Genomic DNA, 144,179 nt, shown 5'->3' with positions numbered 1-144,179 from the left:
ACGGAGCATTAAAGGCATTAAATGTGTAAGGCATGATGGCAATAATGACAGAAAAGAGAAATGCACTTACATTTTAGAAGTTTTAACGTGGAGAAAAACGTCGTACAAGGGTTAAAAATGTTTTTTGTGAAAGAAAACGGTATGAGAAACAAGTGTTTTCTAAAAAATGGTGTATGCCGTTCTAAAAGCAGCTTCAGCAGCTGCCGTCGCCTGCAAGCGGTAGCCAAATCCGAAAAATTAAAAACGACGAGTAACACGATGTTTTGCTTTTGCTGCTGTTTCAGTACACTTCGATTTCTTCAAAACTTCGCCACCGAGAGTGCACAAAAAATTGTCCTTTTTCGAAGTTCAGGTACGTGTCCGCGTCAACACTCTGTGCTGAGAGTTTCGTTGGTTTCATTTGGTGCTCATCGCGTTTGAGAGTAAGAAGATTTAAGGCGTTCGTGAAGGCGAATGAGTTGTGCTGAACTCCTTAAGCCAAAAATGACATTAGTGTAAATGGCATTCGGTTGTTGTGTGTAGCAGCAAATTAACGGCAGTAAAACTTAAGGCATTAAGCACTAAATGTCATTTTTCGTGTACATGTGGTACGGGTATTAACGGACAACACAAGTTGGTACTGCAAAAATGGGGGCTCACGTCATCTCCATGGGGTCCACATTTCCCCTGGTGTCCTGCAGGTCTCTGGCGACCTTCTTGATCAGGAAACAACGGAGGTCTGTCTCGGCGACAGCACCAAGGTCTGTCGCAAGCAACGACAGGCTTAAAGCGAGAGAGGGAGGGAGAAAAAAAATCGGGGAAGTTTGCACTCGTGCGCCAGACTTGAATGGCAAAGCTGTTAATGGCAAGCATTGCTGGACACATAGTTGAGTTTCAGTATCATTGTTTATTGGCATAGCTGCAGTGCTAGTAATCGTCGTCATAAGCATCGAAGAGGTCGCCGTCTTCTTCGCGGCGAGTGGTGGATGCGAAGTCATTCTCAGCATTGTCGACTTCCACCAGCTCCCCTGGCGAAGCTTGCACTAAGTCGTGCAAGGCTCGGATCATAGCGAAGCTGCAGGATTTCTTTATACATGAGCACTGATACACATCATTACTCATTTGTACAAGTTTGAAATTGTTTATTTACATGTTCCGTCGTTGCCTTGCACTGTGCTAATAGTGGTCACCGTCATATGCAACGATATCATTGTGTTCCTCGTGCCAAGCATTGCATGTGCGGTAGAGCTTGACGACAGCATTGGAGCTTTTTTTTGCTAAAGCCACTGCACGTGCCGGGAACGCTTGGCGGTCGCCGCAAGGCATGCGCTCACGAGCGCTTGGCATTTTCTTGGTATTTTTTCCTGCAACACCGAACTTACAGCTTGTACAAAAACTCCGCTGTTAAAACCCTTGTGTCTCAACTCAGCCAAATCTTGATGGCACACACTGCATTGCAGGCACTAAACACCTCGGCAGGTACACTTTACACTTCTGAACAAGACGATGTTGGAAAAAATGGTACACGATTTCAGAAAGAAAAAGAAAAAAGAAAAATGAGTGCTCGCTCAATGAAAGACGACTAACAGATGGCTTAGGGAGTGGCATGCCGTCATGTGTTCGCTGAGCACTGGCCTGTCTGCAACGAATGCCATGAAGCGTTCCCACGCATCACCCCAGCTCACGTTCCCAATTGGCAAGGCAGTCGAGCCGCACTACACCGAGTTTGTAACAGTCTGTTAATAATAATACAAAAACAGTGGCCTAGCTGTAACTGCACATACACGCAGTCGCTCACAAATTTATTGCTTGAATATAACGCTAAATAAAAACTTCCTTACAGCTGCACTCAAATCTTGAATCGGGGTTCGTCATAGTAGGGCGTGAAGTCGGGCTAGTTGGTTTGCGATTAAGGCGAAAAACAGCACGCAGACACAGAACGGAAGACAAAACAGCACCCGTGTTTGTCTCTCGCTTGGGTTCCATTCCATTTCTGTGCGCTGTTTTTCACCAGGAGTGTCGTAGCTGCCGGCGAACTTTTTATTTCCTCAGTGTTTGCTTAAACTACAATGGCGATATTTCAAAACATGCTATCTGCGGTCACATGCCCTTCGCACACACCACCTAATAACAATGATGTTGATTTCAAAAAGCATGCACGGCATCCGTGCACGAAGCGCGTGCCTCTCAACTTGCAAAGAATGGGGGACATACATATGGCGATACTGAAACAAGGCTGCTGCATAGATGCAACGGCCAGCAGCATACGAGTATGTTTTGTAAGCCGGATCACCCAGTAAATGAAACACAGGATGCATACAATGCCATATTCCACAGTGCAACAGCGCCCCAGCGCAGATAAGTGCAGCTAAGTACATTAGTTATAAGGTTTTCTTTTACTGCGCATGTGTGTTCAAATGTCATATGTGTTCGTTTAATTTATTCCGTTCATCCACACCAATGTTAACTGTCGCAGGCAACAAACCACTTTAAAGCCTGTCTCATTTAAGCGCGTATAAGTGGCGCATCTCGCCGGGACGCCGCAGGCCCCAGAATTTGTTTCGGTACCAAAAACCCCGCGAGTCCGCCAACTTATTCAAACTACAAGTAAGAAGGATTAACAAAAAAGTCACACCTATCGCGCGAGACGGAAAACGACTGACAAACCTCTCTTTGGTTTGTGATTTCGGCGGCTTCGTGGTGGGTGCTTTTTGAGAAGCTTCATCGGCCGAGGTTTCGTTTTCGCTGTGGTGCTGAGTCTTTGGGCTGCAATGTTTACAAGAGACAGGTGATGTCAACGTCACTTGTGGCAAAAAATTACTTTGTCGAATCTGCGTTGTTATTGTTATATCAGCGAACCGGTCACAAAGGACTTTGTGGAGAAAAAAAAAAAGTGAGATCCTTACGTGTTGGTGTACAAATACACAGCGTAAAACGTGCCCCGTAGCGTCGGCGCAGACGACTGATTTGACTGCGTGCTGGCTGAAGAATCATACCCCGTGCTGTCGAGCGCTGCAATAGAGTTACTTCTCGACATTTTCGCGGGGAACTTTTGTCGTGGATTAACCAACCTGCCACTGAAAACTGCCGCGACCAGATGAGAACCGCGACATACGGTTTGTATTGATGTTGTTTCGTTCGTGGCGTGGCTCGTTTCGGCTTGAAGAGTTTGGGTTGGCTGGTGCGGCAGTAGCCACGTGATTTGCAGCGCAAAATTACTTAATATTTTGTTGTAATAAATCAAAATGCAAAACTAAATAGGCATTAAACAAATATGTATTTTGAATTATTTTAAGGTTCAAGAAAAGTAGCATAACTGCGCCGACTCCAAATTGCGTGTTTTGCAGGAAACTGTACGGTTGATACGTATTTGTATAAGCCAACATACTCCTATTTTACTAATAACTACCTAAAGTAATATCACCATTTATCAGCTTGGAGCCATTGTAGAGACCATAGAGACAATCCCGCTTCAAGTTCACTATTCCCCCAAAATAGTGAGCTTATCGCTCTAGCACTCTACTACTGCTGCCCGCCGATTGGTCGAAGTGTTCGCAGCTGCGTTTTCGTGTTTTGTGGAGCGCGTGTCTCTCTGGCTGGAGTAGCTGAGAAGTGCTGTGGATTTTGTCGAGTTTCTACCACGGTTTTGTTTTCAGCTCACGCTTGGTTTTTTGGTTATCAACGTCGCACCACCGTCCTGATAACTTTTGCTGGCGTAGCAAAATATGGCAACACGGTCAGCGGGTGACGACATCCGCAAAGTGCTCTTCAAGGAGAAGCCCCAATATGTCATCGGCACCGTTGGTAAGATGCGCTTGAATAACAATAATTGAACAAGAAAAAAAAACTACGTTTCACAGTAGTAGCCATGTAGCGGCTCTGCGCTTGTGTCCGTGGTTTGAACCTACGAAGTATCGTAAACGTTTTGTGCAGCCGAAAAACGTCAAACTTGCCTCATCCTCCTAATACGTTTCCGTGGTTGTGTTTTTTGTTACAGCTTGCTGCGTTAAGTAGCTTTTTTAAAACACAGCTAACTATAGACTCCTTTGTGCGCGCAGCTTCTCAGAAGACGTCGGACCTGCTGTCAACGAAAGCGGGCATGCAGTTTGAACACGACGTCGAAGTAAGCCTTAGCTCGTTGGAGAAAGGTTTGTATGTTCATATTTCGCTCTATTTACCTTTATTTCCACGCGCATACGCAGCTAATTTCGCTCGAAGAGAACACCTTTTCAGCAATGGCCCACTGTGCAACAAAAACGACGGCTAGCTTTCCTGAACAAGTAAATGGTTCAAAGCTTCAATGCACATTTTTCTTGGCCACCTTTTTGTGAAAAGGGTAATTTTAGTTTAGTTGAAAGCGAGCCCTTCACATTTCACGGCCATCGAATACTCTGGTGAAACAAGATTTCGCATTTATTTTAGACGATCCACCTTTTGCTTGGCTTAACACAGCAAAATCACGCAGGTGAGGTCCGGAAAAGTTTATATTATCAATAAGCATAAAGGGGGATTCACACGACGTACATGTCCGCAGCCGGACTGGTCACGTCGCGTCACGCCACCTGGCAGTCCAGCTCAAGGAAGTGTTCACACGAGCGATAAAGGGTGCAGGCAACAGCGCAGACAGAGAGAGCGCACTCTCAATGTGTGGACTGTCTGTGCGTGACGAAAAGCGCAAGAGGTGTGAGGCTACTGGCAAAGACAGTGGCCGACCGAAAGCGCCGTTGCATAGGTGTTGCACGGTGACAGACGTAGCGTTGCCCAAGCTTGACAAGAATTACCCGCGTAAGATCACGTACGTGCTGGGTGAGAATGTATATATACAGGAAAAATGTAAAGCCCACGTTTTCTGTTTCTGATTCATGAGCTTCTGCATCCTTCGCTGTCGCTTCACCCGCTCCACCGGCGTGTCTCGGCTTTCAGACGTAGCTCCCCATGTTGTTTCGTGTTTGCGTCCCTTCTCATTTGGTATCGCCGCTGGGCAGGCAGTTGACCGTGGTGCTGCCCGTGGTGGGAAGATCCCGTAACAGCGTGCAACCGTGCTGAAACAAGTACGCGTCTTGCGGGAACAGCGCCCAGCAGCATCAAAATGTCAACAAACGAAGCGTAGTAGTGTTCTCGATATGCCTGCCGGGAGCAGGGAGTCATGGTTGCTAAACTATTCAGGTTTGTGTGCACCAGAAGAGCGGTATGTTGCCATAATCCTCTGCCAGAATCGCAACCCGAAAAGAAAGTTCCCATTGTCAGACCGCGTCGTCTGCGGTGTGTTAGCTGAAGTTACAAATTGGTGACGTCGCATCACGTGATATGCATTCCGCGGTCCGAATCAGTGATTTCATCCGTCTTGTGAATCGGCCTTGAGGGAAAGGTCGTGAAACATTCCTGTCATGGAATGCACTTCCATTGTCATGTTGTTTGCATATCTAAAAAATGCCCGGACTTCACACACACCTTAGCAAACTTGTTAAACTTGTTGAAAGGGGTAACAGAATCTAATCTTGCCTTACTCTGTCACATCATGGTGTTGCAAGCGAAGTACACAGCAGATATGCAAAGCAAGCTTATCACATTGAAAAATGCTGACATGTTCGTCAATCAGCCATCTTTCATCCTTTGTAAGGAGTGTTACTTGCCAATTGTAGGCAAGGAACATCGGGGTGCGATGTCTGTAGTGTTTGTCATGGTAGCTAACTGATGCCACAGGCCGTAAAATACCTTAACCTGATGTGCATCTTCTTTTATAGCTTACAACTTAATCTTCAGCGATGAACCACCCATCGGCACGCATCTGTGACTAGCTCTTTGCGCTCGTTGGGCTCTCTACTGCTCCTATATCAATGCACATTCACACAAACTAGCCCAAATTTCTTGCTGACTTCTGTTTTAGTTCATTTGCTTGTAAGAGTGTCAGTATACGAACAACTTTACAGCCATCGTTCATTGAATGTTCGCCTAATGACGGTGCATTTTGCAGTAAACTTGTCCCTTGATAAAAGGTCAAATTGTTGCAAGCAACCTCAGAGTAGAAGTACAATTTTGTTTTACGCATTATATAGACAGCCAGTATAGGCAAGTACTGCATATGTCAGAAGTGTGCTGGCACTGAAATTGCTTCATGGTTGTGCTGTCCGTAAAGGTATTTTATGTATTAATGCTAAAGGAGCCATGAAGAGAAAATACAACTTCATTTAATTTGAAAGAACTAGGATTTAGTATCTCACTCAGCTCCATTAGAGCCACAAAAGATGTTTTTTTTTAACAAAAAAAAGGCAAGAAGTATTTAAAAACTTTCAAATTTTGCGCCACAGTGACGTGTTATGAGCAAGAATGACGTCATACGGGCCAACAATAAAACATAATTTTCAGTGCGTTAACTGCACATTAGCATTCAAGTGATGCGGTCAAATGGAACTAGAGGCCCCATTACAGACGTCCAGTCATGTGTCGTCGTGACAGGTCAGTTAGGCGGCCGCTAATCGCATAAGCACGGTTCCGTGACGTCATAGAAAAGTTGCGGGAAATTGGCTAGGGGGTCGTGACTGCTTCACACACTTTCTTTCATATCTCCGTTATTTGTTCGAAGATTGCGATGATATTGGTATCATTGTTATCGGGACTAAGCAGTCTTTCTAATAAACGCTACTTGTATTTTGTCTTCATGGCTGTTAAAAGCGATTGGAACAGCTTCATTTGGCATCCGCAACATTGTGTGACATCACATTTTGCGTAAGTCTATAGGTAATACAAGTGGGCTACACGAGCTATTCGTTCGTTTTGAAGTGTTTTGATATTCATTTGTAAAAAAAAATTGGCTGGCGATTATGATACTTTTTAATGCGATATTTGGGCGCAGCGGCAGTGCGCTGAGGGAGCACTCGTGTGTTCTCTCGACAGCAGCGTTAATGAGCCTCCGCATTGGCGGCATGAAGTGCGTCTCAGGAAGGGACCGCAAACTGCATCTCAAGCAAACGCACATCATAGTCACGCGCACGCCCCCCTCATGTTTTCGCCAAGGGTCATGCCGTCGAGCGCCTCGTGTGGGCACAGCATACTTCCCCCTCTGCTCCCCCGCCGCACACTTTCGGAGAGCGCTGGCTCACGCCGCCACGGCGGACCGCCCTCCCCTCCCAATTTCACGACACTCACCTCCTTTGCTTTCTTTCACCGTTCGCTTTATCTTTCACTCGTCAGTCTTGCCATCGTTCACTCGGTTACGCCAACTACGCGGCTCAGCCCAGACACTGCCGCCAAAGGGCTGTGCCCTAAAATGGGCATGCAGTCGAATGAAATGAGTTCATCATTTAGTCTTTTTGTCCTCCACACAGAGGACAAGAGTTATTGTTAACAGTATGAAAGTCGGCGTACTTTTAGATGATCTGCATTTTCTAAAACTGTGTGTTTAGGCTTGAATACTTTGTAATGTTTTTGTCCCTTTCTTTCAAATTTCTTACCAACCGCAGAGCTTCACGAACAGAGGCTCCAAAAGCTGCGTGCCATCAGCGAAAAGCTGAAGGATGATGACTGGAAATATGAGCCAATCGAGAAACTGCTTGGCATGTAGCTCGTGATGCCTCAAATAAAGGCTGCGCACGTGCTTCATTCATCACTCCATCGGTCGTGCATCCACTGTTGGGATGGAAGGTGAGGGCTTCTTGTAGCAAATTAATTTTTTTGGATATTCCAGGGCTTTATGAAGGAGGAACCCGAATATTTCACATCGTCAAAGGGTGGCTCTTTTGAGGCTTGTGCTGCAGTGACTAGGGACAGGCCATACCTTTGCTTCAGTAACCTATTGCAATATATATATAGTGGCTTTCCCACTCAATACAACCAGGACATTACCGTATTTACCCGATTCTAACGCGCCCCCGATTCTAACGCGCACCCGATTTTCCTGGCAAAAAGTCCGAAAAAGCTTGCACCTCCGATTGTAACACGCACGGGACTTTGTGGCCCAGACAAACGAATGCGAGAGAAACGGGCGATTTATTTCCCGAAGTAATCTCGCTCATCTCACTCCTCGTCGCTCTCCGCTGACCACAACATCTCGTCCTCGGTGCCTTCAAGCGCGTTCGCGATGCCACACTTCTGAACGAACGTTCAACCATGGGCGATGGGATCGTGGCCCATGCCTCGCTCGCCCATCCCGAGAGCTTCTCTCCAGAGGTGCACGCTTCAGCCGACCGCTCGTTTTGAACGCGTGGGAGCCGCTGCTGACATTGCTGTTATCAAGCGCGCAAGTGAAGCGATTTGACGATTTGTGTGAACGCTGATAGAAAAGCCTAGGCGACAAGGCTTGCTGCGTCCGAAAAATCGTTGCTAAAAGCTTTGGCGCCATCTTGAGATCGCGATGGGTGGGACGAAATTTCCGCTGTTTCGGTTTTGTATCCGATTCTAACGCGCATGCGATTTTTCGGCCTATTTTTTCGGAAAAAAAGTGCGCGTTAGAATCGGGTAAATACGGTAATTAAGCTAAAATAGAGCGTGAGCATAATTTTCTTTGCAACCGAAAACTGGTCACTTTGTGTGCAAAACTGAAATTTGTGGCAAAGAAAAGGACATTATCTTTAAGGGTTGGGGCATCTGAGGATTTTGTGGTTCTGCAAAACATTGCTACAAAGTTTGGGGGCAAAGTTTTGTAGGTGTGCGGCTTGGGATGTTACAGTACTGTAACATGATTAAAGCAGAAAGTTGACGTTCATATTTGTGCTGCTATCTGCAGGGCTCTTTGCTCTGTTATTACGCTCTACTGCCCTGATATCCTTTGATATTAGTTTATTGTTGTTTGTAGACGAAATCCTTAATTTTGCCTTCAATATAATAAGGGTAGAAGAGTTGTGGGAAGGGAAGGAGGAGAGAGCAGGGAATGTGGGGTTCAGTCAGGAGAAGCCTTTCATGGAACGATAGGAATGCTATTTGGTTTAGTAGAGAATCATTCAATTTGATTCGTTTGGCAGTTTCCATTGAACTGTTTTTCCATAATAGGACGTCAATTTGAGTTCCGTAGCAGGGAGAAAGTAGGGAGGGGAGGTGTGCTGGGAGGGAAAGGAGGTGGGAGAGGAAAGTTGACCTCCAAATTGAGAGCAACATTCACTTGGCTCTGACTCGTTCCGGTGAGCGGTTTGTGCTTTTGGGGCATGTGCAGCAAAAAGCTGCTCGAGACACCCTTCACCACCCCGTGGTTTTTGTGCTGCCTGTTGCAGGCCACTGCACCTAAAAAAAACATTTCAAGGCATTGTTAGGTCGAAACTGAAGCCCTGCTGCTCTAAACTTTGTGTCCTTTGGTTTGGTGTTGTTGCTGCAGGTGTAATTGCATTTCGCTAATACAGTCTCTGGGAATGTCCATTAGAGAGAGGAGAGGCAGCAAACTTTAATCACATAATTGTAAGCTCCTGCAATGCTCGGCTGCTCTGTTTAGGGGTCCTTTCTTAAGGTAAGCTTGTCGTGGCTGGTAATAAAGGGTAAGGCCTGCCGCGGTGGCTCAGTGTCTAAGTTGTTGGGCTGCTGAGTACAAGGATGTGGGTTTGATCCCGACCCCATTGGCTTCTTTTCTGATGGAGGCAAAAAGCGAAAACGGCCGTATGCCGAGGTTTTGGCGCGCATTGAAGATCCAAAGGTGGTCAAAAACAACCCGGAGCCCTCCACCATGGGGCGTCATAGCTTGTAGCTTCAGCGTGTTACAACCCCAATATTAATCAATCGAGAAAGGGTAAAGCCTTGAGGTGTAGACGAAAGAATATTGATATATTCACCTGGGTGCTACTTGCGGAACTCTCCCATATTGTCAAAGGAACGAGAGAAGTGAAATGTAGCTCGAGCCAATACGCAGTCTGCGAACACATACCGTTTGTGGGACAGTTGTGCGCAACGGGTGTAAGCAAATGCTGTGAGGAGTTGAAAGGGTTTGTCCTCTGTGCTACCACCATACTTCCACATGTAATGAATGCAATTATTTCAGTTGAAGAGTGAATATCTGCGGGATAATCTCTTATCAACTCGAATAATATCGTGGAGAATAGTTGGAGATTAAGAAGTTGTGAAAGATTTCATTTTGTGGACGAATTATAGAATAATGTGTACAGTGATACCCACCTAAAATGGTGCGGGGCGTCTTGGGGTGATAGGCCAGTCAGGTCAATGAAGACACTGTTAAGATGCATTCTTGTCTGCAAATTAGGCTTCCAAGCAAACACCACTAATAGTTCTTATTAGGGTAATGTGGCTTTGGAAAAATAAATTGGGTAATATTAACCGACCACTTTCTATTATTCAGGAAATGTCGCTGATTTTCTATTTTTTTCCAAGCAAGATCATGTGCATAAATAATTTAGTTCTATATTGACTCAATTAATTGTACTTAGTTGCAATGCAGATTCCCTATTGCATACCTGCCAACTCTTCCGAAATTTCCATAAAGTGTACGAATTTCGACCAGTCTTACGATTCTACGAATCTTGCCCGAAATTTTACGGAAAATATTTTGATTTTCGAAAAAAAAAAGGGAATATCCATTAAAACGACACTGTGCCACCTTGCGCCGCCACGAAAGGGCAATACGTACTCTTGTTATCATCATCAGCAGAAGCTGCGACTTTGTCGCCTTCTCGGGGTGGGCTACGCATCCATGTCCGGAATTCGCTTCCACCTCGACCAGCCTGTTTAAAGCGTGTCGTTCGGGGGTCGGTTAGGACCTCCGTGTTCGTGTCGCTCTTCGTATGACTGCCGCGACCAATGCACTACGACCTGTGTCAAGACCGCGGTAGGTGCTTCGCAGTGCAATGACGCGAAGCCGCGACAATACTGTACCGAGTGTTTGTAAAATCGTACACGACAGAATTTGCTCCTCCGGCCTTGTTGCTCATTGCTCTTCAAAACTTGCGAATTTCAGTCATGGTTGAGAAAACGCGCAAACGTGAGAGCGCTTGGCACAGAACGTTAATCCTTTCAAACTTGTAAACAATTAGTGCGTTGCCCCCCCCCCCCCTCGATCCGCGGGTTTTTGAATTTCCAAGTCACCAGGTTGGCAGGTATGCTATTGTGGCTAGTGCTGGAAAACCAAAGCTCATTTGAAGTATGCAGCCTCAGTTTTTTATTTCTAATTTCAGTTCCTCTTGATTGGAACTTTCATTTCTTGTTTTTGCCACTAGTATTGTGGGTACTATAAGGTACTATAGTAAGGTACTATAGTATTGTGAAACAAGGTACTATAGTATTGTGAAACACTTATTGCAAATTTTAACATTTCTGCTGTTCTCTCTTTTCAGACCTGCCAATTTCTGTCACTTCTTTGTCCAGTTCATCGAATGTCAATCATACTTACAGACATGATTGTGGTTCATGTGTCGACTGAGTGATTCACTGTGATGCCCACATTCCTGACCCGCTGTTATTCTGTTGTGTATAAATTACCCACAAGCTGTGCTGTCATTACATCTTGTCTCCTGCTTTTATATTCCTACTCCACGAGAGTTCTTCAAATGCGGGCCTGTCATTTCTTGCCTGTCACAGATAAGCACTCCGTGCGTGCATGCATGTAAGTTTTAATAAAGAATGTGATTGACAAGAGATGCTGAGCCTTTGTTTGTTTTGTTTCTGCAGTTGTCGCCAGTGCCAACGATAGGGGGGGGCTGAGAAACTGCACAAATGTATCCTGTTATTGCTCATGAGACCAGGCAGCCACTTTATACAAAGCAACTGACCTTCTGGCACGCAATTGTAACAAGGCAATAAGGTTGCTATTGTATAAATTTTTTTTTCATTTGATGTTAAGGTACTTTGTCCAAAAACTTGCTGGAATGGTTCTCGTTGATAAAAGTCCATGGTGGGAGCTCTAATTCTGAAATTGTTCGCAGACATATACACAATAACAGTACCATTAAATCCTATCAATTTGAAACAGGTTCAACTATGTGAGGTAAGGGGAAACTAGAACATATTCTAATGTACTGTAAACTTGAAAGTAGCTTGAGAAGGTGCTTGGTGGGAAGTACATTGCACAAACTCATTCAACTCTGTTGGATGTGAAGCATAATATTTCAATGACTTTGCGAGAGGCTGTAGCTTACTCTTCAAGAGGACGAAATGGTGTGGACAATTTTTATGCCATGGCGCAGATTTTAAGCCTGCTCCAGCAGTCATTTGTTTAAAGCATGTAACTTTACATTGCTCATGCTGCTTGTTACAATCTTTGCTTTGGAATGCAATATGGCCTTTGTGCTACTCTTGTAGTTATTGCACTTTCTTTGTGTTTGGCTGCATTTTTTTAGAAAAGCACTTAAAACCTATGCGCATGCACTTCAAGGCACTTTTACCATTGTGTTCATGGTTTGTGCTACGTGCTCGGGTAAACTTGGGACCATGCCATGTTTAGGAAAAGTAGCAATGACAAGTCTCGTGTTAAGTTGGTTCCCTGCAATTTCAGCATTTATTTTTATATTTATTTATTCACAGTTTACTGCAGCGCCAAGAAGGCATAATTCTGAAGTAATCATAATACATGTAGGTGGCACACTAAGAACACAACACTAACACCGTTACACAAAGACATGCACAAAAATATTTAAGAAATTACAAGCTTGAGAAAAAGTGCGCCCACGGTACAGTCGACTATACCACTTGGCAGCTTATTCCACGTGCTAATGGAGTGAGGAGAAAAACGACTCCTTAAAAGCTTTTGTGGCACGATATTTCGCGAATTCTCCAGCTATATGTTCACATTGCCCGGGTGAGTATTGGTGGATGAATTTTGTTGCTCTTGAGCGCGGCACTCCGGTGCCAACCCCCACCATCTGACAACGGTAGGCGGAGGCATTGCACTGCGCTCGCGCTGACCCCTGCGACTACCCTTAGCCAACGTTATTAGAACAATTCAGTTTCACAGCTTCCCATAGGCGCCCACTATCCGGCGCGGCCGCATAGCGTGTCGCGGGCGCTAGGGGCGCTGTAGGCATGCTTTGCTCCGCACTCCGCGCGCCGTCTGCTACACCGGAGGAAACGCGGTGCGGCGCGACCGTGTTACCGCTGGCATTTCAAAGCGTTTCGCTTTGCTAGCGGAACAGTTCGTGCCAAAGCAGCAGTTTCTTCGTATTCATGCATTTCATTGTTGCTGCGCCCGTTTTCATCTGGTGGAATTACGTGTCTGGGCTACATCTATAGCTACCGTCGCCAGTACATTCTTATGTGGGCATAGGCGGCCTCGCGCGAGCATAACGGTAAAAGAACAACCCCTTCAAAGAAAACGTAGATACAGTAAAACTTCTTAAAAGCACAGTGCTCGTTTCTGATGCCACATAGTCATGCGCCGTTTACCGAACAGACTCGTCAATCCGATTTCGGGGTTTTTTTCCTTTCCCATTCGAAGATAACATGGTGAGAATAATATTACTGAGAAAGTAAAAATGGAAAATACAGAAGGAACATATGTTTTCATGCACATCCGGAATAGTATTGCATCGTTCAGTGGGCAAGAAAGGCAGCTCAAAGCAGCTTAGCTTTTTTATTGCATTTTGAACTTTTTCCGTGACAAGCAGTTCACGGTTCTTCATTCGAGAGAAGAAGTGCATGCGCACCAAACAATAGCATTTGATTATCTTTGCGGTGAGGAATTCATGGTGCTCATTACAACCAATTGCAGGCAGTGCAGTCGCATGAAGCCTGTCTATACCATCCAGAAAATATCCCCCAACACTGCCGACGTTTCAAGCGTATCATGCACAACCTCTTCTACTTCCTTAATTAATGCGCACAGCCTAAATGAGGCCTCTCGAAGACATCCTGGTTTGAATGACCTCAACACAGTCAGGCGCCTCTGGTTGAGCTGTGTTTCCTCGGCGTTGAACTGCTCGAGAGAGAACGCACAGCATTCTTCGCACGTTATTGTTTTCGTGATTTTCTTGTGCACATAACCGGCTAGGTAGTATACCACCATCTCATGTGCTCCAGCTTTTTGGTACCATGGTCCCGTTCGTCACAGCACTTGAACGTCCTCGGTACAAATCATCCTCAGAAGCTTCTCATCCAGCTTTGCTTCAACGGCGAGTTTTAGCTCAGCTGCCGCTTTCGCCTTTTCAGCAAGACTTTCATGAATTGAAACGAGGACGCCCTCAGCCGGTACAGAAAAAGGACAGCAGGCGATAAGTCTGGCTCAATTGAATAATCGTGGGGCGGTCGTCGTCACCGTGTAATGACCGGATGGTTGGTTCCTTCATTCGTGACGCCTCCATAATCAACAAATCCATCCATCTTGTAGCTGCATTTGTTGAAGTCATATGCCTGGCGCAACTTGATCTCGTCTAAGATCAAAGACCCCAACCTTTGCTCATCTGCTTTTCTATGGAACTGCTTCTGTATAGCTTCCAGACAAATGGGGTTGAAGCCGTACTTGCACGGCAAGCCTTTCAAAATTTGTGTCAAGCGGCTAAGAGAAGGATGGGGCAACATTTTCATCTCGCTAATCAGCTTTTATGCCCGTGGAATTGAAATTCTCAGCATCAAGCAGTTCAAAATCCACTCAGAATTATACCGCGTGCCACACGGAGCTTTTGCTTTGAGTGAATTCAGTGCTGTTAGGAATGCCAGGCGTTGCAAGTGAGGAAGGCTACTTAAAGCTTCTTCTATTCCTTGGTAAGAAGCCTTCCCAGTCTCCTGTTTGAGCAGTGTGATTTCTTGCTTCCCCTTCTCCCTTGCAGCTGCAGCTCAGAAAACCTTTTTGGTCAAGTTTCGCATTTTTTTGCTTTTGTTCACCGCTGCCTTCAATGGCTTCCTTGCCCGCCTTTGCCTTTGAAGGCGTAGGCACCGAGCACACACAGGTCGGGTTGTGAGGACAGAACACTGCTTGTGATGGACATTTTCTAATTTTCCTGTCACACCAGTGTGAGCTACCTGAATGCATGAACAGATTTTCAAGCTATCTGTCTCATTGAGCATCTGTCTCGACGTTAGCAGTGCTGTCTACAGACTTATGCAGTTGCTTGTGCATCTTGTCGTAACCGTTCACAACACAGCTACCATCATTTTTCACAATAGCGGCCTTGCTCACTTTAAGCTCCCCTGCCACAAGTCGCTTGTCGAAAAAAAAACACCGCAAGTTTGCCCAGAACATTCATCGACAATGAGTTCAAGCTTCCAGTCCCTACTAGGTAACGGCACTGTCACCAGTTCGTTCAGACAAACACCGGAGGAGTTCGTTGCTGAGGTGCTAGGTGGTGGCGTGATGCCCTCCGCCCCGAGCGCATCGCCTAAGGACAAAGAGGCCTCTCCACACGAGCCACTCGAACAAGACGCACTTTCCGCCGATGCTTCCAAGCCGATTTCGTTTCGCTTTTAAGTGCGAATGCACTTCTTAAGCGACCCTGAACCTGCGTCCACCGGCGATGTCCGCGCACGTGGAGATGGGCGCGCGCAGCCTGGCCGCTGACATGGCACATACCCACGTGGGGGATTGGCCAGGAATCTCCTCGTCTTCCTTGGCAACGGGGGGAGATGGGCGCGCGCTGCCTGGCCGCTAACATGGCACATACCCACTTGGGGGATTGGCCAAGAATCGGTCGTGAGAAGGGCTAATGCACCTGCTTAAAGGAGTACAGACACGAAATTTCAAAGCTGAGATCCGCTCTAGCAATCAAGTACAACGACAACACAAATAGGTGTCTGTGAATAAATGCATCTTTCTTTCTTTGTAGTTGTGTGTGTGTGTGCGATCTCTCTTTCGCGAACATTACCGAACCGCGCAAATTCAACTCTTGCATTCGCACTTTCACATTCTTCCCCTCGGGGAAATGCGGGGAATTTTTTTCGGTCATTTTCGCGTGCATGTCGTCGTTCTTGGCTTAGATATGTGCTCCGGCAAGCCAGTAAAGTGACGCGGCAACGCTCCTGGCAGTAACTGCCAGGTTACCACGGGGAATTAAAACCTCCTGGCCCTTTACAACATGCTTGAAATACTTTACAATGTCTTGCTCTTCGAAATGTCTCTCACAAACCTTGGATTTTTGCGTGAGGCGCCTGTCCTTGCGGTGCAGCATTTGTTCCCATATAGTTTAGACTCCGTGGCCTTACGTGAGGGGGGGGGGAGGGGGTAAAAAATGACTTACGGCGTCATTTCTGTAGCCACTCGTACATCCCGGCACAAAACACGAAGGCATTTCCACTACAAAAAAAGCAAACATTCAGAAACCGGACGATTCTGGCGCACGTGTGGGGAACGAAATCGCTTCGAACGACGCGCGCCCGCCAAAGCGCCCGCCTGTTCGCGCGCCCGAGAAGGAACAGGTGAAGAAAAGCGTGACTGCAGCGCCACTAGTTCGCGCGACCGCCACCACGGCCGCCTCGGCAGCGGAGCTGTGAAACTGAATTGTTCTAATAACGTTGCCCTTAGCTGGGGCGGATGATGCAAACACGGCCTCCGCGATCGGCTGCCGGCGGCGCGCCGTTGCTCCGGCCGTCCCATTCGGCGCGTCCCCCAGCAAAAACCTGTAATTTGGCTAACTCCGCAACGCGCCGCGAGGTGGCGGTGTTAGCCGATGGTTCGGCCGCTTGCACCCGCTCCTCTCCACGGCTTTGCGGGGCCTGAGTTGCTGCGTGTCTTCGCTTTATTTTTGCTGAGCTGACCAACCAAACGATCAGGTCATGAAGTCCGCTTGTCTCAGAAGCTTCGAGGAATAGCACGGAAACCAAGACATGTCACTGTACGGCGAAAAGTTAATCGCGTTTTGCTTGTTGGGCTTGATTTGGTCGGTGCAGGACATTTCGGAGCAGGACGTTTCGGTGCGGACATTCCTGTGCGCGGACATATGTGCGGAAACGTTTTGGCGACAGATTTATCGGGTGCTTGCTTGATGGAACAGCCGTTATATTTTTTTTCCGCATAGGGTGGGTTATGGACAACAATCGAGAGCAGTCATTGCATTTTTATATTGACGCCGTGTTTGCTTTTTGCCAGTTATATTTAGAAATTGACCATTTCTATATTTTTGTTTGATACCTCGTTCAGGGTACACCTGCTATGCAGCCTACTGATTATGTTCTTGCGCTCATGCTTTTTTAAATTTACTACAAGATTTTAATTTATATTCGTTTCCTTGCCGCGTCCAACTCAGCTAAGACAATTAGCCGCCGTTTACGATGGTATGATTCATAATTCTTTTTTCAGTTTTCTCTAAATAAAAGGCGCACTGTCACTATCCAAATAAAGCAGCTTTACAGGCATTCGGTTGCACCCCACAACGCAGAAAATCTTATGAGGAGTTTTATGTAGGTTGTGCTGTCAAACTAAAATGATTTTGCAAACACTGTTGTCGCCAGCATTTCTTTTCCTATGGACAAGTCTAAGATATTGTCATGGAGGAAGAACGGGCCTCTTTGAAAACAGCTCTAGCTTATTTTTATCCTAAATGCTGATAAAGTGCGTGCTGCTTTTGCGTACAAAGCAAAGCAATGATTTTGCCTCTTCTAAAACGTTGCCCTGTGTTCACGTGCACAGCAAGGGATGATGAACATATGCTACCACCACTCTTTCCATATTTATTGTGAGGTCACTGCTTGCCAATGTTGGTGCAACTGTCACGAACAACGCTGTATTCAACAAAAAAAAAAAAAAACTGGTTTCCAAGCCCCTGCATCGCAATTGTGTGAATTATTCTGTTTGTCAAGACAAGCAGATCAGAAATGTACGCTTTCAAGGCATCGATACCTTGAAAGCGTACATTTGTGAATTTAAGTGCAGTGAAGTTTGTAAATAGACGTTCAATAAACTATGCAGCTCTTGCACGAGCGTTAAGTACAGATTTGGTTCCCAACTTTTAGTGTGTACATATAAGTGGATATTGTCCAAAGCAAACATGAAAGCTGTCATCATTGCTTAACACATGGACATATGCTTCGACCTTGAGGCTATCGCTCAGGGTAACACTACTTAAATGTGTTAATCCAAAAAATAGGATGGGTCCTTCTACCCAACAGCTATTAATTTAAAGGCTAGATAAAAGCACAGCCATTCGTCAAGGGTATGACGCTCTAATGAACTACATTGACCATAAAGATTATATAAAATACGTTATACATTATAACGCGTTAAGTACGTTATAAAGCGAACTGGACGTTATTTAAGCGCCAGAAATTTTTTATTGGCAGCAGCGAATATTGTCCTTGTGTCGAGGGCGTCATGCGGCACATATTAAAGAAGTCGCATAGCTGCAATCCTAGCCAAAATAAATGCATTATCAGGTTCTATGAGTCGCTTTGCATCCATGACATCAGGTATGTTTTGTTTTTATTGCGATACAAAGCGCGAAAGCTGACGAAACGCCATTTCGAGGAGCGCTGCAGCATACACGCCTTTCGTTTCAACCATCGGCTCCGCGCGCCGCCGTCCGGCGGAAAACGACGAAACGGCCTCTTCGGAATTACGCTCTCTCCGGGCGATTGGGACGGCCGGAGCAACGGCGCGCCGCCGGCAGCCGATCGCGGAGGCCGTGATGCAAATTACTTAAATGCGGTTCAACGCAAGAGAGGGCGCCATCGCCTCCGCAAGCACGCGATTGCTCCTCCTACCGGCGCCCAATCATCGCGCGCCGTTTGGCAACCGACAGACTTACAATCTATACACTTATGCACTGCATGCTTCGCCCCTCCTCAGGTTTGAAGTTAGTGGAGATGGTCCGGCATTCTAGATGCGACTGCATCTCATTCACTCGCCTTGTCCCTCCATACGGCGTTGTTGTTGTCCGTCCACACCCCTGCCCCATTCTCCTCGCCGCGCGAGCTGCGCTCTCCGCCGCTCACCCCTCTCCTCTCCGATAGCGAACACTCTCTCGCGAGGGGCACAGGATTAAATTCGATTGGATTGGATTGGATTAAAGTGGATTGTGTTGCGTCATAGCCGCGGCAGGGGGTTCACGGCACGTTTCACACGATGGGAGAATCAACCTAACCGAAACAACAACGGAACCCCCTATGCGTCGCATCTACACAGGGGTTCCCGCGGGGGCAGGTGGGAGAAATTTTTTTAAGTGCAATGCACTTCTTAAGCGACCCTGAACCTGCGTCCACCGGCGATGTCCGCGCACGTGGAGATGGGCGCGCGCAGCCTGGCCGCTGACATAGCACATACCCACGTGGGGGATTGGCCAGGAATCTCCTCGTCTTCCTTGGCAACGGGGGGAGATGGGCGCGTGCTGCCTGGCCGCTGACATGGCACATACCCACGTGGGGGATTGGCCAAGAATCGGGCGTGAGAAGGGCTAATGCACCCGCTTAAAGGAGTACTGACACGAAATTTCAAAGCTGAGATCCGCTCTAGCAATCAAGTACAACGACAACACAAATAGGTGTCTGTGAATAAATGCATCTTTCTTTCTTTGTAGTTGTGTGTGTGTGTGTGATCTCTCTTTCGCGAACATTACCGAACCGCGCAAATTCAACTCGTGCATTCGCACTTTCACATTCTTCCCCTAGGGGAAATGCGGGGAATTTTTATTTTCCTGATGTCCCCGTTTTGCTCGCTTGCTTCCTCTCACTGGAGGGGGAGACGACAGAAGTTCGATGGAAATCCGACGCGAACGCCCATTCATGCTTGCCTCTTTGCTTCTTTTTGTGTTTAGTTTTGTACCATGGTTTTGTACTAGCATTAACGGCCATTGTGTGCTCCCTCCCTCTTATTTCTTTGTCCCGAGGTCACGTGACAGCGTTCCGCGCTGCACACGGCTCCTGTCTGCCCCTGTAGTAGCTCCGTTCCAGACTTGGGTGCCTTTCCACTGGATAAACCTTACTATTTTTATTGGTTTTGGGAGGGCTGCGCGTGGTCTTGGCGGTCGCCCAACCTCTGCATTCTAGGCCCGCCTGACGTTTCAGAGCGTTTGTTGAAGCTCCCGTATTTTTAAAGAGTCTTTCTTGGGCTACTTAAACGCAGAAATTTTGGTCTGTCTCTATGTCTGTTTGTGTCTGCCTGTCTGTCTCTGTGAAACGAAATTTGCGCAATAGTCATGTACTCACAGCGAAATCTAAACGTCTTAAGTCCGCTTTATGTTGTCACGTGTTCTATACGAAAGGACACTCTTGTGTAGGGATACGCAACGGTGATCGATGACGAGGAAGAAGAAACAAAATAATCGTCTTCGGATCGCGCGCGCTAGTGCCTGGCTCTCGTTTCTCGGGCGCTTTTAGGTTTGACCCTTCGCTGTCGCTCTTTGGTTTTTAAATGCGAATGCATTTCTTAGTCGGGGGTTGTCTTGCTCCGTTGGCCGGCGTGCGCCTGCATTCCTCCAGCGCGAGCGCACGTGAGCGCGCGCCTCGTAGTTCTGCCTTCATCGTCGTCGTCTCGGCGCGGCGGACCCGCGCCGCTACAGTCTTTTTAAATGCGAATGCATTTCTTAGCGGGTGGTAGCTCGGGCGGAAGTAGCGGAGGGCAAGGGGAGAGGAGGAGCGCGCTCGGGCGTGTGAGGGCGCTCGCATCGCGGAGCTCGGGTGGAGTAGCAGAGAGTGAGTGGAGAGGAGGAGCGCGCTCGGGCGTGTGAGGGAGCTCGCATCGCGGAGCTCGGCGGGAGAGAGAGCTCGTGCGCGGGGCGGGCGTGTTGCGCGGGTCTCTCTCTCCTCTCCGCGTACCCTCTCTCCGCTCGCTGCGCTCGGAAAATGTATATAAATGCAGTGGAGCGCACGCCTCTCTCCGTTGCTGCTTGCCGCAGCGCACTCATCGGTGCACCTAATGCATTCGCATTTCCGCCCGATCCCCTTCGGGGAGGTGGGGGGAGTTTTTTTTTGTGCCTCATTAAACTACAAGGCCACCCCCACCACCCGGAGCACGCATTTGCTGTGCGCTACACTGGTAAAGGTGCTGCGTATACGGGGCGGGGGGACGTCGTCGAGTGCTGGTAGCGGCGGGGCTGGGGCTGCCGACGCGGGTCATGCGCCCTCTCGACGATTGCGCCGAGGCCGATATCAGGTGCGAAGCTGGGGCCAGGACGGGGAGGGACCCGCACACTCCACCAAAACGTAATGTGGCGGCAGCACAGACGACAGGAACGATTCATGAGACAGTCAAACGATGTATTTACAGCTTATATACATGGCGGCCAAGCCAGAGCCCGCACAGGCAGCGCGCACCCACAGATCGTCTTCGTAGGCCGGGATGACAGAGCCACGCTGCGTGCCCTCTTCATCGTATTCTCGTGACATGTGATGTCCTGGACGCCTCTTGGCAGCCCGGTACTACGGCCACCCTTCGCTGACACCCCGGTTCATCGGAGTAGCCGCCGCCAACTCGGCCTGTCTCCTGAGTACGGCCTCCTACCCAGCGACGCGCCCAGACGCCAAGGGCTACAACCGCAAGTAATGGCGCAAAAAGTTGCCTCACAGGTTACACTTCATCTGCCACGCACTCCTGCCACTTCCGTAGTGACGCCTTCGAAGATGTCGAGGACTGGCTGGTGCAGTTTGAGCGTACGTGTCGCGTCGTTTAACCAGTGGGACCGTCAACAAGAACTTAGGAATGTGTAGACTCGCTGGACGACGGCGCCAGGACCTGGTACGAGAGGCGAGAGGTGAATGGTCGTCGTGGGATGAATTTCAGCAGGAGCTTCAGGAGTCGTTTGCCTGCACAGACCGCCGAGAGCGCGCGCAGCGACTTCTGGAATCCCGAATTCCTATTTCGCCAATTCGGGATTCCAGAAGTCGCTGCGAACATCGCGACACGAAACGATCGCGATGTTCCCGTAGGACATGACTCGCCTATTTCAGAGTGCCGACTCCGTTACGTCCGCGAGGCGAAGAAGCTGCGACACCTAATGCACGGTGTAAAAGAGCAGCTGTTATCTGGCCTCGTACTAAATCCTCCTCGTACTGTGAAGGACTTCATCAAGGAGGCGACAGCCATCGAGCGAGCCTCGCAGGAGCGATGGGGGCCGGCAGATCTCCCAGCACCACTGGCACTGTGGTGACTGCTGCGTCCACGGATCGATCCCTGCGGGAGCTCGTCCGATCTATCGTTCGGGAGGAGTTGCAGCCGCACGGACGCGTTTCGTCCGAACTGGCGTCTGCATCAGTCATCGACATTGTGCGCCAAGAAATCCGGCAGGCCTTAACGTTTGCAGCCCCGGAACAGCAGCCACAGCCGCTCCAAGCAAGCTATGTGTCGGCGGTGCGTCGCCCACCGCCTGCTGCGACCGCCCCAGCGCCCAGCTGTATGCCTCAAGCCGAAGTCTGTCCCCAGGCAGCGGACGCCAGTACACGCCCTTGCTCTTTAGAACTAAAGGTTGCTTCCCCGCAAGAAGACCCTGTGTGCAGGGATGCACCCTTTACAGGCCGCTTGCTTCATCGTACAGGCGTCACCTCCGTGACGGATATGACGTTGGCGAAATCTTCGTGTATCCGGGAATAAAACACTTTCGTGTTAAAAAATTCATAGATACTTGATTTCTGCGAAATGAAATACTACATCTACTGCAGAAAAAAATAACACTGTCGCCTGCTGTCGCCCGCGGCACTACGAATTCAAGCGGCAACAGTTACGAAAGGTTCCATTAGAAAGGTTCCACGTTCTGCTTGGAACGCACGTGGACTAGACCAATGCGGTTCTATAAACGTTGTAGTAGGGCGCCTCGATTCACGCGCGTCTCCGCCGTACGGCAGCGCTGGCATCGAGGCACCCGGCCTGCAGCAATGGAACGCGGTAAATTTAAATTGACTTGAGCAAACCTTTAGTGTGTGTACCCTGGGAGGAGCGCGACGCAAGAGGGACAACATGAGAGGTGAGAAGGAAACCGAAGGGAGGCATTTACTTGGCAAATGTCGACAAAGGCTATCGTTTTTTGTCGACATTTGCGAAGAAAGTAGCAGATACGCGGAATGCGGCCATTTTTAAATTTTTTTGTGGCTTGTGCAGCAGGTGCTGGTGTTCTCTTTTGGTTAAGTCTCCTGCCACGCGCGTGGCACGAGCTGCGCCCCCCTGGTAACGGCTGCTGCCACGCAGAAGTGACGTCAAGCTAAAGTAATCACGTGACTTCCTGTGACGTCACAAAACAAACCATATTTACGTTATTTGATCATGCCGCTTTTTTGTGTACGACGACGGCAACGGCAGCCGGGTGTTCACGTCTTGTGTCCCGATGTTCTCCGCCCGTGGTTCGAATGGCAGGCCTGACGCATCGTTACGTCCTTATCTCCCTGTACAGCGGCTGCCTCGGGGCGCTTTTTTCTTGTTGGGAGGTGTGCTTGTAATTATTTAGATTGGGTATTTTTTGTGAACTTGCTGTTGCACGTCTTGGTAAGCCTAACGCATTGTTTTCTGCACGCTGCTTCGCCCCGCTTTTTACATGCTCCTAGAACTGTAGTGTTGTCGTTTAATATTTTGTAAGCTTCACGTTGTTTTGCAGTTCGCGTGTTATCGGCTTTACGCGCCTGCATTTGTTGTCTACTTGTGCCTCGCTTCTTCCATGCCAAGCCTTGTGTTCTAATTCTGGAGTGGTGGCTCAATTATAAACGTGGGGATCAGTATTTTCCATCGCGTCGCGCCGTGGCTAACGAGGTAGCTGTCTTTGATGACATGCCAACGCGAGCGACGTAGTGAGCGTGTGCACGAATGGAGTGTCGTCAGGTAGCGCACGGCATCATCGAACGCAATCCGACCTCACATGTAGCTTCTGCAATTTTTCCCCTGGGGCAGTAGTACTATCGCCGAGAAATGTATCCTGACTATTCTGCAGAAACGATCTGTGCACGCGGTGCTGCAGAATCCGTGCAGGGAGCGCAGCTTCACTTCCGTGGGTGCAGCCCAACTGCCCGTCCAAAGATATCTACTCAAGATACCACTGAAACCATTGGCTGACTGGCTGGCTTCTTGTGCAAGGAGGCTCAAGCTCCAACTGTGCGAGCATGGGAGAAGTGCAGCCGATAAGATCGCCGTGTGAGCCAAGTTTGGAACTTCTGCTAATAGTCCTTTAAAATTATGGTGTGCATAAGGTTAACAAGTGACAGTTCAGTTATTGTTCATCTATGCTCAGATTTGTTGCTTAGAGTACCATTGTGCTTTCAACTTAGAAAGTCTTAGCGAAATGATAAGCAAGGCTTAAAATTACTGCTTGGCTTTTATTTCCCTTTCCTTCGCTCCAGTACCTTTCGCCTCCTCTAACCTGGTTAGGGAACAAAACTGCCTCCTGCATCTGCTTTGAGTATGTATTTTGATAGGCTCGTTCCTTCTTTATTCTTGTGTTTGGCTTGGTTGGAACTGAACATAACCAGCCACAATACTTTAATTCACTCTCAGCAGGATGGGCTAATGAGGATGAGAGCTTATCTCGGAGGCTTGCAGTCTATGCACAAATTCCAAGTGGCCCATCCCAAGCACTCTGCGGAGTTCAACTTGACACTAATGCTTGTATTCGCAACTGGTGAAGCGTGCTTAAGCGTCTACTGTCCAAGCCTTTGGGGTAGTGAACAGGAAGAGTTTCCAATTGTGAGGGGACGTTTCACATTCTATTGCTTTTTAACTCCGCACTGTGTAAACTGTTTTGGAAAATTGCTCAAGTGAATTTACTTAGTGGTAAGGGGCATTATAAAATGTCCCATATTTCGTTCACAATGATGCAAGTCTCGTCAGAAGCCAGCTGCTAGAAAACACATTCGCGGGGTGTGTGTTGTGTGCCCATTAGCTGTTTCTTTTTCTTCCACAAAACGGGCACTTAAACAATCCTTTAAGCCAACAGGCTTAAAAAATGGTTCATCACGTACAACTTCAGGGTAATGGTTGGTGTCAAGCGTGACATTGCCCACTCCTGAGAGTACTTCTTAATACCTTGTGCAAGAACTGGAGCCAAGGCCACATGCGTGGATGTGAATGTCTGTCGGTGTTTGTGAAAGTTGCAGTACAGCTGGAAGGTGTATGGATCATGGGTGGCTTTAACAATAAAATGACTGCTGAACGTACTTTTGCTCTGGTATCAATGAGCAGCATGTGAGCATTGATAAGTGCTTCACTGTTGACGTTTTTGTTACACAAAAGCATGCGATGTTAAGGCCCCCTGGCAAATATTCATGAAAAACACTGGACCAAAAAGCTGCCAACACATGGAAACCATGTTGATCACGGCACCTTTCCTAGTACTTCAGTACCGTTTATCAGTGCTGTGTTTTTTTCCCCCCAACTAGTAAACTATCCCAGCGTTGCACCTTAAGCCAGAAATCAAACACTTGCTTGTCAATGACAAGTGATCTGCCAAACTTCCGTGTCTATGCAAAAAGTGAGTAGCTCTACTTTCTGTGCACTGTTTGTGCTGTGAAGCTCCGTTTCTAAACAAAATACCAGGGTTCTTCAAGATGCACAGCATTAAAACCTCAACAAAAAAGGAATAAGCAAGCGATACTTTCTTGCACTACACTAGAGCCCTGCGGGAAAGCCAAACCAGCAAGTGATCTTTTTCTACAAAGCGCTGCAGAGGAGCCAAGAAAAAGATTCCTTTTTGCGGACACCAAAGCTACGCTGGAAAGCCAAAATGTGTGGTGTCTGTTACTGCAGATTAGCTGCAAGACAGGCATGTTCACGCAAAAATTTATGAACCAGGCTGGCAGGGTAACAAAATCATTGAATGAGGTTACAACAAAATGTGTTATGAAAAATGATATAATACTGTTTGCTATAAATAGCAAGTAAAGGTATAAAATGGTTTTGACACCAATTAAATGGCCTGTTGGAAATCATTGGCAAAACCTAAAGGGCAACATTTCATACAGCTGCAATTGAGAAATAGCAAAGCGTGGTTGGGGCCTGAATTCAGCAGGCATGCTCCAGCTGAGAATGTATAATTACAGAGCAAAACAATGATAAAGGCCTAGGGAAAAGGTGAGCTTAGTTGAGTTACCACCAAGGTATTTGGTAGAGAGAATAGTTACAAAAATAAAGAAGCAACATGGGAAGCTTTACTTTCCCTGATTTAAGTTTATCAGCACTGAGCTTCATGTTCTGCATGTGCCATTGAAGAATGTTACACCTGCATGCACTCGGCACATCACAGTTTACTTCTAAATAAGAGAATATTGCATAAGCAGTTCATTTATACGTGAAATAGAAACAGCAGGGTTTTTAAAACGAAGCCCGTAAATGTGCTGAATGAAAGGGACCAATGATGAGTTTATGTTGTCACTAATAACAAATTTCAACGACCTTGTCAGAAACAAACCCCTTCCATGGAGGGACTGTGTGTAATCATAAGATTTTTTTTTATAAAAGGTTGTAAATGCCCTGTAAATGTATGTAAAAGGTATTTTAACGCCCTAGTCGTGGCCTATGAGTCATGGGCGCTTTTTTCTGGTGTTTAGATGATCAAGGGCTGTTGTACGGGATCCACCTTCTCTTCTCACTTTGGTCACCATCTTTCTTAGTCACTGCATTCATGTGCTTGGTCAGGGAGCTAGCAAGCGAGGACGACAGTCGGCACCATCAGCCGAGTTCCTTCAGGCTGGGACAATTGCTGGAGAGGCTAAACAATGTTTTTAAAATCCCTAACTGAGAGCTTTCACTTTTTGTTTTGTTAAAGAACATTTAGGCAACCCTTGAAGAACTGTCCGAAATAACAAAAATGACTATTGTGCTCGATAAATAGTTAATCTACGCACAGTGAACGATGGCATAAGATCTATCAATGCGAACCTACCCTTTGAACCAGCCTAATATTTAGCAGAGACTCACTCCATTCATTAGCTGTTTTATGGCACTGTGTGGGTGGGCTACTGGTTTCCACCTATGGAGCCTGTGGGCGGCGCTAGTTTCCAGTCCTCCTGTCAAATGTTTTTGGAGACTAGCACTACCCTGCAGTGTACGAGCCATGGGTTCCTTGGGTTGGCCATGTGAAATTCTAGTGAATCGTTACAAGCCACCAAAGAAAGTGAGCATTTGTTTATCGACCACTGTTTTGTGGCTACGAAAAGTTTGGTTCATTAAAAAAGACTAACAAATGACATCAATTTTATTGCAAACTTCAAACAAATAATTGGTATTACAGAAAATGTGTAAAGCAGCCGGAGCTCCATAACCGCTTTCCAGCTATTTCTCCATGCCATCACAGAATTTTGTTTGTGCGACTAATAGATACCGACCAATTCCAATGCAAAGAACTGGGCGATTGCAGTAGGGCCTCTAGTTCCGTTTGATCATATCACTTGAGTGTTTACGTACAGTTAATATACTGATGACTGTGTTTATAGTGCATGCACATATAAAATCAATTTAGTTTGAAATTGGGATCTTTTTCACCATTTCTTTTTGTTAAATTCGCCCCATGACACCCTTGACGTTTGCCTATCAATTACATTTGCAGCATGCTCGCTGCTTATACCTGTTTACGCAAACAATCCGTAGATGCTTTCACGTTCCAGGCACATCTTAAGATTCTCTTTGACGTTGCTTATTGAGCCTGTGCAGAACCCATAGGTTTTCGTATGCTGGAGTGCATGTATGTGTATTAGACATGATGGCCGGCCAAGTGTACACCCTTCCTAATACCGTCTACATGTACAGCCTCTTCTCTGACCCTATCGTCTGGGTGTCCTGAATTAACTTCCTTTGCATGAGGGACTCAGTCAAGTCTGGCCAATATAGCGTATACCATGGTACAGTGAGACGTGAAAGTTACCAGTGCAGCAGCTATGATATGAAGCGCCTAGCTAGTCTACCTTTTGAAGGTCGCAGGTCCTAAACTGTCGTAGAATCATGTATTCTACTACAAAATCTTTGGTTTCTACTAGGAAATCTTTTTAAGCGCTGAATATCACGCAATGTCGCTTGTGGCGCATGCTCACAAGACTTTTCTGCTCATAAAACGTATCGTGGGTGTAAAACAAATTTTAAGCTACAATTTCGCCCACTAGAAAATAAGAACTTCCCGATTTTCGGAAGTTTTCCTTGCTAATATTTCAGAAGAGGAGATCTGCTGTAGTGGTACGTACGCGGTACATGTGTGGGGACACCAAAGAATACCTTTCCTATTCTTGGCGCAATTGTCTCTAATTGTAATGCGCACAAGTGCCTAGTAAAAAACAGTTGCCGCCACTACCCTTCGTCCTCGGCACTTTACATTCCGATTATCTTTTGGCGCTGCTTTCATTTAGAGAACACACACCGCGATCTCAGGTCGCCCATTTAAGCATTCTGAACTTGCCGTGGTGCAAACTGTTGATAGCAGATGCCGCCGCGCCGACATGCGTCGGAAGGTTCACAGAATTACGCTCGGACGGTGTCTTTTCTTGTGTGGAACGTAGCTTGTTCGAACGGGGCCAGTCAGCTGTGCGATGTCGCCTCACGTACGCTGAAACTGTACGCAGGTACCATCGGCGTACTACACCAAGCATAACAAGCGGTCACAGGTCAACATTACTCGAGAGCGGCTATTTTGCTGCGGTCTGGAAAGGCTGGCTGGGTCCCCACGCAATACATAATCACAAGCAACCTTCTCACGTTTTCAGATAGTGCTTCTAACAATATGAACTCCGGTTTATCTACGTTGTCGGCCCGAGAAAATCGGAGCTTCGTCCCGCTTTCGGTTACGCGACTCCATGTACGCGATACGGCAGCTGGCAGCAGCAGGGCAGCAACATCGCCGGCTGCTCCCGCAAGAACAAAAATTGTTTGTTTAGAAAAGTTTTAGCAGTTCAATGGTGCGTTATTTTGTACTGCAAGTAAAAAAATGTGTATTTCAGACTACACTACACAAAATAATGACAATTATTAATGTTATGACGTCTTCATGACGTCATTATGACGTCACGCGTGGCAGCAGCTGTTGCCAGGGGGGCGTGGCTCGTGCCACGCGCGTGGCAGGAGACCTTGTCTTCTCTTTTTCCCCCTAATGCTACGAATATTCTCTCCTAATTCCCAAGAGTTAAAACGCAGCGTCAAGCAAAAAGATGTGATTAACTTTGCCTGGGAAAATTTTGTAGATCTAGTCTTCCCCCGAAAAGTGAACTTTTTTTTCATATAAGGACGTCGAAACGTTTCAGCCGCAGTTTGATATGCCGCCGTATTTTTCCTTGGCGTGCAACCACTGCTGTGGGGTGGGCGTCCTAATATTCAACCAGATAATTCGTTGCTCCAGTTGTTGTACAGATAGTCAAGGGAGATTGCTAGTCTTCAAATTCTCTTTCTGGTGCCCGCTTTAAAATCATCAACGTCACAGTCACAAACAACTTTTTAGTTGCCTAGGTGTTTATCTTTTGGAGCGAGTCCCCACAAGTCTTTGCGGGGATTTTAAACGCGTACTTGTTACAATGCGCGAACTACTCAGACGGGGTCAGGGACGACTATGTGGAACGCACCGTTCCGCACGCGAACTGGTGTTCCTAGTGCAAGACTTTCACCTGGAGGGAGTATGCTGCTCCCTTGAGAAAATAGTTTCTCCCCCACGTGGAAGCGCTGTTCCTCAACGTTCAGACTAAACAGGTTTTATAAGCTCCAAAATCACCACTGTGTCAAACAGAAGTAAATCAGTTCCTTAGTATGGCTGGTTAACAGGCTAATGGCCGGTTACATTTCCGGCCATTACCCAGTGCTCCTGTCCGTTTACAGGTGACCGCAGACTTGACGGTGCTTGACACTAAAAGCTTGATACTCGAATACTGAAAGATGACGTAGCTGTATTGCCATTAAAAACAGATATTTCTTATTCACTACCGGTCGAGGTCATTATGCGGCAGTGGGACAGTTTTAAATCTATAAGCAACGAGTTTAAACAGCTGTCAAAGAAAATAAGGTTTGCGACACAGCTGCGCTTAACAACATGCTCAAGCGTATCCGGATCGTTAGATATGACTAACTCCTTTAACGAACGTGCATATCTCCTCCGTAACTCAATGGGAGAGCTTCATATGCTGCGTTTTGCCGCCGCGCGGTGGCGCCACCCTCTCACTAAGGTCACTCCTCGGGCGGCGTTGCGCTGGCTCCAACGGCGGAGCCGCGGCGAGTTGTGTTTGTTTTGTGCGGGAAAAAAAATGTAACGTGCATATCGCGCTGTTGTGATGTGACTTAAGTAGTGCAACGACGATGCCGAACATGTGTTGCGTCCCGGGATGTCGTTCCTTGTACAACGATACCACAGAAAATGTTTCCTTGTTCTGTTGATCGAGGGACGGGCAGCTGTGTGAGAAATGGAGGGGCGTCATTCCAAGGAAAGCAACGGGAGATTTCAGATTCGATTATAAGTGTGCGACTGTGTGCGGAAATCCATTGTGTGTGAGAATGGAAAAAGCAATGTACCCTTTTGAGAGCATCGTGGACCTAGAGTTGTACAAGGCTAACTTAAAGCCGGATTTTTGTCAGGTCAGTCAGGTAGTAGCGGTGCTTCATTACCTGTTTGCAAGCTTGTATTACCTTGCGCTCAGGCTCGCGTGTAAAAAAAGCTTTGGGACGTCCTTGTGCTTTTACTTTTCATATTTCCGCGAATTATGCCTTAGGGTTCGCCTTGTTTGTTTTTTAACCGCGCGTGGCCGATTCCGGTTTCTTATCTGGCGTCTCAACCGTAGTGCCCGTTTGCTCTTTTTGTCCTGATGATGATGATGATGATGATGGTTTGATTTTATTGGCGCAAGGCCGACATGGGCAAAGAGCGCCAAACACAAAGTGATTTGATGAGGAGAGAACAAGAAATAAAATCAGTTAAAAGCTATAAGCACGGCTGGTGTAAATGGCCAGGGTGGCCAGGGTGATGCTCTTTTTGTCCTACGTCCCGTCGGGCAATATTGTTTGATATGGAAAGGGTGCCACCTTGTCGCTAACTTGATTTTTTGTTTCTTCGGCAATGTTCTCCATCCTATTTCCATGGATCTGAAATTAATAACGTTCCAAGAGTAATGCATGCATAGCAAACGCCGCGCAACTCACTTTATCGAGAGAGAGAGAGAGAGAGAGAGAGAGAGAGAGAGAGAGAGAGAGAGAGAGAGAGAGAGAGAGAGAGAGAGAGAGAGAGAGAGAGAGAGAAATAACATTTATTGAAAGAGCTCCCCCTTATGGGGCGGTGGCGGCTGCCCACAAGGCCGCAGCGACCTGGAGGCCTCTGGAGGTGACTAGCACCTGGTCCGAAACCTCGGAGCTCCGACGTTCATCTGTTCACGTCACACTGCGGTCTGCTTCTTCGACGTTTGTGTTTCATTCTAGTCTTTTGTAGCGCAGGAGATCGCTAGCTCGCCGCGTTCAGAAAAGCTTTGCGTCGTTCTTGGCTACGTGGCAATATTCTGTTTCCTCCGTGTGCTGCACATCGCAGCGCGAAAAAATAAATTTTTGTACGCTGGACCACGCTCTTTTGTCTCCCTTCGTAACATCGAAATTTTTTTTTGCGTGGGATAAAATCAGTTTCATTGTTGTGTTTTCGCTTCCTGTTTTTGCAAGGATTGCAAAGCGTGGAAGCAGAAAGACACATGGTGCAACATATATCTCTTCGTTTTGGATCCTTCGCGTTTCTGCAGCATTTTTAGATGTTCACAAGTATGTACCCACTCATCGAAATGACAATACTATTGGGCTATCTCTTTTAGCGTTCTGTGCATTCCAGAGCAATCAACGGATTCATTAAGCGTAGTCTGAACGACGCGTACTTGGTTTCTTTCAGTTTTTTTATTGTATTATCGATAGGCCCGCAGCAGTCCGTGACTACACAGCTACCGTATGTGTGGTATTTACAACTTTGCTTTAAAAAAAGAAGCAATATAGATTTAAAATCCGCAAACACGACGGCGTAGCGCTTGTGCCAGAGCACACAGAAGCCGTTGCCGTTCGCGGCCGAAGTCTACGGTAACTTACTTAGAAAAATAAAACCCCATTGAAGTCAGGTGATAAACACAATAACTGGACTATTCATCGCTAACTACCACGAAAAAAACACACTTAATCAGCGCGCAGACACCAAAAGCAGCGAGCTTTTGGACTCCAAGAGCTGGCCAATACCCCGCACGCGCGGCGGCTGGATGACCTTCGTGCGGCGGTGGCGCCTCTAGTGGCGCGCGCGGTCCCTATATGAAGCGAACGCCGAAGTTTCGTGACCAGTAAAGCATTGAAGGACTCTGGTTTAGGTAAAGAAGTTCGTGCTCTTGATGCCGATGTTGATATTGTGAATGAACAACATGCCAGGCTGGGTGAAAAAATATTTACGGCCAGTTCGGGCAGGCGATTAGATCCACCAGACTTTCCGTGGTTACGTCTGACCTCAGGCAGGCTGCCAGAGAACGCGAAAAAACACCCAGGGGCAAAAAGCTTTGCGGAATTCTTCCCACAAAATAAAATATTTCGCTGGGTAGTAACAGAGAACTCTTCCTGTCGCAACTGTTGCCAACCGAAATCCACAGCACATACTTTCTCAAGCTACTATAGGGCTAGTGCGCTGCTACTTGAGCGGCACAGGCAGCGCCTCCTGGCAGCCGCGGCGGCGTATTTTGCGCGTACGGGGCCGGCGCGGTCAGCCGCCCCCAGCGGCGGAGGTATCACAGAACGGCGCCTTTACGGGCGAAAAATAAGCAATTCTGCCTACTTTTCTGTTTGCCGATGGCTCAACAGTTACAAAAACAAGTATGGAACATCGCCAAAGAATAAATTATGTTGGTTTTTATGCGAATGTTATTAAGGAAAGCGCAGGCTGAGCTCCGAGGAGCGATCTGATCACCTCAACGCTTGGTTCCAACATTTCTTCGTCAACAGCGTCTGTCGGAGCATATGTTGGCTCTACATTTTTGAGGCTGCCCTCGTACGCAGGAACGTCAGCAAAACCACATTTTACATCACGAATTTGTGCGGGCACGTTTTTCGGGTGACGTGCACACTAATTTCGATGTTGGACAGTTTCAATAGCGCTCGTCGTGCTAACATATAAATAAGCGTTTTATTTGCTGCTGTGTGTCCTGCGTTGGACGCACAGATGGCTTAACCCACGCACGCGGCAACTTCTTGGACAATTTCTTCCCGGCTGTCGTGGCTACTAATGTAAAATCGCCGTCGCCGTGTGTTAGCCCCAGCCGCGGCAGACAGCCTTCCAGCAGCTTCCTCGAAACAAAAAAACAAAAAAAAGAGAGAAAAAAAAGCGTTTTGGGTTTGCCGACGAGCACAGAAACGAAGCAAGGGATTATGTACGTGAACTATCAACAAAATTCGAGAAATTTAGAAAATTGTACGTGTGTATGGATTCCTATGCCGCTTCTGTTCATCTTGAGGCTTTTAATTGCAGCCAAATTGGTGCTTTTCTGACTTCTTCGTCTTTTTGTTTGCTTTTCTGGTTTGTGTTATTTTGGAATCAATAAACAGGTTAGTGCGGCGAATCAGTTTTCTTTTTGTTTCATTGGTTCATTTCTAGCTCGATTGGTATTTTTAGTTTTTCTTATACAAATAACATACATTTACATTATTATACAACAAATGTTTTAATAATTGTGCCCTTTCGTGCGAATGCAAGGCGTTTGGGATTTGGTGCGTATTAATTTTTTGTGTTCTCCGGGTTGCATTTCCGGGTTCTTTATAATTTTGTTTTATTAATCGTGTGAATGTTGTGATTAGGTAGACTTCTCGATATAGCAAGTTCATTTTTATTCTTTTTTCCTGTATTTTTAACTTCACTCGACAAATGGTCTACAGTTACACTATTACGACGCGTTAACTTCGATCTCCCTATGTGCGTTATTGTGCAAATGCCAGGCATTACACAGATTGGGCTCTGGGGTATTAGCAAAAAATGCTGATGGATTAAAATTTACATTCCATATTTTTTCCTTACTCCCAGCCGCACTTGCATTTTAAACTATTCATTTGAATCACACCATGTTCCGGGGCTATATAGAAGGCCCTATTTCGGTCTGAATTTCTGCGTTGAGGCCGAAGACATGGTTGCTGCCATCTAGTCTTTTTTTTTTTTCCGCAGGTCAAGTAGCCTTTATTTTTTAAGTATTTCTCAGGGCCCCCTATTTATTCTAAGCCGCAGAACAGTTCACGCACGGCTCGCTTCGCGTAGTCACGCTGGCCCTGCGCACGGGATACGCGGGCAGGCGGAGCCGGCGAAGCGCGGTACGCGCAAAAGATGCGGCGCGTGTCGACAGGGGGCGCCGCTGGTTCGAATTCAGTGGCGCCACCATACCAGCGCACGAGGCCTATACTTTTGCTGCATCTTATACCGTGCTGCTCCAAGTTTGGGGTTTGCACGGTCTGAACTGAGAGAACATTGCCCTGGCACTCACCGAGGCAAACAATTCGCAGTAATTTGCGATTATGAACCGTGGCGTAATCGCTGCAGGACCATTGCGCAGAATCGCAGGCCACGCATTCAGTGGCCCTTGCTTTCCTCTTTCAAGCAACACCTCGTGACCTACCTGGAAAAATGAGTTGGCCCAGTTGGGTGAGAAAGAGTTTCTGCGACATTGGGCTACCAGGGTTATAGAGGTGTCGGACAAAAGGGTTACTACCCATGCCAGTTTTTCGGACCTGTGTCCTTAGGGGTATTCCTTGCTACAAATGGATATTTTGGGCTTAGAATTGGTTGTTAGTGCGCCACATATATCGTTGTGGCATCAATACCACCCCTGTACTGCATACTGCTTCATTCTTGTAGCGAATGCTTTTGTACCCTTGTTTCCTTGGCATGGGAATCTTTTAGTTGCAACCAACTCTAAATTGTTTGTATGTTAATCTTTTGTTCGTAATCAACCTGGAATTATTTGTGTGCTTCTGTAAGTGTTTGTAACTGATAGCATTCGCGCTCTGCTAGATTTGTCACTGCACGCGCGCCGCTTGTTTAATTGTTTCGGGTTGTCACGTTGTATCATTGATACTAGGAGTGTTTGAAATTTATCTTTTCAAGTGGGTATTTTTTCGAAGCCTCTGCTTGGGTGCTTGACGTTGTGTGGCCAATTGTTTGGGTGCGTGATGCTGCGTCATACCGTGACAGCGGACGAGCTGCGACTACAAGGAGGGCCCCTAAAGGGCTCTGCACTTAACATGCAACTCCTCCGGTTGCGATGGATACCCACATTTGAAACCGCCAATGCGACCACGTACAGAAGGGTTCGAGAGTCCACGGGAGGGCTAGGCAAGGGAAATCCCCACTACGCTCAGTATACCGTTCATAAAAGATCTGACAACGGACATAATAGAGTTTTAGCATTAGAGAGTTTTAGCATAGCGTGCTCCGTCCGCTAAAGGGGTATTCACACGACGGAGCGTTTCAGCGGAGAAATCCGAGGGAGGTCGTGACGTCACCGCAGGCGGACCTCCGCTCGGCTAGCTCCTTCGCTCACACGGAGGATGCGACTTTCGGACGGACATCACTGTTTGCAGCCGCCTATCTCGAAAGCATAGCTGCCGTAGCACCGCCGATTCCGCGACGGCGGCAGTTTCTGTTAAGCGCATACGTACTGATCTTGTCAACCGACCAAAAATTGGTCGTCGACGCGATGCAGGTGCTGCCGCGCGGAGAGAATGGCGCGCGACGTAGTAGCAGCCGACCGGCCAACCTACAGGCCCGCATACTGATGTTAGGCTTAACACTGCGGCGAATATTCGATCGCCGCTCTGGCAAGCGGCTCAGGTGACGATTTTTAAAGCAACTTTCCATCACATCATTACCCCATTTCTCGTATACGCAGCTTTGTTTGCGCCTTGGGGAGCAATAACAAGTTGTCGCTCGAGCTACCGGCGCCGGCCTGCGCCACTTCGCAGCCGCGGCCGCCGCTCGCCAAGCGCCCGTGCTGGTGGTATACGCGGCTCCCTCAGTGCGCCTGTCATGTGCGCCACGAATTTTCGCGTCCAATGTATTAAGAAGCGATAAAAATAAAGTGCCTGCAACCGCTCTAGAACTTCAGTCGCGGCCAGCTGCCCGACGAGCAGACGAAATCCCGCCGCCTCCGCCGCGGAGCGTCGGAGGGTTTGTAGCTCGCGAGCAGAAGCTCCGATCTCCCATCGGAGGCGGTGCGCCGGAGAGAAACCGTGACGTAGGGGTCACGTGGTGCGCACTCCTAGGAGCGAAACGGCGGATTTCTCTCTCGTGTGAATACCCCTTAACGCTACGGCGGCGGGTAGCGGGGCGCGACTGGGGAGAGCAAATTCGTCACGGTGGGGTGGATTAGTTCCGCGCGGCCTGCCTTCGCCATGCCCGCTCTTTCCCTCCGCTGAGGGGCAACCTCCTCGCACTCCCCGCGCGCGCATGCGCAGTCCGGTCCCGCTACCCGCTAACCTTAGCGTAGCGTACGGGAGCCGCTATGCTAAAACTCTCTATTGCGGCTAGCGGAGGCTCACGCTACGGCGGCGGGATAGCGGGACCCTACTGCGCATGCGCGCACAGGGAGGGTGAGGAGGTTGACGAGGATGAGGAGGAATGCGCGGGCATGGCGAAGGCTGGCTCGTCCTCCCCTACCGGAACGGATTTGCGCCTGCCCAATTGGGCCCCGCTACCCGCCGCCGTAGCGTAGCCGACGGAGCCCGCTATGCTAAAACTCTCTAATGAAATAGTTTCCGCAAACTAAAGGCCCGTTTGTTGCGTGTTCTGTCACCTCACCCAAGCTGACACACTTGGAATGAGGGGGGTGTTGCTATATGGGCGACGGTGCCCCTCGCACGGGGCCATTCACTCACAGAAAAAAATGGCCGCCTATTTGCTTGCTTTGCTACAAATATCGTCGAAGGGGTATCGTTTTCGGCCGTTCCTGTCACGTATCTCTCAGTTTCCCCCCCTCCCACCTCTTACAGTCTTCTCCTCCTCTCCCGGTGACCACTAGGTATTGCAAAACCCAGCGGAGAGATAGAGAGACGAAACTTTATCAGTCCGCAGGACCTAAGTGCAGTTCCTGATTTCAGTCTTCAATTCACCGGGTCCACACGTAGTGCTGGAGAATGTTCGTTCGGATCCGGTGCACATGTTCACAGAGAGATTCCTGGGCAGCCTGGATGTTCACTGTCGGGAGGGGGGGAGGGGGGGGGGGGGGGTGAGGAGGCTTGCTCAAGAGTTTTCTGTGGTGCTTGCGCGCCATATGTTGAAAGCTGGGACAGCGGCGTGCGATTTTTGTTTTGTTTTCTTGAAGCAGCGCGAGCTGTGTTTTTTAATATATGTTTTTTCTTGCCTCACCTCGACATCGTTTTTAATGCGCTTTCTATTTCCTGTAGCAAAAACCAATCCGACATGAAGTGTTAATTAAGAGAGCGCTGGTGCATTCGGTTATTCACTTACATTTTGCATTCTGAGGTCAAGATCAAGAAGTTTGCGGGGATGAATTGGTCGGAGTTAGCCAAGGACCGGGATAATTGGAGATCTGTGGGAGAAAAGATAGGCTGGTGATGATGATGCCTGAGGTTACGCCTGCGCGGTATAATATGAAAACGCATAAGTCATGCCAGCAGTTTTATTAGCGTCCTTCGGGTCCACGTAGTCCACATTGTTCGGGCGGCTGAGCAACAGACAGACTGACACAGACCAAAATTTTCAAGTTTACTCATCCCAAGAAAGGCTATCATCTTGGGGGCGGATGATGATGAGGAGAAAACTTAATTTTGCACAAACTAGGGTAGAGAAGCCGAGAGAGAGAGAGAGAGAGAGAGAGAGAGAGTAAATGTTTATTGAAAAGGAGAAGAGGTCGGTCTGAGAAATTGATCTTGGGCCTGCTACTTCCCTCTGGGGGGAGGGTACTGAGGACAGAAAGAGAAAGGAATGAATATGGAAGGTATGGGAAATGACAATGAAAGCGACAAATGATCTATGTACAAGCAGTAAAACCAATAAACGTCTCACGTATACGGGGCGCTCAATCAGATGACTACAGTTCACTTTTTAGCACATGACTATCATCCATGAAAAAAAAAAAAAAAAACTGCTCAGACATTCTTTCGCAGTCTGTTCAATTTTTTCGCAACCTAGAGGCGAGAATCCAAAGAGGAGTCACCAAGAAATGTAAGCAGGGCTTTAACGGCTAGGCTTTGCTTCCTGTTGTCAGCCCACGTGCCCAAAATCTTTTGTTCGGACAGAGGGCGAGTGTCCAAGCGTAGTAAAGCTGTCTCAAGGTTCATTCGCTCACTAGAGTACTTTGGACAAGCACTAAGCAAATGTTCGATAGTCTCAGGACAACCGCACAGAACGCAGTCTGGGCTGTCCTCTCGTCCGATTGTGTGAAGATACTTCCGAGTCAATGCTACTCCAAGACGCAGCCTGTGCAGCAATGTCTCTTGAGTTCGGCGAAGACGAGGAGCATGACTGACCCAGAACTTCCGCTATGAATCGAGCTTGTGAAGCCGAAAAATGCGTTATACTTAGGTACCAGTGATGCAGTGCCTCACTCCGTCGAAGCGATGGTCCCGGACGTCAGTGCGGGCGCGCGTTTTGAAACGGGATTGCGCCTAGTGCGTGACATAGCCAGCTTTTTATCACGTAGTTTGTCGTTGCTTCAGTAACGTATCAGCAGATTAGGCCTGAAAAAGTACTGAAACGACTCGCGTCGTGTTCAATATGCCCGCAGTAAAGCGCGCTTTCCACCAAGCGGAGCAACACAATGTTGCCCACCGAGCCTGGTGGGGCCACTGAACTTAGCGGCCAACAAATATCAGGGATGGGGGGCGCCACACACTTGTCACATCCCTCACCCCTCACCCTCACATCTACCAGGCGCTGCCCGCGGCCGCGGGGCCCTGGCCGGGCCTGCGGCTGATGCTGTGCATGGTGTGCAGGGACCCGTACGCGCCCGAGCAGGCGCTGGCGCAGCCGGGCTGCCTGGCCACGGGCCCGCTGCACTGCCTCAGCCTGGACTCCTTCAAGGGGAGCCAGCTTCACCGACCGCTACCAGCACAGCACCAGGGGCTGGTGCTACTCGCGCCACTGTGGCGCCACGCACAAGTCCTTCGACACCGGGAAGGCTGACAGCTGGTGCGAGTGTGACACAGGCAGCACCCAATGCTGCCACACCTGCATCGACACCTGTGTCCAGGCGGAGTGCGAGACTACGGAGACCGCCAGACCGTTACTCGCCGAGGGAACAAGTGTTTTGTGTTTGCGTAGGACAAAGAAACTTGGGGGTGAGGGGTGTGACAAGTGTGTGGCGCCCCCCCATCCCTGATATTTGTTAGCCGCTAAGTTCAGTGGCCCCACCAGGCTCGGTGGGCAACATTGTGTGTGGCCGGACAATAAACACCGCCGAGCACGGCTGCTCGGGGGTCAGTCACCGTCACCACCAGCACGCTGCATGTCGTCTCTCGGCAGGAGGGTACCCCTACCCTACCAGGTTCACGAACGCGGGTCTAAATCGTGACATTACCCTGGCTTGATTCGTGACCTCGCTTTGTCTCCTGATACGCTGGATGCAGTAAACAACACCACCGTAAGCCGTGAGGCCACGAAAAAAACACTTTGTAAATCTAACTCGCCGCTTACGCGGAGCGTCGGTGTTTTAAGGCACCAAATTTTTAATGTAAGGCTCGTAACAATGACAGTTTGCGTCCAGAGCCATTTATCTCCGGCGTGCACGGCTCGACCTGACGGTGTGTGACGCGCGTCCCATCTGCGCGTACAACGTGGGCCAATGCCCTGGCCTATAGTTCTGTGACTGCTGCAAGGCAGCGCACACACGTGTGCTTTATGGTGACAGTTACCTGACCGAACGCCGCGTGGGCGCCGCGTTATGGCGTTATCTTCGCACTGCCCTTCGACGCAGAAAGGAAGCGGGGTGCTATAGTAATGAAAATGCATACCAGAGCAGAATATATGCTTGGCTTGAATGTGTCTACGGATGCAGTCTTAGAAGTTTGGAACGGCCTTTTTAATGTGTAACTCTTGTTGAAGAGATGAGTCTACTTTTAGCCGGCCCGTTGAATCGAGTTACAGAGAGACACACAGGCTACCGAAATTATCGCATTTGGGTAATCCAATAAAGACTCTCGTCCCTAAAATTTAGTGCAGCAGCATAACATTGCCGTTTGAGTATGAAGGCACTCGGATCGAAAGCATTCGAGTGGAATCCAGGTATCAGGCACCCTCAAGCCGAAGCTTACACTACCTACACCCATTTCGGCTTCTGGACCCCCGTTTTCTGTGAAACACGTACGCTACTTGCCAAACCCTAACGTTGACGCACGGTCATGAAGGTCTACTACAAGAGGCTTTCGTGACTGCGCGTCAGCGTTACCGCGGCTTACGGCGCACAGCGAATAGCCTCGTGTGACGCCGCCTACGGGACACCCGCGTAGAGTCGGGTGCCATCGGTAGATTGGCGGTCGTTTTCAGTGGTGTTCGCTTCTTAGCGCGTGTTTTATAGTTGATACGCGTCCGCATCGTATGTTGTAGGTAACATTATGTTGTAGTATGTTGTAACAATAGCCGCACATGGGGGCAAACATTTTTGCCGTTGATTTGTCTTCAGAGAGAGAGAGAGAGAGAGAGCAGATAACGAAAAAGCTCGTTGTTGCGGTGGCGCTCCATTCGCTCTGCTGCAGGCGGGAGGCGTCAAGTCGAAGCGTGGCTTGTCGCGATGCGCATGCCGTCTCGACGGGTTCCGGGACTCCCGCCGCGGCTTCAACGCGTTCTAAATTGGGTGTGCAGCTAGTGCAGAGCAGTGAAGGAAGAAGGAATTGGAATGACGGAGACGAAATGCAGGTCCTGGGGACAGCAAAATGAGGGACAGGCTTCCAAAGCCGCTACTAAAGCGAGAAAGTGTGACTACTGATACGCTTAGAGCTCGAAGCGTTGTTGGCAAGGTGTACGAGGATCGTGCGAGAAATACCGTGTTGCGAGCTTCTAAAGCCAGAGCAAGGCGGACACATTGGGCCGAACTTCAAGTTCGCAAGCGAGTGGGACAGATGCTCACGCACTCCGTGAGGGCTACTAATGAATATTCAATTAATTTTTGCTCTTTCTTATGGAGGCGAAAAGCAAAAACGCCCGTGTGTATGAGATTTCGGAGCACGTTAAAGATCCCCAGGTGGTCAAAATTAATCCGGAGCCCTCCACTACGGCGCGCCTCATCGGCTGCGTTGCGTCGGCGCGTTAAACCCTACAATCAATCAATCAATTAATTTTTGCTCAATTTTCGTAGTAGGGCACGTGTAAAAACCCGCCCTTCTCCCCTACTTCCCTTTCACAAATCAATTTTCCAACATCGCTGACTGGTACTGGTTGAACAGAAGCTTTACTGTTTGTTCTGGCGTTGTGTCTTTAGTGTCGTTTTAAGGATATGAGCTCTTGTCGTTCATACATTTCATGGGTGACCTGCTGAACAAAATAAAGAAATGAGGACAGCATGCTCTGCAGAAGGTCCTGTTCCCGTTACTTAAATTTATAGGACGGGACTAGCCAAACCTACCCTCGTAGCTTGTTCCGAAAGGAACATGTTATCATACGCCATGTCCAAGCACGTGGGCTAAATACTTCGTTCCTATACACCAAAAATTGTACCATAACGATTGGAATCAGGGAAACAGCGTCAAATATGGTACATCGGCAACAGCTAAATATATCATTGGACGTGCCCTATTTATCAGAATCTTCATCACTGAATTCTAGTTCCTCCTGCGCAACTCATGCCTCAACCTTCAGTAACGAGAAAAAAAACTGACCCGTAGATCTGGTAGCGTCACGTAATGAAACGTCAATTTGGCGAATTCGCGTGCAGCTATTGGTGAACGAGAAACATGCCAGAAAAGTGAAAGCAAATGAAAAAAATTTCTTCCTGTTAAGATGGCGAATTAAGGGAGAATTGACGACCCTGAGAAGAAGGTCCCCGTGCCAAATTCGTTTTTGCTTCCTTACCAATGAAGGCATGCTGCTATAGCGAACGTGACACAGGACAAAGAAACGCAAAGACGTATGCCTTTTCGTCCTGTTCTGCCGCCCTGGTGACAGATCGACAACGAAAATTTTTGTACTGCTATTGCTCACGCAATAACAAAATCATATGCGACAGCGCATCAACTATCAAACGCGCGCGCAGTAGCGACCACCACTGAAAGCGAGGCCCAAACCTACCGACGGCACCCTTCTATGCGGGTGTCGCAGGTTGCGTCGCACGAGGCTCTTCGCTTCGCGACACATAGTCGCGCTTCCAACGAACTTGAACGCTGGTTCTCCCTCCATGACTCGCGCCCAACTTTCTATAGATGAACTCTTATAGATGAACCTATAGATGAACTCCATGACTCGCCCAACCGGTGCTGGTGAAACCCCTAAGTGTCCTAAGTGCCCGTTGAGCAAAAAAACTCCCACCTCCCCTCGCGGGAACCCCTGTGTAGATGCGACGCATAGGTGGAGCGGCGAAGGGACCGCGTTTTATGGCGCGCGTGACGTTGAGGGGACTGCGTAAGCCGGTCCCAGTCGATGACGACGTTGGCGTACTTGTAAAGCGGCGTGGACTCTAGGTGTTTGAGCCAAGCGTGGATGTTGCTTCGCCGGAGAACGGCACACCGGTTATATGCGCAGCGCGCCCGAAGGAGAGGAAACCGCGGAAGAGAGAGTACTGCACATGCGCCGGCCCCAGCGCGTCTGCCGCGGCTATGACGCAACGTGCCGCGGCTATGACGCCACACAATCCAACACAATCCACTTTAATCCAATCCAAGCCAAGCCAAGCCAATTCAATCGAATCCAATCCAATGTCCCTCGCGAGAGAGTGTTCGCTATCGGAGAGGAGAGGGGGTGAGCGGCGGAGAGCGCAGCTGGCGCGGTGAGGAGAATGGGGGAGGGGTGGACAACGACGACGACGACGACGACGACGGAGGGACAAGGCGAGTGAATCAGATGATCTGCATCTAAAAACGTCATCGTCCTGTAAATCAAACGGTCGCCGCTACAACAAGGCCTTTGCCTTCACAGGGCGTAGGCGTACTTAAGCGCCGCGACAATTTTTTATGGGCGAAGTCTCTTAAAGGAGCCATGAAGAGAAAACACAAGTTTGGTTCATTCGAAAGATTGCCTCGTTAGAACCATAACGACACCACTTATAACGCAAACTTCGCTCAAATAAGCTACATAATTAGGAAAAACGGGAATGGTCATGCGACCCACCAGCTCATTTCCCGCAACAGAACCTATGCCGTCACATGGGCTAAGCTCTGCGATTGGCGGAGGCCGGCAAAAGCAAACGCATGTTAGGCAGGGCTTACAGCTTGCATAGCGAGCTAAATGCCCGTGAAACATACTGCACATTCTTTTTATGACAAAGAACGGTGGAGTAAACGGTTGAAGGTCCGAACGAACTTGCAAGCGTGTGCGCCAATGCGTACAAAACTAGCGCGCCGGCCGAGCTCGACATCTCGCCGTCGCGCAGACGAATTTTCGGGGTGCGTTCCAATTTACCGTTTAGACAGCTTCGTTGCAGTCTTCGCGGACAGTACGCCATGTTAAGCCCCGTTCCAATTCGAACGAAGCAGTCAACGAAGACTGCTTCGAGGAGACAGCATCGAAGTCAGCAACGATGCAGGCTACCTTCCCGTCTAAACTGAAAAGCGACGCCAGCGCCACCTTTTTGCGTTTTTATGTTGAACCAAAAGCACTTGTTCCTTTAATTAAATATTTAGTAAAATTTACTAGTCATGAAGGTGACTTTGCCTAGTTTTTAAATTACGTAACGTTTGTAATAACAACGGTAATATTAGTTATGAAACTTGCGCCTTGCTCATCTCAACATGTCTGCAACGACGCTGTCGTCTGCTGGTCGTCTGCGCTGGTGTTGCGTTTGCGACCGAGGCGCCGTTCCAATTTCATTCCTTTAGACGTCTAGTTAGACTGCTTCCTAGACTGTCTACCTAGCTGTCTGCGAATCGGAACGCAGCATCGGGTTCGAGGCTCTTCGGGGCCAACGAACCGTTCCAGCACGCACAGCCGCGACCTTGCTTCGTATCGTAATCCCTTCACAGGAGGTTGGCCGTCATATCGCCAACCAGCAAAGGTAAAAATAGAAACGAGGGGAGTAAGGAACAGCAAGAAGCGGCGAGATAGTGCCAGTCGTCGCGTAAGTTTCGAATGGTGTTGGTTTGCTGCTGTCGTTACGAGCTCGTTCCCAGTTTACAACCACTGAAAACTTCAGTTTGTTCAGTTACGGCAGGGACCCTTACGTTAGCTCACTCCTGGAACATGCTGGCGCTCGTTGCCGACTTCGTCAAATCGCTCTGACCTTGGGGAAAAAATGCCGTAAACACCGCGCATTGACGCTCGTATCTTTCTGGTCGAAGCAGAGAGCTCGCGCGAACGGCTTTCAATACACGACGCCGGCCAACTGGCATAAGTGATACTGCTACTGAAATTGAACTATTATTAACCGCAATCAAAATACGGCACATACGTACCAGTCTATATTCGTCCGTCGCGACGGGGCTGACGAGGCAGCGGTGCCGACGGCTGGGCGTTCGTCTGTTGTGGCTATCGCGGAATGGTCGCTTCCCCGTCCACCGCGTATCCCACAACTCTTGCCGCTCGTGCACTTAGAAGCATTGAGCGTTTTTGTGGTGTGAGGTTGTTAAATGCAAGCCCGAGCTCCTCGGCGAGAGTTTTGTTCTCCGGATCAGGCGATTCCATGACTAGGGCTGCGGGTGCACTAGGTTTTACTAGTATTTTTAAAATGGCCGCCGTCTCGATCGACTCCCGCGTGTGGGTGCTATATGGAGTCGACATACTAAGTATCTGTTTCATGGACCGGCTCTATGACGCCATTGTACACGTCACGGAATGTTCAATTTTAGCGGGAGATTTAAAATTTTGGCTTAAATTGCCTTATTTATCAGTGAATAAAGCATCATTTGCTTCCGGGAAAGCGCTTGGGGTACTATGAAACACCTAATCTTTCGAATAAAACAAACTTTTGTTTTCTCTTCATGGCTCCTTTAAGGGCTTGGGCTGTCGGCGTCTGCTGTCGTCGTCGTCTCATGTAGCAACGGTACTTAAACACCGGGACATTCGTTTTCCAACGCCTCGCGCTAGAACGTAACGCGTACTGAAAGGAAAGTGTACAACCGATAAAACCGGTTCAAAACAAACTAACATAATTTAAAGATTTGTGGAACACTCCCGCTCCGCTCTAGCAACCGTCAAGCACAAGCAGAAGCTGTTTGTAGAGGGGTTATGATTTGTGTTACACTCAAATACCCACCCGCTTTCGACCCTGGGCCTGATCTCGTCGGGTGGTAGGTCGAAGCAAGAAATGGCATACTTACCTGGTGCTGGGGCCTCGTTGATCCCCGACAGGTGCCCACAGTGCGGGCTGCGTGAAACCTGCAGCATGCGATGTTCGATTGCCAGGTTGCAAAGACCTACTGGAAATTGTTAGCTCGGATGTTTGGACACAAACTCGACGCACGCGCAAATTCGCGCGACGCATTTGTTCTGTTTTTACTGTGCGTTGGTGCCTAGATCATCTGGAGAAGGCGCGGCTTTGCGGCGCTCAGAGCGCGGCCGCAAAAGTGCATGTTTCCAATGCTTCGAAAAATGCGCTCGCGTCTATTCGATCACCCAGAGGCTGAGCTCGCGCGCTGGGGGAAGAGCAGTTCCTTCAGCGGTGGTCCGCACGGTTTATTCATGTGGTAAACAAACAAATAAAAGTGTCTATTTTACCCTATTGACTTGTATTGATCGTGACGTGTTGTCGTGTACACTGTCGTGGATGTGATCTACAGTGATCTTTTAGAGTAATTGTGCTTCTAGTAGTGTGTGTACTAGTGAACTGTGGAGAACTAGTGAACTGTGGAGAACTGTGGAGTGAACTGTGTGTGTAGTGAGTGGTGTAGTGAGTGAAGTGATACATGCAGTGTGTATGGTTTAGGCGACCCGTGTAGTATTTAGCAGAGCGGGTCTTTGTATCGGCTATTAATAAATTTTCTTGAAGACGAGACCCCCATGGCGAGGCGCGGGAATTGCACTTCGCTCGCGTTGACCCCTGTCACAACCCCAAACTGGGGCAGATGGGGCATGCAAATTGCTTAAATCCGGTTCAGCGCAAAAGAGGGCGCTACAGCCTTAGTAATTGCGCGATTGCTCCTCCCACCGGCGCTTCTCCGGCGCCCAATCAGCGCGCGCCGTGTGGCAAGACAAAGACTGCGTGCTTTGCTCATCCGTAGGTTTCAGGTTAGTGGAGATGGCCCGGGATTTTGTTCACTCCGACGCCACTGCACCGGCTTGCACCTCATTTGAACGTTACTTATGACACGGGAGTGTTTTATTTCTGCATGCTTATAAGGTTGACCCTGTTTTTGATCTATAAAAATTAATTTGTTCTCCCGCTATATGTGCGCTTGCAGTGTTTGCCGTAGTACTTATTTCATTCCATTTGTCGGGTTGTTACACTTAGTATTTGTCTATTCACCATAGGAGAAAGCGCACCTGCTGTGGCATTGAGTATGTACCCAAATAAAGAACTTTTCTTTTTTACTGTACTAGCGAGTACATTTTCGTACGTTTCGGTTCGTTGTTGCGTTTATCTGTGCAAGACTAGCAGCTGCACGTCAAACGGAATTTCTATTCGTAAGTATACCGTCATTACAACACGTTAGCAGTGGCTGAAAAAGAGGTGCCGAAGATAATTACGGTTCTTATCGAAGGCCCTGACAATGGTGGAAAGTCATACCTTACTTTGCCGTTGTTGAGCTTGTAAGCCGTTGGAGGAGCTGCTACAAGCTTGGTTCCCATTTTTATGACACAGTCGTTCTCATCTCCAGTACTCCTTCGATGATAAAAACCCTCTGTTTTCGCGCAAAATGATGGCGCTGCCACGCACAAAACAGCGCTGTTTGAGCTGCTTGTGCACAAATTCAGGACCTTCCTGTGAATTTTTTTGCGCGGATTGAGAAGGATTCACAAGAAAATGGACGTTATCCCGTCCTGCAAAAGTGAATGTCCAGCGGAGCTGTTGTAAACCACTACACATGCTGATGGAGGACGGTATGACCTGTTCCTCGTGGCCTCGGCGGGCTTGTTGCTTGAACTCGGCTTCTCTGGCGGCAAATGCTCGTTCTTGATGCATGCGCTCGGTGTCTTGGGCGAGAGCTACTGGGTACTGCCTAGCCTGACGCATACGCTAGCCGTAGAATGACGTCAACCCCTCCCATTTCGAGAGAGAGAGAGAGAGAAACAACCTTTATTAGAGCCTGCTGTGAAGACGCGGCTAGTACGTCGCAATAGCTGAGCCACTGCCAGGCCTGCTCACACAACCTCCGTGGAGGCGGCGCTTGCAGGCCGTTGGCGTTCGAGGCCAGCCATTGCCAGCTGGACAGCCTGGAGTTGGTCTTCGTAGTTTCCATTCTTCATGGCGTCCATGAATCTTGGCGGAATTGTAGTGTTTCTGGCTTCTTGCGGGTGATTTTCACAATCCCATAGGATATGGGCCATGGTGGCTCTCTCTCTGTTGCATAGTGACACATATCACTAACATACACTTCTGGGCAGATGTGTTTGGCTACCACTGGAGTCATTAATGAACAAGTCTGTAATTGTCTATAAATCACTGCTTCTTGTCTAGTTAGGTTAGGGTGTGGTGGTGGGAAAGTTCGGCGATTGATGCGGTACCACTCGAGAATGGCTCTATATGCAGTGAGTGGCTCCGTTTCTTCGGGAACTTGCGTCGCAAACCGGGGGCTTGGACTCTCAGGAGCGCCGCGGCTGGTGAGCGCGTGCGCTGCCCGGTCCGCCTCCTCATTGCGGTTGCCGTGTCCATCGCGTGAGTTCAGTGGACCCACGTGTGCCGGAAACCATCTTAAAGTCACTGGTGTCGTTCTGGGGGGTAGGGCCCCGCACACCCTCACAACACTGGGGGAGACAGTTCGTAGCGTAATGCATGATCGCCGTCTTCGAGTCACTAAGCACAGTGGTGCATCTTGGATTGGTGATTGCAAGTGCAATGGCCATTTCTTCGGCGTGGTGTGCGCTTCTGGCTTTGATGCTGCTCGCAGTGTATACGTCACCAGAGACGGCGGCTATTACAACTGCGACGTACGCGTTTTGTCGGTCCGGGTATTGGGCTACATCGACGTAGAAAGCGCCCTTATCCGTGGCGTGCGTTGCTGTGAGTGTCTTTGCTCTTGCGAGTCTCCTTTCCTGGTTGTGTTCTGGGTTCATGTGCCGGGGAACTGGAGGCACGTGGAGGCTGTGCAGCAGATCTTGTGGGAGCGATGTTGGGACCTTGTTGTCCTGCATCTCCTGTCTTCGGAGGCCGAGTCGTCGTAGGATGTAGCATCCCGTTCTTGTTTGTGACAATCTTTCAAGCTGCGCCGTACGTTGGGCCTCAGCTATTTCGTCCAGCGTGTTGTGGACGCCAAGTTCGAAAAGCCTCTCCGTATTGGTGTGCACGTATAGTCCAAGTGCTGCCTTGTATGTCCTGCGGATGATGGCATCAATCTTCTGTCGTTCGGCTGCTTTCCAATTATGGAATGCCGCAACGTAGGCAATGTGGCTTATCGCGAAAGATTGTACAAGTCGGAGGAGGCTCGTCTCTTTCATGCCCGCGTGGCGGTTGGAAACTCTTCGGATGAGTCGGGTAGCTGCAGACACCTTAGCGTCCAGCTTGCTGATGGTGAGACCATTTTGCCTGAGCGCGTCTAGGTGGAGGCCAAGGACACGCAGGGTTTTGACGTGCGGGATTGTAGTTCCGTCCTTCGTCCGAAGGGTGATGCTTGGGGTGGTAGAGGTACTTGTGCGTCTTCCACGAGGTGGTAGGATGAGCAGCTCCGACTTTGTAGGAGAGCAGATTAGTCCTGTTCCCTGCAGTTGGTCCTCTATTACCTCGATCGCTTGCTGTAACGTGGTCTCAATGTGGCCGTCGCTGCCTCCCGTCATCCACAGGGTAATGTCGTCAGCGTAGATGGTGTGCTTGACGTCCGGAAGGTTGGCGAGCTTGTTGGCCACATCGATCATTACCAAGTTGAATAGCATGGGAGATATCACCGACCCCTGTGGCGTCCCAGTGCTGCCCAGTGATTTTGTGGGGAGTTGTATGTCCCCAACATTGATCGTTGTCGATCGGTCGGTTAGGAAGTCTTTGATGTATGTAAAGGTTCTCTGTCCCATATTGAGGCGGGATACTTGCTTGAGAATGGCCGAGTGATGGATTCGGTCGAATGCACTCTGTAGATCTAGGCCCAGAACCGCTCTATTGTCAAGGGAGTGAGTTGTCTGGTCTATTACTTCATGTTTGAGTAGCAGCATGGCGTCTTGGGTGCTTAGCTTTGCTCGGAAGCCAAGGATCGTGTTCGTATATAGCTCCTCGCTTTCCAGGTATGATTACCACCGGTTGAGCAGTACATGCTCAAGGATTTTGCCTACGCAAGACGTGAGTGAGATAGGGCGTAAATTGTCGATATGGGGAGGCTTGCCCGGCTTAGGGATAAGTACCGTTTTCGCCTCCTTCCATCGTTTGGGTAGTCGACCGCAGCGCCAGCACTCGTTGTAGAAACGTGTGAGGGCGGAGATGGCCGCGTCATTCAAGTTGCGAAGAGCTTTGTTCGTCGTTCTGTCGGGTCCTGCCGCCGATCTACAGTTGACCGTCTGCAGCACTGCCTTAACCTCCCATTCCTCAATGTCTCTATCGAGGTGGGTATTGACCGCACCTGTATAGCTTGGGAGGGGTTCAGGGGGGGGTGGAGGGCAGGTATCTTTCGTTCAGGCGTCGGCGGACTTCGAGCCCGCCAAGTTCTTGCTGGGCTTTGTGAAGGGTGCGGGCAAGGGCGTGGCGTTGCGTTCCCTTAGCTTTGGTTTCGTCTAGCAGGTGGCGGAGGAGCTGCCAGGTGCGACTCTTATCCATCTGTCCATCAGCTTCTTGGCATACCGCATGCCATTGTTGGCGGACGAGGACAACGCAGTGCTTCTCTATCTCTCGATTAAGGAACGCCACTTTCTTGCGGAGCTTCCGGTTGTGCCTTTGTTTCTTCCATCTATTCTGTATGGATTTCCTTGCTTCGAGGAGATGTGCGAGTCGGCTGTCGGCTTGGGGAGTGGAGTCGTCTAGCTCGACTTCGGTAGTGGCTGCTTGGGTTGCCTCGTTGAGGGCTTGCGTCCATTTCTCGATGTCTTCTATGTGCTCTGGGATCTCTTCCAGAGCCCTGCGATAGGCATTCCAGTCTGTTATGCCTTGTGTTTTAGGTGTTGTCGCCTTAGATCGTAGCGGTATGGTGATTTCCAAGATGCAGTGGTCACTGCCGAGAGTTTCGCCGGTATTTCGCCATCGTGTCCCCGCCTCATTGCCGGCCGTTTTGCAGAAGGTTAGATCGGGGTTTGTATCACGTTGTACGGACGAGCCGAGACGAGTGTTTTCTGCAGGATCGTTGAGCAGTTGGTAACCGGCGTCCATGGCGTTCTCGAGCAGGCTGCGACCTTTGGCGTTTGTCTTGGGGTATCCCCAGTCTGTGTGGGGCGCGTTGAAGTCGCCACACAGAAGTGCTGTGCTGCCTTCGGCTAGTTGGTTCGTCTTGTGTATAAGGGTTCTTAATTTCTGTTGGTAGTGCTTGGGGTTGCTATATATGTTGACTACGAAGGTGCTGTCCTCCTTCCTTCTGCCTCCCATTTCGAGAGCAGCTGCAAACCTTATCTTTACCGGAACACACAGGGAAAGGGGGCCCCATTTTTTACAGGCGCCTTATTATCCATCACGTGGTTTCGATGCTTGTTTTATGGCTTTTCTTTACATGAATACTGGGGTCTGTGCTGCGTGCCTGATCAGCGTGACGCATGTGCTCGGCGTCTTGGACGAAAACGTCTGGGTCCTGGTTCGTGGTTGCCTTGTCGACATCGCTGCTACGGGCAAGTGTCCACCAAACCCATCTTCGTCATCTGTGGCGGCAAGAACTTCTTACAGTATATTTTCATCACATCTTTCATTTTCACCGTACTAGTCATGCTACCACGGCCTCGACCAGGACGGTCGCCTTCGAGGGAAGGGATTTATTACGCCATGAGAAGGCGAGGAAGACGGCAGCGGCGGGTAGCGTCGGGCACCAGCATCTGCGACGGTTACGGAGCTCGGTGGTGCCGTTGCCTGGCCTGATCTGACCCATGGCCACGTTGTTCCTTCTGCAAAAATATCGTTACATCTTCCATTGTTCGACACAATTTCACAAATTGTGAGGAGATAGAAATGTTTATTTGGCCTGAAGACTTTTGTAGCGCCACCTTCACAAAAACAGTGAGCTCAAAACGTTTCAGTATGTGAAATTTTATTTCGGCTATACCTTAAGAGGGACTCACCTAATCACATCCATATGGGGCTCACTAATTCGTAATCCGCGTGCTTGTAAAGCATCGCGTGCCGATACGAAAGGTTTTAAAAACTCATAGGAATGTTCCTAACAGCCTAGTTTGCTTCCATCAGGAATATATAACTTCTTTACTGAGATAAAAAATAAACAAGAAGCTCATTTCGGTTTATCCAGTTTTCACTCGATGGCGCTAGCTGCCTAGCAAGTGAGAGCTTTATTTTAAGTGCGAATGCACTTCTTAAGCGAGCCTGAATCGTCCGCCGCCGTCGTCCGCATAGAAACAGCTGCGGGTGCGGGCGCTCCTCGTCTCCCCTAGCAACGGGGGGAGATGGGCGCGCGCTACTCTCCTCCTCCTCTCTCCGCTCAGTGACTGCGGGTGTTGGGCGCCTCCTCTCCACTTCGGGCGGGAGAGCTCTCGCTCGCGTAGCGGGCGCTCCGCATTCCGACGCGTGAGGGCGCTCGTGTAGCGGCCGCGTGGCGCGGGAGGGTATTAGTCGAGCGCGCGCCGTCGTCGAGAGCGGTTGCTGGTCCTGCATCTCGATAACGATGATGGCGGACCGGGCAACGGTACCAGCAATAACGAGTGAAATATCTTTCTTTGTAGTTGTGTGCGTGTGTTTAATCTCTCGACTACTCATTAAGATCACGATATCCACCGTAATCGCGCAATCAACAACCGTGCATTCGCACTTACACACTCTCCCCCTCGGGGAAGTGCGAGGGAATTTTTTTTAACTTCAGTACAGAAGTGGTATATCTTTAAAATAAACAAACAAGCCGTTGTAAACGTTGATGTGTATTTGAAAAGCTTTTAGTATTGGAGCACGATGGTTTTGAAGTCAGTGGGTCATGAAGCAGTCAGGCCCGTAGGAATGTTAATAAGCATCACAATCTTATTCAGCCTACAAAGCTTGGCAGCATTACTTTGCTGTTGATTTTTTAATATGGGAACGAGGTATACTCATGATAGGTGCTTCCAAAAACAAAACAAGAGAACAGCGAAAACGCCGAGAACTGATTGATTGATTGATTGTAGGGCTTAGCGCGCCGACGCAACGCAGATGATGAGGCGCGCTATAGTGGAGGGCTCCGGATTAATTTCGACCGCCTGGGGATCTTTAACGTGCGTTGAAATCTCGTGCACACGGGCGTTTTCGCTTTTCGCCTCCATCAGAAAAGCGGCCGCCGCGGCCGGGAATCGAACCCGTGACCTCGTGCTCAGCAGCACAATGCCTTAGCCACTGAGCCACCGTGGCGGGTACGCCGAAAACTAAACTACAGGCGACGCGTTCCGATTTGTTCACGTGGAACTGTTTCTGTAAATCGGAGCGATAACTTAATCGTAATTATCTGTCCATTTACTGTAGAAAATTGTAGTTGTCCCAAACACTTCTTGCTAACTGGTATGTGGCAGCATGTGCACTGGAGCGCACTCAGATGCTTCGGTCATATCTCTCTACTTCTCTATTAACCTCAGTGAGCTACATATCTCGTTTTGACGTATGACATTGCAGCTGTTGTGCACAGCACTACACGAAGCTGAAACATGCGCAGCTCGGAATGTTGGTACGTGGCTGGGTTCGTTGCGCGCTTGTCCTCCGTCACCGAAACCGGATGTCGCGACATTAATGCCAACCTGCCGGTGAAGCTTTAAAAAATAAAACTTCAGAGACACTTACAACTTGCCGGGATGGCAACAGACTAATACGAAATTGGAGTGCCTCTGCTTCTGGTGCAAATTGGTGAGGTGTTTTTTTAGCCGCTAGGGTGGCTTTATTTTCTACTGTGAACTTCTTCTGTGTTAATAATGAAAAAGAGGATGAAAGCTAGGTGGTAGAGGCAGCACGTCCTGTGGCTCCTGCTTGTATGTGATGTCAGTAGATTCAGTTTTTTACTTCAAGCGTGCGCACTTAGCAGTGTTTTGTGTCTACTGTTGCGGCCGATTTTCAGTTCTCAGAAGTTATGGGCGCACCACTGCTCACGCTGCGCTCTTCCGCTTTTGCTGAATCGGGCGGAATCGGCTCCCGCGACAAACATTTAGTGTCCACATACTTCGTGAGGTTGAAGTTTGGGATAGTTGTTTTAAGATGGCTCAGACTACAGCGCAGAAAAACACACGCAAGGGCAAGAAAGGAACGTACGCAGCGCTGACTTCCAACTGAACGTTTAGTGTTTTATGCTGTTTTTGTTGCCATACCTTGCTTGTATATAAAGGTTTGTTGTGCTTTTATACGTCCCTTTCTTGTCTTTGCGGGTGTTTTTCTGCCATGTAGCCTGAGCGAAATGCTTTCTTACAGACCTGTAAATGACAGTTATGTCGTGTTCTTGGAGTCTGTCGAGCAAGTCTCCCAGAAAGGTCCTTCAAGTTGGGTAACCAGCACAAGGAGTAATACGGCCGCCCCGCCCTTAAAGGAGCCATGAAGAGAAAACACAAGTTTGGTTCATTCGAAAGATTGCCTCGTTAGAACCATAACGACACCACTTATAACGCAAACTTCGCTCAAATAAGCTACATAATTAGGAAAAAAGGAAATGACCATGCGACCCACCAGCTCATTTTCCGCAACAGAACCTGTGATGTCACTTGGGAATGCTCTGCGATTGGCGGAGGCCGGCAAAAGCAAACGCATGTTAGGCAGGGCTTACAGTTTGCATAGCGAGCTAAATGCCCGTGAAACACACTGCACATTCTTTTTATGACAAAGAACGGTGGAGTAAACGGCTGAAGGTCCGAACGAACTCGCAAGCATGTGCGCCAATGCGTACGAAACTAGCGCCGGCCGAGCTCGACATCTCGCCGTCGCGCAGACGAATTTTCGGGTTCGAGGCTCTTCGGGGCCAACGAACCGTTCCAGCACGCACAGCCGCGACCTTGCTTCGTATCGTAATCCCTTCACAGGAGGTTGGCCGTCATATCGCCAACCAGCAAAGGTAAAAATAGAAACGAGGGGAGTAAGGAACAGCAAGAAGCGACGAGATAGTGCCAGTCGTCGCGTAAGTTTCGAATGGTGTTGGCTTGCTGCTGTCGTTACGAGCTCGTTTCCAGTTTACAACCACTGAAAACTTCAGTTTGTTCGAGTACTTTACAATGAAATTTCGTTGCTGCGTTTTGAAATGCCCATGTAGTACGGGTAAATCGTCGAGGGAGTGCGACATCCCCGCCGGTGAGGAGATCTCCTTTCATGTGCTGCCCAACGACGAACCTAAGCAAGTGGCTACGTTTTGTGAACTTTGCAAACGGAGGAGAAAGAGAGCTAACGGAAGTACGAGTGTGCTCGCTTCATTTCCGAGGAAGTGATTACGGCAGGGACCCTTACGTTAGCTCACTCCTGGGACATGCTGGCGCTCGTCGCCGACTTCGTCAAATCGCTCTGACCTTGGGGAAAAAAATGCCGTAAACACCGCGCATTGACGCTCGTATCTTTCTGGTCGAAGCAGAGAGCTCGCGCGAACGGCTTTCCATACACGACACCGGCCAACTTGCATAAGTGATACTGCTACTGAAATTGAACTATTATTAACCGTAATCAAAATACGGCACATACGTACCAGTCTATATTCGTCCGTCGCGACGGGGCTGACGAGGCAGCGGTGCCGACGGCTGGGCGTTCGTCTGTTGTGGCTATCGCGGAATGGTCGCTTTCCCGTCCACCGCGTATCCCACAACTCTTGCCGCTCGTGCGCTTAGAAGCATTGAGCGTTTTAGTGGTGTGAGGTTGTTAAATGCAAGCCCGAGCTCCTCGGCGAGAGTTTTGTTCTCCGGATCAGGCGATTCCATGACTAGGGCTGCGGGTGCACTAGGTTTTACTAGTATTTTTAAAATGGCCGCCGTCTCGATCGACTCCCGCGTGTGGGTGCTATATGGAGTCGACATACTAAGTATCTGTTTCATGAACCGGCTCTATGACGCCATTGTACACGTCACGGAATGTTCAATTTTAGCGGGAGATTTAAAATTTTGGCTTCAATTGCCTTATTTCTCAGTGAATAAAGCATCATTTGCTTCCGGGAAAGCGCTTGGGGTACTATGAAACACCTAATCTTTCGAATAAAACAAACTTTTGTTTTCTCTTCATGGCTCCTTTAAGGGGTGGGGGCCCTACAGGCCTGGGCGAAGTTTGGTTATGGGCCTAATGACAGCCAGACATTCTTTTTCGTTAGCAGAATAGTTTATTCAAGCTTTTGAAAGCGTGCGACAGGCGTAAGCTCTAACGTTTTCTTTCTCCTGCTGTCGTTGCACCAAGTAGGTGTTTACCGAATGATAGAAGTACGTTGAACACTTCGAGAACTAAACTACAAGTATGCATTGCGATTTGGGGAAGGAGAAGTGTTCCTACAAAATGGCACAAGAATATCATCGTAATTAAGGGCACATTCACTCCGGCACACTCAAATGCTTTACAAACTCGCAAAGTGTTTTGTCAGCGTGTGTACTGCAGCGTCTTTAGATGCTTCGCTGTGGTCTCCACTCGTCTATAACCTTATATGTTACGTGTGTCGTTTATGAAAAGATTTTTTTCGCTGCTTGGCACAGCAATATACGAAGCTCAGCCGTGTACATGCTGCGAAAGTTGGACACGTGGCTTGATTACATGTACTCCGGACCCCATATTCGAAGCGGATACCGACAAACGAATTGCAATCTTTTTGCAATCATTTTCTACAAAAGCAAACTAGTTAGAAACCGTATTAGCAGCGAAAAAAACAGGAACAAAGAAAGGAGCAGACAGGACGATCGCTAGTCTTCAACTGAAACGTGTACTTTGGACTCGTAACTCACGATAAGACATGACAGCCCAACTTTCAGCTTTAATTAAAATCAAATTACATAGACTCTGACAAGCGGTCAAGGTTACAGGAGGTTATAATAGCAGAGTGATAGTGCATCTGTTTCACGTCTGCGAACTGTTTTCACCTTTCATATGCTTTGCCGGTTTAATCTCTGCTGTGAACATTTTTCTCTTTTCATAATAGCAAGAACACCTCAGAAGGATGCTATGAACAACACGCGCTATGGCACTCTTTTATACACGACTCGAGTAGACAGCTTTTTATTTCGAACGTACGCACTCACCAGGGTTTTGTGTCCACTCTAAGGGTCTTCTTGGACGTTCTCAGAAGGTATGAATGTACCAACTGCTTGCGCTGCGCTAAACGCCGTAAATGAAGCTGCTTCTTTTCAGAATCCTATAGCCTATGTCTTTATTAATAGCCAGTAGTTGGGGATTTCCTTGGGAGTGCTCTGTTGAGCAAATCATTATAATTTAGTGCCCGCAGTTAAAACTACCTAGAAAATGCCGAGCGCATGAGAGCGCACGCACGTGAACGCGTTAAAAAACTAAGGAAATGACGACCGCTTGTGTGCTGTGCCTCGCGGCGATCGTCCATCGTCCCCGGCGCACGTTTGTGAAGCCAAGCCAAGCCACTTCGGGAGATTGACCCATATTGGCAAAAAAAAAAAAAAAACTCCTGCGTTCACCGTAATCGTCAAAACACTTGCTCGGAACGAGAAAAAAACACGTCATAGCGTATGTCTCTCCGAGGTGATCACCAACGATTATCACTTCCAAAAAATTAAGGAAGCTCACAATTATAGCATCAGCGATGGAGTAAAGGTCGTTGCGGCAGCGAAGACCAAGTAAATCGGCTGCAGTCTCGGACTGAAACCGTCGTTATGGTCGTGAAGGTTGGGTACATCTTCGCTACCTTCAAGTCTTGCGCGTTTGGGTAAGACTTGAAGATTTCCTTCACTTTTTAGTGTCGTAATGTACATCTTAAGGTGCTTCTAGCATTGCCTGATACAGAGCGCATGATGGACAAGAAAGCCGCCAAGCGGGGAACGCAGAGGTAGATATATAACTACCAGTAAAAAAAAAAAAACTAAACTAAAAGTCATAAGATCATTTTACAACAAGAAATTGAATAACGGAGTAAATTTGGGTGTTTGGTACTCCTTGGCTGCGACATTAAAAATTGAAAGAGTTTTCGCAGGTCAACAAATATTTGCAGTAGCGGTACAAGGATTGCACGTAGGATCGTTTAGGACAGACTAGTTCTGCGACGGTTGCAATTTTAACGAGTGTTTAGCCAGCGTTCTCACAGAGAAACGAAAATTTTGAGGAATGACCAATTTATCTACTTACTCGGGTGGGACCGGTTAAACTTCCTATTGGAGATGTAGAGAAGTATCGCTGTGTCCGTCTCCCTTCCGTCCCGCTGGAATTTCCCCATCGGTGTCAGGAAGCGTCCCTGAACCTCGAGGTCATCTCGAGTGTGGAGTTACGTACAGGGACAGTGATTGATATCTGCAATTTGGTCATGTTTCCTGTTGCAACCGCGGTCACTTTCTTCGGGGTGACTATCCTCGACATGCCATGCCCCCTTAGACATTTCGGGCTCTCGCTAATAGACTACGGTAAACTTAGCAAAAAACTACCCTGATGACCGTCCTGGCGTCACTATTTTAAAGCAAAGCTTTCTATAGCTCTACCAGCGAACGGTTCTTTAGTGGCGTGCGGGACAACAAACTCCCAACGCGGCCGAGGCGGCGGCGGGGTGGACGGTTTCACTCACGGAGCACACTAGAGATGGCGCCGCGAACTTACCAAGCGTTCCCCGAGCGGAAGTGCCTGCTTCCCTGCGGCGGCGTCTTCAGTATGGCTTTGTCGCCTCCTTTAGCGACGGTTGTTTTGGGCCTGTTTTGGTGCAGCTCCGCGTTTATTGCGTGGTGCCTTCGCACAGCTTGAACAACCTGTTCGACAGCACCTCCAGAGTAACCCGCACCCGACCGAATTAAGTGGTCGTACGGGAAACATACGTTAAGGCTTTGTTTGCAGGCCGGGAAAACAAAATGTGCAAACCACGTAACAAACACCTGGCCTCTAGAGAAACGCTACCTTTAGCGCAGTGCTTGCACGAATGGGAACCCGTTTTCTAAATTGGTGATTACCGATTCAGTTCTCGTTTAAGAGGTATTACAAAAGGCGAACGTAGCAACTGGTTCTGATAAATACCGATTATAAAAGTTCCCTCAGCTTTCTCGCAATTCTCAAGCTTACTAAACTAACTACTTTGAATTGGCCTAAATGGGAATCCCTAAGCTCGCATGCCGAATTGTTTCGGTGTCTGCGCTGGTGTCTCGCGGTGGTGTAGCACAAAGTTAGCACATCACGATGGCTAGGTTCCGCTGTCTCACCCTTTGGAAAGACGCTCCTCTCCGTTTTCTTTCTCCGGACTCACGGCCGGGCTACAGCGGCGGCGTCCGCCGCTCTAGCCCGGCCGTGGCCGACGCTGCTGCTGCGTTCGGGACGCCGCCCCGGTGAATTCCAGGAACCGGCTGGCAGAATCTCTGGTTTCACTCTTTGTAGAGCCACGTTTGTCAATTCAAGTGGCGTCGCATGGGCAGTTGTTGTGGGTGTCGTTTGAAGCTTTCCTTTCCAACCGCCTTCACAGCGTGGATTGGGGCCAATTTTTTGGCCGTTCCTTCGTGGTCAACAATTTTAGGACGACACGCGTTCTTTCTGCAGTATTAACTGTCACAAAGAACGGGAATGGAATGGCTTTTTTGCAGCATTTTTGTGCAGTGCAACTGCCGAAAATGTGAGAAAATGTGGTGGTGTCAACAGACCCTGGTAAAGTATGGTGTTCAGGATTCTTTTCGTAACAGCAGAAAAAAAAAACCTCCATATTACGTTATTGTACAAATGCGCGTCACAAAGACGTGGAAGTCGTTCCAACCGATCACTTCCATTTCCATATTCCGTATCGTCATTCAAATTCGTTCACTGAAGGTGTAAGCTATAGGGCAGTACAAATAAGTTTAAAGGGACACCACAGGAGTCTTGTCCGAGGCTCGAATGTGGCTGCTCTCTGCGCGTCACCTCGCGCAGTTGTGTAGGTCGCTAATAAGAGCGTTTGTGTAACAGCGGCTCCCAAATGGACGTCCGCTGACATCAGGTATTCCGTGAAATCACCTAAAGGGTCTGCGAGGTGCACCTTGTCATTTTTGACAAAATCTGCAGCCTCGGAACAACTAGGCATTCCCACGTGGCACTATAACTGTGCAGGAAACCCGGACACAAGGGGCGGACATGCTAAAGGGCACAGCGGTTTCAGCTGAAATGTGTCGATAATGTGACGCTTATCGAGATACTCCGTCGAGTGGTCCCTTAAAGAGACTCTACAATACTTCCGATAAACGATTCCACTCTTTCCTTCACGTCTGGAAGCACTGCAAGCGCTATAGTTATGGCTATCGTCAGCACAGAGCGGCACGGCGTGATTTGATCTTCGCAGCACATACGCCTTACTCTTCTGCTTAGCTTTTGTGGCTTTCTTTTTAAAGTAGCTATCACTGAGTTCATTGCGACAACTAGAAAAAAGTCGACCAATAGCCGCTACACCGCTGTAATGACCTAATTCCAGCGGTCAAAGAACGCGAAGACCAGGAAAGAGAGACAAATCTTTTGAGCACGTTTCTAAGATACCTGCAGGGCACTCAGCAGTAATTTTTGGCTGAGGTACTTTGCGACCACCTTATCTAAGTACCGGATGTGTTGGTTGAGTACGTTCTTGAAGCATTGAAGATTTCAAAAAAAAAGTTGAAAAAGTGTTGCAGGGTCTCTTATTCACTGCAACACGGATTGAAGGTGGGCCAATTGGTACATAACTGAGTTGCGAAACAGGGCGCGAAACAGGACTACAGAAATGGCACACAGACAGGGCGCTGACTAACAACTCCATTTATTGCCACTGAACGGGCAATAAAAAGGAATAGATAAGAGACACGTGACATGCTTCGTTAGGAAAGAAATTCACGGGGAAAGAAATTCCCTTTCTTGGTGATACTGTAGATAAGTAGGGCTGTGATACAAGACGTGCTAGTTGCTACGATTGTCTTAGTAATGTAGATTACTGTACCTTTTAGAAGTGATTGTATTTTTATTTCGTTTAGTTGTTATATCTTTCCCGAAGAAGCATATCACGTGTCCCTTATCTATTTCTATTTATTGCCCGTTCAGTGAGAATAAAATCAGTTGTTAGTCAGCGCCCTGTCTGTGTGCCCTTTCTGTAGTTCTGCTTCCCGCGCTGTTATATAACTCCCTTATTCACTTTTGCAAACCCAAAAGGGCTTCTGGTATGCTGAGGGTTAAGAACCGCTGATTTAGTTCATTAGTTTATGTGTAAGCATTAGTTAATGTGAGAAGGCATGAAGAAGAGAATGCAGCCAGCGACCTTCGCGGCCACCCCCCGAACTTTAGGCAGGACGTCGGAGTCATTTCCAACGTGTCATTGAATATCCACGTTTGCGTTTTTTCATGCATGAGAAGTGTGCTTTTCGCTTTTTGTATCTGCACTGTGTACTTACCAGGGTTCCGTCAAAGGGCACATCAGCAAATTGGCCCTGAAGCTGTTGCGGAGGAAACGTTCCTTTTGGAAGCACATTTATCTTGAAAAATAATTGCCGGCAAATGAGCGAGAAAACTGAGAACATTGCCCATACGTTCTAGACTCTTACGGGGCCAAATAACTATGCAGTTTTTATACATCTATTAGGTGTTACTTCAATAATCCTTTGTGTGTCACGAACAAGTTTAACGGCATCCCACTCGTTTGAAAGGGGTGCGTAGCCGCAATGTGAGCTTGCGCCGTAAGTGCCTTCCTTCATTCAGAGTGCCCTGTGCTGCTGTTGGCCATGTCCAAACAACAAACTTGAATGAAACTGTGAACACCACCGTCTTGGTTTTAAGGCTGCGCCAAACTTATGGCTGTTTATTTTTATTGTTAACTGTATACCACCTCGTGTTTATATTGTGTTACCGATTTTGTGCAGGGAACCATGAGGGACGAAGATATTGTTATCACTGGCTTTTCGGCTTATTTCCCGCAAGCGGACAACCTCACCGAATTCAAGGAGAAGCTGTATGCTGGCGTTGACCTCGTCACAGAGAACAAGGCTCGTTGGCCCCCAGGCATGTGCTGATTTTTTTTTTTTTTGCTTTGAGTTTCTAACCGTGTAAATGATTCTCTTAGCTGTCCAAGACTCTAAGCACCACGAAGTTTGAGGAAATTACGAAAGCAAAAAAAAGTCGGTCACAGTCGCAATTGAGATTAGAAGACTTGGCGAGAAGCGGAGCTAGTGGTCTTGAGTAACTTTAATTTGGATTTTCTTAGGTCTGCCAGTAAGCGTCTCGGTAGATCAGCCACTGTTGCCGCCGAGCGTACGCCGTCTCTCTCAACTAGGCGAACATCTGCACGTCGGAGCACACGTCATCACTGGGCGCAGCTAATTCCCGAGGCGCGACTCCCCAACCGAACAGCTGTGCCGTGACGCGCACTTTCCACACCTGCTCGTCGGCTCCTTGCCCCTCTTCTACACTTCCCCTCACACTTTCGGGACTAACGCTTTCCTCCTCTCCACTTTGCTCCGGCGATTTCTGGGGGGCGCCCCACACGGCTAGAACCTAAGCTTGAACAGCTCCGCAGTTAAAAGTGAAACTTTCTCTATGCAAACTGAGTCAAACCAAAGTCCACAATCCGCCCTTCTTAAATCCAGAATCCACACTGCCAAAGTCCACTTCAACTCCACTTAACTCAAAGTCCACTTCAAACCGCCGTCTATCCGACTCCACTATAATCGCATTCGGGCGCTCAACATTTCTTTTGGTTTCGTAGCACGGCCGTTGGTTTTGGACTATGGCTAAGTCCACTTCAACTCAGCCATGGTCCAAAACCAACAGCCGTGCTACGAACCCAAAGGAAGTGTTGAGCGCCCGAATGCGATTGTAGCGGAGTCGCTCAGGAGGCCGGCTCCTCGGCGTCGACCGCCGCGTCTGCGTTGCTTTCACTGGTGGCTCTCCGATGTTGGCGTCCCCAGCTGCGTTGTCTTTTCCTTCTTCCGAATCGACGTGTGGGCGTTTGGCGGACCCCGTCGCAGTCTCAGTTCGGTTGGTTTCCATTGCTTCTGTTTGTCTTTCCAACGATGCTCCTGCGGCCTCGGCTTCAGAGCGATTTTCGGCGCTTTTTTCGAAGGTCTCTGTCATGGTTACCGCGTCTGCTGGAGCGACCTCGTCACCCCCAGCCACCCTTATCTGGTGCGGGAGCTCCTCCAACTTGACGCCCTTTTTCAGTTTCAACAGCACTGACCTAGTCGTGGACCCTTTGTCAGCGACGCCTTGGACGCGCCAGCGTTCCCTATTCACCTCAGTCACTTTGCCATACGGCGAGAACGCTGCTCGGATGTCTTCGTCGGCGTCGCCGTGCAACAGCCAGTGCAGCTTGAGTCTGACCTGATGGTCTTGCGGGTCGATTACGAGGCACCGCCGGCCCCTGACTTGAAACTCGTTGACAGCCAACATCTTCTTCGTCGCCTCGGCACTGTTGAAAGTTATCGCCCACACATGGTTGATTTGGTAGGCCCACAAGGCGACAACCTCGGAGAGTAAACCAGTCCGTGTGAGAGCATCCCTGAAATCCTCGACCTTGAACGGTCTAGCCTTCACGTCGCCGTGCAAAAACAACGTGTTCAGAACGATGCGTCCGGTGGGCAGGATGTGCTCAAAAGGGTGAAAACAATGCAAGTACAGCCTGGAGTAAAATCTTTTTTCTTTCGGCTACACACGGGAACATTATTAGTCCGGACTTTTATGGAAGAAAGGGGGCTTTTTGTGCCATGGGGGACAGATTGCTTCAGCTGCAAATCGCCGGAGACGATAGACCACGTTTTTTTGCATTGTTGAGAGGGCGTATATTTTTGGGACGTTTTACAGAGGACACTTTGCAAAGACTTCCCGCTAAACCCTCATGGCATGCGGTATCTCTCCGTAGGCAAAGAGGGTGGAATGCCTTATGACTTAGTCATGGCGCTGGGCCTCCACAGCATATGGCGCTCACGCACAGCAAGACTGTACAACGACGTAGATGCCCGTTCCGCAAAGCAGTACTTCAGAGAAAGTGTAGGTCGTTATGTAGAGGTAATTAAATCTCAAGAGGTATCGCCTGTGTGGCTGCCAAAGATAGAGCAGCTTACGTCATTGAAAGAGTTTTAAAGGACATCACTAGGCCTAAGTCAGGCCGCCTCACCACGTGTTTGTCGTATATTATTTACGCTGTTGATCTGTGATGTGTTGTGAATTGTCGAATCCAGGCAATAAAGAAAAAAAGCGATTGTAGCGGAGTCGGATAGACGGCGGTTTCGTAACGCGAGGGACCGAGGTTCGATTCCAACCACTGGCACAGTTTTTTTCTTGAGGCGCGCACTCTCCACACCTGCTTGTCGGCGCCTTGCCTCCTCGCCACTTCCCCTCACACTTCTTGGCCTAGCATTTTCCTCCTTTCCACTTTGCTGCGTCGGGTTTTGATCCACGCCAGGCATGAATTCAACTCAAGTTTAATCAGTTCCGCTGTTGGAACCAGAACTGGAAATACGAGTGTTTTTTTTTCCACCTTACACTTTTAATTGAATTCGATTTGTAGGAAAACGTGGTTTCACCGGTGGAGAGTCGTTATTGCGCGATGTCTTTTTAACCCCGTAGAAAGCCGTTTGCAACGAATCCTACTTAGAAAACTGTTTATGGCATCTAGAGCATCCTTCTAGCAACGCAATGTAACGTGAATATTTTTAACGAACCATCAGCCAGGGCGGAAAACATCCGTTGGCCGGTTTTCAAAGGTCAAATTTAAATTTCCCGGGAAAACGTACGGTGTCATGTCGTAGGGTGTAAGCACGCATAGCAGAAATTGGTACGTATATACAGGGTGATCAAAGTTAAATCGACAGGTTTTTTAAATTAGGTGCTTAGATGTACGTGAAGACTACCTTTGCCGTGAGGTTATGCGCCTAAAGGGACACAGAATGAGGTGGGAAATATTTATGTCTGTGGCATAATTACCTAATATTGAATAATTAACTTTTTACCGGCTGCAGAAAGCAGGCATGTTTCTATTGAAAAGTTTAACGCATCATGTTTCTACGCAGCTTCATTTGGCAGAATTCTTCTAGCGCATCCGTACGCTGAGATACCGAACTGCCAAGTTTAATTGCCGTTAGCATGATTACTCATGCGAGGCAGTGAGGACCGGCGCAAAGCTCCTCCCTTTTGTGACGTGCCTGCTGTGCACGGTTTTTAGTTTGACAACGGCGTGGATGCATAGGAAGAGGTGATAACTGGCACCCTTTCAGTCTTGGCTAGTGTTATCCCAATCTGCAGTACTCGGAATCGCTATCGAAACACAGAACAAAAGGGAGGGGCTTTACGCCGGTCTTCACTGTCTAGTAGGCGTAATCATGCAAACGGCAATTAAACTTCGCAGTTCGATGTCTGGCCGCACGGATGCGCTAGAAGAATTCTGCCAAATGAAATTGGGTAGAAACACGACTGCGTCTAACTTTTCAATAAAAACATGCCTGCTTACTGCAGCCGCTTAAGAGATATTATTCAATCTTAGTTAATTAGGCCACCGACATAAATAGTTACCACCTCATTCTGTGTCCCCCTGGGCGCATAACCTCACGGCAGAGGTGGTTTTTACGTAAATCTAATCGCCTAATTAAAAAAAAAATCCCGCCATCTCCACGAAGTGAATGATGATGAGAGGGGCGAAGCTAAAATGCTTATCGGTAAAACCGTGAAACATCGCCCACACATCATATAAAGACTCGACACGTCAAGCTTTCCACCACTCCGTTGACAAGCCCGTCGACGACGTCGATGTTTGTGGTGATTATGTAGGGCTTGTTTGGGACGATGAGGATCTCCATGGATAAGTTGGCGAATTCGGTGTGTGACATTTTAGCCACCTTGGCCGTCGCCTTCTGCAGAGCGTCTTGTGTCGCGTACCCCCGGTACGTGTCTTCAGCTCGCAGGCGACGAACGACAACCTCTTCTTCTTCCTCTACTCCTTGTTGGGTAGCAACGAACGCGTTGAACGTTTTGACCTCTTCGGCCAATCTTTGGTTGGCCAATCCCTAGGGGGATCCTGCCACAATCATCATAGGTCTGCCGTGTACGGCCGGGACAGGGCCCGAGCAAGAGGTTGATTGATTGATTGTGGGGTTTAACGCGCCGACGCAACGCAGGCGATGAGGCGCGCGGTAGTGGAGGGCTCCGGATTAATTTTGACCACATGGGGATCTTTAACGTGTGCCGAAATCTCGTACACACGGGCGTTTTTGCTTTTCGCCTCCATTAGAAAAGCGGCCGCCGCGGCCGGGAATCGAACCCGCGACCTCGTGCTCAGCAGCGCAACGCCTTAGCCACTGAGCCACCGCGGCGGGTCCCGAGCAAGAGGAGCTTCGCCCCTAAAACCTCTCGACTTAATTTTGATCATCCTACTTTCTTCCAGCGATTTCGTGGAGGATGCAGAAATGACGTTTTGAACGGAGACACACGCCCGGCGACACACCCCTCGAAGCGCATCGAGTGATTCGCCGGGCCCGCTGTTGGCGCCTGCGGGCGCCGACAGAGGTCGCCACCGCCGCTGCGGCCGAGGCAGCCAACCACCCCCGCAGCCTCCCATGCATGCAGCGCTGGGTCGTTGCGGTCAACGTGACTCGTGTAGCGCCCGGCGAAGAGAACGGTGCGTTCACCATGAATGAACGCCACGTTCGTCCCAGCGAACGCCACGTTCGCCCAGCCTCCTTCTGTGTAGCGTCTTACTTAGCGCAGTTTACCCATTCTGAGCTAATGCACATGCCATAGAAACACACTCGGGTGCGAGTTTCATTGAGGCGAAAGCAGGGAGCAAGTTTAATGAACATGCCATAGAACACACACGGGAGCGAGAGTGTTCCCAGAACTCCCGTTATCTGGGCCGGCCCGCCGAGTGAGCAGTGTCGTGAGCAGGATCCTATAAGAACTAAAAAAAAGAACACGAAAGCGCAGCGTTTGAACGACCGTAATTAAAGTGAAAGTATTATTTATAAATATATTTCGCCTTCGGTTGGAGAGAAAGAAGTTGCCAAGATTAGTAAAATAAAATCTCGCGCACAGCAATTATATCAGTCAGCATGGGGCGTTACTTATGGCGGCCATTAGCTGTTTCGGTCGCGGAGATGGTTTGGTGCGGCTTGGTGGCCGCGTTGTTTATCAAAACGTTTGTTGTCGTTTTGACATGTTGCACACTCGTCTCGACATGCAGCACATTATCGTCCCCCATAACGTACGTGCGTACGTTGCCCGGACAGGCCATGACAGGGAAAGCACCATCGTGCTTCCGCTTTCAAAGACTGATGCAGCTAGGGTGCCTCGTCAGTTAGCGCGCAGGACCTCCATTACTCACTGGAATACACCGGACTTTGTGCATCCGCGCCTCCACAACCAGGACCCTCTACTTCAGCGCCGTCTTCCGTGTGGGCTGTCTCGATCACAGTCTACTTCACTTTGTAGAATGTGGTTGAGAGTGGCCTGTACGAGAGCCTACTCCTTCCTCATCGGTATGGCCGGTAGTGCCCACTGCGACGCCCGGGAGGTTTAAAAGACAATCGAACATGTGCTTTGTTGTTGCCCTGCGTATTCATCGGAAAGACGTGTTTTGGCCGCCGGGTTCAGCCGATTGGACGATCAACCGTTCAAACTAGAGAATATTCTAGGACATCGACCCTTACAATCAAATTCGCAGAAGGCAACAAAAGCTCTTCTGCGTTTCATGAAGGACACACACTTGGATGAAAGACTATAGTGCCCACAAAGGGAGTAAAGTGTGTGCGCGGCCCCGCTCCTATCCCCCCTTTTTCGCCTGTCCTCTCTTTCATCGACACCCCTTTCCTCAGTGTCGAGTAGCAATGCGGGCTCTAAGCCTCGATAACCCCTCGGCTGTTCCGTTCGTTTTTCTACTCCTCCTCCTTGGTTCAAATAATAGTGCGTTACCAGTGTTGCTACGAGGAGGCGGGTTCGATTGCCCGGCCGCGGTAGCCGCTTTTCTGATCGAGGCAAAAAGCAAAAGACACCAGTGTGTAGGAGATTTCGGCGCACCTTAAGATACGCAGGTGGTCAAATATAATCCGGAGCCCTCCACTACGGCGCGCCTAATCGCCTGCGTTGCGGGGATGCATTAAACCCTACAATCAGTCACTTAATACCACTGTTGCCTTCTTTACAAGTGCTAATCACTGCCATCAGGGCCAAGAAAACTTTCTTATATTGTTTAGCGGCGCGCAGCCGAAGTGTCAGTCGGGAAGCACATATGGACAAGATGTAAGCGCACTTCAGTTTTCTGCATTCGCCAGTGTTGTAATAAAGTGTAAAAGAGTCGATAATTAGGTCTGGTTTATATTTATCAATTCATAACGTTGGAACGGCCCGCACTTGACGGTACAAAAAGCAGAAGACAACAACACGAACGCTGAGGGCCGTAACAACTGAGTCATTACTTGTAACTACAGTCGATCCCGGATATAACGAACCCGGATATATCGAATTATTGTATATATCGAACAGTCTAAACATCCCCTTGGAAATCCCATGCAAAAGTATAGCGCTGTTGTACGCGTGTATCGAACTCCCGGTCACCGCCACATGCGTATTTCGAACACTCCCGCGCGTCAAGCGCCCCTGCAAGTGCGCTTCGCCGCTCCTCCTGGGAAGGTTCCGCTCCCGCGCTCGGTGAGAGAGAGGCTCCGTCGCGTCGCTAGAGTGACCTTGGACGCCTCAGCCGCGTGGTAAAGAACGCGGGCGAGAGATTGCGGGCGAGAGACAGTTGAGGAGGAAGGAAAATCCAGTTTCTGCGCGCTTGAGCCTGTTTGCTTGAGCGGCGGAGTGGTCCGCTCTCGCCGCTTGGCCAGTGGCAGTGGTTGCTCCGTCGGGAAACTCGTGAAGTGTGGTGCGTGTTTGTTTTGTTTTTGCGGCGCCGGGTCACGCGTTTCGGAGCCATGGACGCAAAAAAACGTAAGAAGTTGGATTTCTGAGCTGAGCTTGCGTCGGCGTTCAGCGTGATTCGCCGCTGTTGCGGCGCAATGGAAGGCGCCGGACTTTCGCATTTGGACAGCGTCAGCAAACTTGAAGACAGTTTAATGAACTTCATGGCGCAAAAGAAGAAGCAGTCCAAGCTCACGGACTTTTTTCATGCCAAATAAATGGCCGTGGTCGTTGCGCTGTGTTTCGTATTTTTCGTGCTTTGGAGAACAAGTCGGTTACAAACCGCTTGTCACGATCTCCGAAAGCTCTCAGTGATGTGCGGAGTATTCAGGTAAGCTTCAGGTAGGCATATTTTATATTTCGAATTATCGATATATCGAACTATTTTACGATCCCCTTGGAGTTCGTTATATCCGGGATCGACTGTATAGCAACGGCGTTCCTCCATCTCGGCCTAGCTGCGCGCTTCCTCTACGTTACCATATATCGACGGCGCACGTACCGCGACTACCTTTGCAATCGAGCAGCGGCAGTCACGATCACTAATAGTAATTGTGGTAGGAGTAGCACTTTTAACGTAGAACAGGAGGACGCATGGTTGCCGCAGGGGGAATGGGTGATTAGAAATGGGGGTAAGGATGAATACAGGCAAAAAAAGGGTTGCAACAAAGAAAGTTCTCTATAGACACCGGGAGTTGCTTTTGTTACTCATACTCAGTCTTGGATCATGGTTTAGTCTTGGAGGTCGTAGCGAAGGATACAATGCAGACCCAGCAACCATGTTAGGCCGCATGTCAGGGAGTATATGGCTATTTTATGAAGTCTGTCCCGATCCATTTTGGGGGGAGGGGGTCTCCAGGGTTTCCAGGGTAGATAAGCGCTCCATTATCTCCTGTACTGTTAAAGATGCCACGAAAGACTGCAATTTTAACAATCTGGAACGGCTGCAGTCTTCAGGGGTTTTGCTCTTTAGGTGAGGTTCATGGTAGGGCGTTCGCTTCAGATTGGTAATGTAGTCTCAGGTAGCCCTTACGAGTTATGTTACGTCATTCACCACCATTTATAAGTCACTTTTAGCCTGTTGAACGGGCGCTCTTTTCTTTACAAATAAACGCTTCAGAGGTATTTAATCTGGTAAAAAATTGGAGCATGGTCCCATCTCTTGCAGGCATTCATGGCGTGCCAGAACGCGTGGGAACCATACGGGACCTCTCAAAGTTCGACGCGCAGTTCTTCGGCGTACATCCCAAGCTGGCAGATGCGATGGACCCCCAGTCTCGGATGCTACTGCGCGCATCGTACGAAGCCATAGTCGACGCTGGGTACGACCCGGACACACTGCGTGGGCGCAAGGTCGGCGTCTTCATCGGTGCCACCGATTCCGAGACGTATGATGCCTTGAGCTTGGACCTGGACAAGGTTGATGGCTACGCTATGGTGGGCGGAGCCCGAACGACCTTCCCCAATCGCATTTCCTACTCATTTGACTTCAAAGGTATGTGGCGTCTTCGGGGCTGTTTCCATGTCCTTTAAATACAGCGCATGGTACACGGGATTCCGCGAAGTCGAAGACCAGTAGATGCGTTGAAGTACGCACGTGGCAACCAGAAGACGTGTGTCCAGTGACGCTATCACAAAAAACGTGGACCACCCCGTTAAACTAGCGCTTAGGTGATTACATTTTCTGCAGCAGAATGGCGAGTTGGGCTATTTGGTGAAATCGCATGCCGAAACCTTCAAAAAGGGAAACACTGAAAAAAAACGCGACACAAACGAAGGGAACACAGGACTCTCGGCCCCGGCCCTTGTGTGGGACTACAACGCTTGGGAAGTTCACCCGGCTTGCACGGGAAATCACCCCTATGGGAAGGGGCGGTTGTTAAGACGCAGGAACTTTTACCGCAGAAATGACTCAGAGGTGCAGCACTCGCCTCGTATGAGGGAGGTACGGGGTTCGAATCTGCGTAACACCGGGCACCCACCGGTTCCACCACAGAAGTCCCTGGTCGAGTGGGGACCCTTGAAAGGGGATTCCACGCCTGGAAAGCTGCCTTTACCCTCGCGAGGGGCCCTTGACCCGCGTCCACCTGGCGGGGCCCCCGGCCATCATGCCGCGTTGCCGCGTTGCCGGGAGTGAAAGTGAAAGAGTCTGGCGGCATGTCCTGCCACAGGTGGTTGTGAGTTGAGCGTCCACCGTGGCTGTAAAAGGCGCCGTGTGCATTCGTGTGCCTTGATGGCGCCGGGCACCAACCGGTAAAAGAGGTACAAGCGACTCCCCTGCCTGAAGCTCGGCCCTTGTGTGGGACTACAACGCTTGGGAAGTTCACCCGGCTTGCACGTAAAATCGCCCCTATGGAAAGGGGTGGCTTCAAAAACGCAAGAAGCTTTTTTTCGTCCTGTGTTTCCTTCGTTTGTGTCGCGTTTTTTCAGTGTTGCGCTTTCTGAAGGTTTCGACATGATTACATTTTGTTTGCGTTTGATGGAGAATTTACGTATATACCAAGAAAGCTCATGTCGTCTCTGTCTTGCCGAGGCTAGTTTAAACGTTTGACGTGCTCGCTTATGTTTTTTTTTGTTTCATGCCGGTAAGGAGAGCAAGGCAGTTAGCTCTTTTGTTTTCGGTAACCTGCCTGCCGGCCTCACAAGCGGCTCTTGAAAGCCGAAGTGTACGTACCATTGCTCCTCCCGCTTACCTCTTTAAGGACCTGTACTCTTTCTCTCAGTATGTGGTAGCCAATCGGGATGGCATCCTGGTTAAACTTCGTGTCTTCGTACTTGCTTTCTTCTCTCATCAGTTGTCGTTTGCTTTATAGCATGCTAAGTCGCAATCGAGGGTCGGCACCCCCTTGTGGTTTGACGTTGACGTCAGCCTAAACTTCACCATGTGTGGTGAGGTTACGATGAGATGCAAGGCTCGAGACTGATCAGTTTGTGATGTTAGGGTTTCGCGACCTGAAACTTAGCCGACGAGATTCAGTTTGTGTGAGGTTGGGAATAGAAGTGAGGTTAAAGTGACGTCAAAAATTAATGCTCTTACTTTTATGCGCAGACACCGTGCTTTCACATTTTGCCATTAAATATGATGTCAGAGAAGCTCGAAGCGTACCTGCATACGTACGTTGCGGTATCCGCACGGTCATCTACGTCATCACCATAATCAATTGAAGTGACTCTCCTTCAATAATGTTAGATTTGCAGAGAGAAGATTTTCGCGCGCCATCTGCAGCTACATAGGCTGTTTATTTTTTATTTTGTTCTACAGTATTAGCAGGAGAGGGGGATTCTGGAGAGTCCTCGCGAATACCTCCGCTGAATGCAGCATGAGCTGGACTGAGATGCGAAAAGAGGGCAGCGAATACAAGGATACCTGTTCCTAGCTAAATGGGGAGAAGGTTTAAATTATTATTAGTGTACACAACCTCGATTATAATATACATGTGGCATGAACAAAGCCATAACCGGTCATAAGGTTCTGGTTCCTAAAACAATTTGAAGGGAACGAACCCAATTTCTCCACTGTTTCCTCTATGGTATTTTGAGGAAGGCCTTAGCAGTTGGATCCAAGCTTAACAACGAACTAGTTTTTTAAGCAGCGATAGCCTCGTTGACGTAAGCAATCGTCCACACTCAGACTGAAAAAAATTCAAAAGCAGGTTTTGGTAGTGCGACAAATACGTAATTTTTTATTAGGATAGAAAAACATGGCCCGGGTGCCGCTTCGGGGCGTAAACCCCAAGTAGATTGATTTAGTACTACGTCTTGTCCGATTTAGCTTTCTTTTCTCAATGTGGCGCACAAAATATTTTGAAGTGCTGCTCTAGAACAATATAAGTCGCTGACCTAAGCTGGGAGTGTCCTTTGCGCAATCCCGAATAATTGTTAGAATCGCTTGTCGGTTCCTCCATTGGCGTTTTGCAATCAGCTCTTTTAATTTTCCCGGTCACCTAATTGCATCGCCTTGTAGTATGTCAAGCCGATTCATTTACGTAAGAGGGACTCACAGTTAATGTTCCTATGGGACCTATACTTTATGACCCACGGACTTAAAAACCAAAACCATCGTGGACCAATACGGAAAGCTTTAAAAATACGTATCGATATTCACAACTGCCTAGTTTGCTTAATTTAGATGTCTTTTTCGTAATGAAATAAAAAATGAACTTCTTGCTTGCTGCAAAAGTAGCGCCATCTACTAAATAGTGGATAAATCATAATGCGTTTATTTTTTATTTTTATCTCATCAAAGAAGTTATGTATTTTTATAAACGAAGCAAACGAGGCCACTGGGAAGATTTTTATGATTTTGTAAAACCTTTTGTATCCCTACGCGATGACTTTTAAGCCCGTGGTTCCTGAATCAGTAAGTCGCAAGGGAATGTGATTCAGTGAGTCCCCGTTTAGCCAAAACCCGATACTTATACCCAAAAATGCGGTTGCGTCATTCATGGTAATTAAGACCATTTTGTTTTAATTCTCCCGGCCATCTTCAGCTACGGATTAACGGGCATATTGAAATAAGGAATCTACTTAGCGTGGTTAAGCGTACAACCTTTGCACCTTCTCAGCTCTAAAATCGGCCTTTTAACACGAAAGTGTTTTATTCCCGGATATACGAAGATTTCGTTGACGTCACATCCGTCACGGAAGTGACGCCAGTAAAACGAAGCAACCGGCCTGTAAAGGGTTCACCCCTGCACACAGGGTCTTCTTGCGGGGAAGCAACCTTTAGTACTGCAGAATATGTTATACTAAAGGTTGTTCGTCTTCGGGTCTTAAATTTTAACACGACAGTGTTTTATGCCGCGATACCCCAAGATTTTACTGTAGTCATATCCGTCACGGAAATAATGCCAGTGCACCTTTGCCGAAGCGGCCCGCCAGCAGGACATCGCTCGCCAGGCACACCCACAAGACAGCCGCCGACCCGCAAATCATGCTCACCTGCAGATTTCGCTGCACATTTCACTTCCGTGTTTTATTGATTCCTATGACACACGAATAAACCGCACTTTTTTTCCAAACAGGTCCGAGTTTCGTGGTGGACACGGCCTGCTCTTCGACCATGACGGCCCTGAGTCAAGCCGTGCTAGCACTTCGGGCAGGGCATTGTGATGCGGCCTTAGTTGGTGGCTGCACCGTAGACCTGAGGCCTGCTACATCGCTGCATTTCCTTAGCATGGGCATCCTGTCGAAAGAAGGAAAATGTCGGGTGTTTGACGCCGACGGTAAGCAATCGACGGTGCAGTATCTGCTGCGCTTTTCAGAACTAAACATGCGTGCATATATGGCGGCTGAAGTTTCCTAGATAGCAGTGGACTCCCAAGTGGCTTCTGTTATCGATGAATAGTCCATTGAGCCGCTTTTATTCAATTGTAACATGTCCTGCTTCGAGGGACGTTAAGGGAATCATCACATAACTTTTTTGGGCCCTCGGCAACGCATAAAGTTTAGCCCGATACCTTACGTGGATCTCTGAGGAACCTTAGCGTCACGAAATAAGCTACGCTTAAGAGTACCGCCACTTCGTGCCCCCGGAAGCGTTTGGGGGCCTTTTTGTTCCTGGCTTTGAGTGTTCCCATCTCTCCCAACGAAACCGCCGCCGGTTGCGACGGGGAGAGTGTGATGGGCTGCCGTAGCGTCCGCGCAGCAAAGAGAAAAAGAGAGAGAGAGAGGGAGAAAGAAAAAGAGAGAGAAAGAGAGAGAGAGAGAGAGAGAGAGAGAGAGAGAGAGAGAGAGAGAGAGAGAGAGAGAGAGAGAGAGAGAGAGAGAGAGAGAGAGAGAGAGAGAGAGAGAGGAGAGAGACGCGCCCAGAAACAAAATGGCTACGCCCATATGTAACCAAATATCACGTGGTGCCGACCGACCAATCAAAATCCTGGCGGAACATGACAATGAGAGAAAAGAGTGCCGATGCTCTAAAAGCCTTTATTCAGTGATGCTAGGGAACCTCGATGTCAGTCCGCAGTACAGGGTGGAGACGCCTTTTGAACGGTCCCGTACCTCCGCTATAGTGTTAAAGTGCTAAACGCATATTTAGTTTCGTTTCCCACAAAACCCAGCAACGCGAAATAGATAAGATGATTCGAACTTCGCGAGTAAACCACGTCGCGGCAAAAATTATGGAGCGGTCTTGCTATAGTGACTTGCTGCGACGGCGAGAAAGTTACCCAAAATGGCGGCGCCAACGTATACGTGTTTCTACACTGTACGGCGGAGACGCGGATGGACCGAGGCACCGTAGGTGTAGCCGCGTAGCGCTTGCCAGGGCGACGGGAACGCGGTCACTTGAGCATGCTTGACTCGAGAATTACGCACAGCGAGCTTGTCACGCTGTTTCATATTATACGACTGAATTAGTGAGTGTAAAGGATGATGTCAAACACGTGTTGTTTCCCGGGCGGCTTTTCTGGTACAAATGTATTCAACGAAAGAGTTTCACTGCTGTTAACCCCGCGATGGCGGGCAGCATGAGAAACGGAAGGAAGCCATTCCGCGGCCGGAAATGGGTGGCTTCTGCTTCGACTCCAAGTAAATGCGTGTATCATATAGAAGAATTTTGGCGCCACTGACGTCATCCCTGCTGAAATATTTGCTGTAGAATTCGAATCGGTGTCACAGCAGCGCGACAAGTCTGAAACCGAGCGGCGTTCCAGCCTGTTTACAGTCATCCAGCCACGACGTCGGGCGCTGACAAGACCGCCAGATACCCGTCGTGGTGACACAGTGGCTAAGGCGTTGTACTGCTGAGCACGAGGACGCGGGTTAGATTCCCGGCCGCGGCGGCCGCTTTTCTGATGGAAGCGAAAAGCAAGAACGCCCGTGGGTACGAGATTTCGGCGTACGCTAAAGATCCCCAGGTCGTCAAAATTAATCCGGAGCCCTCCATTACGGCGTGCCTCATTGCCTGCGTTGCGTCGGCGCGTTAAACCCTACAATCAATCAATCAATCAATCAATCAATCAATCAATCAATCAATCAATCAATCAATCAATCAATCAATCAATCAATCAATCAATCAATCAATCAGTCAGTCAGTCAGTCAATCAATCAATCAATCAATCAATCAATCAATCAATCAATCAATCAATCAATCAATCAATCAATCAATCAATCAATCGACAAGACCGCCAGATAAACGAAGTCGGCGAGCGTGCTCCAAATAGCCAAAGAGCTTATTACCCGATTAACCGCAAATAAAACTGCTTGTGCCCGTATACATGGGTGTTGTTGGACATGTTTTGCTCGACAGTCGCACAGTTTCGTCTGCTTTCGGTTGCTGCACTCACTTTGCGGCGAAGTCGGCTGATGTGATTCACACTTTTCTTCTATGCCTCATGCATTTTTTTACGGGAGAAAATATTGTTACGTGGCGGCAGGACACAGGAAATAAACCATGGAAGATGCGAGTGATGTATTTACACTATTTACACGACATCGGCCATGAGGGAGCCCGCCCAGCTGGGTCTTCTTCTTCTTCAGAGGTTGGGCCGATAGCTCTCGTCTTCTTCCCGCGACAATATTAAGCAATAGCGTGCGATGAAGAGAGCAACATGCCCAACAGGTGGACGGATAAAATCAAGCTGACAAAGCAGTGATTAAACAAAATGTGCCCTTTTGCTTGCGTCCTGGATTTTTTCGTATGCAACACCAGCTGATCGAAAGTCCTGATTTCGCCTGATGCGCAACTTTAGAGCTGTGGTTAAATACCTGCTCGAAAACTTACGCTGCCTTGTGCCCAGGCTGGTACGTAAACAAAAAGTTTTAATGTTGTCTTTGTTCTCTTACTTTATATATTCTGCTTTCGCCGTGTACTTCACATTATAACACAAAAAATAAATTTATTGCGCTTACTCTGGATTCCGCTGGTTTGCCTTGTTTTGTATACTTGCGTTTCCTATTTTTTGTAACCTGCAAGAAAATGTATGTCAATCTTCTTTTTGCGCCCTAATGTCTGCAAGTAATCAAAAGCGTTGCGGCAAAAGATACGGTGCAACCTCTCTCTTGTCTTGGTCGCTTGGTCTCTTTTCCTTCTGCAGCCGTGCTAAACCATTGCATGTGTGTATTGGGCTTTCACTTTCAGAGAGAGAGAGATAAACCTTTATTGAGCGAAAATGGTTAAAAGAGCGGCGTGGCCGCCAGTGCGAGTCTGGTGGCCACATTAGCAGCTCTGTCCTGGACACTAGTGAGGCTTGGACTCCCGGGTCATAGCTACCCAGCGCTCCTTCCCACTTCTCGTCAGAGGTTATTGAAGGGAAGGGGTCGAGAGGGCGACCCCACATAGTGTGGCGGACTGTGGCAAAGATACCACACTTGGGGCTGTAAGGGGATCTGCACAGGAAGGGATGGAAGTCGAGCGCTGCCCGTTTTAAATTGCTGCTTTTTCGGTGGCTCTGCATGGGTGTACAATCGGCGCTTTCTCCTCTATGCTTTTCACTTTCAGAATTATGCTTTATCTGGCGGGATCTGCGCGTCGTAGCGCTACTAAATATACTCTGAAAGACGTGCACTTGCTTTTTTTTCATTGCATTATCAGGCAGCAGCCCCGGACTATGCAGAGCTCCCGTCTTTATTGTTTTTAACTTCGTCGTAAAAAACCCTGGAATGCTTTTACAAAACGCCTGAACTTGGCGATGCGCTGAAGCCCAATGTCGCGAGTGCAGTCATCGGCCGCGGCAGGAGACATAGGGGCAAATTGGAAACAAAACAGTCGGCATAAGAATGACAGGCAGTCTGTGGTTACCAAGATTGGACGACCAGGGAAAAAGAATTCAGCTAAATCAGAGCGGGGCGAATGAACGAAATGAGAATTCACATGCCGACACCGGGCAGGCATCGCCGCTCCATACGGAAAGCGCGGCCACTGGTGTCCTTAGGCGGCGGACCAGGGAAAAAGAATTCAGCTAAATCAGAGCGGGGCGAATGAACGAAATGAGAATTCACATGCCGACACCGGGCAGGCATCGCCTCTCCATACGGAAAGCGCGGCCACTGGTGTCCCTAGGCGGCGGCGACGCCTGAAGCGGCGCGCTCTTGCCCTATATGAAACGGGCGCCGAAGTTTTTTTGACCAGTAAAATCATTGAAGGACTCTGGTAGTACTACCATGCGTGGTGCAATAACGATACAAAATGATTCGGGATCTCTACAATTGGAGCATAACTACCGTCTAGTCAATTCTTTCAAATAAAATAGTGAGAAAAGTTTGCATTCAGCATTTGCCCACCTTAAAGTCTAACCTTCAGGCAGCACAATACAATAAAAGCACAAAACATCGATCACTTCTTTCATTATCGCGGCAAAGGTGATGGCGGCACTGCATGTGTCGTGCATACTTTGCACGATGGGTCGGCGATGTTTGAAGGCGTTATTTCGCAGCCTCACATCGTGCACGAAGATCGTGTAATGCCTCTGCTTCAGATTGATTTGTCAGCGCCGCAACTGAATTTAACGGTGAGCATTCCATTAATGGGAGGCGTCGCTCGACTACACATGGAAACGTGGTGGTGGGTTCAATTGAAGCAAAGCAAGAGAGGATATGGGTTTACCTTTCTAGCCGCTCTACCTAAGCTGCCAATTTTAGGAGCACACTGACCGTTTTTTGGCAAGGCAGCGCCCTATCTTTGTGCATAGAGGAATTATCGCCCCTGATGTCCACAGCTCCCGCTAAGGATGGTACTTATGTGCATAGTTTGTGCAATCCTCGTGTTGGTCTCGCATATAAATGTGTATTGTTTCAAAACCGCATCTTATAATTCTTGTGTTAATAAACGAGCGCTGCATACAGATGATAGTAGATATTTTCTTCAATAAACAACTTTAAACACACTTAAAAGTGTGAATGTCCTTTTAGGGGCTTGTATCACCAGCACAGAACGGCAAACTTAGCTGCATCACCCAACCGACAACGCCCCCACTCGAAAAACACCACGTCCCAATAAAAAGCGTTTTTCTGCACATTTGCGTGCTACACTTTGTCATGCATATACTATATTATAGGAGTGTTTAAAGTCCAGGGTAGAGACCAACACAGGGTATGCGGGTTAAGTTTTTAAGGGTACCTTTAAAATACCCTGAAGCCAACCAACAATGACGAAAGATAAGTCCATTCCGTGTGACGCGTAAAAAGTTAAAAACGTTTGTCATATTCTTCGCTGAATATATTTGATTTGTTCTCCTGCAGCTAACGGCTACGTCCGTTGCGAGACCGTGGGCGTTGTGTTCCTACAACGAGCATCCGAGGCACGTCGAGTCTACGCCAGGGTTGTTAACGTAAGGGCCAATGTGGATGGTTTTAAGGATGAAGGTTAGTACATTTTTCTCGGTGACGTCATAGTCAGACTTAGAGTTGAGCATTGTCTCAAACTATGCAAAAGTTTCAACTGCAACCACAGGTGGCCATGGCTTTTGCTGCGTCGAGTATAGAATGGTTGACTGCAGTGAGCAGATTGCATATATTGTTTTAAGTGCGGAGCACTTTAAGGGCCCGGCTTGTCGTAGCTAACGCGTAACGCACAACGTGGTGTCACGCACCGTAACAGAGCGTTGAAAAGATAACCGTTTCCTCTGGTCGGAATCGCACCTGGGCGCCCGGACTTACAAAGCCGATGTCAACACCATTGCGCCAAACAGGCACACGTTTCTCAGATGCAAAGTGTTGGGGATGACCTTTGCGCTGCGCCGTTGCACGATTCTGCCGTTGCTAGACCTCAAATAAGCACAAAATCATATAAAAAAACTGTGGTTGATCCCTCTCTCATAGGAATCGGTAAAACACGAAAGTGAAATGTGCTGCGAAATCTGCAGCTGAGCATAATTTGCGGGTCGGTGGCTCTCTTGTGGGTGTGCTTGGCGAGCGACGTCTTGCTGGCGCGTCGCTTCGGCAAGGTGTACTGGCGGCATTTCCGCAGCGGATGTGACGTCAGTGAAATCTTGTAGTATCCCGGCATGAAACACTTTCCGCTTAAAATATAAAACCCGAAAACAAACAACCGGAAGTATAATGTACACTTTAGTATTAAAGATTGCTTCCCCGCAGTAAGACCCTTTGTGTAGGGGTGCACACTTACAGACCGCTTGCTTCGCTGTAATGGCGTCACTTCCGTGACGGATATGACGTAAGTAAAGTCTTCGTGAATACCGGAATAAAACACGTTCGTGTTAATAAGGGAAAACTCATGAAATAACGTAATAATAACTCCAAAATAATAATAAACGCAATTTAGTGTTTCTTTATAGGCTTTTTCAGGGGCTGCGTCGCCCTCTTGTGACTACTTGTGGTATCAACGTGAGGCTGGTGCCGAAACAAGTCAAGGGAGGGCGCCACAGCCAATCTAACAAATCACTGCTCCGCAAATGACAGCCTTAAAGTTTAGTAGAAATGTGTTAGTATTTTAATGCATTAGAACTCACTCATGTTGAAAAAGCGTTAATTGCTGAAATTGTTTATTCATGATTTGCTCGGATGAAGGTAGTATACATTGACAAAAGCCGGCAAATGAATTGGGGAAACGCCGAAAGATGGATGCAGCGAAGAAATACAAACATTTTGTACCGTAGAATATATTCGGGAGGCCCACGACCCGATTAGTTTGAAATATCTGGGAGCTGCTTTCGTCCTACTCTTTTTAGGGGCATGTTTTTTCTGACGATATCAGCTGCATACGTGCAAAACGTCTTATGTATTTCTTGTTACGTTGTTGTGCAAATCAAGGATTTTCATTTGAAAAGTTGATTGCGACATTTTTTGAATGTATGTTCCCCCGTAACACAAGAAATAAAACTCCTCGACATTAATTGTTTTCCTCGTTTGAAGGTTTATCAGCAAGGATGCTGTGAAGGCGCAACTTACATATTTTTTCTTCTACTCAGGATTCTCCTACCCATCGGGTAAGCAGCAAGCAGAGCTTCTGCGTGAAGTATACGCCGAGGCTAATATCGATCCACGGAAAATAGAATACGTTGAGGCCCATGGCACAGGCACCAAGGCGGGAGACCCAGAGGAGTTGGGTGCCATCAGCAGCGTCTTTTGCCAAGATGGACGCGAAAAGCCGCTCAAAGTCGGCAGCGTAAAGAGCAACATGGGACACTCGAGGGAAGTTCGGGTAAGAGTTGAGAATACGGAGTATAAGAGTACTCTTACCTTCTCAAAGCTTGCGGCAGTACATTTCCTTTGAGGTCACTCGTTGATGCATTTTAAAGATTGAGAACACGTTAAACAAACATGTCTGCTATACCATGTTGGCTGAACCTTCTTTAGTCTGAATAAGATTTGATGTCAACTGTTCACATCAAAAGTCGGTATCAGGAATTCACTGCCGCATGTGTCAATGCATGTTTGGAAGAATCGTTTTCAGGGTATCATCGACAAAAGTAACAAGATATATTCACACTTTTTTAATCTTTCATTTAAAAAGCCACCAGTTGCTTAAAAAAGGTTGGGAACAGATGCCTTAATCTCTATGAAGTTATTTACAGCCTGTTCTCAGAACTTATTCAGTAAGTTGGTTTCGGGCATTTTAGGGTAGGAAGAGACGTATTTGTGTCAGTCGTGCTACAATGACGGCAGCGTGTTCTGTGCATCCGTAGTGGACCTGAAAATTATTCAGAACCGATGGACCTGCAGGTCGCTCGCAGTGCTAAAGAGAAATAATGAAGAAATCTTAAGTAATGTGAATCAGCTAAGGGTTATTTCGCGATATGCACCAGTATACAAAGACCAGCGTATGGTGCCTCTACGTACACCGAGCTTTCTTCAAACAAAATTACCTTCTTCGATTTCGGAAAGCAATGTATGATTTCATTTCAAGAAGCTTCGATTTCAGGAAGCCGCGGTCGACATTAGGAAGCCACGAAGTATTCCCCACCAACCGCGGCATGCTTGACTTACATTTATATTTTTGCTTTGCTTTGCCTTAAGTTCATACTTTCAGCTTTTGCAGTTGGCACGGGGGATTCTCATTGTAGGTGTTCATCAAAGGTAGAAGTACAGCGAATACTTCGAGAACTAAACAACAGGCATTAGGATTTGCTGTTGCTGAGGTATTTCTGCACAATGACGCAATAATTTCACCGTAGGTACATGCACATTTACAGCGGAAAACTAATATGTTCTACAACCTTGGCTATGGTATAACAAAATGCGCGGGTGTCTTGAGCTGTCTGTAATGATGATGGTTGGGTGTTAATGGGGCAAGGCCGACTGCTACAAAGAGCGGCAAACAGTTGTTATATATAAGAGATGAAGAGGTAAGCACTAAAATCGGTTAGAAGAACAAAAGTAAAATAAGTGAAAGACAATGAGGATGGCTGGTGTACAAGGCCAGTTAGTGATTATGCGTGGTATGACATTAGGTCTAAAAATTTCACTTCTGCTAAATAGTTAAAAACGTGCTTGACAGAAAACATGCGATCGTCAGACAGGAGAAACGCTAGGTGTGGTGGGATGTGTTGTCTGTAGGGTAGGGTGAAGTGTTGGTGTCGTATTGTGTCGAGTGCTTTGCATTGAAGCACTTGGGTTACGGATAGGACGTCTCCACACCTGCTACACAGGCGTCTTGGAGATCCCGTGAGCAGGTAGGAGTGTGTTACATAAGTGTGGCCGTACACATGATAACATGAGTGTGTTATCCTGAGCTGTCCGTACACGCCCCTGAGTGGACATGTTTTTGTGAACGGTATGATCACAGATTCAGACACCGCACATATAGACTTGCACCCACAGCGGGTCGGGAAGATCTTTTTTACTAGAAATCACGGTGTAATTTAGAATTTCATGAGTACGCCAATATAGCACGATTTACCATCCCTTCCTCGACTGTGTTTGTCACCCTTGCAATTTTATTGTGATTTTGTTTGTATATTGTCAGTATGCATGCAGCTCCGAACAGACAAGGCTTCTTCATAACTATCGAAGCTTTATCTGGAAAGCCATACCTTTCAATTATTAAGTACGCAGCTTATAGGAAATTCGATAACATTTTCACCCTACCAATTTTGTAGTCAAGCTTTCACTGCTGCCACAACCGTTTAACCTTGTAGCGCTAATGCTGGCTCGATTTTGCTGCTTCAGTATGGCCATTAATAAAGGTTTAACATACCGAGGTTGTGCCACTCGTCCATTTACAGGCATTGGCTCAATAGCGAAGGTGATCCTTGCGATGGAAACTGGTGTGATCGCCGGAAATCTGCATTTCAATAAACCGAACTCCGAAATTCCTTGCCTTCATGATGGAAGAGTTGAAGTCGTGGACAAGCCTACACCGTTCTCAGGCGGCTTTGTTGGAATGAACTCATTTGGGTTTGGTGGCGCCAACGTTCACACAATCCTTGAGGCCAACCCTGGACCCCACGTGGAGAGTCTTCCGTGTGAAAAAAAGGAACTACCGAGGCTTGTTCTTATGTGCGGCAGAGCCAAAGATTCACTCATGGTATGCTCTCTGCACTGTGCGATGTGTTTTTAATGCATGAGGGCAATTCGTATTCAGATATGCTTAGCAAATATTAGTGTTTTGTCTGCGATGATCCATGGCAGAACCATTATAAGCATGCCTATCAAGCTTTTGAGCGTGTTCGTGTTTTACTTTGTTGAACTGGAATTTGCCTTTTATGCATTATTACCAAAACAGTGTCACCTGCGTACTCCTGCGAACACCTGTACGAGTTTTTGCATGCATAGCGACTGTCCCATTCCAGAAGGTAACCTGCGGTGGTCAAGGCGAAACCCACAGAGAATTGAGCAGCGCCTGTCACGCACCACTAGCGCCTCCTCTTCTTCCCTTTATGTCCAAGCCCCCGAACTATGTAACTCCTTGACAACCGATGCTAGGAACGCCCAAATTGTTGCCTAATTCAAATACTTGATGCGATACAGAGATGTGTGCCAGCTGCATTGCACTTGGTAGAAAATACAAGCTCACGTGTATATATCGTACCATTATCACATGTCCCATAACTCACCCCACCTGTATATAATCTACCAGTATCACATGTCCCATAACTCACCTCACCTGTATATAAGTTCCGTGTTTCGTTATCACAATATTTTATATGTAATTGCTAACATAGAGCTGTGAAAGCAGTTAGCACTTGATTGTATGGGCTTCTGTCTTTTGGCTGCATCAGGCTCGCAGCTTTCAATTTTCGAACCTTTGAACAAGTTAGGCGCAGTTCGATGGCGGTGAAGTAGCAGAGAACTGTGGGTGATATATTTGTTATGGAAACGTACTAACCATTTGGCATCACACAAACGCCTTCTGCACAAAAAACGGCATGCTGAACTGATGTAGCAATGGAAGATTGAAAAAGAGACGGTATCTACCTTTGTATTTAATTATGCTCTGAGATTGTTTTGATACTACAGATCATTTGCTAAGCCTAACATTCTGACAACCTTGCATTGTCGTAGGAGAAATTGCACAAGCTGGACGCCGAAGGACCGTACCCTGACTCTGCCTTCGCTCTCCTCAACCGGATTGGGCAACGCAGCCTAGAGAAGTTTCCATTCCGGGGCTTCGCCGTGGTACCCGTTGATGGCTCGGGCAAAGAAACCGTGAAAGTTGTTGAGCAGAGTTCTAACGAAAACCGGCCCCTGTGGTTCGTCTTCACGGGAATGGGTTGCCAGTGGAACAGCATGGCACGGCAGATGATGTATTTCGACGTGTTCGCACAGTCCATTCACAAGTCGCACGACTTGGTCGAAGACTTGGGCATCAACCTGATTGACCTGCTGACCAGTGCCACCACTGAAATTCAGGGCTTCGTAGCACCGTTCGTGTGCATCGCAGCGGTACAGGTGAGTGTCTTCTGCATGGTAGTAAGTCCGCCGGTTGTTTTCGTATCATCATCATCATCATCACCAGCCTATCTACGCCCACTGCAGGGCAAAGGCCTCTCCCATTTTTCTCCAATTACCTCGGTCCTGTGCCAACAGTGACCAATTTATTCCCGCAAACTTCTTGATCTCATCTGCCCATCTAACTTTCTGCCGCCCCCTGCAACGCTTGCCTTCTCTAGGGATCCACTCTGTTACCCTTAATGACCAGCGGTTATCTTGCCTTCGCATTACATGCCCTGCCCACGTCCATTTCTTCTTCTTAATTTCTACTAATATGTCTTTAACACCAGTTTGCTCTCTGACCCACTCCGCTCTCTTCTTGTCCCTTAATGTTACACCTATCATTTTCCGCTCCATTGCCCGCTGAGTCGTTCTCAATTTAAGTTGAACCCTCTTAGTGAACCTCCAAGTTTCTGCCCCGTAAGTGAGTACCGGTAAGATGCAGCTGTCATACACTTTCTTCTTCAGCGACAATGGTAGGCTGCTATTCATTATCTGAGAATGTCTGCCATATGCACCCCACCCCATTCTGATCCTTCTAATTATCTCTGCCTCATGGTTGGGATCTGGGGTCACAACTTGGCCTAAGTAGATATATTCGCTTACCACTTCCACTGCCTCGCCACCTATCTCAAACTGCTGTGCTGTCCCGAGGTTATTGATCATTACTTTAGTTTTCTGCATATTAATTTTCAGGCCCACGGTTCTACTCTGTTCGCCCAGTGCGGAAAGCATGCTTTGCAATTCGTCCCCCGAGTTACTTAGCAAGGCAACGTCATCAGCAAATCTGAGGTTACTGAGGTATTCTCCATTAACCCTTACTCCCACCTGTTCCCAATCCAACGTTCTGAATACTTCTTGTAAGCATGCTGTGAATAACATTGGAGAGATTGTGTCTCCTTGTCTGACACCCTTCCTTATAGGTATTTTACTGCTCTCCCTATGGAGGATGATGGTAGCTGTATACCCACTGTAGATATCCTCTAGTATTCTCACATAATGCTCATCTACCCCCTGGTTCCGTAATGCCTGAATGACTGCTAGGGTTTCGACCGAGTCAAATGCTTTCTCATAATCTATGAAGGCTATATATAGGGGTTCAGTATACTCAGCGCACTTCTCTATCACCTGATTGATCGTGTGAATATGGTCCATTGTTGAATAACCTTTACGGAACCCCGCTTGTTCTTTAGGTTGACTGAAATCTAAGGTTGCAGAGATTCGGTTAGCGATTACCTTGGTAAATACCTTGTAGACGACTGACAGTAAGCTGATCGGCCTGTAATTTTTCAAGTCCTTCATGTCGCCTTTCTTATGGATTAGGATGATGTTCGCGTTCTTCCAAGATTCCGGTACCATTGCGGTCATTAGGCATTGCGTATACAGGTTTGCCAGTTTTTCAAGTACAAATTCTCCTCCATCCTTCAAGAGGTCTGCTGTTATCTGATCCTCACCAGGTGCTTTGCCCCCTTTCATTTCTTTCAAAGCCTTCCTTACTTCTTCGATCGTTACTGGTGGGATGTCTATCTCCTCTGAACTGCTGTCTCGTTCGTCATTATCTTGTATGTCCCGGCTACTGTACAGATCCCTATAGAACTCCTCGGCCACTGTGACTATTTTATCCCTATTTGTGATGACATTGCCTTGCTTATCCTTAAGTGCATACATCTGATTTTTCCCCACGCCAAGACGTCTCTTCACTGCTTTCACGCTACCTCCGTTCTTTACAGCGTATTCGATCCTCTCGTATCAGCTTTCGTATCAGTTTTTGTATCAGCTCATAATAAAAAAGGGGAAGATTTTTTAGGATTATGTTCTTCTACCCGCCGCGGTGGCTCAGTGGCTAAGGCGTTGCGCTGCTGAGCACGAGGTCGCGGGTTCGATTCCCGGCCGCGGCGGCCGCTTTTCTGATGGAGGCGAAAAGCAAAAACGCCCGTGTGTACGAGATTTCGGCGCACGATAAAGATCCCCAGGTGGTCAAAATTAATCCGGAGCCCTCCACTACGGCGCGCCTCATCGCCTGCGTTGCGTCGGCGCGTTAAACCCCTCAATCAATCAATCAGGATTATGTTCTGCTTAACATTCGCTCTTGTGTCACTTCGATGAGTGGGTTGACTAATTAGGTCCCGGAATGAGGCTCTGAAATAAAGCGTGCTGCCTCGGAAAAAATAGTGCGAGCTATCTGTGCATTGAGGGGAACGCACATTATGAAATTACAGGACTGCAAATAAATGCAATATTTTATAGAATTATTGCCGCGCACTGGTATTTCTGCACTAATCCTTCAATACAAATGTCGTCGCTCATTTACAGGACTGCATAGAAATGCAATATTTTGCATAACTCTTGCATGCACTGGTATTTTTACAAAAAAACTTCAAAATAGACGTTGTCGCCCTGTTGCACAGGTAGAAGGCGTTTGTCCACTTACTTGTAGAAGCGTTATTATGAGGTATGTAATCTTTACCGTGAGCACACATCTTCAGCGAGACTGATATGGCTAGTATTTTATGCATCTTGTACGTTCAAGAACAAAAAATTCCAGGGCTCCACGAGTCTTTGAAACGCGAGATGGTGGGAAACGAACGTCCCGCTGTGTATGCTGTTAGCTCGCTGTCAGCAACAAAGCCGCAGGGTATTAAAAATGCTTAAGACGTGAAGACTGAGATGAGGCATAAGCTTGAGGTCTTCACATGTCATTCTTACGTCCTTGTTAGGGTTGACTGGTGCCAGTGCTCAATAGGAATAAAATTTGGTAATTTCCTTTACCTATATTGGGCTAACCTCTATGTCCTGTGCTAAAGCGCTTCCGTGGTTACCCACTTTCCAATCTTAACAATGTTGAACGGCTCATTACTTTTTCTTCGACAGGTCGCGCTTGTGGATACACTTCGGTCTATAGGGATTAAGCAGGACGGCGTGCTTGGCCATTCGCTTGGCGAGGTTGGATGCGGCTACGCTGATGGAGCGTTGACTGCGGAGCAGGCTGTAATGTGCGCCTACTGGTGAGGCCGCTGCATCGAAATGGCGGACTTGCCTAAAGGGGCTATGGCTGCTGTTGGTAAGCATCGCACGAAATTCACAATTAGGCTCACTCGAACAGTGCGGGCGTGTGTTTGTGTGCGTGCGAATTTTCTTCGAAAGGTAGTTTTGAACGATGGAAGGCTCGAAGAAATAGAGCGAACTGAAAATTTTTTGAGTAAAGGGGCAAGTGAATTGTGGGCACGGCAATTTTCTGGGTGGCGGAAATGCAGTAAAAGTGAACTATGCATAGGAAAGTTTGAAAACATAAAATGATGATTACGGGAAAGATACCTACAGTTGCTGCTTTCATGAGACGTCAGTATGCGGAAATCGTCCTAAACAGATGTCAACTGGACAAAAGGGCCCAGTTCTTAGCTGCAAACAATAGCCGTTCGTTGGACCACTCGACCCAACATTTCTAAACCAGTATTCCTCGAGCAATGATTGAAGTCCCCCTATAGCATTATTTCATAGGGCACCTAGGAGCGGATGCACACTGTCGGACGGTAAGAAAAATAGGAATTTTGGGGAGCTGTTCGATTATCGTTGCAAAAATGCATCGAGCATTGAACAGCAAGAAACGGTTTCAATCTTGGTATAAAGCGTGGCTTGCTCTCCGAAAATGTTACAAAGAGGAACACCCAAGGGAATCTGTTGAACCCTTAGATGGGGCCTCATTGCGCAGTCACAGCTAAGTACACAGGGAAGGAGCTTCTCGCATCACAGTTCGCCACCTAAGAAACCTGTGTAGGGGAATGGAAGGACTTTAATAAAAGCTAAAGAGGAATACATACATTGTGACACTGAAATTCAAATTTCGAGAGACATGGAGTAACGTTGGGTACGGTGAGCTTTGTTTGAAGTTAGAAAAAGGCCTCGGCCTCACATGAGATTTGCAACACTTTGCAATGAGTCACAAAACAAAAACAAGAAAAAATGCCCAAACGTTTTCGGTATACATTGTCCACTTCTAAATATTATGCATAATGTTACTACGAAATACATGCGAACGACAAAATGGCGACACTTTTAGACAAGGTAATGCTTCGGGAGCCTTCACTGGGGCGTTAAATTTGATGTGGAAACAAACTTTCACTTGTTCCTACTGCATTCCCACATACAGGACTAACGTGGGAAGAAACGGGCAAGCGTTGTCATGACGGCGTGGTCCCAGCCTGCCACAACGGCGAGGACTCGGTGACCGTGTCGGGTCCAGCCGACGCAGTTGCCAGACTGGTTGAAGAGCTGAAGGCGGAGAACGTGTTCGCACGGGAAGTGAACAGCCTTAACGTGGCCTTCCACAGTAAGGACACGCAGTGCACGGGGCCGCCTTTTCTAAAGGCGCTGCAGAAGGTATGTTGGGCTTGGCCAGTTAAGAATGGTCTGAGAATCATCAGCACCTGTGGCGCGAAAAAGCGAATGAGGGTTAAGAGAGTGCGAATAGTGCTCGAGAACTTAGAACTAACCGCATCAGGCATTAGGACAGGGATGTAACTAATCGTGATGACCTGTAGACACTACATGCCAAAAAGGGATTAGTTACTCTCGAACAGTTGAGGACCAGTGGCATTAACATGCTTGTAGTATAAAAAGAAGCGGTCCGAGGGACGTCTCTTAAATCGTGTGTTCGAGATTTTCTTAGGAACCGCAGCGACGAGGACCACTCCTACGCCCTCCCACCGTACGATTCCTACGGAGAATGTCTTAAAAGAAACAGACTTGAAAGGAGAACGCTACCCATTCCTCACATGGCACTAAACACCCACGATGCACGAACATTGCCACACAAATCAAGGTTGGCGCTTATGTTCCTAGACAGATTTAGAGAGGACTGTTTTCAATGTAACGAAAAAGCCACCCTTTTCCATACCATATGGAACTGCCACGGTATATGGCAAACCGGGAACAATACACCTAATTCACTAGAAACGTAGGAGGCGACTCTGGCCAGCGAGGCCTTGGAAGACCAGCGCCAGCTGATCGACAGGGCCCGGGCCGGGGCACAAGCTTCTGGGGCCCTGGAAAGAGGACTCCACCCAAGTTTCTTCCTTTACTCCCTTCCCCAACCTCAATAAAGACTTACTGAACTGAACTGTTCGAGAGTTTGGCGCTCGTTGAAGTTCCTCAGGTGGTCAAAATTATTTCGGAGCTCTCTGCTACGGCCTTACAGCTTCTGTCGTTTCGGCGCGTTAAACCCCACAATCAATCAATCAATCAATCAATCAATCAATCAATCAATCAATCAATCAATCAATCAATCAATCAATCAATCAATCAATCAATCAATCAATCAATCAATCAATCAATCAATCAATCAATAAATCAATCAATCAATCAATCAATCAATCAATCAATCAATAAATCAATCAGGTCTCTTAAAAGTAAAAATGTGCAAGCCGCGTTTGATTATGGATGCCGTAGGGGTCTCAAACTCACATAATTGAGCGGGCCGCAGTCACGAAATTTAGTTTCTCAAGGGCTGAGAGAGCGAATAAAGTTAAAACGAAGGGGGGTTAACAAAATGTCAGCTAGCGCTATTTGAAAGAAGTTATTCCTTTCCCCTATCTTGTAAATATGCCGGGTCATTTCTGAATAGAATTTGGCGTCAGGGCTCGAGAAACATATCGATACCGATCTCCAGGATGACGAAAATCTGAACCGGTTCTTAAATATGAAATATTTGTTCCATGGTGGTGCTTCAACACATGGTGACTGCATTGCGTGCGCTCTAATAAACAAATAAAATAAATGAACGAAGACACTCATGAGCGGGCCGAGCCGCGTGTTTGAGAATCCTGACGCACCCGAAGTCCTCCCCGCGATCGAATGTACCATATTTTGTGTCGTCAGTTCTAAAAATTTCTGTCTTGTATGTGATAAATCCTTTTAACAGACCTCTCCCCCTTTGTGGCACTTACGCTGCGATGAATTTGCTTATATGACATTGCTTACCACAAGATATTCGATTACTGGTTACTTACATGCCCTGGTCATACTGATTCTATCTGGTCACGGTGTTCAGGGGTTGCGACAGAAACCAGTACAATGAATAGATGGTATTCACTAAAAGTTTAGTGGGTGATTTTTTCGCTTGGCAACAGTATTCAACCGTCTATTAATAATTGCACTCGCATTATGTGATGGCGCTCTCCTTGCATTTGATAGCTTCGCATCACCTGAGAATAAAACCGCGGCTGTGAACGAAAGCGACACGGGGCACAAGGGGCCGACGTTGCGGTCGCCTGCGATCACTGATGTCTGCACAAGTGTCGTCTGATGCGTGGTTGTGTACAAAAATAAAATAATGATTTTGAAGAAATGCTTCAGAAGTACGGCGATTTAGATACGATGGTAGCGTAGAAGCCAGTGCATGTGATGCAGTCTCCGGAGCAGTGCCATGCTCGAACCGTTCGCACTCCCTAGTCGGCACAAGCACTGGCGCATTGCAACAGATCACTTCAGTTTGACTTCCGCATGGCAAATTTATAGGCAACAATATTTATGTTGTTGTCCTTGAACAGGGGAGTGAACGTAAAAGAGCGATGGGCTTGCAGCAGCTTACGCACACAACTTAGCCCATCACGGCGCAGTTGGGCTCCGAAGTTTTTACCGCGCTACCTATAGTCGCGCGACGACTTTAACCATGTATGGCCACAGGTAGATCGTAAGGTGCTGCACGGAACCGTATTTGGCGTCGATATATTCGCGTTCAGTGGGGAACGATTTGGAACACCAAACAGCTCTAGCTGTTGTCATGTACTGTGCTCCATCGGGCGCCAGCGCGGCCAAGTAGCCCTATCTCGTATGACCCCACGTAACACAGACATTGCAGCTTATACATGGCGGCACACATGCAAGGTCACCCGCACACGTGCCAAGCCAGTGAATACAACCTATAAGCCTGATGATCATTGTTATGCTGTGCGATCATGAAGCGAGCTGTAACCGTGTGATACTAACTTTACATTAACTACATTAACTTAGAAGACACACCTTCTAAACTAAAGGGCCTTCGCACTTACCGTCGCAACGGCCCTCTGTACGCTTCTGACCTTACACGCCGCGAAGGCACTAGCATCCGCCAGGCGTAGATTCTTTTCCTCCCTTGCGACCTTATTCTCCGTCATACTATGACCCGAACTGGCACGTCCCACTGTCTGGTGTGCGGCGCCTATTCTGAAGTGAACACACCCACTGGACTTGTGTTCGCGCCAGGCAATCTCCCCACTTTCTTTATCCACACCCATTTACACCCCACATTCCATACTCACGGCAAAGCTGGGCTGCTCCTCCACCGGATCTTTGCCCGATCCTCTGGCTTCGCCTCGCCGTGCACATTGTCCGCGTGCGGGGCCCTGATTCATGCGGATTACCTATTTAGACGCATTTAGGCCAAGCATAAGCTCATTTTCGGCAGCCCGGACATCGTTCGCTTCGAATAAAGTTTAATCTCTCCCTTTCTCTCTCGCCCTTATGCTCCTAATGTTCCACGGCACTACAGAAGTGGGTAATTGTGAAAGACGGTGAAGTTTCAAGGAAAGCACGAGTATTTAAAATTCTGTATTCACATTCCCGGAGTGGAAGCTTGGCGTTTTACTGAAAAACTTGAAAGCAAACTTAAATCAGCTCAACGGGCGATGGCACGAGTAACGATAGGAGTAACACTTACAGACAGGAAACGAGCTACCTAGATCAGAGAAGAAACTAGAGCATGAGATACCATAGTTAAAATTAGAAAAAGAAATGGATTTGGGCTGGCCACGTACTTAGGCGAAATGACAATTCGTGGACTACCAGGGTGATAGATTGAATACCGAGAGAGTGGTCCAGAAGAACGGGAAGGCCGATTACTCGATGTAAAGCCAAATGATGAAATTTTGGAGGCAACGCATGAACTCGAGCGGCGCGGAACGCGGGGAGGCCTTCGTCCTACAGTGGACCTAGCTGGCTGTTGATGATGATGATATTTGAATTACTACTATGTAGACTTGTGCGCAAAAAAATAGGCCTTAGAATATATATTATAGTCCGCAAGCACTATCAATGTCGGCCACAGGAAATGGCCGCGCGTGTCTGAAGCCTTTGTGTGCGCTCCGAAGCAAAACGAATGAACACGGAAGAAGGAACGTTAGTACAGCGAGAAAGAAAGAGGAAAGGTGATGGTACCACGCGTCACGGATACACGGAGGTGAGTGTTACCACCACCAGTGGGGAATGTGGCGCTGTGGATGGTATTTTCATCATTACTGAAGATTGGAAGTGTTTCAAAAGAAGATTGCGTATGAATATGACACTACCACTTATATTGCCCTGTCTCTTTCCTTCAAACATGAAACAGGTAATACCGGAGCCGAAGCTCCGCAGCGAGCACTGGATCAGCACTTCGGTGCCCGAACGTATGTGGGGGGATCCCATGGCTCGGAGCTGTTCACCCGAATATCTCACCTGCAACCTCATTTCGCCAGTTCTCTTCCACGAGGCGATGCAGCACGTGCCCAAGGACGCCATCTTGTTGGAGATCGCCCCCCACGGCCTCCTGCAGGTTAGAACTCACTCACTCACTCACTCACTCACTCACTCACTCACTCACTCACTCACTCACTCACTCACTCGACCAATCAATCAATCAATCAATCAATCAATCAATCAATCAATCAATCAATCAATCAATCAATCAATCAATCAATCAATCAATCAATCAATCAATCAATCAATCAATCAATCAATCAATCAATCAATAAAGAAAAATAAACAAATAAACAAATCAGTCAGTCACTGTTGATGGAGCCGGTGTTGTCAAGATTTAAAATCGTAGAGCCAAAAGAAGCAAGTGGATGTAAATAGAACCAACGGCGAAACATCGCTATCAATTACGGTTTTCCTTCCGCAATCAATCAATCAATCAATCAATCAATCAATCAATCAATCAATCAATCAATCAATCAATCAATCAATCAATCAATCAATAAAAAAATCAATCAATCAATCAATCAATCAATCAATCAATCAATCAATCAATCAATCAATCAACCGGCTGAGCTGGTGTAGTCGAGATTTTACAGCTTAGAGCCGAAAAAGCAACTACATGCAAAAGAAACCGAAATGAAGCATCACTGTCAATTTCTGTTGCCATCACCGTTGTTAGTTACCAGAAGCCGAATTTTTCGCAGGCCGTTTTACGGCGTGCACTAGGCCCCGGCTCCACCACCCTGGGCTTGATGAAGCGTGATTGTGACAACCTCGAGTACTTCTTGAGCTCACTGGGAAAACTTCACATCCTTGGCATAAAGATGGATCTGTCTGCGCTGTATCTGCAAGTGCGGTGGCCCGTGCCGCGTGGTACGCCCAACATCTCGCACCTTGTCAGCTGGGACCACTCGCACAGCTGGAGAGTTATCAAATGGAACGACATTGATGAAGCGCAGCAGGTATGGCAAATCTAACTTGGGAACTTCCCTTGGCTTGCGTGTAATCTGCCGTGCATAAGCGAAACCTTAGACAGTGAAATGATTGTGTGTGCATTGGTGTTGGTGCTATAAGGGACTGAAACGCAGCGCTACAAGTTTAACAGCTTGATAATACAAAATGCCAGCATGCATAATTGAATGCCTGAAGTCTATCTGTAAGTATATTTTTATCCATCTTTGTGTATATAACCTAAACATCAATTTTCTGATAAATAATTTGAGAGACAACAAAAAATGTTTACGGTATTGATGTTCACAAAATTTCTGGAGCGAAATGAGTCCTGCTTCAATTCGAGTTATATTTTATTGATGTGCCATTCGGAAATCGGACTGTTGTTATAACCGGTTTACATTACACATATATACAGAAAGAAAGCCGGCAGTCTACAACGCCCGGGGATTGAACAGAACGTCCCCTTCTCCTCGTGTAGTTTGAGTGGCGCTGCCTACCACCCTCAAGCGTCAGATACAGTTGTAGTAAATATAAATACCCCAGAAAGTGAAGGAGAACACAGTCGCCCAGATAGCCGAATTGGTAAGGCATTCGAGTTCTAATCGAAAGGCGTGGGTTCGGTCCCCACTCTGGGCGCGTGTTTTTCTTTCTTACTTTCTTACGTAATTAATAATAATAAAAGTAATGTAACTTCACTAACGGTAAAAAAATAGTCATTCCCCTATGCCTTCTTTGGCGTTGTAGACTGCCGGGGCAATTCTTTCTGTATTTCCTAACGAGCCCCTATTTCCAAACCATATATATATATATATATATATATATATATATATATATATATACATATATAGATATATAAGGTTAGTAGAGACAGAGACACACGAGAAATGAGTAGAAAATAAAAATAAGTTTACTGACGTTTCAGGAAGAGGACTTCCTTTCTTCAGAGTACCTTACTTCAAGTATATATATATATATATATATATATATATATATTGTAAGCGCGAATCCTACATGTCCCGTCATCAGGCCATAGGTCAGTATTATGACTGGCCAATACCGCCTTCGTGTTTCGTTGTCGTCGCTGCATTGTGTGCGTCCATCATCACCTCATTGCTCGTCGTCTTTCTGGGCCGCGCCATCATCGCCATCGTGATTCATCGTGTTCTGGCCAGGGTTCCGCTCGTCGAATAAACGTCTTCCCCCAAGTATCCTGGCATTGCCTCTCAATATATATATAAGAAAAGAAAGCTTTGAACACGGTAAAAGCACGTGCTTTTACCTTGTTCAAAGTTTTCTTTTCTTGTGTTCTCTACCATCTTCAAAAGTTCAACTGCTCCCTATATATATATATATATATATATATATATATATATGTAAGGCCGATGGTAGGCGAAGGCAGACCAGTACGCGCAAACCGCTTTATTCGCAGGCCGAGCTGCAAGGCGGCAAGATGGCGACCGAACCAGGTTACTGATGATGATAGTTCGAGAAGGTAGAAGAATCGGTGATGATGAGTATATACAGAGATGAAGAAGCCGTGGCTGCAACGAGGCGCCAGTGATGATTGCATTCCACTGGGACATTGCATTCAGCGCTCCGAAATTCCACAAACGAGGCTACCACTGGTCGCACAATATATATATATATATATATATATATATATATATATATATATATATATATATATATATATATATATATATCTATTTATATATATATATATATATATATATATATATATATATATATATATATATATATATATATATATATATATATATATATATATATATATATATATATATATATATATATATATATATATATATATATATATATATATATATATATATATATATATTTATATAAAGCTACGAAATTTTGTTACTTCACTGAAAAGCCCAGTCCAAAAGATACGAACTTTATAACAGTAAGAGAACTTTGAGGAAACGATCGTCTGACTGGCCTGTTGGACTGATCGCGGGAAGGGATATCTGTCGGGAGCTGCCACGTGTACCGTATCTTTACAGCACCGGCAGCGGTGGCTCGGCGGCTAATTGGATGTGCTACAGTCTTATTGGATGTGCTACAGTGCTAATTGGATGTGAACCATGGACGCTGGTTCAATCCCGGCCGCAGTGGAGGCCTATTAGATGAAGTCGACAAGCGAAAACGCCCGTGTGTCGAGATTTTAGCGCATGTTAAAGATCCACAGCTGGTCGGAAATAACCCGGAGCTTTCCACTTTGACGCGCCTCATACCCGAGGTGTAGCTTGGGCGCGTAAACCCACAAAATTTGAAATTTCGTTTTTGATTGGTGATCTTTAGAGTGGACGTTTTACCCCACTTAAAGTACACATACTTGCATTACCGTCAGCGTACAGTTTAAATATTTCGTGAAAGTTCAGTGACATTGGGGTGTGATTGTCGCCCTGTAAGCGGTCAGGGTTAGTACCGCCAACATATCAAGCGCCACAGCTCACAGAGCGTGATAGTTTTTTGCTCTTTAAATTGGGACGCGGGTGAAAGTACCCACGCTTTCGGTTCTTTACTACAATCACAGGCGATGCGGCCGCGCCAAAGATTCCAGTAGGCAAATTTTACTATAAAGCCGATGGTCGTGCTTTACGTGAATTCGGCAAGTGATGACTCTGCGGGTACAAACGAGGCGTGACAATGAGCATTGAGCGCTTGCCCTGTTGTCTCGCCCAACTCAAACTTGATAGATTTGAACTTTCTAGGCGGTACGTTCTCCCTGTAGCTCCATGAAACTGTCCAAAAACGCGGAAGGATATTTCCGTTATAAAATTACGACTTCTTTACGCCTTTTCTCCTTATTCGGTCACACTAGTCCTAAATAGACCGGTACGTGCGTTGTGCCTGTACAGGCCTCCACCGGTTATCCGCCCACAAAAGTTCCCCCAGGTGTCGTTCCCATTCTATAAAGAAAATAGCGCTGCCAATTTTATAATTTTCGAATGTGTTTTTTTACATATTGTAGCTGCCTATGCTTGGTTCTCGTTGTCCACAAAAAATCAATCTGAGAAACTGTGCTTCTGTCTCTTCTACCTTGAACTTTTGTTTTTTGGTCACTGTATTGAAACAATAACCTTACGGGACTTTTAGCACTTGTCGATGCCAACGCCACGTATGTGGAAACACTGCAAGGGTGATTGCTGTACCCGATTTTTAATGCTGAACAGGTGTCGGAAGAGGTCATAGAGGTTGACCTAGAGAAGAACGAGGGAGACGCATACCTGGCGGGTCACCAGCTGGAAGACCGTGTCGTCTTTCCTGCTGCTGGGTACATGGTATTGGCGTGGAAATCTCTTACAAAACGTTCCACAAAGCCTTTCGACCAGATCCCTGTAATCTTCGAGGACGTCACTTTCCACCGGGCTACTATGCTGCCCAGAAGTGGTAAGTGGCTGCTGGCTTGACCAATGCGTTTGATCCTTAATGCCTATCAACTGAAGGTAAGAACAGTGTAGTACACCAGTGATGACATTAAAGAACTAGCCTTGAATATGACTTACAGTTATATTCACTTGTACTGTATTCTTTCGTCTTCGTTGAAATTTCGGATAATCCTGGTTCTGACAGGCACAATAGTCCTGAATTGATGTGCTGTTTTTTGCTAAAAAATTGCCTATATAATTATACAGTGCAACTGTGTTGGCGAACAAAGTAGTTCGTTCTAAAAGTGTCTTGCGCTCTATACAACATAAGGACTGTACTGTTAGCGTAGAAACTTTAATGCCAACTGGGATCAGCCACATCGTCTTGGCAGAGATCATGCATTGCTACACCGAACAACTGGACTCCACCGTCTAAAAGCTGCGTTATGGGCAAGGAAGCGTGTGTTATTTTACCAGTGAGAAGAACTTCACGGACAAGGGAAGGGATTAGGGAGAGGTTAACAAAGTTCCTCTTTGATGCTTGGCTACGTTTTTAATTTTTGCTGCGCACATTTTTCTTTCCATAGACGGGCCCAAGCAATTTTGTTCGTAAAAACCTGCAGAACAGAAGAATCCGGCCACCGTTACACGGCTAACAGTCCCTTTGTACATTGGACAGGCACTGTCCGCTTCACTGTTCAGATCTTGAAAGGTTCGGGCGCATTCGAGATCTACGAGGCAGGAGCTGTGGAAGCCAGTGGCAAGGTACGAGTGGCTGAACCCGGTGAAAAGGTGCTCTATCAAGAACCCCCGGTCACATCAGCTGAGGCGGCGTCGTACGAACTTGACCGCGATGATATCTACAAGGATTTTGGACTTCGGGGACTTGTCTTCACCGACAGATTCCGGGGAATTCTCAAGGCTGACATTCAAAGTGAGTCTTTATTCTCTGTTTAACTTTGCCCCTGACAAAAATAACTTTTTTCATGTTGTGACTTGACCTCGCCATCGTCACAGTCTGCCTGCCGGTGTCTGGTGAAGGACAATTGCTTCTGTCGCAGTTTTCAAAGCCCTTCTATTCTGCGGGATCATAATTCTTTCGTTATTCGGGCAGGGCTGTGTAATTAAGCAAGTGGGCATAATTACAAGTATGGCGCAGTTGTTGCGACACCTCACAAGGTGGTAAATTTGCATTTGCAAGATACAAAAAGGACAGTGAAAGGTTTTTGGATAGTTTGTGAACAACGACAGCAGAGCACCTTGCGTCTTTTTAGGCACTTTTCGTCTCTCTCAAGCAACACACAAGTGGGTTTTAAGCATTGACTGCAATACCTCAAGAAGCCGTACATCTAAGACTTACCTTGCCGATTTACACAAATTTTTAACAAGAACTAGCGTTCAGAAGTGCTGTTTCTCTTTTAATGGTTTGATGGCGTCTGACGAATACTGTTAACTGTGCAGGGAAGAATTAAGACTTTCTTGCAAGTTTTATTTTGCACCTACTCAACTATAAAACAATAAGTAAACGAGAAGTCATGTCACAGCTTCAATTGGGGAGCCAGGAAAGCCCATTTACAGCTCTATGGACGTTGACTTAGACAGTGGAATAATTCAATTGATGAATTTTAAATTGGACGTCCCAATGGCGCGGTAATTGATAATGCACCTGCCCGCGTTCTTGTTGGCTCACATTGTAGGAATATTTCAACAGCACCTAAGAGGTGGTTGCATGCCCGAAACGGTGACGCAACTGACCAAGGCATCACCATATATTGTTACATAGCCATTGCTTTTCATAATGCCTCGTCGTCATAGGTGGTTATAGTAGCAGCGCTAAGTAAGCACTGCAATTCAGTGAAGTCCAGTTATCAATTGGTGCAGCGAACGGTTTATTTTATAAATATTTCAGACTGGCATTGCAGTAGGCTTTCAACTAATTGCGCAATTTGTTTTTTTTTGTGGGACATTTGGGGACGTCCTTATTGTCAAGCTGACAAGAGGCTACCCCTAAGTTGAATAAATTTGTCGTGGAATGTTATCTTGTTTTAAACATGGGTGCGTTCCAGAAGTGCTCAGACATACAATTAACTGCAAATAACCGACCGTCACTGGCCAATGTGGCACCTCCTAAACACATTGTATACCTGTAGACTAACAAAAGCAGCGTTTTGTGCGGGCATCTGCCTACTCTGCACCAGACAGTCCTGTAGTGGCGTGCATGAGTCGTTCCTCCTTCCTTGTGTTCTTCAGCCGTGATGAACGACGTTTGTCTTTCGGTGTTTCATGTGCAGATCTCCACGGCAAGCTGAAGTGGGAGGAAAACTGGGTCACCTTTCTCGACAGCATGCTACAGTTCCCTCTACTTGGGGATCTAAAGCGTGCTTTCAGGCTGCCACTTGGGATTCGGTCCTGCAGGATAGACACGGCAGCTCACAACCAGGTGGCAAAGAAAGACACAGGTGGGTTCCCCGTCGCATTGATACGCATGTCTCACTTGTATAGGCTATCGAAGTCAAGGACTGGCCAGAAGTGTCTCCTGGCTTTACAGTATACACTAAGATCTTCGTTGGCGGCGTCCATAGTATGGCCAATGCGAGCACTTTCTCGGAATGTAGATCAATGCTGTAAAATGGTAGGCTTCCTCGAATACATCACTTTATCAAGGATGAAAGGCGCAGTAAGGAATTTTTTGGCGTAAGTAATAAACAGCAAAATCATGTTTAAAAACACATTTGTGGGCGAATCTACTTTTACTGGCATCAAATTCTTCAAGGCTTGAGAACTTCGTTCTGGGAATGTAGTTTTCAGTGTAAAAGCAGGGTATCACCACTAGGATGATGGCCAGGACTGTATTATGATTGAGTCACAAGTTTACCCACCGAGCAGTTTAAGAACAGAATGGTCGTGTTTGCCGTGTGCGTGAACGCATTACCAAAGTACGATGCTACATCCGTTCTCATGGGCCTGCCATTAGCAGCTGTTTTAGCTACAGACCACAATTTTCAGATGGGCACGCGTTTGTGATTCTTACTGAGCACTACCACTCTTTAGTCACTGTTAGTCACGCCGTTTGGGATGCAGCCCAATGTATCCAAGTACATTGACTCTAAATGATCCAGAACAGCTGCGTCCGTTTTGTGCTTACTAACTATAATGAAACAGCCAGCATAACAGCAATGACATGTAGTCCTAACCTGCCATCTCTAGCATCTCGACGCAAAATATTTCGCACCAGCCTGTTTAATAAAATATTTCACCATCTAATCCTGCGTGATGAGCCCATTTTACCTCCACAGTATACATCAGTTCATTTAGATCATGCTCACAAAGTAGCAGTGCCATCAGGCCGAACCGACATTTTTTTTCAGTCGTACATACCTCGTACATCCTTTGATTAATCGAGCAACCTTCCCGCGCTGACGGCCACCACCCAAGATCACCAACTATTTAAAAACGCCATTGATAATATTGTCACGTGGATATCGGTCAAGCCGTAATCCCCTGCGTACACCAAAGAGTACAGACAGCAAGGGTATTCTCGTGGCGAGTCTCAGCGAAGATCAGTCTGGCACGCGAGCACAGGGTCCACACATTTACGCCGACGTCTTCGAACAACTGGCTGGCCAAGTAGCATGGAACGTATCCCTCACTGGGGATTGTACCCTGCACGGCGATCACACACACCACAAGCAGGGGATCGCAGCTGTAGGTACGCGGCGCCGTACCTACAGCTGCTCAAGAAAGACAAAGATCAACTGAACGCGATCCTCCGCAAAGCAACAAAGGTGGCGCTGGGTATCCCGCGCCACTCGTCCACCGAGAAGCTGTTAGGCATGGCCAAACACAACACGGTGGAAGAGTTGGTAGAAGCTCATCTGTCTACCCAGAGAGTGCGGCTCAGCCAAACCTCGGCGGGCCGAATGGTACTGGCCAAGCTGGGCTGGCAAGAGGCCGACCACAAGGAAATGGGACCTTTGCCCAAACTTTGGTCTCAGAAAATCGAGAGCAAACCCCTGCCCAAAAACATGACACCGGGTCGCAACGACGGGCGCAGAAAGGCCAGGGTCAAGGCCCTCATCGAAACGCTGAGACAAGCGGAAGAACAAGAAGGTGGAACGGGGATCACCCTCTACACGGACGCCTCTCTACCCAAGTTTTCGACACGAGCCGCGATCTCGGTCACGACGAAAGACGCTGTGGTGGCGTGCGCATCTGTCAAAACGGCGTTCCCGGAAGAAGCGGAAGAGGCGGCAATAGCCTTGGCGCTCACGTTGCCTAACGCGAGCAAAATAATCACAGACTCGCAAAAAGCGTATGCCAGCTATAGAAAAGGGCAGGTGTCTCTGACGGCACTCAGAATACTAGAGGGAGGAATACGCCGCATACTCGAGCAGAAAGTCGAACTTATATGGACACCGGCTCACTCAGGGCTGGAGGGCAACGAACTCGCCCACCAGCTTGCCCGAGAACTTGAACACCGGGCAGACGAGCACGAGCCGCAGGCCATAACGACCTACAAGGAGATCACCAGCCACTACAGTGAACGCAGACGGCGGTACCCTGACCCGCACAAGTCGCTCAGCAGAACACAGCAAACGATCTATCGCCAAATACAAGCAGGATCCTTCCCGCACCCCTATCTCCAAAGCAGAATGTACCCCGAGATATACGAGAAAGAGTGTAGATTCTGCGGGAAATTGGGCGCGCTCCGGCACGTCTTCGGAGAGTGCGATTTCATCGAGGCAATTCCTCCACCCCTTACCCAACCCTCAATCACCCTTCCCACACCATTTAACGAGCGATGGGAGACCTTGCTAACCAGCCCCGCCTTGGAAGACCAGCTCGTCCTGATCTCCAGGGGCCAGGCAGCCGCGGTAGCATATGGGTCCCGTGAAGAGGGAACCACCCCATCCGGCACGTAGTCGCCGCAATTTTGTGTGGCTAAATAAAGTTGTTCTCTCTCTCTATTGACTGATATCCGCGTGACAATATTGTATAAGCAGGAATAATTTTTAAAGACGATAGTCTTTCTTGGGCTCCTTAAACCCAGAAATTTTGGTCTGTCTGTATGTCTGTATGTCTGTCCGTCTGTCTGTCTGTGACTCGATTCAGCCACCCGGCCAAAGCAAAACAATGCCTGCCCATTAGTCTTATATAGTCACAGCTAAGTCTACCCGTCTATGTCCGGTGTAAGGTTCATACTTGTCAACATTGTTGAAGAAGAACAAGACATTACGCAAATATGAGACAGCAAATCAATACAGAAGTGATATTTGCAGTGTTCCTTTATAAAAAAATCAAACATGCTTGCTGTTGCGAAATTAAATACTTCATCAACTGCAGAAAAAGAATTCCCTTCGCCGTCGCCTACTGTCGCCCGCGCCACTATAGCTTCTTGCGCCATTTTAAGAAATCAACCGGCAACAGTTACGCAAGGTTCCACTAGATAGGTTCCACGTTCTGCTTGCAACGCACGTGGAGTAGGGAAACGCGGTTCTATAAACGTTGAAGTAGGGCGCCTCGATTAACGCGCGTCTCCGCCGTACAGCAGCGTTCGCATCGAGACACCCGGTTTGGAGCAGTATAACGCGGGAAATTTAAAATGATTTAAGCAAACCTTTGGCGTCTTTACCTTGGGAGGAGCGCGATGCAAGAGGAACAACATGAGAGGTGAGCGGCAAAGCGAAGGGAGGCATTTACTTCGCAATAGCCGATAAAGACTATCGTCTTTTGACGACATTTGCAACGAAAGGAGCAGATACGCGGCCAATTTTTGTGTCGTAGAATGCACTGCTTATGTCCTGTTCTGTTCAGTTCTGTGTGTAAACCACTCCCCTCTGCAAAGCGATATGGTACTGAGGGGTTCAATAAATAAATAAATAAATAAATAAATAAATAAATAAATAAATAAATAAATAAATAAATAAATAAATAAAAATAAATAAATGAATAAACATATAAATGAATAAATAAACAAACAAACAAACAAACAAACAATGGTTGCTGAGGAACACTTTAGGCATGATGGTGTTTGCTGAGAAAAGCCACAATCATTTGGTTGTGACACTTTACGTCGGCTTTGATGTTAGGCTTGGCTAATGTTCATCTCGATGATTGCATACTGTTGACTAAGATTTGTGATGCAAAAGTGCTACACCCAGATTCCATCACTTGTAACGAAACAGAAAGAGTTGTAGAGTTACCTCATGGTGAATGAGTATATGTAAGAACAATCTTAACCCTGCTCCGGACGCTTCTCTTCAGTAGCAGGATGAAAGGGATCTTAATGTGTCTGTATGTCACTTTTCTATGCGAAAAGGAGTAAATTAATAGTAATGCTCACCCAAGTGCTCCCGCAAGTGAGTACCATGACATATCACAGTATGTGCTATTCCAAATACCGCGACAGTTTACATCATGTTAGTTTATATCCTTTCTTCTTCATTTTACCGAATATTGGGCTGCAGTCCCATTATTAGTCCAGGAAAGTTTATCGAGGGGTGTGACGTTTTGTTCATTACTGCAAAACAAGTCAATGCCTTTCCTGGGAACATAATAGTTCGAGTACGACTACCTCGCAGCTGTGTTGCCTAAGCGGATGTCTGTCAACATTTTCTTCATTCCCCCCTCTCCGTTTCCGCAGGTGTGGACCTTGTTTACAGTGACGACCTCAAAACCTGCCGCGCCGGAGGCGTCGTCATTGAGGACGTCAAATGCAGTGCTGTGGAAAGACGCCCCGTGCAGCAAACACCTCAGCTCGAATATTACCAGTTCCAGCCGTATATTGATGACGAGATCGCTATGCGTGCACGAGAGGCAGACTTGAGCGAGTACATCGCAATGTGCTCCGCCGTCACTCGCCGTTTGATTGAGTCGTGCTGTGATGAAATTGCAGAAATATCTGACGTAATACCGACACTTCCAGCGATCCCACAGAATGTACTTGGTCAGTACCTAGGAAACCATAGCGAGAAACGTGGCCTTTTAAAGTTGCTATGGACAGTGCAGCAAAACTGCATCGGTTCAGTTTCTTCCGTAGTTGAAAGTATTCAATCTGCGCTGAATGTCGACAAACAAGAATTGCAGCAAGATATAATGAACACAGCTCTATTTGAGGAGGACCCTCTAAGGCTGCTCCTTGATGTCGTAGTCGAGAACACGAGTTTCAAGACGATTCGAGTATTGGAGCTCGCGGCTAAAAGCAGCGCCATACTCGCTGCACCTTGGGTCTCTTCAGTGCTTTCGTTGTCTAATGTTCAGCTAAAAACCGATTACACAATTGCACACCCTTCTAGGAAAGACTTGGGTCCAGGGCAAATTCCTGATGGCGCTTCAATCATGTTTTGGGATGCTGAATCGTTCAGCATGAAAGGATTGCCCGAAGCCGACTTGATTGTTGCGTGTGGCCTCCACTTGGCTGGCAAGACTCTTGATGCTCTTGCGAAAGAACTTTCCTCGTTCTGCAAGGAGAACAGCTTTTTTCTTCTTGCCCTACGGACGGACCTAACCCCGGCCGAGGTGTTCCTGTCGAGAGTAACCGAATTTCCATTTTCTGTTCACCCTAAGGAGACTGTGGAGAAAACATTCCACGAGCACGGATTTTGCATTTTGGCCCTCAAGTCTAACGTTTTCTCCACGCTCTTTTTGTTTCGCAAAAGAGCCTTTACTAAACATCTAGAGAAACACGATGTCGTGTTGGTGACCACTGAGCAGTTCAACTGGGTTGAAACGCTCAAGGAAAAAGTCAGGGAGTGTGAAGGCGAACCCAACGGAAGAAAAGTTTGGTTGGTTGCTCAAGATGGTGGCTCGAGTGGCATCGTGGGTTTCACAAACTGCTTGCTAAGGGAGAAAGGTGCAACTCACGTCAGGTACGCAGACTTTTTATTCGGGTGTTACAGGGTGCGTGATGCACCTCGTTTAGGATCTGTGATCGAACTGGTTACAAAAATGGCTGAGGTTTAACACTTCTAAACTTAGTGATCACGAGCAAAATGAAATGTGCACAGTGTTTCGCGAAAGTTTGGTTTCTTTAAAGGGGCCATGAAGAAAAAAAATGCAAGTTTGGTTCATTCAAAAGATTGCCTCGTTAGAATCATGCTGACATCAATTTTAACTTAAACTTCACTCAAGTAAGCTGTATAATAACAAAAAAGGGAATGGCCATGCGACCCCCTAGCTCATTTCCCGCAACAGAACCTATGATGTAATACGCGCCAGCTATGCGATTGGCTGACGCCGGAAAAAGCAAACAAAAATTAGGCAGAACGATAAGCTTGCCGAACGAGCTATCTGTGCTTTAATGTAAGGCACATTATTTTTAAATTAGTAACAATGGTGGGACAAACAGTGGAAGTTACGAAAGCTCACGTAAACATAGAAGTACTGATGCGTACTGCTGTTGGTACTGCGCGCAATATACTTCGTTTAGATGCACGGCACTTCGGGGCTTTGGGGTTCTCTCAGACAACACTGGCCGATTTACGCAAGCGACGGTTTCTTACGTGACCATATTGGTCGAGCGAGCACCATGTTTAACAAAAAGATTAGTTTCCCCGTGAGCAAAAAAAGCCAGTTTTAAATACGTTCGCAAACAACTAAAGGCAGAAAATGGCTTGCCACGGTGTGGTGGCGCCATGTAGCTTGACTAACAGTGAGCAAGTCTCCGCAAAACACCAAGTTTAGCTGAAAGACCTTTCTTATGATGTCATTGCAAACGTCGTTCAAACACGTTTAGGCGCGAGAATCAAAATTTTAGCTTAAATTGATTAATTTCGCAGTGAATGAAGCATCGTTTACTTCCGGACAAGCGCTGGGGGCACTATAGAGCACAAAATCTTTAGAATAAAACAATCTTGTATTTTGTCTTCACGGCCCTTTTATGATTTCGCGGCGTGCTGTCTAGCTATGTCGACTGGATGGCCGGATTCAGCCTGTCGCTTGCGCTAAGGGCATGTACATGTAGACAGCGATGATGAGAATGAGGGACGAAGCGCCGGAGAAGCAGTTGTTAAACCCTCGCCTATTTACGGGCTTCTCTCGCGGTGAAGTGCATGCAAAGACCGCCCAGCCTATCCTCAGCGATCAAGCGCAGGCGAAGCAGCCCTTTCTCCCTCGCCTAGTCACGTGGTTCCGCAGCAATGAGGTTCACAGCGAGCGAAGCGATAACAAAGGTGCCTGTTGCGTGCCGGCGGATGAAGATCACTTGCGACGCAATGAATTACCACGAAAGATATAGCGTATTAGAGGTTTCGCTCTAAAACTAATGCAATAGCTATAAACCTAGAGTATGCAGAGGACTTGCCGCTGAACAACGTGTACGCAAAGCTGCGGCTGAACGAAACAAGCAAAATGTCCGCTAGTTGATTATTCAAAAGCATCTGCACAGGTAGCGACAAGCAGAAGTTTGTACATGCTTATAACTTGCGGCTTCCCGCAATTGTAGAGTACGACAGAAGATGCCTTGGTATGAAAGACTTAATCGAATCAGATAAAATCTTTATATGGATGACACTGGTGTACATGGCATAGACTCTTATTGAGCAAGAGTACAGGTTTGCTGCAAACAAACCTGAAATAGAATTTTACCATCCCTTCGATAAGAAAGCTGAGAAAAGCGCGAAAGCTATAATTGTGCCCAACCTTCGCTTCAAGCTGGAATAGTTGTCAAGCATGACACGCAAAAGGCTGTAGCATGACCTTGCAAATATTGTTTTGCCTGTGCAGCTTTGCAAAGTGAAGTGACAAATCATAATGCCATTGAACGCTTGTAGCATGCAAGCTAGAGAGAAGCTACACTAGTGTTGGTCCGCATTGAAGGCCAACTGTTTTACTAGCCATTGACCGTGTCTTAACATGTCGTTCACAGATGCGTGGTTGACGCAAATTTAAAGGAGTTGAACGAGGTTGCTGACTTCAGCCCGAGCAACCAGGCCTACAAAGACTTGGTAGAAAAAGACCTCATCATGAACGTCTACCGCGATGGACAGTGGGGTTCCTACAGACACTTGGACATTAGTTCTCGTGAGTTAGTTCTGAACACTTTATAGTGCATCTTGTGTTTTCTTCGGAAATTAGGCTTTCATTAAAAATAGGTCAGAGGGGAAGAGACTAGATGGTCTCATGGCAGGGGTGGCAGAAAATGTTTGTGGCAATAGGTGCAGCGGAAAAAGCATTCACACGACCATTTCTCGAGGTTACCTTGAAGAAACCTTTTGTATTCATTGGTCCCAACACGATTGATGTCTTACGGTTGGTGTTACCACCGGTTTCGGCTTTGCTTTTTGGTATTTCTGTGGGGCTTGCACTAGTAACTCGAGTTCTGTAGTAACTGACGATAAGTGAACAAGGACGCGTTTCGTATTTTTTCATTCACTGTAGGCAACGACCCGAGGACAAACACGGATTTCGCCGTACTCGGAATGCAGACCCGCGGCAACTTGTCGAGCCTCCGATGGTTCGAGTCCCCGCTGCGCTATTCTTCCATTTCGCACAAAGGGGGTGACAGCGTGCTTTGCAGCGTGTACTACGCTCCACTGAACTTCCGTGACGTCATGATTGCCACAGGAAAGCTTTCACCTGAAGCTCTTTACGGTATGGAGAGCTTGTGCTGAAATAATATTGGGCAAGGCAATAATTTTTAATCGATCCAACACAACCGGCTTGAGGATCGCTTAGTGCAGTGGTGCAAGCTTCCGACCACGGCTGGCAAAACAGACCACAAAACTTGTTGAGCTAGTTGGTTCATGCTTAGTGGAAACAATGCTTGCTGGCGTCTGTATGTGTTCTTTGTTTCTACTTCGTCTTCGTCTGTTTTGCACTCATTTTATTCTTTCCAGTGGCAAAAAAGTTGCTAATATGCCTTGAAGTGACTAAGGGCCTGTTACGTGCCCTCGTATATTTCTGAAGTTTTCTTTCTCACCATATACCCTTCATATCCTCTCCAGGGCCCCGTGCTTTTTTGTATTAATAAAGTTATTACTACTACCAATACAACACTTCCCACCTCCCACATTCACGACCCCTATCTAGGGCAAAATAATGTTCATTCATTCATTCATTCATTCATTCATTCATTCATTCATTCATTCATTCATTCATTCATTCATTCATGCGAGGCTGCCATCGAAACGTACGTTGCTTCTCTGTACTTCCTATTTCTACAATTAGCATGCCCAAATTACTCATACAGGCTTCAGTACAAGTAAATAACACATGTTTCTGCGTGAAGGGCCACGACACGTAGGATTCCCGTGTTTCCGTAGGATTCCCGTAGGATTCCACGTAGAGTCCCGCCCAGACCGAAATTTACCTAATTTTACTATCAACTCAATTACGATACGCTGCTCACGAGAGCTTCTCATAGTATTTTGGAGTAAATTAGTCAGTGTAATATATGTTTTTTTATGGTATGAGCCATCGGCTATTTTATGAAATTACCGTTCGCCATTTTGTGCGACATATTTTGACCACCACGCTTCCGGATTTCGGGCCGGCCGAGTTGACTAGTGCTTTCGCAATGATAACAAATAGGAGAGCAAATACTAGCTGCAGGTTTGTCGGTACAAACATCGTTTCTGGGAAAGCGTGGAGCGGATGGCCATTATAGCATCTTTGATTTCACGCTACCCCCAGATGTTTGTTTCACAAAAAGCTAAAAGCCCGCGAAAGAATAGAACTGATGCACTGGTAGTTTAATATTTCGGTGCTTCGCCAGCCCTGACGACGCCCAGTAGCTAGCAACATGCTTTGATGTCTGGAAGAAATAATCAATTTCGGTTGGCGTAGTCAAAGCAAATTTGCGAAAAGTGTCACCGGCAGCATTTTTTTATTTCTTGGCGAAATGAATTTGCTCACCCAGCTCGTGTTTAAATTAAAAACCAGTAGTATTTTCGTGCTTTTTCTCCCGAATAAGACTGAGGGAAAATATTTGTTAAGGCGGAGCAGCTGGTTTCTCTTGGTTGTACGGCTCAATCCAACGCCATGATAGAAGGGGGCGAATCACTGGTTGGCAACGAGGAAAAGTTAAGATCAAAACGCGCTCGTCATCTGCTTGGGCAGAGAAACCTCTAAATTTCAAAGCTCCGCACCACGAATAAATAGCAACAGTCTGGAACCGCAAATTTTAAGCGTTTTCTTCTGAGAACATTTGTGGCTGGCCCTTGCGTTTTTCTCGAATTGGTTTCGGGCCATATAACTAGTATGGGAAACAAGTTCAAGCCAATCATTGATCCTTCTGGCAAACACCATTTTGAATGTGGTTCCAAATTCTCTTGAATCGTAAGAAGTAGGCGCGAATGGCGTCAAGGTCTCCCTCTTATGGTTTTCAATTGGGCTTTCGAGTCACAGTGCACCACAATTGGTAGATGTCAATAGTTGCCTCACCATTCCTGCGAAACCCTCGAGAAACAAAACCCCAAGCTTTCCGAAATACAACAAAATGAATAGTTGGGCTACTTTGTGCGTGTTCATGTTGAAGTGTTATTACACCGCAAGCAGACGAAGGGACAGAGGAAAACGAAAACAGCACACAAGACGGGCGTTGCAACGCCCGTATTGTGCTTTATTTTTCTATCCTTCGTCTGTTTGCGCTGTAAAGCTTTTGAAAAGGAATCAAATGAATCTAATATCAGGTGGATTGACAGTTAAAAGACGAAACAATGTATACTGCTCCAGTTTGAGGTAGTTTTATTTTTTTTTCTGAATACAGACAAATCTTATACGGAAAAACGGGGGGAAGGCAAAAATCGGCAAGCCTGACAGAGGCCTTCCCTTCAAGCACGGTTGGCAAGCAGGTAATACCTTTAACCTTGCAGTTTGCTCACTGTCGCATTTGCTTACACTGTCCAGGCAACCTGGCAACCGCCGAACACATCCTGGGTTCAGAGTTCTCCGGCCGGGACTCGACGGGGCGCCGGGTGATGAGTATGGTGGAGGCTCAGGGTTTGTCGACAGTGGCCGTCGCGGATCCCATCCTCCTCTGGGAAGTCCCAGACAGCTGGAGCCTGGAAGAGGCGTCTACTATTCCTACAGTCTACACGACTGCCTACTACGCGCTCCTAGTGCGGGGAAGAATGCGTCCGGGAGAATCCCTGCTCGTCCATTCTGGCAGTGGAGGTGTGGGGCAAGCGGCGATTTCCATCGCCCTATCGATGGGCTGCACCGTCTTCACTACCGTAGGTGAGTTCCGTCAAAAGTTGCAGTCCACCATAGATTATACCAATGCATTCCACGGTATGTACATTATCCGAAAGTCAATCATGATCTTCAAGCCGCTTATGTGCAATCCGGGAGGAAGATCTCTTGCACTGACTTCCCGCGGCTCGACATACCGCCCTCCCTTTCACACTTTCGCCATACAATCATCCTCCGCTTTCCTGCTTGCTATATCTCGCCTACCTTCGATGTCCGCTTCCTTCGTTAGGTTGCATCGACACCAACGGCAGCGCAAAACCTCAGGAGCGGGTGCTTTAGAGTTGAGCTCTAAAATAGCCTGGAGGGGTTTGATCAGCGGGAATACTGTTTAGTCAGATAACCCGCTCGTGTGTTGGTTAGTTTGTGACTGTGTGGGTAGCTACTGCTTGACGTAGCCTCTCTACTACTGAAGGCGTGGAAAACCAGTAGATGTTTAGTAATCTGAACTACACATTTTACCATGCACATCGCCATTGAAGTTTGCTGCGTTCGTGAGTTGTAGAGTTGCACATTGATCAGACAGGCATTACACTGCGCGCATGTTTCATGCCCCTGCGGTGGCTTGCAGGCTCGAAAGAGAAGCGCGAATTTCTCCAGCGTCGCTTCCCTCAATTGAAGGAACGACACTTCGCAAACTCCCGCGACGTGTCTTTCAAGGAGCATGTACTCCGGGAGACCAAAGGCAGGGGTAAGTAATTTGTTTTGTTATATCCACAGCGAATTGGAAATGAGGTACATTTACCGAATGCATTTGCTAAAATGGAAAAAAAATCCGTCTGCTAATTTGATTCCAGTTTTAGTCCTTTTGCAACCGAAATTCAGTCGAGAGACTTTCTCAAAACTGCATTCAGACAAGTGTTCTTTGCTCTGGTAAAACAGACGGAGAGAGGCAGGTGGCTTGAGCTGAAGGTTTAGGGATAAAAGAGCGGAAGGTTTAGAATCTTAGTGCTGCCCAATACCTTAATGTCAATTCGCCTCTCCTGGGCTGGAACCGTTCGGGGCTACTTGCACTTTTACCACGTCTGTGTGACGTAAATGTGTATATTTCTTTAATATAACATTAGCAACTCTCATAACAAGTCAGTTGTCGTTAATATTGAAAAGGCATAAACAGGCGGATGTAAATTGGGTGATAAATAAACAGAACGCCACTTACAACATAATTTAGTTGCAAATCTTATAAATAGATAAATGAATGCTCGGCACGTGATGACGGGTTGCTGAACCTCACTGGCTCTTACTGAAATACAGCATTTCTTTTTTCACAGAGCATGCGGGATATCTGGCTTGTGCACTGCTTTCAACGTTTTTTTCACAGCGTGAGCTCCCTGTAGTACCCTAGTTTGCTTTTCATGACGTTTGTATCAACACGTGAAGAGTTCACATCTCCCCGAACGTCCATACTGGTTGCAATGAGCAGACAAACGCGAAAGCTCCATACTTTTGAGGAGGAGGGAAATCTTTATTACAACATTAGGCGTAAAGAATGTCCCTGGCCAGGTTCACCAACGCCAACTGTTCCGTAAGCTTTTCCGAGGTTGGCCAAGCCCGCCGTGTTGAAGGAGGAGGGTGTGGAAGGTGACAATTGGGACATGTTGGAGAGTATCTGGAGTGGTAGAAAGAGGAACGAGCAAGGCATTTACGTATTGACGTGTGTGCGTCGAAGAATGTGCATTTGCGTGGTGGTTAAACATTTCTTTGGAACAGGAATGGTACGAAGAGCTTCTCTGATGCTCCTATGCTGCAGTTTTATTCCTTGTTTGTTGTGGAGTGTAGTGCCTCACGTGGGTGGGTAAGGCCAGGTAATCCCAGGCGCCCGGGGCAGAAGTTTGCGCAGGTTTGCGGGAGAGCCTATGCCCCATCTCGCTGGCTGAAATTCCGGCGTGACCAGGAATGCACCCCAGTGTGGCAGCGCGGGGAAGTAGTTTTTTTATGGCTCCGCGTAGATCATCGTGCAGTTCTTTAGGAATACTAGTCATGTGAATGGCGCAGTTAGCTTGCATTGATACAGTGTATATGGTAGATCCTGAATGGTTAGGGAGAGCTAAGGGGAGGTCCTGAATACTGCTGGTTATTGGGAGGGTCTCCAGAGTCGCTTTGGGAGAGAGTTTAGTGAAAGAAGCAAGGGTGTGTGTGGCTACCTCGTCGTTGCTACTTGCGATTAAATAAGTGGCTGCTTCCAGGTGTGTCCGTTTTTCATCGGTGTAAACGATAGTAGCATCAACATGATGGACATGATCGTCAAGGAGAGCAGAATGTTTTCCTGGATTGGCATCAGCTGCACGATCTTGTTCTTGTTTGTGTGAGGTCGTTCATTGACCAGCAGCACTATTCCAACTTCTCTGTTCACGTATTTTTATTGTCCTTCGCCTCTTTCCCACAAGGAGTGGACCTCGTGCTGAACTCGCTGGCTGAAGAAAAGCTACAGGCCAGCGTGCGTTGCTTGGCGAACAACGGCCGCTTCCTCGAGATTGGCAAGTTTGACTTATTCAAGAACGCCCCGCTTGGGATGGGTGTGTTCATGAAGAACGTCAGCTTTCACGGAATTCTGGCTGATGCCGTGTTTTCTGACCCTCTCCTGGTGGAGGAAAAGCGCCAAGTAGCAGCGCTAATACGCGAAGGCATCGCCTCTGGCGTAGTAAAGCCGCTCAGCACTTACCTCTTCAAGAGCAACCAGGCCGAGGAGGCGTTCCGCTTCCTGGCTTCAGCAAAACACACCGGCAAAGTGGTTCTTGAGGCGAGTGTTCGTTGATCTCCTGGTTTAATTGCATAGATTCAGTGAGTGAGTGAGTGAGTGAGTGAGTGGGTGGGTGGGTGAGTGAAAACATTTTATGGAGCCGGTGAAGAGGGAGTGAGCGGGCAGCCTTCGTTCTGAAGTCAAAAAGATTCTTGACATTCAGATCACTGCTGTTCACCCGGTTTCCCCACAGCTCAGGAGTGGGAAGAGGACGTGAACGCAGATTTTCGTGTGTTTACTAGGTCTCAGGGAAATAAATTCACCTTGTACTCTTAGTGGCTCAGCACCACTCCTGCGACAATTTGGTGATTGTAGCAATGCTCAGCGCTCTGCTCGGGAAGTTGAACGATCGGGAGTTTTCATCCGAGCCGCGGTTACGTTTACCCGAAATTGCTGGTTATGGTTTCCCAAATAGTTGTGTTGTTGAAAGCTTTCCCGCCCTTTACTGTTACGCCGTAGGTATTTTCTGTACTAGACTTAGAGGGACCATAAGAAACATTACATTTTTAAAAGGTGGGAAATGCTTTTCAAACGTCGTCTTCACTAGCTTGCACTGACGTCACTGTAGCGACCAGGTTGAAGCACTGGTTGCACTCTGAAAGGCTGTGAACTTATCGACCGCCCTTATCTCGAGCAGCACTGGGAAAGCTGAGAACAGAACTCTAGAAGGGGCTGTGATGACGTAACATGCAAGCTATGTACGAGCGCTCCGAGTATTTACAGTAGGTGGTCACAATATAATTCAGCTGAGTATAACTGCTTTTCGCCAATGAGATAGCTTTGGAAATTTGCTAAACAAATTTTTCTATCTTTCTTCTGGGTATTGTTTGCAGGCTTGAGTGACGTCGTAAAGGGGTGTGGTGACTACCTTTCCGTTACAGTAATAAGCGCACTTAGTAGCCACTTAAAAAATCGTAGCAAAGAAAAGCGGTAGCTGGAGGACGTATCTGTTGCGACGAGCAAATCACGCAGTGCCCTGTGTTCTGGCTGTGACTATAGCTTTCACAGTGGCTACAGGAACGATAAAAAGGGGGACATCATTTGCCTTCAGTGTTCAACACGTTTTAAAAATGTGCACCCATGATTGGGAACAGGGGGCCTGACTGGCCGTGAATTACCGCAGATCCGCCCAGAGGAGGACGTCAAGAATACTCCTCCTTCCCCAATCACCATGGATGTGGAAGTGCGGATGCGCTTTTACGAGCACAAGTCTTACGTGATTTGTGGAGGCCTTGGCGGCTTCGGCATGGAAGTTGCCGACTGGATGGTCGGTCGAGGATGCCGCAAGATGGTCCTCGCTGGTCGTTCCGGAGTACGGACGGGATACCAGAAGCTGTCTCTACACCGGTGGCACCAGTTAGGCGCCACGGTTTTTGTGAGCAAGGCAGACATCTCCATAGAGGATGACGCTAGGGAGGTCCTGGATAAAGCTGCGGCCCTTGGGCCGGTTGGGGGCATCTTCAACCTTGCCATGGTGAGGTTGCTGACACCATGGCAGGAAGATAGCGTAAGGTAGGATTGTACTATTATGACCAATATGAAAGGAAACACAGGAACGCGTTGCAAACAGCCTCGAAACAGACTCGGAGTGATACGCGGATGGCGCTGTGCAAAACAAAGGGGGAAACGATGGCGCTCTTCCACTAACTGTTGGCACTCCCATCACGCTGGCATTTCTACAAAGCAGCAGTTTACGTCATTTCGCCGATAATATGATATCGTCCGGCAGCCGATAACACACACGGCGGGATGGGGAACAGCTGTTAGAACAGCGTCCCCCTTTCCACTTTCTTTCCGATGGCGGCCGCTGCGTATGTCTGCTAGCTGGGTCTGAGAGTGTTTTTTACGGGTTCCTGTGTTCCCTTTCATATTGCTCATAATAGTACATGTACTAGGGTATTTTTGTGTGCACGACAGGCTTTTATTATTACGTTACGCTGATGCGAACAGGTGGCTTTTGTGTGACAGATGCTTTCTTCCTGGCATTTTTTCTCTTCCGTGCGTCCACAAATAAAATGCAAGTTCCTCAGAGTTTTGCAATGCGGGACACATACTAGAAAGAATGTACTTATATAACGTTTTGTGTTGGGAAACTGGCAGAGTATATATTTTGCTTGATAAAGTTTTAAAGTTCGAGACTTATGCGTATGTAGTTCACGAGTGTTCCAACTGAAGTGGTAAGATCGGCGAGTTGATAATGAGGCTGGGTCATCGCTACCGGCTCACTGAGGCAAAATAAACAGAAAACGATTTTGTAGAATTCAAATTTGGCGCCCTTGGAAGACCGCCTCATAGTCTCTACAATGGCAGAAAGAGGGCGCCAGGAGTCCGCTAGAAGTAGGAGTTCTTGTATAAAGATCCCCCTCGCGAGGGGCACGATCAAATGCAGAGCATTTCCGGGGGCGCACGACGTTAAGTAGTTTGCGTTACGTTAATGTTGTTGCACTTGTGCGAACTGCGGACGAGAGAGCGCTCGTCAGCAGTAATTTGAGTGAGTCAACGATAGAACGCGCGTTAGTAGCGTCCCATTCTGTGTCGGCTTTGTGGCGCAGTGGGTAGAGCACCATGTACATTGCGCTCCGCCCGCAGGGTCGAGGGATCGAAACCTGGCGCCGGATAGTATTTTATTTTTTATATAGTAGGGACAACGACGGTGCGGACTACGGACGTCAACGCGGGTGACATCGTGTTTTACTAAAATGCTCTGCATTTAAAAAAATTGAGAGTTTCATTCCACGCTGCGCTTCCCTGGGCAGTCCCCTAAGTCAACGAGTGAATTAACTGCTCATGAACAGGGTGCAACATTAGAAGCCCTTCACATTCTCCTTGTGATCGGCATCAAACCCTGACCCATATCCGCAACCCAACTCTTTCATCCCGCAAGGGGTGCTTAGCTGACCCGAGCTCAGCGACGCCGCTGCTGCTGACGTCTGGGTCGGAGAAAGCCTTGGCCATAGCCTCCTACGAAGGCACTCTGGACTATGGTTGCTTGGAAAAATGAAGCGCTAGAACAGGTAGAAGTTTACGTCGGTCAGGTCGCCCGTGCTGTTCCCAAACACGAGAAAGAAATCCGAAGCCAAATAGGTATAGGCAGGGGTGCACTCGGCAACCACCTACAAATAATGAAAAGTCAGCTATACCTCTGTTACTCAAGAGAGAAATCTACAACCAGTGCATACTGCCCGTGATGAGATATGGAGATGAAACGTGGCGCCTTACTAAACAACTGGAACCCGCCGCGGTGGCTCAGTAGCTAAGGCGTTGCGCTGCTGAGCACGAGGTCGCGGGTTCCATTCCCGGCCGCGGCGGTCGCTTTTTTGATGGAGGCGAAAAACAAAAACTCCCGTGTGTACGAGATTTCTACGCATGTTAAATATCCCCAGGTGGTCAAAATTAATCCGGGGCCCTCCACTATGGCGCGCCTCATCGCCTGCGTTGCGTCGGCGCGTTAAACCGTACGATAAATCAATCACTAAACGACTGGAAAGCAAACACAGGTCGCTGCAGCGGGCATGGAACGAATAACGTAAGGAGCAATGCTCAGGGACAGGAAACAAGCTTCCTGGATTGGAGAACAACTGGCGTAGAAGATATTATAGCTGAAATATAGAAAAAGAAATGTACTTGGGCTGGTCGCTTAGTTAGGCGGAATGACAACCGATGGACTAACAGGGTGACAGCGTTGAGTCCGAGAGACGGGTATAGCAGAAAGTGAAGGTCAGTTACTCCATAGAGGGACGAAATAAGAAATTTCAGTCGCAAAAATGGACTCGAGCGGCGCTAGAGAGGAGTGTTTGGAGGTGAATGGGAGAGGCCTTCGTCCTGCAGTGGACCTAGTGGGGTGTTGATGATGATGCTGATTCCTTTCTTCATCTACTGTTTCGGTGACTTAGACTTGTAAAATACCGCAGCGCCCTCTCCCCTGTATTGCCAGGTGCTCCGGGACGCGCTGTTCGAGAACCAGACGCCTGAGACGTTCGAGGCAGCGTGCAAGCCCAAGGTCGACGGGACTCTGCACCTTGACCGGCTATCGAGGACCATGTGCCCTGAGCTCGACCACTTTGTCGTCTTCTCGTCCGCGGCCTGCGGCCGCGGCAATGCGGGACAAACTAATTATGGCTACGCCAACTCGGTCACTGAGCGAATCTGCGAGCAGCGCGTCGCCGAAGGAGTCCCCGGTCAGTTGCCTTGCTGTCAAAATAAACAAAAAGAACAGAGAAAAAAAGGGGGTGCGCTCAATGGGTACATTTCCGCAGTGCGGGGGTCAAAAAGATGTTTCAGAGTGGAAGCGCTTTCGTGCACATTCAAAATGTTTCATTAACGGATGAAAAATTCTGCGTAAAACAAGCACTTTAGCACTAACAGCGCCCATGAAGAAGCGGCATATATGCAGTCGCACATTTCGTGAAAATTTTGATTCACGCGTTTCAACTGGTTAGCGTGGAGAAAACTACGTGCATAATTAAGACTATAGACATAAGTGCATTACAGGGCTTACTGGTGTTTTGCTAACCTAAAATGAGTGTTGAGTTCGAAACACCGCGTTTAGAGCACGAAATTTGCGCCCTGCCCGCTCCACGCGACATGCTAGCCAACCAATCTTTTGTTGCACTATCACCACTCACGCTGTGGACAACCAGTTGGCGCTACTTTTAAAACTTCAACAACGGTCGTACCTGCAAAAGCAAGGGACAGGACGTAAACAGGAGCAGCGTTTCTTGTTTATTGTGAGAAGATGAATGAATGTCCGGAAAGTCCGCGTACTTCCCGAAACGCGATCTCGTGCTCCATTTATCTGTCTTCTTATGGATCTTCCAAGGCAGTTCTGGGACAGCTCGCGGACAATCCAAGAGTGGTAAATCGAGGGTGCTCGATGCTGTAGCAGTCGGTGTGCTTACAGGGGTAACCTCCAGCACAAAGGCAGTTCTGGGACAGCTCGATGACAATCCAAGCGAGGTAAATTGAGGATAGTCGATGCTGTTATAAAAATGGTGGTGGGCATGTGGCAGTTGCGGCGTCCCAAACGTCGCAAAAATCCACCGATTCGATATCCCGAACATGTTTGTTAGACGGCGCTGGGAACCCAGCCGGAACCTGAGCTTGAGCTCGAGGACAAGCTACGCGGTAGCGCAGTGGTTTCTCTAATGCTTGCGTATCAAAGCTTCAGTAGACGGAGATACTAAGAGCAAAGAATGTTACCGTGAGGTCGGCTCAAACACGTTGGTGCAAATCAGAAAAAAAAAACGTTCAACTTAAGCAGACTCCATCAACATGACGGTTGTCCACTTATAACTTAAGACAAAGCCGTGCAAATATTTTTTTGGCATATCGCTGCGTAAATAAGGTAAATAAATAAGGTAAATACGGCTAAGTGAATAGTATTTGCGATAGTCTGCCTCGGTACATATTTTTTAATATAAGAACACACGGTAGTTTGGGGAAGAATAACGTAATTATGGCTGCAAAAACATCTCAATAATGTCCGTCGCTTTATCTTGCACTCACTGTATAGACCGCAACATCACAAAATAGCTATCGACACCAAGGCTGTAATGCGGGACGATATTGATGTCAGGGAATTACTGAACCCAAGAAATTACAATTTTCAGACGCGAAGAGTACTTTTAACCAGAAAATCTTAAATTAAGAGGAGTACCTGTTGGGTCCAGTGACCCACAGCGCTTCTGACTGAGAAAAGTAATGAAAGATTTGACCATATTACGAAATTTAATAATTATGATAATAATAATAATGAATGTTTTTATTTGCAGCGAAGGCACAAGCTACATAATGTTTCGTACCACGAGATTCATTACACAAATTTCTTGGAAGGAAGGCGCGTAAAGTCTTCATTTATACAATATTTTATGTGGTTGAAGCAACAATTTGTCTTTCCGCTGAAGCATCCTTGTGTGCTCAGCATTTTAGGATAATAAATGTGCTTCAAAAATGCCCTATTTGTGTTTGTGATTGGTCATTTGACCGCTTCAGAGAAGCTTCATTAGAAAATTTGTGCGGCTATGGGTTTAGCTCCCGGGGTCTTTGGTGACGTGCTTCATAACCGGTGCCTAGGTGCGCGTTCAGTGCAGCATTTCTATTTTGATTATGTCTTCTTCAAAATAGTGCACGTACATTTTGTCTTCAGAAGAAGACGTCGAACAGTATGTTTAAGATGGCCGTTTCTTCTTCCAGGTCTGGCCATTCAATGGGGCGCTATTGGCGATGTCGGGTATGTTCTCGAATCCATGGGAGAAATTGTAGAAGTTGGCGGGACGGCCCCACAGCGCCTACGTTCTTGTATGTCGGTATTTGAGAAGTTTTTGAGCCAAAGACACCCGGTTGTGTCGAGCTTTGTCAAGGCCGACTTGTCCTCCAAGCCCGAATCAAAGCACAAGCAAGATCTTGTCCAATCTGTTGCCCACATCATCGGTGAGTACGTCATTGAGCTGCTAATTTGGTGCAGCAGAATATTTGCCTTCACAAATGTACGAACATAGGTACATAAATCTTCAAAAGTTTAATTTCTTTTTACAGCATTGTGAATTGTCGCACTTTTTTATTTTGACATGTACTATCCCTTTCAGCCCTGATGGTTTTATTTCAAGCTAAACAATGTTTTCTCTGTGTTTTCCTAAATTCTAGGGCCCCGTAAGCCCAAAAACGGAAAATAGAGCTGGTAGTACAAGTAATATTTGATTTTTTAAATGAAGCAGTTAATTATGACATATGACATTATGACAATTTTATGTTGAGTAGAAACATCTTTTCTGCATGTTTTCCTAAACGTTATGACCACATGAGCTTACAAACGAAAATTGGCTTATAGTGGACGTATTTATAGTTTCACTCTTGGAAATAAAGCTGGGGTGACCGTTTTGTTAAGAGCGAAGCTCTTTAACAAATCGTAAGTTTTCGTGTCTACAGTTAAAAATACCAAGAAATTGATGAGCGTGCGCAAGTGCGCCCGAGCCTCGCGGCAGCCTCCTGGCAGTTAAAGATACCAAGAAAATGCCTAGCGATCGTTTGTGCGTGCCTCGCGACCACCGCCCAGCGTCCCTGCCGCAACTTTCTCAAGCCAAGCATATTCACTTAGGGAGATCCGCCAAGATTGCGGCGACCGCCTGGCAGTTAAAAAAAAACCAAGAAAATGTCGAGCGCTCGTGAGTGCATGGCTCGCGGCATCCGCCCAGCGTCATCGGCACACGTTTGCAAGCCACACACCTACTTGGGAGATTGGCCAAGAATGACAAAAAACAAACAAAAAAAAAAAACAAAAAAAAACATTCCGGCGTTCACCGTAATAGTGGCAACACTTGGTCGGAACCAGAAAGACATGTTCCAAGGTCATTCCCCCCAAAAATGAATGAAGCTCACACTTATAGCACCATTGATGGAGTAAAGGTCATTGCAGCAGTCAAAAAGAAGCAAATCAGCTGGAATAGTGAACTTACACCGTCGTGATGGTCGTGAAGGTTGGGTGCAGCTTCGCTACCTTCAAGTATCTGCGTTAGTGTCAGCTTCCTTCATGTTTAGCCTGAATATCATAATATTGTCTTCACCGGAGCTGCTTCTTCGTTGTAGCGATCTGCTCTGCTAAAACGCAACAACGGGGCCATCAATCTCAACAGGCCACATTGAAGAACATTTCCCCACGAAACTAGCAGTTCTGGTTTCGTTCTCTGTGCGCTACAGGAACTTTTATGTGATGGCGTCCATTGACATCGCCAGGGGCGAAAGGGTTAATCGCGGCAGAGAAATGAATACCTAATTAAGCCTTTCTACCATTCAGTTGCGCCAACGGTATAAGTTTACATCGTCTTAAGGGAACCGCTTAGGAACTAGTTTGGAATTACGTTTTCACGAGTTATATCTTCCGGAGATAACACTATTTAAATAACATTGTGTAAATTGGAACAGAGTTCGGAATTTATCCTTGTGTTGAATAAAATAGGCGTTGTCATTGTGAGCCCAGGTTATGTATGAACGCAAGATCAAAAATATACCCTTTCGCATGCAGAAGAGTTCACCGAAATTATCTTTAGCAGTTTCCGCAAGGTATCAATCACACTCTGCAGTTTGTTACCGATAAGAATAATTTTAGCGAGATTTTGAGGGCGCTAGTGTATCTCGGACTACCGCTGAAAAATCTGAGACTGGCAAGTATTGGTAACTACTGAGTCTTAATGATGTTATCCCCATGTATTTGCATCCAATCATTTGTCAAATTAATGATTTTTTTGTAGTCTATGAGGTTTCTTGTTAAATGACCTTCCGTCAGGCTTTTTGCCTGTGAACCTGAGGGGAAAACACTTTTATGATTGTAATTTTGTGACCTTGAGTAGTGACGCCAGGGACACATTTTGTAGTATGCAGTCTATTTTTAGCCATTATGGAGATTCCTGTTTTGCAGGAAAATCAAATCAAGCAAATGACCTGAATGTGCGCGTATAGCACAACACATTTCTTAGAATGAGGATGCATTTCTGAAGTATTTTTTTATTTAAATAAAATAGCCGTTTTGTGTCTTTCTAAACTTGTTTCAGTATGCCCAAAAGCGAAATGTTTCTGCAGTATCTTACCTTTCTTCACAGCTGACACATGCTTCGGCACCTTATTGAAAGCGCCATATGGGAAAAGCCTAACGATGCCATTTCACGGCCGCCCTTCATCCCAGAATTTGACAGCGAACGTTTCTTACCTTACGTAGTCGTAGCAGTATCAGTGTTTGGCAATTTGGCGTGGTCCTCTATGTGCCGCTATCTGCTGCTATAATCACTAAAGGTAGTCGTTAGGTTTGGCATTGTTTTAGTATAATTTAAAATGTGAGGACCATTGTCTGAAGTTCATATAGAACAATTGCCCACAATTTTAAAAACATTATAGTGTTTGTCACAAAGAATATAGAAATTAGTGTGCACAATCTCTCTCCTCTTTAGCATTGATCTTCTTTTGGGCTGTGCTAGTGATTCACATGTGTATTAATATTATTTCAACAGTTTTTATAATTAGTACGAACTAACCTCTCAGTCATTAAAAGACTGCATTTGGTGGTGGTTTTTTCATTTCACGGATGGTTGAGCAGGCGTCAAAGATCCTTCGAATATCAGCCCGGACCTGAAGCTCGGCGATCTGGGCATGGACTCTTTGATGGGCGTTGAAGTGAAGCAGACAATTGAACGAGACTACAACCTCTCTCTGTCCATGCGAGAGATTCGTCAGCTCACAATGAATCGCCTACGAGAGATCAGCACAGGCAATGTTTTGGCTTCCAAGCGTCCAGCAACAGCACAAAATGGGGAAGGTAAACATCCTATAACATTTGTTTTGCTAAAAGGAAAGCTGAAACGCGTTAAAAAAAAAAACTGATTTTGCGGCGGGTTTATATGGTTTCTTGCATGCTGACTGCGAATATCACATTGAAATTTATCATACACGAGTACAACCGCCATTTTTCTAGTAAAAGGCGCCGCCGTTTGAAAGAGGCGCTCGCTTCGTCCTTGATGCGTCTGAGATATCGCGCCCTTCATGACAAAAAGGGAGGGCAGACACCCTTCGGCTGCGCTGGCTGTCGGAAGCGTTGGAAATTGCTTGGTATCGGCGCCTTTTTTTCTGCAATTTAGCTCAAACCACTGCTTGCATGCGAGGACAGTTTTATTTTCTATCTTACCGACCTGTTGGTTCAAGTAATTTGGAGCTTGAATTTGCCTTACACTGCCGAACATCTCTAAACTAGAAAACCAGCATACGGCGTATATTTGCCTAGATTAGCAATAAGTACTGCCTTAACTATATGTTAATATATAAGTAACCATTTGTGCGTAAGATTCAGCAGCATTTTATAAACAATGTACCAGCGAAGAGCCGGCAAGTGCCCTGCTCGAAAATAGAGCATTTGTGGGTTGTAGACATATATGCGGGAGAGTACTTAGGTTGCCGGTACATGCACAAAGCAAGAAGAGGACTCTGGTGTCACACTTTTTTTTTGTTCTTTGACCCAAACACTCACGCTCACACAAGCCTGCCCGCACGCGATTTCAGGAGCTGCATTACGAAGCTTTTTTAGTCCCTGAAGTTGTTCCATACGTGGCGTTTGCCTTTCGGCTTACATTTATTCTTGAAATCTAGTAGCATACGGGTGCCTTCACAGCATTAGCTGCTCTAGTGGGGCTTGATTTCCGCATATGCGTTGCAGATTCGGCTATCATAATACGGCCACCTCCTTATTACACGCCAGCGGGACAACGCAGTTACAATGTAGTTACGTTACTTTTACAAACAATCGCCAAAATTTGTGATAGTAAAGCGTTGGCCTGTTTCACTACAGCTAGATTTAAGCATTTACCGCTATCCGGAAAAAGGCCGTATCCGCACTTTTCGCTTCTACTATTTTTCACTCTGATCGTGATTGCTTGGTGATTTTGCTTTAGAGTGTTTCCTATTAAGGAATATCGCTGGAGCACAAATGAGCTTACACGGCACCCAGGGCACACCAGGTTAGAATATGCAGGCGCATAGCCTAATAGCCCCCAAGATAATTAATGCAACGCACCTTGGGCAAAAGAACTCGCCGCGGTGGCTCAGTGGCTAGGGCGTTGCGCTGCTGACACGAGTTCGTGAGTTCGATTCCTGGCCGCGGCGGCCGCTCTTCTGATGGAGGCTAAAAGCAAAAACGCCCGTGTGTTCGAGATTTCGGCGCACGTCAAAGATCCCCGCGTGGTCAAAATTAATCCGGAGCCTTCCACTACGGCACGCCTCATCGCCTGCGCTGCGTCGGCGCGTTAAAACCCTGCAATCAAATCATCAATCATTGCGGAACAAGGCAAATCGGTGAAAAGCAAAGTATTAGAAAGATGTAACTACAAAGAACTATGCCTGGAAATTGATCAAGTAAAACATTCTACACATCGATTTAAAATTTCTTGCAACTTTAGTTTCATTTGATAACGCAATTCATTCTTTCGCTCCAAGAACTCAATCAACCGTTCACCATATACATTTTTCGAAATTTCCATTTGTAGCCTGTCTCGTCGTACGAGCCCGCAAAGAAATTAAGGTTAAGGGCAGGGGAGTGTTAGAAGTTGCTATGCTGTTGACCAAAAAGGCAATTCTGTAGACTCGGAGAGTGTACGAGGCGGTAAAGAAAACAAGGTTAAGGGCAGGGGAGAGTTAGAAGTTACTATGCTATTGACCAAGAGAAGAAGTTACGATCGAGAAGTTACTATGCTATGCAGCGATGTAAAGGAGAGCACTCGAAGTTCGTCGAATAGTGCAATACTTGGGCGGTTATAGGGACAGTATGTTATTATTCTTAACCCTCGTTCTTGTAGTCGCTGAAGATAAGTTAAATAGCTTCATTTATTACCACCCACGTTTTATTACACTAACTTCTATGGCAGTGCAATAATGAGAAATATAGGCAGCGAAGAATGTTAAGGGGAAAGTGTTGACTTACTTACATTTGTGTGTAGCAGCCAAAAGCAATTTTCCTACGTATGCTATCAATTTTCTCCCTCCAGTGCAGGTGTTGATCAAAAATAACTGCTAAGTATTTCATAAAAGACACGTTCTCAATTCTGCGATTTTTTATTGCCAAACTAAATGTGTCCAAATCGGGGTGTTGTCATCTTGAATAAAAAATTACGTTTTGATTTATCAGTATAATAGTTAATTTGTTATGCGAAACTCACTTTGAACAGGCTGATAAATCCGACATGATATTATTTTGCACGGTTGGTAAAGCCTAACCACTTGCTACTCAAACAGTGTCGTCTGTGTACATAACTTCTGAAAAAGCAACAGTCTCGGGAAGGTCTATATAAATAAAGAAAATAAGATTGGCCGCAACACCGAGCCTTGAGGTACTCCACACGCGATTGCTTTATACCAAGAATGACAATTACCAATTACTACTTTCTGTTGTCCTCATGATAAATAGCTTTGAAAGAACTTGTTTGAACAAGACAGTGGGAGCGTTATTTTGCCATGCCACGCAAATATCTTATCGCGGCATGTATACTTGAAAAATAACTGGTGTTGTAGTCCTGGTTGTTTTACTTTGTAAAAATGCGTGAGAAAAGTCCTATTGCTATTGGAACCATGTTCTATGTTAGCTAAAAGTTGGGTTTTTGCGCGCAGTTTTGAGACCTTCAGCAGAGTAATACCGACATGTTAAAAAAAGTTATTTCGTGAAAAGACGTGACTTTTTCTTTCTGGTGCGTGAAAGAAACATCCAGGGCCAAAATAAAGCACTATTCGCCATCCTTAGCACCAAATATGAACATTCATGTCCGTACCTGCTAGAACGGTATTAGAGGTTTAACATAGCATCCAATGTAGGGTAGTATATTTGCTGTCATCCTGTGCATTAATCATGTGCACAGAACTTGGATTGATTGATTGACTGTTTATTAAAGGAGGTCATAAGACCCTGAAGGAATGACTGAATGAATGAATGAAGCAGAGCCCCCCTCGGCTGTCGCATCCGTCTGTTATAAAACTGTCCTGCATAGTAATATCCCACTTAGTAACGCGGCGTGGTAACAGAAGTCTAGTTCGTAATTTTGTGGATACATTTTAAGATGAAAATCAGTGAAAAAAATGGCGCCAACAACAGAAGAAGCAGCCACAACATCAAAAACTCAGTAGCATAATCCCTGTGGTGAGCCTCTTGATGAAACACGGCGAAAAGAGCTTGGCATGGGCGGCTGCTCCGATCGGAAGTCCAGCTATGATATATCCCTACCGGTTTTTGCCTTCTCTAAGTTCGCTTTTCCGGCGTCGTGCGTCCAGATGAAGGCGGGAACTATTAAATATGTACTCGCTGCTGGCCAACGTTTCTGTTAGTTCTAAAACCTCTTCACCTTTCCTTTAAACCAAAAAAGTGATTAGCGGCTTATCTGGTTGGTGATGCCAACACATCGAGCAAAGAGCGTGCCAAAGTTTAAAACACCACACTAAATTTTGGCTCTTGCCATATAGCAGTGTTTCATGCACGACCTGTGTTTTGGGTTCATTTAAAAAGTTCTACTCAGTTACGCTTCAGAGTCAGTATCTGTTTTATTGCTTCAAAACTATTTTTTCCACATTAGTGTGTTACACAGAAGGAAGTCTCATTGTCTATCACTGCCTTGGGACCTCTTGTACTAATAAATGTAAAAAACGGTACAAAACTGTGAATGTTTGTACAGTTCAAATAACAAACGCAGGAAATGGAAAAAAAAACAATACATAAATAGCAGCATTCAATGATGCACGTTACACAAAGCAGACAGATCCAAACTAACACAATCAAATGCAAGTTCTTATCTGACGTCCTGCAACATCAACAAATGATGAAACGAGCAATAATATACGAGCAGTAATATAAACCACTTCACTGATTACATACAATCATGTAAAAATACATGTGATCTGACGAGTGTGTAAAAATTATTACCAAGTAAACAAAACTGTTCCCTGGGGTAGGCAATGAAATCGCTGCTTTCATTTTCCAGTGTCTTCCCTGTTTGCACCAAATAGTATAGAGAGCCAATTCCTCATTGGGTGACTTACTGACTAGGTTGTGGTAAAACTATAATAGATAATTTCCTTATTGCAAAGCCTTGCTCCATATTTGTTGTTTTTATCATGAAGTGATTCAGCGATTCAAGTGACAGTTTATTTCCAACATTGGTACAACTTTGACAATGTTTATGGTCACTCTGGCAAGAAGCTGTAGAGACAGCTTGACGGGGCCAGAGCGCCGGTGCAGCTGCAAGAACTTTGGTCATAAACAATACATTGCACATCTTAGTTTGTTTGAAACAAAAAAAAATTATGCAGAGGCAATGTTACAATATACTGAAAAATATGCCACCATTATTAATCTATAACGTGTAAATCCAACTTTACAAGGCGCCAAACACATACCACACACTATTCCATCCCTTAAGAAGATCATGAAAAACATTGACACAAACATCACTGTAATTTGTCGTTGAAACTTATACAGTGGAATTCTTTACGACTGATACGGGCACATTCAGCAGTTGTGGACGTAATTGGGTAAGCAACACAGGTATGTTATGACTAAGCGATTCTAAAAGGTAGTGCGACGCCGAGGAACAATATATTTGTCTTGTTCATGAGTCTGACCTGTTTCGATTCGTAAAGATATACCAGACATTTTCACTAAACATTGTGGTGGGCAGTCCTCGAAAAGTAAAGCCGATACAAGAGACGGTACTTATAAACATTTGGAATGTTGATTATGTTGTGATGCTGAAATAAGTCTTTAGTGGGATGAAGATACGGAATGCCACTGATGCATGGTATGACTTTTTTTTCAAGAAGGAGTGCATTGATGTTCTTTTTAGTAGTCGTGTCCCATAACAAAGTGCAATAATTCAATTGAGATCTGAAAATGGCATTATAATTGAGGAGTTTACCACTCATTGGGAAAATCTCACGACAACGATATAGTGCACCCACCGCAAAAGATAACGTTTTGGCCAACAATTAAATGTGCGAGTTCCATGTCATGCGCTGCCAGAATACCACTCCCAAGGTTTTGTGCTCTTTTACAATGTCGATGCGTAATGAAGCCAGGTATAATTCATCACTAATGGTATACGTTTGTTCTTTGGTACGAATATTATAATATTTGATTTCTTAACGTTATTTTCCAAACTATTTTGGTTAGACCAGTGGGGCAATTTGGACCTAACAGAATTTGTGCGCGAGGAAAGGTTCATAATATTATCACGGGTAATAAACAGGCTGGTATCATCGGCGTACAAGACGAATTCAGTGTTTTCATCAATACATACGATGTCGTTAACGTACACATAAAATAGCAAGGGGCCTAGGACACTACCTTGTGAAACTCCACACATTATATTTTCAAAAGAAGATGGATAGCCATTCATAACAACAGATTGCAGGTGACCAGTAATGTAAGACTCCAGCGAAAGGTGTGGCACACCACGCACGCCAAAGCGATATAATTTTAAAATTTTTCAAGAAGTGTTTTATGACTAATAGAATCGAAAGCCTTGCTATAACCCACGAAAGCACCCAATGTCGGCTTATCCTATTCTATATTATTTAAAATGATTTCTTTTTGCATAAGCAGCGCGGAGTCCGTAGAGGATTCCTTGCGAAAGCCATGTTGGCGGTATGATAACATTTTATGTTTAGAAAAGATTGATTCCAGGCGTGAGAGAATTATTTTCTCGAGTCCCTTCGAAAACACGGGCAGAACAGAAATTGGCCTGTATTTGGTGGCGACCTTTTTATCTTCTGCCTTGTATATTGCTGAAACTTTTCCTTGTTTCATTTTTGAGGGAAAACAACCAGACTCTAAACAGAGATTGAAAATGTGCTCAAGGCACTGGCAAATATAGTCTAGGACGTATTTAATTGGTCTAATTTGAATGTTGTCGGTATCGGTGGCTTTACTGTTTTTGAACGAAATAAATGTGCGATGTACTTCGTTGTAGTTGGTTGGCAACAGAAACAGAGTTTCCGAGGCGGTGAAGTCGAGAGTACACGGTTCAGCTGAAGCAATAGCGGTGCCTGCTATTGAACCGATAAAATAATCATTGAAATGCTCAGAGGGCGAAGTGTTAGAAAGAACTTACAGTAATCTCCCGTACATCAGTTTGGTTTTGGCGTATGCCAAAAGCGTCATTTATGATTTTACACGCGTGGTTCGGTCGGCATTATGCGTTAGAAAACTGTTGTTGATAGTAGTGAGCCTTCGCTTTTCGCAGCTCAGACGTTAACAGATTTCGAAGTTTTTTGAACGTTGCAAGATCCGATAAATTTTTCGTGCTTAGAAATCGACGGTATAATTTATTCTTTTACTTGATTAATATCAACTGCTGTGGACCAATCCAGTGTTTTCGTGTTTGTCGCCGGGCCTGAATTATTTCATTGGGAAATACTCACTATTTTGTTTCCCAAAAATTTGCACAAATGAATCGTGCCCTGTGCAAGCACCTGGCGTCAGTTACTGCTTTGTATTTTCTCTCTAAACGCATCCAGATTAGATGGCGTTATGTGCTGATAATTAAACGTGGTACCACTAGCTTGCACTGGTCCGGCAGAAACCGAACATGCTATAAATATTGGGCAGTGGTCGCTGATATGCAAAGTTATTGTTCCCTAGGCTGTAACTGATGTATCAGCGTTTGAGACGAAAAGGTTTAGTATTGATGAAGTAGTTGCCGTAATGCCCGTAGGAGAGATAATTACGTTGTGGAAGCCTCAGGACATTACCCGGTTGATAAATGACGTGGAGAGTGAAGTGAAGCCATTGTTAGCTATGTAGATTATAAGGGGAAGCACGTGCTTTTGATATAGCGGTGTTAGCTGTAATTTTAAGTACTGTATCGAATATGCATCAGGTTTACTCTGCTTTGTGTCAAAAGACCTCAAAGTCGTAGAACCTGAAAAGTAAAAAGGAATCAATTATTTCACTCTGTGCCTATGTAAGCTCTAATTCAGGGATGAGGAGGGTTCCTAGAAGCAAATCAATTCAAATATAATCATCGTAGGCAACGGTGTTCTAAAACTACCGACCTATAGACACCGTGTATATTTGCTATAGGGTGCTACAAAAATCCGTCAGAATTTTCAAGGCTTACTGACCGCTGCCACCCGCCACAGGAACTCGATAAAATACAGTGACGTTGCTCTAATTCGTTTAGCTTTGTTAAAATAGAAATAGTATGTAAAACTACTTCAGTCGCGACGGTTGGTCGTCGAACTAATTAGGAGACAAATATCTATTTATTTATTTATTTATTTACAGTACCCTCAGGGCCATAAGGCATTGTAGAGGGGAGTGGTTGAATACAAAAAAGGAATGACAAAAGCAGTAAAAAGAAGTAAAAAGGTTATAAAAGATGGCTTCCAAACATACAATTGTAGCTAATGCACGATAAGGTAAAAACGAATATTTCAGGTTGGCTTCTTAGTATACAATTTTAGCTAAGGCGTAAGGCGTGACAAAAGAAAATACAAATAAACATATCAATATACAATGTTAGCCAAGGCTATTTTGAATGTTTCATGATCGCTAATGGCAGCGGTTGATGGAGGAAGATGGTTCCATTCGACTGAAGTCCTGGGTATGAAAGACTGAAAAAAAAATGCATTTGTCCTTGACGATGGTATTCCAATTTTATTAGCGTGATCCAAATGAGACGATATGAAATGCGGAGGCAAAATAAGCTGATAACGTAGATGTGGGTGATAGAACATCTTGAACCAGCATGGTGTTATAAGTTTGCTCTGTTATTGTGGGCGCTTGTTGGTGCAGGTCATTGTTTTCAAGAGGCTTTTATTGGCTACCCAGCATCTCTTTTTCGACATTGCGCTATGAAAATAAACCGCTGTTAGAGTAAAAGCACGTAATTTCGGACCCGCCGTTTTCCTCAGGGCCTGCAAATGATTAGTACATGTGTAATGTATCGTTTCACAGAGCTGGCTGAAATCTCGGATATTCCAAGGCAGGCGCTCGCCGTCAAGATCATCCCTGACCGTGTCTTGGTCGAGATGAATGGCCTTTCAGGATCTACCCCCGTGTTCATTGTGCACCCAATCGAAGGTCACGTAAATGCTTTGGCGGAGGTGGCACAACACCTTCCTGTGCGAACAGTTGGAGTGCAATGGACACCAGACGTTCGAGTGCGAACCATCGAGGAAGTGGCTACGTCGTATTTAAAGGTCAGTAGACGTGCAATGTGGCGCTCCATCAAATATTGAACGTGGCTATGACCGCGCGGTGTACTCACCTATAATCTCCGCTGGCTATAGCCAGAAACCATGGAAGGTGTACGAAACCAGAATCAACTGCTCTTTTTTTCTTTCTTCGGTATAGTGCTTGTACTTCTGCTCTGAGAGTTATACCTAAGCAGAGTGTAGTGTACCTTGCTCCTTTCCCTTGTCATGCTTACCCGTAATAATATATTTATTTTCGTCCTATTGCAGCTGTTGGAAGTAGCTCAGCATTGTAAAGGAGCGTTTAGAGACGATAGTCTTTCTTGGGCTACTTAAACGCAAACTTATTGGTCCATCTGTCTGCCTGTGACTCGATTCAGCCACTCGGCCAAAGTGAAACAAGACCTGCTCAATAATCTTATATACTCACAGCCAAATCTAAACGTCCAAGTGTGGTGTTAATGTTCATGCTTGTCATCATTGTTGAACAAGAACAAGATATTACGCAAATATAAGGCAGAAAATCAATACATGAAATATAGTTGCAGTGTTCCTTTATTGAAAAAAATTCACGGATGCTTGGTTTTTGCGATAGCAAAAGAAGTACCACACCAACAGCAGAAAACCGTCGCCGGCTGTTGCCCGCGCTACCTGGCGGCATTTAAAATCAAAAGGCAACAACAACGCAAGGTTCCACTAGATAGGCTCCACGTTGCGCTTGGAACGCTAGTGGAGTAGGGCAACGTGGTTCTATGGACGTTGTAGTAGGGTGCCTCGATTTACGCGCGTCTCTTCCGTACGGCAGGGCTGGCATCGCGGCACCCGACTTGGAGCAGTGGAACGCGGCAAATTTAAACTGACTTAAGCAAACCTCTAGGGTGTTATCTTGGGAGGAACGAGACGGGAGAGGTACAGCATAAGAGGTGAGCGGGAAAGGGAAGGAATTTATTTGCCAGGAGAGCCAGTCGACTATCGTCTTTTGTCGACATTTGCAAAGAAAGGAGCAGATACCCGGCCATTTCTAGGGTGCCGTTAAGTAAACGGTTGGTGGTACCTGTCAAATTTGTGTATTAGTTTAAATTGTGCCTCCAAACTGTGCTATGGCAGAGCATAAAGGGGAAGCCCAGAAGCATCAACGAGAATATCTCGCCAAAAATGATTGCTCAAAAATAATGCGAGAAGTAAATTGAAAACACATCGATTGAAGTTTCAATACTAAACACCCCATCCTGTGCGGTAACAGCAGTTGTTTGGAGCCACATCCACTAAGACCACGCATTCGGCCCACAAGGCTGCTTGTTTGAAAGGGAAATAAAAGAAAGTACACGAAAATGGCTTGTGCGAAAATCTACACCTTGCTAACGCAAAATGTTCAAATTTCAGGCAGAAAGGCACACTACGGAGCTTTACAGGATAAATGTGGCAAGAGTATTCCAGAAGGGTGTATATCATAGCTAGACGTAACTTGTGCGATTCTATAATTGTCCCATCATCAAATAAAACCAATGCTCCTACCTTATTATCTGGTATTGCGTCAAAACCTACCTACCATTAGCTATTTTATAGTGCTGCACATCACTTAAAAAGGATGTTTTCTGGAACAAAGTGGGCTTAAAGGAGGTTTAAACGTGAAACAAAAAACCTCAATTTACTAACAGGCGATTTTCTTATGTAAAATACTATATTTATCCACACTGACGTGTACTAGTCTCATTTTCATACATGCATAAAGATTTTTAAAACACCCATCGATAACACGTTTTATGTCCATGCGCGAAGATTTCGCTGCCGTTAATTTTTCCCAATCATCTCCCATTCCGAATACCAAACGTAGCATCTCATGCCATGTGATTTTTCTGACCTCTCACATCGCGACTGCGTTATGACGACTTTATGATTTGTCTACAAACTTTTCTCCTAGCGACCACCATGCGCTCAATAGAATCATGACCGTAATAATAATGTTGCTTGTTGGGGGAAATTCATTTCCCACTTTACAATAGGATTAAGGACCTCTAGCCGCAATAGATGGAGCTATACCCTTACACATATACTAATTTTAAACCCTTGAACCGTGCCCAGTTGCAGGCACTTTGCAATTCATTTCATGCCTTATCTATTCGGCGCAGTAGTTTTAAAAAGTCACAGCTGGTTCACGTAGTCTAGATTAAATCAAACCAGGAGCCTGGGACGTTTTTCGCACTAAAGTAAACCAATGCAGAATCAAATATTTACGCTGGCTTCGGCTTGAGATGCATGTCGAAAACGGGTAGGCCTGCCTTCCGTTAATAGCTGGCTACTTTTTACAGGTGGTCCTATTGTTTATACAGTTTCGTTTCCGATTTAACAGGTCATCCTGTACGAAGACAACCGAAAGGCATTTAAGGGAACAGTGAAATCTTTCATATGTGTTCTCTGATGACCTATGCAGGGACTGGTGACGGTGCAGCCTGAGGGCCCATACCATTTGGTCGGGTACTCCTTCGGTGCCGCAATCGCCTTTGAGATCGCCCTGCAGCTCCAGGCCTCCGGAGCCTCTGTGGGCAGTCTGATTCTCCTGGATGGTTCGCCGCTGTTCATATCCGTCCACACGTTGCAATACCGATCTCGCTTCGCCGACCACTCGGAAGAGGAGACGTTCCTGCTGTGCGCATTCCTCATGCAGTACATGGACATCGACTTTCTGGAAGTACGTAAATTTTTAGCCGGGAGCTCCTACCAGTTGCAGAAACACAACAGGGTTGCAGCCTTAAAAAATAAAGGAAGCACACACTAACGCGTAACACTTGAAGGTAGCGAATCTGTATGTCACCTTCACGACGGTTTAAGTCTACGAGTGCAGCCGATTTGGTTTTTCTTGGCTGCCGCAATTTTTTTCACTCCATCTTTCTTCCTCTAATGGCCATTGGGAGGCAAATTGAAGAAGAAGAACGAACGAACGGAACGCGCACACTTGAACTAGGCGCCCACAGGTGCAACGTTTACCCTATCTCTTTTTCTGTGTCAAACAGGTGCCGTGATTACTCTCCCCACAGTCACGGTCGAGTGAGTAAGCCGTTCGAATCTCGGGTACTATCTTACGGTCGTAGCCAATGGATAAGACGACTTACCCAAACTCCGTTGATCTACCAGACACCGGCTCTAATCCTGCCGGTGCTGGTGATTTCTTTTTTTCTCTTGTTATACTGAGTTTTTGAAACGTCGGAATCAACGAATTGCTTAACAGCTTCGCTGCTAAAAGGGTTTTTTTGAGGGGGTCATCTTTTTGATCACCTTTGTCAACTAGGGTAACATAGCTATCACCATTACCAACGAGAGTTGTTGAGGGTGGGTAGAAAAATAATCAGGAAATAATATTCACGAGAGGCCCCCACGCACACCAAAATTGCAGAAAGTGTAAAAGAAGTTGGTTATTTTAAAGACGCCCGCGGTCTGTGTTGTGTGTTTTTGTGGCCACGCTGGCTCAATTGGCTAAATGCCGCCCACAATCTCTTGCGGTGCGCCGACCGAACTTTGGGTGTGAACGACATTAGCAGCGGAGATGGCGAGAACTTATTTGCAACAGATTTTACGCATGAGCAGGTGTCTTCGGAGTTCGCGTGGACCGGAGTGCGTTTTAAGATGGTCTTTTAATGGAACTACTGGCGCAGTAGGCGATGCGCAGTAGAGAAGAACGGGGAAAGGTTACAAGGGTCGTGGGCTCATTTGACGTCTTGACATGGCGGGAGCGGACTCACAAAACGTGACGTCAGGGTTTCTCCTAACCTTTCTTTCCTCCATAATGAAGGCTAACTGCTAGCCTTTTCCATCAACCCCATAGAACGGTTCTTTCTACTCATTGCCCCAATAATTTTTTTCCGCTGAAGTTATTTTTATTTCATCTAGCCACACAGCCTTCTGTCTTCTTTTTTATCCAATCCCGTAGCTCGGCCTATACCTAAACATTGAGGCGGCTCAGGAATGGCAGGCCCTCCTGAGTGAAGATTTTCAGAACTAGAACTCTGCAACTCGTTCTAAGTTTGAGTTGGGTTCTTTAACCGAACTTTCTAACACGTGGTGATGTATATAGGCAATAAACCTATTAGAAACTTATTAGAAACCTATAAGAAACGTATCCCAAATAAAAAGCTTAAGAAATAATATAGCCAGCACTGCTGGTCTGCGGATTTGTAGGTCGTCGGAAGATGTGCCAAATGCAGAATATTCAGCGAGCATATCCTCAGTACGTTTAAGTGCACATTCAACGTGCGTCTATGCCCCCGCTAGGGCTTTCACCAACTCATCGCACAGTAGAAGACTGACCATTTCTGTCCTTTTTTTTCTTATAGTTTAGAGCCCAAATGAAGCGGCACTCTACCTGGGAAGCAAAGCAGGAGGTGGCTGCCGACATCCTGCTCCACGCAGTCCATGGGGCGCAGCCCAGCCGCCAGGATGTTGCCACCGCAATGCGGGCATTCTACGATTTCATCAAGGCCGGTGACGCCTATACGCCAGCGAAAAAATTCAGAGGGGACGTCGTTTTAGTCAGGGCGTCTATGCCGCGCAAGATGGCGAAGAAGCTTCCGGCGGACTATGGAGTCTCAGAGGTGAGCGTTTGCTTAATGCATCACGTGACCGCAGAAAGCGTGAAATAAAATTAAATATCACAATTCAAATTTTTCAGAGTGAAACGCGCACAAGCTACACCTGGTATATGAGGGGCGCCGTAGTGGAGTTCCTGATTACTTTTGACCACCTGCGGATGTTTAACGTGCGGCGGAATCTCGACACACGCGCACTTTCCTTTTTCGCCTCCATCAGAAAAGAAGCCCCCGAATCGGGGATCGAACCGCGTCCTTGGGCTGAGAAGCACAACGCCTTATTTATTGAGCCACCGCGGCGGGTCCAAATATCACGAAAGCTTGTTAATCATGAGAGTTCGAAGAGGGCGTGGACCAGAATTCTTACGAATCACAGCGATGTTTTCCAGTAGCGCTTAGCCTGAAGCTAGTTCCCGACTCAACACTTTGCTCTTCAAACATAGTTAAGTCGGATGGCTAACAGAATATGAGCTAACCAGGCAGGGCATCCTGCTGTTTACGTTGGTTGTAATTTTACATTGGTTGTCAGTTGTTACGTATGGTGACGAGCGCCAGAATGCTGGAAAATTTTATGATGAAGGAATAATCGTTTGCAACTGCGACTCCTAGTCACTCTGAGCAGTAGAACATTATTTTAAATTTAGAACAACGCGCCAACTTTTGACAAGTGTCGTTGGAAAGAGTGCTTTGGCATGTGCCAGCAAGAAAACCACTGAAATGAATTCCACATCCCTGAAAAAGATTTGGTGCTCCTCTCAAACGAATTCCCAATAATACCTACAATTGCCGATCAAGTTCTTTATTTGTATCCAGGTACCCTCATTGCCGAAGCATTAAAAAGGGCGGTGAGTTCTGAGTGATTAATAAGTTCCCGAGCAAAATGGTCTAAATTATTCTGGAGACTTCGACCATGGCGCGTCTCATAGCCCTGGTAGGGCTCCGGCGCGTTGAAGCTGCACATTTGTTTTTAAATTCTTCAACGAGCAGTGCATACAGTGCGAACAGCGGTCGTCCAAAAAAGGAAGAGTCTGTGAAGAACACAGAATTTCAACAAAAGAAAGCAGTTCCACTCAATGTGAAATCTGCCAAGTGCTGAGGAGTGACCCGCCAAAATAGGCGGGGACTCCCTCTCTTGACTACTTTCAATATCAGCCTGTCTCTAGATTATGAAAGTAGTCAAGAAGGGGGGCCGCAGCTCCTGAAAATGACTGTAAAGAGACACTGGGTGGACTTTTGAATATTTTGGGGTAATTATTGCGTTAATTCATGATTTTATGTTATTGTGTAGTTAGTTACGGCCTACCAGCGGCAGCCTCCGGGGCAACGGTGCAACGCAATGAGCAGCCCCAAAACTTTCCATACATGGAACTTGTGCCCGTATGGCCCAATGGCATTGATATCGACTTCGTAACGCGAGAGGCACAGGTTCGATCTCGACCAGGGGCAGCGGTGATCTTTTCGAAGCCCCGGTTTCGTAGCGTTGCACTTGACGTTACGGGCTACGTGTTATTAGGGTGGCTAGATTTGGTGACCCCGAACGAAGAAGAAGAAAAAAAAATTTTATTTTCTCAAGGATTTCCTAGTCCGGAGCTCCCGGGATAGCCGACAGGGCCTTCTCTGCGCGTTCAATGAGTGTCCTTTGCACTTCCGCGCTAGAGTCGGCCAGCCTCCTTTCCCAGGATTTGGTAAGGGGGAATGGGGGGGGGGGTTAGGGTTCTGTGTACATGTTCAGAGAGCTTCGACGAAAAGCAGGGCCCATTACGTGCTCCCCACTTAAAAATGCCAGCGTATCTGCTCGCATCGCTGCAGATATTGTCTAAAGACGACGGTATTCTCTTTTCTCGCCATGTATACCCTATACACTCTCCCCTGCAACCCCTATGCGCACCTCTTTCTCTGTGCCTCCTTTTACCATGAATGCAAACTGAACTTTACTCAGTTGGGTTGAATTTTAAAACTTTAGTATTACTCCGGTGCCTTCTGCTGGAACCTTTTGTTTGCAGGGTTCCTGAAACGATCGGAGAATACATATTTCTGGAGGTTTACTTTTGCCTCGCCTATGTGAGACTTCGAGGTTATAATGCTTTTATCGTCTACTACAAAGACCAATCTCACGTCTATTTTCAATTCAAAGAACTGTGCTACTGTCAGTTATGTATTTTTGCTGTTTTCTTTTGTTGAAACATTGAAAACATTGAAAATGTTTTCTTTTTGCTGAACAATCTTGATATGTAAGAAGCATACCACCGCGTTAACAGTTTCGAAAGGTCTTGCCTATATATACATCTCAATCAAGCGTTCTTTCGGGATTCAATGCAAATGCTATACTCCCAGAAAACGACGCTGAGCAGTGACATTGCCTTTCCGTAATGAAGGATCGTGTATGTGACTATGCGTTTGGTGTTTAAACCAGCAGTAGTTATGGACAGTAGCGTTGGGTACTGTGTCCAGGAAAACGAGCTACTGGGAAAAGCTACCATGACTCAAGATATGTATCCAGGAGGGCAACCGCAGACACATACATTCAAGTTCATCTCTCTCAACTGTCCTCGGGTTGAGTATAAGTGATGTCTGGGCAACAATTGACTAAGCTCTAAATACGCTTCATGCGATAAAGGTAAATCTCACAAAACTTTTAGGCGCCAACAGCCTTCGAGGTGGGTACTTATTTTATTGTCTGGAAAACATGAGATAGCGCGTTACAGTTAAACATCTCGATTAAGTCAAAGAAAAGCATGCTTGTTTTGCATGCGTGTCTTTCTTGCCAAACAATTATTTAGCGCTACCTGAGTCGCATACCGAGAATGTGTAGCTGGACACGAAATTGGCGCTCAAGGTGTGACCATGGAGGCAGCTTTTTTTATAGAAACGAAAATAATAAACCGATGTGTACTAGACTTTTGGGTGCGATAAAAACACGAGATGGATTTCATTATTCAGTTCCGGTGAAGCTTTGAGGATGCAAAATATGTGTTTGAAGTTGCCGTGGTTGTACATTTGACTGGAACTCAGTATTGCATGTCGATTTTCGACCTTTTTTGCAGTGTTGTGATGGCAAGGTTGAAGTCAAGGTTTTAGACGGCCTTCACGAGAAATTCATCTTGGGCCCAGGAGCCAAGAAGTGCGCAGACATCATTACCGAGCAGGTCACACACTGAATCACTGCTTTAAACGTGGGAGTGAAGCAAGCGGGAAAAAAATCTCTGGCATCATATCCTCTTGTCGTGGCGGTAGCTGCAACTAGAACTTCGCATATGACGACTTTGTTCAGTGCAGAATAAATGTCTATGGAATACACAAAACCCATCAATGTGCCGTGGTTCTTTTCTTCTTATTGGATGTGCACAAACGTACAATACGTAGCGGACATTGCAAATTATCTTGCTGTTATCTGAGAACCCAATAGTACGCACGGGCAAGCATCCCCGGAAACAATAGGCCGATCCCTCTTTTGTCTTCCTTTTTTAGAGTCTTCTAAACTCCTAAACATCGTAAACTTTTGGCAGGAATCTGTTCATTATTATGTTGTAACAATACGGCTTTATTCTGGGAAGGTCAGTGGAATTGAACCGTTCCTGTTCTCTGAGCGGCATCGGCCTTTCGGTGCTCTCACGCCAATAAATTGACACAGTTTATTTGGACTGCAGCAAAGCCTATAACGCTGTCAACCATGTTTTACTGGTTTGCAGATTGTTCTTATGTGGTCTATCCCATGAGTTTTGCGCGCGTGGTTCTGCAGTTACCTAAACGGCAGGTTTAATTTGGTTTGTTGTGAAGTCGCTACCTCTCGACCTTTCGCGATGATTTCAGTGGTACCACAAGGCTCGACGCTTGGCCCCCTTCTCTAACATCATTGTTAACGACATCCGGGTCGTTAAAAAGGCAGTGTTCGCTCTTTCAGTGCGCTAAAAATATCACTCTATCGAAGGGTTTCTTCGCCGGACGATCGCGTCCTGTTGAAAAACGACATAAATGCATTTTGGGCCTTGTGCTACATCAACCATTCAAAGATAAATCTGTTCAAATATGTCTTCATATCATAATATAGCGAGAATTCTTCACTTATTTTTGCGTACGCTGAGCACGGTTAGCCCGTAAAACGCGCTGCTGTAGGGCATGATTTGTTAATAATACTGTATGGAAATCTGATTTCGAACGCGCATGAGAACTACCAGACCAGCTCCTGTCTCGGTACGCTTGGCGTGGTTTCCCTGGCGGCCAGTGAAGTCACTGAGCGATCGCGCTTCGCCTCAATCTATCGCGCCTTAATTTTATTTGGTCGGCTTTGCCATTGCGATTTGGAATTGTTTAAGCCCTTCGTCGTCCCATCGACTGGAAAGGATTTAAAAGCGCGTCACAAGATTCGCATTTCGGCGTTACGCACACTGGAGCCATAATGAGCAGACTGAGATTCTCAAGTTTCTGAATCTGTATGAGCTGACTGCCAGGCGAGATCTCATTTTTTTCAATTGTATTCAGTCAGCATTTGACTGCCGTAGTCTTGAGAGCGCTGTTTATCTGCGAGTGAAAGGCACCGAACTGTGCCCGCAGGGTTGCTCTCATGTGGTTAGAGCACTGAGCCTGGCACGAGCTAGCCAGTGCTAACGTGCGTTCAAAAACCTGTTTTCACATTCCACTGACATTGCTTATGATGCGCCTGTTTTATTTAGGCGCTCCTTGAAAAATATAAAATTGTGATTACGCATGTCATGAAGTGGTCACAGCTGCAGATTTTTGTCTGCTATGGCGCGCTTTACTGCAAAAAGACTACCGTGCTCATGCTTGCGTATGTTAACTTACGCATACTCTCGAAGGGGTCTACGACCACTTGTTGAAAAGAAAGTTTTTTGGCCTTTCTTGTTCACGCACCACTTTTGTAAATATCTACACATTTGTTTTACTTATTTCTGATCTACTGTCATTATTGTATGTTGTCTGTTTGTGTGCCTTATATTCCTGATGTACACAGTAGAGCACCCCAGAAGGCCCAGCGCTGTTGGTTCGCACTAAAAATAAATAAAGCAACTGACAATCCGAAGCCCACAATAGCGATACATGTCCGCTGAGTCGCACATGCCCCTCTGGGATATTCTATGACGTTTTGTAAGCAACACTGTTCGCTTCTTTCCCACAGTATTGTGTGGTTGTGGACCGGCCAGTTTGTTTAGAGATGTTGCATGGTATGACAAAAGTCGAAATAGCCTTTCCAGTATTGCACTCGCGTGTCACCTCAAAACAAGTCAGCTCTCTACATCAGCTCTCTAACAATCAAAACGCGCGGTGTGGTTAAGGAGTGCAAGATTAGCGAGTGATGCTTTCACTTATCGTTTAGCTGACAGCACAGTGGGTTTTACTGGATTTCTCTAGAGAAACAGAAATCACTTATCTGTGAAGTAGTAGTAGTAGCACACGTATTGGTAAGGAGGGCCGAAGGCGGGTTTGGGGAAGGTAAAAAAGAGTAGGGGAGGGGAATACAGCGTATTTTACAGGGACGTGGCAGCTTTGCAGGGACCGGAGTTGCCCCCGCCTAACTCTACCCGAGCTAGGCCACTCTTGATGGAAAATAGTCCGATCATGCGTAGTACAGGTTTGTCCACAGTATGATAGTCTACTGGAACCCTTGTTAGGGTGTGGAATGGTTTAATTATGTCTCAGCGATGTTGCAAGAAGAAGTAATCCTAAAGGAGATGTCTGAGGTCGGCATATGGGAGTGTATTGCGGGACATATATTTAAGAGGGAGGTTGGGTGAGAGCCATTGTCGGATAATGGGTGGGGTGTAGGCGGCATTTGGTAGGAGCTTGCTGACAAATACCTCGCCAGCTAGTGGCAGGGTGCAGGCTGGTTAAGTATACTTGAGGGGTGTCAGCAATGTAGCAGTGCCTCTTGTCGCGTTTATGTCAAAGTAACTGCAGGGAAGGAGGTAGAGGTGTCGGATACGGCGTACTGGAAACCAGCGGAGATGTAACGATACTGCTCTCCTGTACCACAGAATGGGCGGCGTGGCCACCCGTGCAAGCTGTCTCGTGGCCGGGAACCCAACAAATTCGTACTAATGCCTCGTCGTAACGAAGTAGGGTAAGGGGTTGAGAGAGGATGCGTGTCTGAGGTCTTTAATTATGCCGAAGAAGTTTATGAGGATACGAATGTGGGGTGGGGGCATCTGCGAGACGTCGAAGCTTATGTGGTTAAGGTTACCGATGACGGCGTGGAGATCACTCTCCAACGGCGTGATGTAGACAAGATTGAGGCTAGCTGTTCCGCTGAGATCTCGGTTCTCCAAGCACTGCCAGGCCAGACAGATGGTGTGGTCCCTGACGATTGTGTCCGTATAGATGTCAATCTCACCGGGAAGACGGGACCTTTTCAGCTTTTGTAGGTGCGGTTTACGCAGCGTGGAGCGACCGCGCTGAACTGGTTTCGAAAGTGCATTGAGGACAACGTCCAGGAGAGTCCATGGAACCATTGGGCTTTGCAGATTGTGCACCTGGATGGGCCCTTGGTTTGTTCCAATCCGAGAGGGCCAGCCTTGTAGGCAAAAGTGCGCTAGAAGTTCGATTGTGCTCGAGTTACTTTCATTATGAAATCGATAGGGGAAGCGGAACGGCTTGTTCCAGTGCCTTAATTCTGGTATGCCGAGGTAGGCCGTTGATGGTTCGGAGTGTGGCTCTATGAAGGGTGTAGAGGAGTGTGAGATTAGTCTTGCTGAAGTTATATAACGGGGGCACCATATGCGAGGGCCTCTATGGCCACGGAACGAGCTATAGCAACGCATGAAGTTTGTTGTGCACCGTCGTACTTGTAAGAGAGGCGTTTAATAAGGTGTAGCATCGGTTTTCATTGATCGTTTAATTTGGTTAGGGAGATCGTTGGGTAGTGACCACCCAGTGGTACGCCAACCAGCCTTATTTGGCCACAAGTGGCAAGGACAGTGCTATTTCGGATGTGCAGGGTGGCTGGTTCATTACAGGGCGAGGCGAAAAGGAGTTCGGTTTTTTTAGGCGCAATCTCAAGCCCGAGTTTATGCAGATGGTCCTTAAGGCTTCCGACAGCTGACGTTTAGTAATCATACTGTCCGTGTTGTCAGTCATGGCTTCCTGTCCATATCGTAATATAATACGCGTAGATAGCGAAACGGACTGGTGTGTTTTTGCTCTAGTTGATGATTCATATGGGTCATCGCCACATTAAATAGGACTTGTCTGAGGATAAACCCTTGAGGCACACCTCTATCCAAAAAGTAGGTACGGGGCGACCAGGTCGGATGGTTACCGCAAACTGTTACTGGTCAACTGTGGAGGAACTGCCGCATCCAGTCTTGAGTTCTTTGGCAGGGATACGCTTGGGCTTGTTTTGCTAGAATGACGGGTGGGCCGACTCGGTAGAATACCTTGCGGATATCTACGGTTAAGACGTAGTCTGGCTGGCCACAACTCCTTGCCGAGCGATTGATAACACGATCAAGAAGCCACAGATAGTCGTGTGTATGGAGATGAGGGCGAAAGCTGTTTGGGATGGGTGAAACCGGGCTTGAGGGTATTCAAGGTATTATAGTATTCGGGTATGGATGAGACGTTCTATCAGCTTGCACAGAGTAGGAGTAATGGAAATTGGCCGTAAGTTTTTAATAACATGCGGAGCTTTGTTTGGTTTTGGAACTGGATGAACCAAGGTCAGTTTCATGTAATCAGGGACTTCGCTCATCTCCCATAGCTTGTTCACGTGGGCTAATAGTCGAGTCAGGGAAAAATCGCACATGTTTCGAATGCGTTGCCAGGTAATGCCGTAATAGCCAAGTGCAGAACGTAGTTTCTCCTGTAGTATGGCCGCCCGGAGCCCTGCCAATGTGAACGGAGAGTCTAGATTCTCGCGTGAATCAAGGACCTGGATGACCGGTAGTGCGGGGGGCTGGGTGAGTGATGCCGCGGGGAGGAAGGCAGTGATAAGTTTGTGCTCTACTGTGGCTGGATCGTCCGTCAGTGCAAGGGTGGAGAACCGTGGTTGGCGTTTTTTCGATTTTCCGGCGAGCCCTGTGTAAATTCGGCGAAGCTCGAAGAGGCCACGTTCCTTGTTAAGGGATGAGCAGAAGTAATTACAGTGGTCATTCATTAGTCGCTTCTCATGCAAAAGAATAAATTTGTAGTCATGCCTGATCCCAATCAGGTCCCGATGGCGATGACCATTAAAACGGTAGTGATGAGTGAGCTGCTCGACTCGCTTCCACGAATTGAATAAATTGCCCCCAATGACACGGGCATCTTCGTAAAAGGTGACATCTTCGAAAGCCACTTTCGAGGCTTGTTGGACGTCAGTGATTAATGCCATAAGATCTTAGTCCTCACGCGCATTAAGAGCTTGGCGAAAGGCACACCAGTCTGTGCGGGTGATCGTTTTAGGGGCGAAGCCCCATATGGGCTCCGGCTGCCGGCGTCTCCTGTCATCGTCGCATCATGTAGTCACGGTGCTAAAACGCCAGGACATTTCTTTTTCAAAGCCTCGCGCTAGAACGTAACGCGTATAAAAGAAACGTGTATAGTGGATAAAATCGGTTCCAAACAAACTAACATGGTTTAGAGATTTGTAGAACCCTCCCAGTCCGCCTCAGCAATCGTGAAGCACAAGCAGGAGCTGTTTGTGGACGGGTTATAATTTGTGGAGCAGTCAAGTACCCACCGGCTGTCGACGCTAGGCCTGCCCAGGTCGGGTGGTCGGTCAAAGCAAGAAAAGGCATACTTACCTGGTGCCGGGGCCTCGTTGGTCGTTCAGGACGAGTCCCCAGGGCGAAGAGGGGGCATTGCACTGCGCTGGCGTTGACCCCTGCCACTACCCCAAACTGGGGCTGATGGGGTTTAAAATTCTTTAAATCCGCTTCAACTCAAAACAGGGTGCCACGGCGTCAACAAGCGGGTGATTGCTCCTTCCACCAGCGCTTCTCCTGCGCCCCATCAGCGCGAACTATGTGGCAAGAGAGAGACTTGCAATATTTGAATACATTTATACATTGCATGCTTCTCCCCAGCTTTCACGTTAGTGGAGATGGCTTGGGAGTTTTATCGTGCGGAGTCGTTTGCTGCGTAATGCAATGAATATGGGGTAGTGGTCACTACCCCAAGTTGTGCAGCATGTAGACCAATTACGGATGAGGCCTGCTGTGGTCCAAATAAGATCAGGGATGGTGTATGGTTGACTCGAATGGAGCCCCACCCTTGTTGCGCAGGTGAGGTCGTTAACGAGGTGTAGATTGCAAAGGTCAGGTGTGTCCTCAAGATGATGATGATGATGGTTGTATGTTTATGGCGCAAGGCCAACTGGGGCAAAGAGCG

The 144,179-nt window shown here is 47.0% G+C and overlaps 2 protein-coding genes, 1 non-coding gene and 2 pseudogenes across 5 annotated transcripts in view; 4 read left to right on the top strand and 1 right to left on the bottom strand.

Moving 5' to 3' along the window:
* LOC144138003 (protein Njmu-R1-like) overlaps positions 1–3,139 on the bottom strand; it is a 33,793-nt gene extending 30,654 nt beyond the window's left edge. For both annotated transcript variants that reach the window (XM_077670033.1, XM_077670034.1), the window contains exons 1-3: positions 2,886–3,139; positions 2,647–2,745; positions 640–762 (exon numbers count right to left, since the gene is read on the bottom strand). In XM_077670033.1, coding sequence (XP_077526159.1) covers positions 640–762; positions 2,647–2,745; positions 2,886–3,016 — 353 coding nt within the window. In that variant the 5' untranslated portion in view covers positions 3,017–3,139. The remainder of the gene's footprint in view (positions 1–639; positions 763–2,646; positions 2,746–2,885) is intronic.
* A 390-nt stretch (positions 3,140–3,529) lies between these two features.
* Positions 3,530–11,408, top strand: LOC144138002 (uncharacterized). The gene is made up of 4 exons (XM_077670032.1): positions 3,530–3,783; positions 4,038–4,127; positions 7,440–7,620; positions 11,244–11,408. Exons 1-3 carry the CDS (start codon positions 3,705–3,707, stop codon positions 7,538–7,540), a joined length of 270 nt encoding a protein of 89 aa, XP_077526158.1. The 5' UTR covers positions 3,530–3,704; the 3' UTR covers positions 7,541–7,620; positions 11,244–11,408.
* A 44,743-nt stretch (positions 11,409–56,151) lies between these two features.
* Positions 56,152–138,157, top strand: LOC144138001 (fatty acid synthase-like; annotated as a pseudogene). The gene is made up of 29 exons (XR_013315797.1): positions 56,152–56,239; positions 60,951–61,089; positions 69,140–69,466; positions 72,996–73,196; positions 78,151–78,273; positions 79,839–80,071; positions 82,095–82,396; positions 83,374–83,760; positions 86,674–86,863; positions 87,950–88,179; positions 92,165–92,368; positions 92,997–93,254; positions 96,450–96,666; positions 97,324–97,578; positions 98,936–99,103; positions 103,288–104,512; positions 106,510–106,664; positions 107,022–107,234; positions 109,491–109,820; positions 110,404–110,523; positions 112,220–112,572; positions 113,696–114,046; positions 116,507–116,750; positions 118,765–119,001; positions 121,655–121,873; positions 130,040–130,284; positions 132,710–132,967; positions 134,607–134,864; positions 137,903–138,157. The product of XR_013315797.1 is annotated as a fatty acid synthase-like (transcript).
* Positions 93,811–93,882, top strand: Trnar-ucu (transfer RNA arginine (anticodon UCU)). The gene has a single exon. It is a non-coding gene; the product is annotated as a tRNA-Arg (tRNA).
* Positions 138,158–143,585: 5,428 nt separating the features above from the next.
* Positions 143,586–143,722, top strand: LOC144140108 (U1 spliceosomal RNA; annotated as a pseudogene).
* Positions 143,723–144,179: the final 457 nt, after the last annotated feature.

Source organism: Haemaphysalis longicornis, unplaced genomic scaffold, assembly GCF_048455015.1.
Source record: "Haemaphysalis longicornis isolate Haplotype H1 unplaced genomic scaffold, Haemaphysalis longicornis Haplotype H1 scaffold_5, whole genome shotgun sequence".
Classification (NCBI taxonomy): domain Eukaryota; kingdom Metazoa; phylum Arthropoda; class Arachnida; order Ixodida; family Ixodidae; genus Haemaphysalis; species Haemaphysalis longicornis.
This window is presented reverse-complemented; position numbering and strand designations above follow the sequence as displayed.

What these genes read in the sequence shown, in the direction of transcription:
- LOC144138002 (XM_077670032.1), top strand. Translation starts at nt 3,705, where the DNA reads ATGGCAACACGGTCAGCGGGTGACGACATCCGCAAAGTGCTCTTCAAG. An exon ending in ATATGTCATCGGCACCGTTG is followed by an intron (nt 3,784 to 4,037) that starts GTAAGATGCGCT and finishes TTGTGCGCGCAG; the next exon opens with CTTCTCAGAAGACGTCGGAC. An exon ending in CCTTAGCTCGTTGGAGAAAG is followed by an intron (nt 4,128 to 7,439) that starts GTTTGTATGTTC and finishes TACCAACCGCAG; the next exon opens with AGCTTCACGAACAGAGGCTC.